General features: G+C 52.7%; 2 protein-coding genes across 8 annotated transcripts in view; both read right to left on the reverse strand.

Annotated features, from left to right (window-relative positions):
* The window catches only part of LOC133344716 (tensin-3-like), a 110,266-nt gene extending 66,280 nt beyond the window's left edge, over positions 1-43,986 (reverse strand). For 3 of the 7 annotated variants that reach the window (XM_061554805.1, XM_061554806.1, XM_061554803.1), the window contains exon 1: positions 34,551-35,011. In XM_061554805.1, the coding sequence (XP_061410789.1) occupies positions 34,551-34,697 (147 nt within the window). In that variant the 5' untranslated portion in view covers positions 34,698-35,011. Of the gene's footprint in view, positions 1-21,171; positions 21,452-34,550; positions 35,014-43,447; positions 43,551-43,943 lie in introns of those variants that run through there. The other 4 variants (XM_061554809.1, XM_061554808.1, XM_061554804.1 and 1 more) reach the window with 4 other exon arrangements.
* Positions 43,987-46,418: 2,432 nt separating this feature from the next.
* Positions 46,419-111,868, reverse strand: PKD1L1 (polycystin 1 like 1, transient receptor potential channel interacting). Its single transcript, XM_061554801.1, is given in 70 exon segments — positions 46,419-48,774; positions 49,296-49,429; positions 52,695-52,862; positions 54,007-54,171; positions 54,664-54,888; positions 55,387-55,521; positions 56,144-56,284; positions 56,804-56,908; positions 57,114-57,351; positions 57,532-57,581; positions 57,779-57,859; positions 58,695-58,739; positions 58,741-58,834; positions 59,901-60,011; positions 60,954-61,072; positions 61,653-61,823; positions 61,936-62,020; positions 62,276-62,414; positions 62,552-62,813; positions 62,815-62,910; positions 63,092-63,198; positions 64,145-64,214; positions 66,129-66,248; positions 68,225-68,398; positions 69,141-69,357; positions 69,941-70,047; positions 70,527-70,734; positions 72,135-72,218; positions 72,716-72,911; positions 73,552-73,652; positions 74,553-74,701; positions 75,196-75,306; positions 76,611-76,853; positions 78,102-78,308; positions 78,490-78,546; positions 78,669-78,870; positions 79,279-79,393; positions 79,482-79,614; positions 79,762-79,907; positions 80,268-80,357; positions 80,524-80,649; positions 80,852-80,893; positions 81,018-81,197; positions 81,415-81,564; positions 81,947-82,450; positions 82,645-82,802; positions 83,957-84,187; positions 84,933-85,114; positions 85,643-85,852; positions 86,288-86,420; positions 86,975-87,229; positions 87,469-87,640; positions 88,360-88,479; positions 91,905-92,129; positions 92,256-92,452; positions 93,154-93,336; positions 94,539-95,131; positions 95,635-95,749; positions 96,633-96,782; positions 96,951-97,036; positions 97,309-97,649; positions 97,905-98,026; positions 98,199-99,385; positions 99,720-99,806; positions 100,487-100,839; positions 101,279-101,437; positions 101,973-102,157; positions 102,682-102,777; positions 108,255-108,402; positions 111,602-111,868. Coding segments are annotated over 70 exon segments (13,191 nt in total). The 5' UTR covers positions 111,729-111,868; the 3' UTR covers positions 46,419-47,801.
* Between the last annotated feature and the right edge of the window lie 1,974 nt (positions 111,869-113,842).

A 113,842-nucleotide genomic window follows, 5' to 3' on the forward strand; every position in this document is an offset into this window, starting at 1 on the left:
TCCTCTCCCACACCAGTGATCAGCCCCAGACACACCACCTCACTCTCCACACGTGATCAGCCCCAGACACACACCACCTCACTCTCCCACACAGTGATCAGCCCCAGACAACACCACCTCACTCTCCCACACAGTGATCACCCCAGACAACACCACCTCACTCTCCCACACAGTGATCTCCCCCAGACAACACCACCTCACTCTCCCACACAGTAATCAGCCCCAGACAAACACCACCTCACTCTCCCACACGTGATCCCCCAGACAACACACCTCACTCTCCCACACAGTGATCATCCCCCAGACAACACCACCTCACTCTCCACACAGTGATCACCCCAGACAACACACCTCACTCTCCCACACAGTGATCCCCCAGACAACACCACCTCACTCTCCCACACGTGATCCCCCAGACACACACCACCTCACTCTCCACACAGTGATCATCCCCCAGACAAACACCACCTCACTCTCCACACGTGATCACCCCCAGACCACACACCTCACTCTCCCACACGTATCATCCCCAGACACACACCACCTCACTCTCCCACACAGTGATCACCCCAGACACACCACCTCACTCTCCCACACAGTGATCATCCCCAGACACAACCACCTCACTCTCCCACACAGTGATCAGCCCCAGACACACCACCTCACTCTCCCACACAGTAATCAGCCCCAGACACACACCACCTCACTCTCCCCACACAGTGATCAGCCCCAGACACACACCACCTCACTCTCCCACACAGTAATCAGCCCCCAGACACACACCACCTCACTCTCCACACAGTGATCAGCCCCAGACACACACCACCTCACTCTCCCACACAGTGATCAGCCCCAGACACACACCACCTCACTCTCCCACACAGTAATCAGCCCCAGACACACCACCTCACTCTCCCACACAGTAATCAGCCCCAGACACACACCACCTCACTCTCCCACACAGTGATCAGCCCCAGACAACACCACCTCACTCTCCCACCAGTAATCAGCCCCAGACACACACCACCTCACTCTCCACACAGTGATCAGCCCCAGACACACACCACCTCACTCTCCCACACAGTGATCAGCCCCAGACACACCACTCCCTCTCCCACACAGATCAGCCCCAGACACACACCACTCACTCTCCCCACACAGTAATCAGCCCAGACACACACCACCTCACTCTCCCACCAGTAATCAGCCCCAGACACACACCACCTCACTTCCCACACAGTAATCAGCCCCAGACACACACCACTCACTCTCCCACACAGTAATCAGCCCCAGACACACACCACCTCACTCCCACACAGTAATCAGCCCCAGACACACACCACCTCACTCTCCCACACAGTAATCAGCCCCAGACACACCACCTCACTCTCCCACACAGTAATCAGCCCCAGACACACCACCTCACTCTCACACACAGTAATCAGCCCCAGACACACACCACCTCACTCTCCCACACAGTAATCAGCCCCAGACACACACCACCTCACTCTCCCACACAGTAATCAGCCCCAGACACACACCACCTCACTCTCCCCACACAGTAATCAGCCCCAGACACACACCACCTCACTCTCCCCACAGTGATCAGCCCCAGACACACACCACCTCACTCTCCCACACAGTAATCAGCCCCAGACACACACACCTCACTCTCCACACACAGTAATCAGCCCCAGACACACACCTCACTCCCCACACAGTGATCAGCCCCAGACACACACCACCTCACTCTCCACACACAGTAATCAGCCCCAGACACACCACCTCACTCTCCCCACACAGTAATCAGCCCCAGACACACACCACCTCACTCTCCCACACAGTAATCAGCCCCAGACACACACCACCTCACTCTCCCACACAGTGATCAGCCCCAGACACACCCACCTCACTCTCCCACACAGTAATCAGCCCCAGACACACACCACCTCACTCTCCCACACAGTGATCAGCCCCAGACACACACCACCTCACTCTCCCACACAGTAATCAGCCCCAGACACACACCACCTCACTCTCCCCACACAGTGATCAGACACACACCACCTCACTCTCCCACACAGTAATCAGCCCCAGACACACACCACCTCACTCTCCCCACACAGTAATCAGCCCCAGACACACACCACCTCACTCTCCCACAGCAGTATCAGCCCAAGAAAATTAATGACAGCCCAAGACCACACCACCTCACTCTCCCACACAGTAATCAGCCCAGACACACACCACCTCACTCTCCCACACAGTGATCAGCCCCCAGAGACACACACCACCTCACTATCCCACACAGTCATCAGCCCCAGACACACACCACCTCACTCTCCCACACAGTAATCAGCCCCAGACCACACACCACCTCACTCTCCCACACAGTAATCAGCCCCAGACACACACCACCTCACTCTCCCCACACAGTAAATCAGCCCCAGACACACACCACCTCACTCTCCCACACAGTAATCAGCCCCAGACACACACCACCTCACTCTCCACACACAGTGATCAGCCCCAGACAAACACCCCCTCACTCTCCCCACAGTGATCAGCCCCCAGACACACACCACCTCACTCTCCCACACAGTGATCAGCCCCAGACACACACCACCTCACTCTCCCACACAGTGATCAGCCCCAGACACACACCACCTCACTCTCCACACAGTAATCAGCCCCAGACACACACCACCTCACTCTCCCCACACAGTAATCAGCCCCAGACACACACCACCTCACTCTCCCACACAGTAATCAGCCCCAGACACACACCACCTCACTCTCCCACACAGTGATCAGCCCCAGACACACACCACCTCACTCTCCCACACAGTGATCAGCCCCAGACACACACCACCTCACTCTCCCCACACAATCAGCCCCAGACACACACCACCTCACTCTCCACACAGTGATCAGCCCCAGACACACACCACCTCACTCTCCCACACAGTAATCAGCCCCAGACACACACCACCTCACTCTCCCACACAGTGATCAGCCCCAGACACACACCACCTCACTCTCCCACACAGTAATCAGCCCCAGACACACACCACCTCACTCTCCCACACAGTAATCAGCCCCAGACACACACCACCTCACTCTCCCACACAGTAATCAGCCCCAGACACACACCACCTCACTCTCCCACACAGTGATCAGCCCCCACACACACCACCTCACTCTCCACACAGATCAGCCCCACACACACCACCTCACTCCCACACAGTGATCAGCCCCAGAACACACCACCTCACTCCCCACACAGTAATCAGCCCCAGACACACCCACCTCACTCTCCACACACAGTAATCAGCCCCAGACACACACACCTCACTCTCCCACACAGATCAGCCCCAGACACACACCACCTCACTCTCCCACACAGTGATCAGCCCCAGACACACACCACCTCACTCTCCCACACAGTAATCAGCCCCAGACACACACCACCTCACTCTCCCACACAGTGATCAGCCCCAGACACACACCACCTCACTCTCCACACACAGATCAGCCCCAGACACACACCACCTCACTCCCACACAGTAATCAGCCCCAGACACACACCACCTCACTCTCCCACACAGTAATCAGCCCCAGACACACCACCTCACTCTCCCACACAGTGATCAGCCCACAACACACCACCTCACTCTCCACACACAGATCAGCCCCAGACACACACCACCTCACTCTCCCACACAGTGATCAGCCCCAGACACACACCACCTCACTCCCCACACAGATCAGCCCCAGACACACACCACCTCACTCTCCACACACAGTAATCAGCCCCAACACACCACCTCACTCCCCACACAGTAATCAGCCCCAGACACACACCACCTCACTCTCCCACACAGATCAGCCCCACACACACCACCTCACTCTCCACACAGTAATCAGCCCCAGACACACACCACCTCACTCTCCCACACAGTGATCAGCCCCAGACACACACCACCTCACTCTCCCCACACAGTAATCAGCCCCAGACACACACCACCTCACTCTCCACCACAGTAATCAGCCCCACACACACACCACCTCACTCCCACACAGATCAGCCCCACACACACCACCTCACTCTCCACACAGTGATCAGCCCCAGACACACCACCTCACTCTCCCACCACCAGTATCAGCCACAGGACACACACCACCTCACTCTCCCCACACAGTAATCAGCCCCAGACACACACCACCTCACTCTCCCCACACAGTAATCAGCCCCAGACACACACCACCTCACTCTCCACACACAGTAATCAGCCCCAGACACACACCACCTCACTCTCCCACACAGTAATCAGCCCCAGACACACACCACCTCACTCTCCCCACACAGTAATCAGCCCCAGACACACACCACCTCACTCTCCCCACACAGTGATCAGCCCCAGACACACACCACCTCACTCTCCCCACCAGTAATCAGCCCCAGACACACACCACCTCACTCTCCCACACAGTGATCAGCCCCAGACACACACCACCTCACTCTCCACACACAGTTAATCAGCCCCAGACACACACCACCTCACTCTCCACACACAGTAATCAGCCCCAGACACACACCACCTCACTCTCCACACACAGTGAATCGCCCCAGACACACACCACCTCACTCTCCCCACACAGTGATCAGCCCCAGACACACACCACCTCACTCTCCACACACAGTAATCAGCCCCAGACACACACCACCTCACTCTCCCACACAGTGATCAGCCCCAGACACACACCACCTCACTCTCCACACAGTAATCAGCCCCAGACACACACCTCCTCTCCCACACAGTGATCAGCCCCAGACACACACCACTCACTCTCCACACAGTAATCAGCCCCAGACACACACCACCTCCCTCTCCCACACAGTGATCAGCCCCAGACACCACACCTCACTCTCCCACACAGTGATCAGCCCCAGACACACACCACCTCACTCTCCCACACAGTAATCAGCCCCAGACACACACCACCTCACTCTCCACACAGTAATCAGCCCCAGACACACACCACCTCACTCTCCCACACAGTGATCAGCCCCAGACACACCCACCTCACTCTCCCACACAGTGATCAGCCCCAGACACACACCACCTCACTCTCCACACAGTAATCAGCCCCAGACACACACCACCTCACTCTCCACACAGTGATCATCCCCCACACACACCACCTCACTCTCCCACACAGTGATCAGCCCCAGACACACACCACCTCACTCTCCACACACAGTGATCAGCCCCCAGACACACACCACCTCACTCTCCACACACAGTGATCAGCCCCCAGACACACACCACCTTACTCTCCACACAGTAATCAGCCCCAGACACACACCACCTCACTCTTCACACAGTGATCATCCCCCAGACACACACCACCTCACTCTCCCACACAGTGATCAGCCCCAGACACACACCACCTCACTCTCCACACAGTGATCATCCCCCAGACACACACCACCTCACTCTCCCACACAGTGATCAGCCCCAGACACACACCACCTCACTCTCCCACACAGTGATCATCCCCCAGACACACACCACCTCACTCTCCCACACAGTGATCAGCCCCAGACACACACCACCTCCACTCTCCCACACAGTAATCAGCCCCCGACACACTCCATCTCACTCTACACACACAGTGATCATCCCCCAGACACACACCCCCTCACTCTCCCCACACAGTGATCATCCCCCAGACACACACCACCTCACTCTACCCACACAGTGATCACCCCAGACACACACCACCTCACTCTCCCACACATAGTGATCAGCCCCAGACACACACCACCTCACTCCCCACACAGTGGTCATCCCCCAGACACACACCACCTCACTCTCCACACATAGTGATCAGCCCCCCAGACACACACCACCTCACTCTCCACACAGTGATCATCCCCCAGACACACACCACCTCACTCTCCCACACACAGTAATCAGCCCCATACACACACCACCTCACTCTCCACACAGTGATCAGCCCCAGACACACACCACCTCACTCTCCACACAGTGATCATCCCCAGACACACACCACCTCACTCTCCCACACACAGTAATCAGCCCCATACACACACCACCTCACTCTCCACACAGTGATCAGCCCCAGACACACACCACCTCACTCTCCACACAGTGATCATCCCCCAGACACACACCACCTCACTCTCCCACACAGTGATCAGCCCCAGACACACACCACCTCACTCTCCACAACAGTGATCATCCCCCAGACACACACCACCTCACTCTCCCACACAGTAATCAGCCCCAGACACACACCACCTCACTCCCACACAGTGATCAGCCCCAGACACACACCACCTCACTCTCCACACAGTGATCACCCAGACACACACCACCTCACTCTCCCACACAGTGATCAGCCCCAGACACACACCACCTCACTCTCCCACACAGTCATCAGCCCCAGACACACACCACCTCACTCTCCACCACAGTGATCAGCCCCAGACACACACCACCTCACTCTCCACACAGTGATCAGCCCCAGACACACACCACCTACTCTCCACACAGTAATCAGCCCCAGACACACCACCTCACTCTCCACACAGTGATCACCCCCCAGACACACACCACCTCACTCTCCCACACAGTGATCAGCCCCAGACACACACCACCTCACTCTCCCACACAGTAATCAGCCCCAGACACACCACCTCACTCTCCCACACAGTAATCAGCCCCAGACACACACCACCTCACTCTCCCACACAGTGATCAGCCCCAGACACACACCACCTCACTCTCCCACACAGTGATCAGCCCCCGACACACTCCATCTCACTCTACACACACAGTGATCATCCCCCAGACACACACCACCTCACTCTCCCCACACAGTGATCATCCCCCAGACACACACCACCTCACTCTACCCACACAGTGATCACCCCCAGACACACACCACCTCACTCTCCACACATAGTGATCAGCCCCAGACACACACCACCTCACTCACCACACAGTGGTCATCCCCCAGACACACACCACCTCACTCTCCACACATAGTGATCAGCCCCAGACACACACCACCTCACTCTCCACACAGTGATCATCCCCCAGACACACACCACCTCACTCTCCACACAGTGATCAGCCCCAGACACACGCCACCTCACTCTCCACATACAGTGATCAGCCCCAGACACACACCACCTCACTCTCCCACACAGTAATCAGCTCCAGACACACACCACCTCACTCTCCACACATAGTGATCAGCCCCAGACACACACCACCTCACTCTCCACACAGTGATCATCCCCCAGACACACACCACCTCACTCTCCCACACACAGTAATCAGCCCCATACACACACCACCTCACTCTCCACACAGTGATCAGCCCCAGACACACACCACCTCACTCTCCACACACAGTGATCAGCCCCAGACACACACCACCTCACTCTCCCACACAGTAATCAGCTCCAGACACACACCACCTCACTCTCCACACACAGTGATCTGCCCCAGACACACACCACCTCACTCTCCCACACAGTGATCAGCCCCCAGACACACACCACCTCACTCTCCACACACAGTGATCAGCCCCAGACACACACCACCTCACTCTCATCACACAGTAGTCAGCCCCAGACACACACCACCTCACTCTCCACACACAGTGATCAGCCCCAGACACACACCACCTCACTCTCCACACAGTGATCAGCCCCAGACACACACCACCTGACTCTCCACACACAGTGATCAGCCCCAGACACACACCTGTGATGCCGCCGCCACGAAGCCGTTCGGCAGGCGCCCAAATCCCCGACCTCGCCACCACCAAGCAACGGAACCAACCCCGCGTCCCCCTCACCTCACCTCACATGAACACACCCGCACGCATTTTCCCCCACCCATAGAGCTGGAAGGGGAGGTCACCTGGCCGACCGGTTTTTATCCGAGAAACCCTTATCGGGGTTAACTCTCACGGTTTCCGGCGATCAGGGAATTGGACGACCTCCCCCGTGCTACGTTGCGCCGCGTCGCTGCGCCAGCCTTAATATGGTGTGGTCGCGGCGTGGGGCATTCGGCCACCGCGGTTGAGGCGCATTTTCCCCCCACACACACCCCCACGGGTCGACGAGACAGGCGGAGGAGGGAGGGGACAGCATGAATAGCGGGACCGCAGGGACTCTTGTGCATAGTCATGGAGGGTTGGGATCATTACGCTTGAGCACGCAGGCTCCATTGTTAGGAAGGGTCAGGGATTAATTAAGATTTACGCCGCGCACGCCGCTCACTGATTAGCATATCAAAAGCGCCCGGAACCGCCGTGCGCGTGCTCGAGGTGCGCGAGCCCATTGTTCAGCGCAGCATCCTTTTGAGGTAGGGAGGATAAATAGGGGGGCGCAAAGGGGAAATCGCTCTCTTCTCTCCAGGCCAGCGGACCAGCCGCAGCTCCAGCCAGCGACCCGGACGTCCGTGCGACACATCGAGGTGCGCTGTTAGCACAGGGAGCAGCGAACCACCGCGGGCACCAAACAGTGAGTGGGGAGGTGAAGTAGGGTATCGTAAGCCGATAAATAGGGAATAGGTACAGGTTTAGTGGAATAGGCCAGCCTCGTCGACTCACTGATTCAACATCAATTCGCAGGTAGCATATAATACATCATTAATAGCGAAGCGTGGTCTCGCGTGATCTTGTCGTGCAGAGTGTCGCGTGGGGAGCTGCGTGTGTGTGCGTGCGTCCACCCCGGGTGCAATACAGGTGCACGATCATATAGTAGTCAGGGGTGAGTGTAGTGCTGCGGCTCGCCTCGGGGGAGCGCTACGCAGAGCGGCGCGAGAGTGGGTGTCGCGTGTGTTCACTCCGTGTGTGATACATGTGCGCGATCATAACGTGAGTTGAGTTGGAGTGCGCGGAGCGGCGTGTGTGTGGGAGTGCGCATACGTTCGTTACGTGTCGGATATGGATGCGCATTGGTAACGTGCCGCACAGGGCTATAGACGGGCACACGCTCGCAGTGTACGAGAGCTGTACGTAGCGGTGTAAAGAGGGGGAGTGTGGCGTTCGATTGATGATGCTGTGCGCACGTATGCTCGCAGCGTGGGAGCGCGGCGCGAGGCTGTAACAGTAGGGGCATCGCGTTCGAATGTCGGCGAAACCGTAGCGAGTAATAGGGAAGTGGGGTAACGTAAACGGAATAGGGGATGCAGGCGGGAGGGACCCCGGGGGCCAACGGCCCCCACACACACCACCTCCCTCTCCCACACAGTGATCAGCCCCCAGACACACACCACCTCACTCTCCACACACAGTGACCAGCCCCAGACACACACCACCTCACTCTCCCCACACAGTAATCAGCCCCAGACACACACCACCTCACTCTCCCCACACAGTGATCAGCCCCAGACACACACCACCTCACTCTCCACACACAGTAATCAGCCCCAGACACACACCACCTCACTCTCCCCACACAGTAATCAGCCCCAGACACACACCACCTCACTCTCCACACACAGTGACCAGCCCCAGACACACACCACCTCACTCTCCCCACACAGTAATCAGCCCCAGACACACACCACCTCACTCTCCCCACACAGTGATCAGCCCCAGACACACACCACCTCACTCTCCACACACAGTGACCAGCCCCAGACACACACCACCTCACTCTCCCCACACAGTAATCAGCCCCAGACACACACCACCTCACTCTCCCCACACAGTAATCAGCCCCCAGACACACACCACCTCACTCTCCCCACACAGTAATCAGCCCCAGACACACACCACCTCACTCTCCACACACAGTGATCAGCCCCAGACACACACCACCTCACTCTCCCACACAGTGATCAGCCCCAGACACACACCACCTCACTCTCCCACACACAGTAATCAGCCCCAGACACACACCACCTCACTCTCCCACACACAGTGATCAGCCCCCAGACACACACCACCTCACTCTCCACACACAGTAATCAGCCCCAGACACACACCACCTCACTCTCCACACACAGTGATCAGCCCCAGACACACACCACCTCACTCTCTACACACAGTGATCAGCCCCAGACACACACCACCTCACTCTCTACACACAGTGATCAGCCCCAGACACACACCACCTCACTCTCCACACAGTGATCAGCCCCAGACACACACCACCTCACTCTCTACACACAGTGATCAGCCCCAGACACACACCACCTCACTCTCTACACACAGTGATCAGCCCCAGACATACACCACCTCACTCTACACAGTATCGCCCCAGACACACACCACTCACTCTCTAGCCACAGATCAGCCCCAGACACACACCACCTCACTCTCCACACAGTGATCAGCCCCAGACACACACCACCTCACTCTCTACACACAGTGATCAGCCCCAGACACACACCACCTCACTCTCTACACACAGTAATCAGCCCCAGACACACACCACCTCACTCTCCACACAGTGATCAGCCCCAGACACACACCACCTCACTCTCTACACACAGTGATCAGCCCCAGACACACACCACCTCACTCTCCACACAGTGATCAGCCCCAGACACACACCACCTCACTCTCTACACACAGTAATCAGCCCCCAGCACAAACTGCCTGGCAAGCGCCACCATGCTTGTGCGTGAGAGGGCATGACATTGACAGGGGAAAAAAATTAAATCAATTATTTCTCAATGCGAACACATTCGAACAATACATGGCAAATAGGGCTGTAGATTGTTGGTGGAAGTGCTGTTTGTGAGCACCTATTAAGACTGACATTGCATGCAAGATGGCGGGGCAAGCAGCATCATTCTCAGCTTTCCGTCACCTCCCCAATAAAGTGTACTCATGTTGACCACCGCTGCACCAAAAACTCATGATGTCGCGCTGAGTTCACTCGCCACTGACATTGAGTGGTGGGTCTGTATCAAACTCGCATCGCAAAGTTGCGCACCGCAGTGCACTGGCCGCATTCATGAAGACATTACCCACACAAACAGGAGTATACGCACCTTACAAACAGAAAAAAAACATCAAACAACAAAACATTCTCAACCCCCCACCTGTGCACAGGTCAGCAGCTGGCATTTGCTGCCAATGATTGCGCAACAAAAACACATTTCACCGTTAGAGCTGCTTCAGTGCCAAGGAATGAAAACAGCACATCTCCAAAAACAAATTTCGAGCCCCGGGGCACAGTGCCGAGCATTTTTTTCGTGCTCAAAATGAACAAGTGTTGCTGCTCCATCTGCCGCAACGACCCTGACACAGGTGAGACTGAAAAATGTTTGTTTCATCGGTACACGTGTTTGTTTTCGCGGGCGAGATGTGTGTTTGTTTAGGTGCTCGCTTCTTTCTCTCTCTCTATCTCTTGATTTATTCTGCTCGCGGTCTGCGGAGACGCCCGGCCACAGGCGGGTAACCCTGAACCCCCTGCGAGCGCACCAACGCCACTTCCCGTGCGCCCGAGCGTTGCAACAGAAACCCACAGCCACATGACGGTGCTGTGCGCCCTCCAGATACGATGCGCGCATGACACAAGCGACAGATCCAGCGATTGTGGACAAGAGGCACCGACGGTGAGGCCGAGACGAAGCCCTTGGAGACCTTGGCTCCCACGCACTTGTGCCCCAAATGGCAACTGCGCGTCTGCGTCACAGGGGAAGGCCCACATTTAAAAAAAAAATTTGCAATTGAATTCTAAAAGCAATTGTAAGTAACTAAGGTGACCAAAGATATACCCTTCAGAGGATAAATATGAAAATATGATTTCCAGTACAGGTGAATTAATTATTAACTCACCATTCTTATTACATTACCTATCCAGCCTACACATATATACAGATATGCAAACGTTTCCAATATAGCCTTTGTGTTAATCATAACAAGCACCTATGAAGGCTGGCACGGCCAAGACCATGCCTGGCCATCTTTGTCTCCCCCAGTGCTGATGGTTACACACTGCACCAGGTACTCTTTAAAATCTGGGTTAACCTAAGGGTGGCCCAAAACCGGTTCATATATTCGCCACTGTTTTTGGCAGTGAGCGGGCATCGAACTCGGGTCGCCGGGTTTGTGCGCCAACAGCTACACACACATGCACATTCTTTTATATATACTTCTACAGACTAATTATAGGTCTCAGTGGGTTTGATAAAATGTCACAGCCTCTTAGTAGCTCTAGATATTGCTTGGAATTACAGAGTGAGTTTAATTAAAGATGCTGGGAGAAGCCTGGTTGCTGGGAGCTGTCTGCAAAGCCGCTGGGACACTGCACAGACACAGCACAGCAAGGCAGCCAGGCCCTCCACCTTAGCCCTCCAGCCAATCCATCAACTGAACCCTCCAGCCGAAACCTCCAGCAGATCCTCCAGCCAGGCCCTCCAGCTGAACCCTCTTGTAGGCAGGAGTCACAGCCAACATTGTCCAAGCAGTCAACCTTTGTAGGCTCTATGCACAGTCGTTCCAGGCCAATCGCTCTGCTAGCTCCCAATCCCACCCCAGATCAATTTTAAAATCACATGCAATTTTCTTCGAGATCTTGTGGACTTGTGCCTGCCTACCTCTTATCTCACGCTACTCCTTTCCACACACTCTCCTCTATATCATCTCATCTCACTCTACTCGCCTCCAAACATTCTCCTACCTCTCCCCTCTCATCTTAGCACGGTACTCATCTCTGTGCACTCTACTTATTCCAGCTTATCTCACTGTACTCCTCTCGACGCACTCTCAGCTCCAGCAAGCGAGGCTTTTAGTCGAAGCCCAGTCAACCTTCGCTCAGTGGGAGGTCGCTCATTTTCCTCTGCTGCCATCATTATCAGGAATTCCCTTCGGCCAGCCGTCCGTGCTGTCGACTCCCTGTCCCTCTTCAAGTCCAGGCTCAAGACCTTCCTTTTATTTTGTCGATGACTGACTGCCTCTCTCTGTAAAATAAATAAAGACACCCACTGTTTCTGTACACCACCTTGAGAAGCCATGTCCAGAACTTTTTTAATTCACAGCTGAACGAGGGCTTTCACACGCCTCATGTTTATTCTATCATCTACAACTGCAAAGAGCATTTTGAAGGAGACCCATGAAAAGTGGAAAACAAGCCAGATAAAAGATAAAATACACAGAGCTATGAAAAATCATTAGGAAAGAAATAAGACATTTAAAAACACAAACTTGAATGAATCTCACAACAAACAGTGGAAGCTTTAAAGCAGCACAAAGTAAGTTGATTCTAGATTTGAAGCTTTCGTGACTGCAGGGATTCATACTCTTAGGTTTTTTCGGTAAAGTCACGTAGGTAAAAAATAATAAAATAAAATTAAAATAAATCACGACGTTTCGGAGGCAACACACGTCTCCGTCTTCAGGTGGGACCGTCACAGCTAAATTTACTGTATCAAGATTATTATTTTTTACCTACGTGATTTTACCGAAAAAACCTAAGAGTAAGTAAGTTGTTGACTGGTAAATCACATACATTGATGCATAAAACATGATACCTGTTCTGGGCCTGGTTGGGATGGACCCCACTTCCTGAGGTTTGATTTGCCTCAGCTGGCACTGGTACAGAGGCGGTACAAGCATCGCTAGATCGCCTGGGGTTTGTTCTGACTCCGATTAGAAGAGTCTCCGCTACTCTCATCTTAGCAGCTGCTGCCGCTGCTCGCAATCATGCGAGAACACTCGAGGAAGTAGTGTGAGCAGACACTCACCCCGAGCCAGCGCCGCTTTACGAGTTCCCGGTGGCGTCAGCTGCCGACCTCTTTCTTTCCTCGTCTCTCCTGAACCCAGCAGCGGCCATGCGTGCTCGGCGTCGACTCGCGGCGTCAGAATCCACGGCGGAGAATCCAGCTGCCGAGCCTCGGCCCGACTGAGCACCTCGCCCAAAACTTCTCCTTTAATATCACCACGCGATTGTAAACAATGAGCCTATGATAATGGGGCCCCGCTGTTGACACATGGGGGAAGTTGGCCGGAGAGAATGTTTGTTTGGCTCGTCCCCGAGACCCAGGACCCATTCAGGCAGCTCCTCGCGCCACAGCCGGCACAGCACAGTCTGCGGCCTCCCATTCTCTCTCATTTCCCACAAATGTGCGTTTGTTTTTTGTTCATTCATTCGTGATGTAAATTGAATAGAATACACTTCCAACCACCGATATTCTATTTATATTTACCAGGATTAAGCATCCGATTACATTCTGTTCGCTCTACTATTCCATGAATCATTAACAAATCTCGGAATGGGTTGCATCAATGAACAATCGTTTTAAAAGGCTGTCCGAGTGGCAATATTAACTTTCGGCTCAGCGTGCTGCCGAGGATGGCATTTGTTAATAAAAGAAAGCAGCCCATCCATTTCACTGAGCATGAAACACAAACGCTTTCTTAATTGACGGGAAAGTTTCCTGCACGCAATGTCAACAGCGACTCTATTCATCACACGCCGCATGAGGAATTGTCGAATCGGCCCCGACAGCAGCAAGAGCAAACAGACGGGGCCATGTGGACACAGCGGTGAGCTCCTGCTCAGTGTCAGCTCTGGCTGAAGGAGGTCCTGGTCCGTGCCACCAGCGATGGTGCCAACTCCAATAGGAACAAACGCAAACTTGAGACATCGAAATGACAATAAAAAAAAAGTGGGCTTGGCCAGGACCCATCGCTAGATGGGATGATGGCCAATGGCTGAGACCGGTGATGGAATGGTAGCCAAAGGAGAAAACACGTCACAGAGGACGAGCACCGTGGAGATGGAGCGATGAGATCGGTTTATGTGCAGGAGCGAGATGGATAGTGGCACTGAACTGCCTTCCTCCAGCAGAGGGCAAACAGTGGTTGATGATGATTAATACTTTGATGGAGCCAGGCGACGTGCTGCTCCCCAATAATAGTGATTTTACTCCCAAAGCAGCTGAGTTGCAAGATGGCCAGGAAATGGCAGTAGAGCAAGTAGCTTAATGAAAGCATATGTCACAGAACGTTTAGAGCATGTTTGGGTGGAGTTTATCCGGCTATTCTGATTTCCTTGTAAAGGTAAAACACTCATTACAAATGGATTTAGTGAACAAATCCCAATCAATGCGGGTTCCCTTTTTGAAACAGTCTTGAGACTTGGTGGGGCTTGAGCACAGCCCCAAGGGCTCAAGAAGCATCACTGACCAAAGCAACACTTCTCTCGTTTTTGCAAGTAAGCACGTGACACGACATCTCACGCCAGGTCACACCGTGCGCCAGAGGCCTTCTAACGCCGTTGAAACACGACAGGGCAGGCGCACTCAATAACCGTGTTTTGCGTGATCCCCACACTGAAGCGGCGAGTGTCAATGCAAGGCAGCTGCTGCGGCAAAAGCCACCGCATCCCCCCCCGCCCCCCCGGTGTCAACCCAGGTCCCCCTTGGTCCAGCGAGAAGTGGAAATAAAACCACCGAGCCCATCCACTGTTAACTGGATAACGGCGCCCAACAGCAGCTCGGAGATGCAGCTGCCAATCCATTCAACCGCGCATGAAAACAAACGGGCAATAGATCACAGTCTGAAGTGGCGACCTCCCAACCCCGGCAGGATCTCACGCACGAGAACACTACTTCAAGGCCTCTCAAAACGCTGGCGAGCATAGCGGGGACAGGATGTCCTCGCAGGCGAGCTGACCCACTTACGGCTCAAATGTCACTTGTCTTTAATTTGGAATGCGCTGGCGGAGGTGTTTTATCGCAGACCTGGTCGTGCACCCCGTAAGATGAGTGGGGGTTTAGTAGCCACATTAACCGACCACTCAAACTTCAAGCTTCGCCACAGACACACTGAGAGCCGACCTTCAAACTGAACCAGACCTTTGGCTCTCATTTGCGGGCATCCACTGCGTTTATTGACTTGTCCCGATATAATTGTAATTGACTTGCATGAACGTAATTAACATTTTCACTTCAATCCACTACTCGGTATGACTTCAATTTAAATACAAAAAGGCAAAGGACCCCATATAGCCTTTAACCGACTGTTGGGACAAGTGTTGTTAGCGATCACCTATTTAAGTAGGCATGCATGGTGCATGAGTGAGTGCTGGGGCCAGCACAATGCCTGGACACTGTTGTCTTTTACACACTACGTCAGTTACCAAATTATGCCTGTATCCGCTGAGGGGAGGCCCAGAAACAATACAAATATCACTCACCACTATTAGCCATGGACTGGGATTCAAACTCGGATTTACAGGTTCATGTCGCAGTGTGCTAACCGCCGCACCCAACTAACAAATGCACACGCGAGCGGAAGCGAGGAATCGCTGGCGTGAGGCTCGAGCCCAGCCAGCGCAGAGCCTCTCCAGGCGGGAGCAGAGAGGCATGCACAGCTGGTGACCGCATGTCTGTCACGGCAGCCCTGGTGACGGATGTAAACACACCCCTAAGCCGTGCCCCGCGGGTCATCCCAGCGCCAAAGGATCCAAGAAGTGAAAATCATCGCTGCGATGTTTAACCACAGCAAGTTCTTCTCCTGCCAGTGCTCACCGGCCACGGTAGACGCCCCCGGAGATTTGTTTTCCTCTCCGCGCCGCTCATCGGGTAAATCTTTGGGCGTCGGGGCGATGCGGGCGCTCCCTCGGGACCACGCAACCGGCGCGGACGGCGCCGCCTCGCCCGCCACCGCGGAAACAGTAGCCACCGGCGAACGCACCACGGCCGGCGTGCCGTGCACACACGCTCGAGCCGCTCCACAATAGCCTAAACAAATAGTGATTGACCCACAGCCTGATCATTTAATCACCAAGCAGGAGAGAGGCTGCTGGGTTTCCACCGGCCTGAACAAAACAGGGGAGGGCGGGGTGCGGGGAGCGGTGGTGAGAGGGGGGCACTCGCAACACGGGCCAGGAATCGGCCGCCGACTCTTTAATGAAGTGGAGACTTTACAAGTGACCTTTGGCATGCCTTGTCAAGCGGGCACCTCCATGTGCTCCCCTCTTTCCCCCTTTTGCCGCCCACACCCCCAACCCGCACGTCTGGCTCTTCGCTAATGGGCTGGCACGCTGCCAACTTACGCCAGCATTACTTATATCTTCACCATTTGCGTGTTTGTTTAAATCATTTTGTCAGGACACATGGCTGAGCTGTCGCTTCGGCTTTTCCAATTCTGGTCATAGCAGCAGCTCAGGGTCCCTGGCCCTTTGCCAGAATGCAACAGGCCTTCGTAACTATACATTCCTCACAGTTTGTGCATTGCAAGTCACTGACAAAAATAGCCAAGAAAAATCCAGTGCACAGAGAGACAGGAATATAAGACGTGCATTGCGCCTCTGGACCTTTGTAAAGCTCTGACCATCGTTTGTTAATTTCTCTTCACTTTGCTGATGCAATCCATTGCCATTGTTGTTTGACAACTGCTTTCCCCGAGTGACCGACAGCTCCGAGGGGCTTGGCCTATACGTGTGCAGAAAGCACCTGCATAGATTTAACAATAAGAACAAAGGCGAATAATGATGATAATGGGATGGGTGATAATGGGAATGCACGATTGATGAAAACGACAATGTAATTAACGCCAGAGATAACAGACGACAGAGACGTACGGCGGCGGTGAACGTGGGAGGATGGGAGGCACGTCTCAAGGACTCGCGGATGTCAAAGAGTTCACAGGCTCTCCTTTTGATCAGCGTGAGCAAACCTAAGAGCGGTTCTCCCATCCGCGTCAACCCAGCTCACCCCTCCACCCTTCCACCTCGCCCCAGACCCCGTGCTCTGCCACGCTTTCCCTGAACAGGGCCGTCAGCGGGACGGTGTGGGAATCTCTCGCGGTCCTCAACGCCCCCCCCTTCCTCCGTGGCCCCAGAATCAGCCATCCGGTGCTGCTGGGTTAATCTGACGCCTTTTGTGCTCAACTTCCTTGGCAGAACTGCCGGAATTAAGCAGCTTCAGTTGAATGTTATGTAAATAACCCATCTGGAGGATTCCAGAGGAGTTAATCTTGCGAACCAGCCGTGCACACTGGGCGGCAGTTTAATTGGCTGCCTCGAACTAAGTCACCATGCAGTTAATAAAACATGTCCTCAACTTAAATACTACCCACTGCCATGTCAATAATAATGGCAGCTTCCCAAAATGTATTGCATTATTTATAGCTTATGCAACACAATTGATAAGCAGGGGGCTTGTCCAGAGGCCAACAAAAACCTCAGGCTCAATTAACCAGGAGCAAAGGTGCCCTAATTTAATACCGCTCTATGGTTGTGATGATTTTAGCTGCTCTGCACGCGCAGTTGAGGTGCAGACGTGAGCACCAGGCCAGGCCCCAGGGAGGTCCAAATGTTCACACTGCGGTGCAGACCCCTCTCCCTGCGAGGGCCCCGCATTCTCACGTCGACGGGGTCGCGTACAGCGTGAGATCGGAGGGCACGATATGTGAGCGAGCGCTCAGAATGCCAACTATTCGAGGCCCAGGTGGGACTCCCCGGGAGCCATGTGAAGGCAGCGGCGCACCCTGCTGTGCTTGCGCTCGGCAGAGGTAATGAATCACGGTGGGATTAGCACAGCGTGGGTGCTGCGTGGGAGCGCACGCGGCGAGAAACGGCGCCGCTCCTCACCCCGTGTCTGTGCATGCGGCAACTTTCACGTGTTGCTCCTCATCAGCAGCAGTCTCGGACACATTTCCAAAGCGCATATCTATCTGTATGTTGAACTTCTTTCACACCATACGTAGACAACCGTGCTGTCTATTTACGTGCTGCGAAGTGAATTCCGTCTAATAGGCCAGTGCACTTCCAACGGTGTTATAATACGATATGATGCACCACACGCAGCACATCGGCAGATGGCTATCATGTTCGTCCGTCAGTCCACGGCCGGGTCCAAATGCATTTGTGCACTCCCCACTGAGCAACGATGGCACCGGGGCAGCGGCGTTTGGCCTAGACTTGGGCCCTCGTCGCTCGAGTGACAACAGGATAAAAAAAAGTGCATACGGTTCGAGCAAATGTGCGGAGGCTGTGAGGTGCGGGGTGTGGGGCGAGAGAGTGGGCCAGGCAGCATTGTATTATCCGCCATACAATTCGGTTTCCATTCCCTCCGAATTTATGTTTTGAAGGAGGAGCGTGTATGTTTGCAAGGCGGGGGAGGGGAGCCGTGTACCGTGGAGGCAGGGTGTATTTATCAGCTCACAGTGATGAGAGTAAACACTAGTGTGAGCTCCTTCACATCCTCAAGTCACAGTCTCAAGTCACGCACTTTGCTGAGGTGAGTTACAGCGCGTCGTGACCCTGCCACGGTGCACAGTGAGCCAGAGCCCGAATATTAAGACTTCAGCCGGACGGCAGCAAGATATTTCTGCTTGCCGTCTGCCCAAAATAAATCTCTGCTCTCGCAGACCGATAACATTGGGCAAATGCAACGGTAGACTGCTCCCCACATGTTCACATCGCGTTCGCTACGCGTCAAATTTGAAATGCGGTTGAATGACATGGCCCAGAAAAGAAATCTGCGTGCGTGCGGGACGGTTGAACTCGCTGGGTGGGCTACATGGCTCCCTATCAGCTCACACATCGCTTCACCACAATCTGATTAGCGGCGAGCAGCACACTCGAATGGTTTTTCAGAGCACTTTTGCTTTTGTTTGACACGCCACACAATCGCCCTGCATACGTGTAAAGAGGACTGCGCACTACCTCAGCTGCAATGTGCTGCTGTTTTTGGTCCCAATGTCTCCCACTTCTTATTCGTAAATGAGAGTAATTCCTTTGTCTTTTCCCATCCTTGCAGTCCAGTGGGTATCGGGTGACATCATGTGGGACACCTGTGGGTGCTCGGGGGTCCTTTGTTAGCTCTGCACAATGACAGCAGCCCACCTAGGAGGGCACACCGATTGAGAGCCTCCCAATTGCCCGTCCGATGCGTAGCCACCCACACCGACCCACAAGCACACCAACCACATCACCCTCACCGACCACAACCAGACCAACATATACCAACCCAGTCCAACCCACAAGAGTACACACCGACTACACCAACTACATCAACCACATGATTATACCAATATATACCAACTCATGCCAGCCTACAAAAACACACTAAATACGGCAAACATGTAATCAATGTACATCAACCACACCAAGACACGCGAACGTATAGAAACCACACCAACCATGCCAATACATAGTGATACATGCACCTACACCAATCCACACAACACGCACCGTCCCACCCAACACATACCAAAAAATACCAACAAGTACCCATATAACCCAATATACTTCAACCGACAACCAAGTCACCAATGTACACCGACCATAGACTGACACCTGACCCAGACTAACGGGCAATGGACCAGAATACACCTCCGATTAGCACGTTTGGATACGTACGGTGCAAATACAATTTGAACATACATACAGTCAGCCACACCAACAAAAACACGTTTTGGTAGTGCTTGCTTCCAACTCTAAACGATTTAAGCACACATCACATTGCATCATATTATATCCCCATTAAAGGAACACAATCATTTCTGCTCATGCTCAATGCACTCACCAGCACAAACAATCGCAGTTTGCGTCTAATCAATGAAATAGCTTATAACATGTCAATACTTTTTTTGAGAATATAACAATTTCTATGAAAGAACTCGTCAGTCCACATATTTTGACATATATATAAACTTTCAAGGCAAACACTGAATGAAAGTACAGAACCATTTTATAATTCTCAATATAAATTGAAAAACACACAAGAGGACTTTGAGCATAACTACAAACAATCAATGAGAAATAAATGTTTATATAATTTCCCAAGCACAGGGATGAATCATGGAAAACACAGAAAATAAATTTTCTCATCCATTTGTTCATTGCATTTATAATATCTGCGATTCATATCTAGGTAATTGTTTTCTGCCTGGACACAATGTACACGTTTACAGGCTGAAACAATTCGACTTCTGTTCCCCAGAGAGGACATTGAGCGGCACAGACAAGAGAAATGTCCAGTGATAAAATTGCTTGGGTCGAAAGAACCTCACCTTCTTGGAGAGAGCTTTCCTTACCCAAGATTGTTTAGACATTCAACCGAAATCCCAACGGCCACGACGAGCGTTCGTAACGGACGACGGCGCAGAGCGCTGCGCACGTGAAGGATGACCAGGCACACCGCTACGTACCCAGAGTGCGCACGACCCACAGAAGAGGGACATTGGCGCGATGCCCGAGCCGTGGACAGCGCCGGGCGATGGTGGACCTCCTGAGCTCGACGGCACCCACCTGGTCCAGTCAGCCGTGCTACATGTGCACGCCACGCGTGTGCGCCGGGCACACGTGCACTCCGCGCAGGCAGCCGGCCAACTCCAGATCTCGCTACGCTCACAGGCAGGGCGCAGCACGCGCACGCAAACTCAACGCACGCACACCTTCCCGCCAAGGAGCATTAGGACCCCACCCAGACACCCGGCCCCGCACCGCTCACACCATTTACAAAACAAACGCTCGCCATCCCTACCCAACCGTTTGCCGGGGCTGCCGTCCCCCCCCCTCCCCACTTCAAATGTTGCTCTGCATCCCTAAGATCACCCCCCGACCCACCCCCAAACCTCAAGCCGCCCTTGCTGGCCCCTTCTCCTTATCCCCGACTCCGCCCCCTCTTCCCCTTCTCCCCGAGCTTCCCGCACCCCCGCTGGCCCTACCCCTTCTAAGTTTCACCTCCCACTCCTCTACCTCCCGTCTCTACCCCACCCGGTCCTAATGCCGCCTTCCTCCTTCCGTCCCCAAACCCGCTCTGCACCCAAAGTCGTCGTACCCCCCTCTCCTCCCTTTAAAAAGTTAGCTCAAAATGAAAGAGAGAGGGTGTGGTTGTTAATTCTCCATGCAAATCCTCAAACACGATCACCCCCGGCTTGAGTTCGTTTCCTGAATCCTGAGCTCTCTCATAATTTGATTGCCCCGTGCCCCCTCAAGCCACGGCTGGGTCTGCGCACGGACCGAGAGGCCCGCGAGTTGCCGTGCGGGCGCCGAGACGTTCGAGTGTTTCATGCCGGTACTCGCGCAGAGCTTTATCATTTGTCCGTCGCCGACCGGTACGCCCCCCCTCCCCCCCATAGAGGAGCAGTGAACCGCTTCATCTCAGAGTTCCATTGTTGTTGGGATATGAGGGCAGACCCACAACGCAGCACACGGGACTGGAGAGAGGACGCTGCAGATCCCACGCGAGTTCTCCAGCAGAGCCTCGGCGCTGCCGGGGAAGAGGCGGTGGCCCCTCTAACGAGCCGCCAGCAGCTGTCGTCTGCTGCACTCAGCTCCCACCCCCGCCCAGCCCTTTTACTCGCTGCCTTCTCCAATTCCCCACCCGCACCCACCCGCCCCACCCAGCAGAGACAGAGGGTACGCACATCACCTCAAGAGGGGGAAATGCACGGAAAAACCCGCCAGGGGTTAATGTTGTCTAAAAGTAAATGAAAGGCTGAGAACCCTTGGGCCACGAAACACTGCGTAAAAGCTATGCACATTTACAAAAAAAAGTTTCCTGCCACTAAGTGCAAGCTACATCAGCGTGATGGAGAGGGACAAAGTATGATGTGGTGCACGTAATTCACTCTATTTCTTTCTCCAAGCCTCACAATTTAATTGATATAAGCCCATTGCCAGACAGCATTACCCTCCATTAAATCCAGCGGAGAGAAATGGGGGTGGACAGGGATTCTTGGCTGCGCCACCCCCGAGGACACGCGGCACAGACAGTGACCCCTGGCTGCTTCGCTGTCACATCGCGCCGAGCACATCCGTCTCGCGCACGCGGCCAGCAACGTCGCAGAAAGCACCGGACGCCTTTTCCAATCGGGTTAATGCACCCAGAGATTTATTGGCGGGTGGAGCCCTTTGCCACGACCGCTCGTGCGACTGCAGTAATTTAATCATCTCAAGGTGAGTGCTGTGAATTTACGGCGATGGCGTGGCCGAGACGAACAATGCATTAATGCCACGGGCCTCGTGGACAAACAACACGCCCTACAGGTGAGATTCGCGTGGAATTTTTAAATCGTCTCCCGCTCATACAGTGTGTGACCAACAACGTCAGCCGTTTCTGCTGCCAGAAAAGATCAGAATAAAAGCATTCCAGCAAAATTGTCATAAGTTCCAAATGAACTAAGCCTCCTGTCAGAACGCCTTTGAATTTTTGTAGTGGAAGATCATGGGTTCACGGTCAATAATCCCTCCCGTGGCATTGGACTATTGCCCTGCTCATGTCTGCTTACTAGATTAAAAACATGTCTCCAAATAACATTTTTGCTTCACTACACAATTTAAAATAGCGTTTACCTGGGATAACCCACCAAGTCAAGTGAGGGCATACACACAGCTAGACGCACAGAGAGAGATGCAAAGAGTACCCCCATACAGCCATACAGTGAGGCAATAACTATGAATGGTCATTTTTAAAGGCCGACACGATATATCGTACTAGAGCGTGCAACATCACACAGGGCCACCTTGGTCTCCCCAGTTCTATATAAACAAATCACCACACCATGTACTAATTTAAGGCAGAGTCACCCAAAGATAGGTGCAGGACAGATTCAAATGCCACTTGTCCCTTATGTTAGCCATGGCTGGAAATCAAAGCCAGGTCACTGGGTTTGGTTTGAAGTGCTATGTGCTTACCACCATGCCACCCCTATTGACATTCAAATCCCTTCCACAAACAGATACACACAGATATATAATACACACACAGATATACAACACACACGTGCAAATATATAATACACAACACAGATATTCAACACACAGATATACAACACAAAAAAAATATAGATATCCCCTGTAGAGCCTTAACCAGTGCTGTTAGCGAACACCTGAAGGCCAGCACGGCACGAGGGGGTGGGTGGCCAGCACCTCAGTGGTAATGTTTATGTGCCACACCAGGTACTCAGTTAAGGCTAAGTCAACCTAGGGAAGACCCAGGACCGGTTCAGATGAGTATCACCGGTGTTGGCCGTGAGCGGGAATGGAACTTGGGTCACCGGTTTCCAAGTGCAGCGCACTAACCGCCATGCCACCGCTCCCCAATATACAAAACACACGTAGATATACACACACGATCAAAGAGTTTTGGAGCAGCAGTTACACAGCTGCTAGTTCAGTGCTTATCTGCATTACAAACGGAAACATTTACAATTCCGATAGTTCATCGAATATTATATCAGGTTAGCGGTTAGTGAACATGTTCCAGTACATGTTCACATACAGGCAGCATCTGGACACAAGCACATTGTAGCTCCAAAAATCTGTCCTGGTGCCATTACAGAAAGTACGACGCACGAGTCAGAGATCACGGAGCCTCGAGAACATTCCACTGATTAAACACCAGCACCACCGGACACGATCACTGACTGCTGTTACGCAATCGCGATGATCATCATAATACATTATTACCATTGGCTTCTTATGAAACCAGCCGGGCAGGAGGAAGGATAGTAGTGCCTTGAGAGACCGCAGGGCGAGGTTGCAGCACGGTTGGACGCCGGGCATGGTGCTGGCGGCAGTGGGCACGTCACGCGTCGGTGCGCGATGTTCCGTGACCGATGGACGCTCAGCCAGGGTCCAGGGGCACCACCGTTTTTTACCACACCCAGTTTTACCTTCCACAAAACGTCGATGTGAAGTTGGTCGCCACTTTCGCAAATGCAAAAGTGGCTCCTATGACAACTTCCTGAGCTTGGTCGTAGGACTCGTACGTCCAGGTGTTCTGAGCGAAAACAGTCCCAGCAATGCATTGGGGAGACGAAAGGACATTCTCTCGTGGTACCCAGCAGAAGCAAGGCATCTTCATTCCATTACTGCAGTGGGGAGCAGTGGGAGGTGGGAGGGAGAGGGTTGGCAGCCAGTCAACTGACACACGCGGCATAGGAAATGAGCACTAATCTTGGCGCACAGATTTTGCCTGGGCTGAAAATAGTTTATACGACACCCTCGTATTTGTATCATTTGCATGTGAGCACACCTATTATTTTTTTTTAGTGTACGCCTAAAATAGTATTAAATCACGGTGATAATTCGCAGCGCCGACAGCTTCTTAGGGTGCACAATGTATATTTTATGTAAAATGACATGCTGTCCCATACCCCCATCAAACAAGATCCCCGTACAGCCTTCAACAGACAATTGGGGCAAGTGCTGTGAGCGAGCACCTACGAAGGCCGGCACAGGACACTTGGGGGTGGATGGCCAGCACCACGCCAATCCCGCCTTTGTCTCCTCAGTGCTGATATTTACACACAGCACCAGGTACTGTACTGATTTAAGGCTGAGTCGATCTAGGGGAGGTCCAGGACTGGTTCAAATATTTGGTATTGTTATTGATCGTGAGCGGGAATCGAACTTGCGTCGCCAGGTTGATAGCTCAGTGTACTAACCAGTTGACTACTTCCCCCACACACCCTAAAAGAAGACAAAGATACCCCATGTAGCCTGAACAGACTGTTGGGGCCAGTGCTGTTAGCAAGCAGCTATGAAGACCTGCACGGCACACGAGAGGTGGCTAACACCACGCCTGGCTGTCTGTCTCCCAGTGGCGATGTTTACACTCCTCACCAGGTATTAATTTGGGGCTGAGTCGACCTTGGGGAGTCCCAGGACCGGTTCAGATAATCGTCACTGGTGTGGGCCATGAGCGGGAATCGAACTCGGGCTGCCATGTTCGTAACGCAGCATGTTAACCGCTACACTACCGTTCCCCATACACCTCTATAACACACAGCACAACCAACCAAAAATCAAATCACTAATCTACAGCCCTTTAGGATCCAACTCCTTGATGAAAGCCTTCCGATACTGTCAGTCACTGGTATTGTTTTATAAGGGGTCCCCGATATACGTCGCCACGATATACGTTGTTTCACACCGTCACGTCGCTGACTTTTTGAGGAACCCAATGTAAAATGTCCCCGCACATACGTCGTCACGTCGATTTCGACTCAGTTCTGCTTAACACTGTACAGAAAACGTGTAACTCCTGTCTGCTGCTTCTCAGCCCCATCATGTTCTCTCACATTGTGCGTAGCGAGTGCTCATTGTAATCGGCCTAATCCTCTCCCAACACCTCCAATCAAGCCAATCAAGCCAATCGAGCATAACTCATCCACGCCTCAAAGATCATACAAATTAAAGGTGAAGGTAAAATAAAAAAAATGCTGTTTAAGATTCTGTGCTCTTACACTAAAAATGTATTTCTCTTCAAGTCATTAGAAAAATAAAAACGTGTTAAAGTGTACAGGGCTGCTTTGAAATGCTCATAAAATAGTTTTCAATTCAGTGTTTGTTAAATTATAAATGCTGTTGAAAGGTCCTTGAACTCAGAATTGGTTGTGTATATTGTATTGTACAATATAGTACAGATACTGTACAAGTACAGTACGTATTTTGGTTGCTAAGTATGAAACACGTTTCCCTAAGTTACGCTCCCTATCCCTACCTTATTCCATTGCTTCTTATGGGAGAAATTTTACCGCTTTGAGTCGCATTCCCTTCTATAATCAACCAAGAAATGTCTGTCCGTCCCGCGCGTGACGTCACTCCACATGAGCCCCCCCCCGTGTGACGTCACTCCACATGAGGCCCACTCCTCGATTATTAATATTCATAAGTGGGTGGATTTTTACACCAACGCAGAGGAAGGTCGAGCTCAATTAAATAATGTATTATGCAGTCGCTTCAAATCTGACGTTTCTTTACAGAAAGTGACCGGTAAAAAATAAATATACGCAGCACAGTGCTACATCCGTGCGTGACGGCTCTGCAAAAGAGCCCCCCACCCCTTCATTAATATTCATGCCCGCGTGGAAATTTACACTAACGCACAAGGTCGCGCACCCCACATGCCGCACCCCTCCCCAATAACCATGAGCGGGTGACGTCACTCTCCATGGGGCAACCCCCCCGCATTAATAATCATGAGCTGAACAATTTTTTTCAATAAATATTTCAGATTTACTGCAATATACACCCGTCCTTGGATGGGCAAAAAAGTTAGTAGGCAATGTTTCAGATTCCAAAGAACACAGGATGAGATGTTACTATCCTTTGTGCAAGCACTTCCAAGAGTTCATGAACAGTGAGCCTGGTGAAATTTGGGGAGCGCATCGTCAGTAGTGAACCTTTAGTTCCTAGGGTGTTTCGGCCTTTCATACTATACACCCTCCCCAAAGGCGGCCAGCGACAGGGTGATCAATCCTACGCTTGCGTCCCATTCCCAATTAGTCATAGGAGTTGCCTTGTTGTTGATAGCCAACATCCCATGGGACTATGCATGGCAGGGGCGTCCTCCTCCCTGAGTCAAGCATTGTTGACTGCATTACGGTCCCAATCCACCACCCACAAATTTACCATTATTCTTATGGGGGGAAATTCCCCGTTATACATCGCTTTGTTATAAGTAGTAAACTTTCCAGTTCCTAACCCCGATTCCCCCCCCCATACCATATTTCACCAAGCTAGTCAGTACAACACCAATGCATAGTACATACGAATACATGCAAAGAAGATGAAACAGGTAAGACACAAGACAACACAGGAGAACACGTAACATTTAAGATGCAACACAAAACATGTGATGTAACATTGAGCACATAGGATATAACAAAACATAATTTACACATAGGACATAACATCAAAATAAAATGTAAAATACAAAATAGTACACAGGGCATACCTCTTCAGACATAACACAAACGTTATTAATTAATTCGTCATTCAAAATGAAACTGCTCATTGAATTGAGATTCTGACCGTATCTGTTTATTACTTTCATAAAAAATATACAAAACACAAATTATACTTGGTCAGGTTACTGGCTGCCAATTCTCTCCCTCCCAACCTCCCTCTGCATTAATGGAATTGTAAGACATAAAACGTGAGACAACCACAATATATATGACAACGCATGGGGCATTAACGCAAACGGTAGAGCGCATACAATTCCAGGAATGGGAGTGCGCTGAGAAGAGCAATCGATACACGCGCCAGCAGAATCTGTATTTACCCTGGAAATTCTGATGAACTATGAAGCTCGTTTTCACTGATGCTGAGTAGGGGCGGGTAAGATAAAAAAAAACACACATGATAGGACTGCTAAATATAGGAAAGGTAAGCAAATTACTAGAAATAAACACATTGAAGCTAAACTTTCATTTTACCTGGTAAAACCCACTGAGCTATGAGTTCTTTTTCAGAAGCGACCTGGCCACAAATTATAGCTCAACGAAGTGGCTTATCATGTGGAAATTTACAGCAGCCAAATAATCTAACGCATGTTTCTAAATGTGGAGGGAAAAATGGGAGGATCAGGAGAAGAAATCCACGCGACCACGCAGAGAACATGCAAAACTCGAAATATACAGCAGGCGTCAGGGTCGGGATCAAACCCACAGCCCCCTTAATACCAGGCGAGGTAGTTAACATCACATAAAAGTGAACCAAGACTCAAGTTCCCACCAAGAAGCCCGCTGCAAGACTCCATTTCAATGTGGATATGTCCCGTGCCCAGAGTGCACTGCAGCATGCGGATGAATGGAAATACGAATTTCTGTTTAACACGTCGCAAGCTTTCGCGACCAATATTATGCATTATGTTTTTTCTGGGTTAGATCGCGTAAATATAAATGCCTCGTCAGGCTACATAAAAAATTATGGCTATAGCCTGATGAAGCTGGTTGTAATTACTGGCAAAAGGTCGTACAGCACTCAAATTATAAATGGTGTGGGTTTACTCTCCAACACACGGGTGTGCTGAACTAGTAACCAATTGTCATGTTTTGTTTACGTGACAAACTGTACAAATTGGTGGTGGCGGGTTTAACAACACATTTATTTTTACGCGAACTAACCCCAAAAAAACCTACTACGGATACGAATTTCTGTTTCCCATGTCACAAGAACAGAGATCTGATGAAGGCTTTTCCACCACCAGTCACCCCATCTAACGCACCTTATGGGGGGGGGGGGGGGGGGGGGTTAAGAAGCAGAGAGCCAATTTAACAGAGAAGAGCAAAAAGGGGCAGTGAGTGAAAATCTAAAGGGAGACAATCTGAGACGGGGAGAGAGAGGGGGGGATGAGGAGAGACGAGAACTCTGGATGGAGGGCTGCCAAGCCGTGCATTAGCGTGGCACATACCAAACCCGCGGGACACACCACACACACCCACAACTCAACTGTTTACCATTGCCCGTCACGGGTTGTTAGACGCCTTTTTTAATATCTGAAATTCATTTATGACTGTTTACATAACGGCAGCTGGGGCTGTAATTATTCAACTTCGTGAAGAACTCATTTGCAGACGCGTCTTTACCCGCTCACTCCGAGGCGAATATCAGTACTGATGGACGACTTTCCTCGGAACGTGACGAGTTGGTGCAATTGTTGTGATATTGCCATGCGCCTTGCTCCCGAGTGTACAAATCGGCATGCTAGTTGAACGCGTTTTCCTCGGCGTTACTTTAGAAGTTAATATAAACAGACACGCCGCGGTCTCGATTTGAATTCGCGGGATGATTCAAAACGTGAGAGGCAGGCAACAGTCGCGTGTACCGACGTGCCCGCAGCGGGTTGACTGCGAGGTTCATTCTAATGGGAAATTACATTCTTCACGAGTCCGTCGCCACCCTGAATTGTAAATGAGGCCGTGACGGGGGCCTGGCTGGCTGCCCTTTGTCCCACGTCTCAGGGCAGTGGCCCCGCGTCCCATCACGAGGGGCCCCCAAACGTCCCCCACGCAGATGCGGCCCAACATCAAGAGAGAACCCACGACTCCATCCACCACGGGCAGAGCCGACAGCAACATGCCGCTTCATACGATTACGTTCATTATATTTCCATCGCGATGGAGATACTCGAGCAATAAGACACGTGTCAACCCCGACAAGAGCTTACATCTAATAAGTGCAGGTGCTCGGTGGCTCTGACACCATCTGTGAACCTGTTAAAGACTTGCGTTAATCCCACAGCCACGCTTGCGTGTGGGTCCCTGTGGAAATGCTGAAGGATTAAGAGTCTCTCACACACACACACCGTGACCCGACAAGGCAGGTTGGGTTAATTCACGACGGTCTAATGGCTTGACACGTGGAAGGGCTTTACCCACACAGCGGGGTCGACCATGGCCGGCTAATGACGACTACAGACGACACAAGAGGACAACTAATCGTACCGCAACAACGTGGGCGCTCTGCGGGGGGCAGTGATCAGACAAGAAGCAGAGGTTGACTTCGCATGGTTGGTCACCGTGTGGACCGACTTGCACGCATGCAGGGCCTCACTGCGAGATGGAGAGTGGAGGGAGAAGGCCTCGCGTTTCCTTGCTCTTACAGCAGCATGGCCACGTGTTTATTGTTGTTCTTCTTCTCACAAATGAACGCCAACACCTCCACGAATCATACCTACAAGGGTCCGTCACCGCGCCTGCTGTGTTGTACACGGAATCCGACGTGAGGCTTCGACCTGTGGCCGAGCGAGAACGAGTTGATGCGGTCTGTGTTGCCAGTCCTAAACTAGGCAGGGGGGGGGGGTGCTGCAAAAGTCGACGACTCCCCCCCCCGCGGGTTGCTGCTGCTGGTGTTCGACGCTTCACGAGAGCGCCACCGTCAGGAGGCCCGCGGTGAGGCCACCGCCACCACCACCGCGCCCGGCTGAGCCGCCACGGGAAAGTGGCCACGCTCCCAACACGTGGATCAAGCCGGCACGCGTGGCGCGCAGGGCTGGTGTGTGTGTGTGTGAAAGGAGGTTTGTTTTAGCTGTCAATGAAGTCGCTGTATAGCGAATCCGGGCAGATTAAGTGAGTGGCTTCCCTGAATGTCACGACCACCAAAACTATGGACGTAAAACCTCTGCTCTGCCCTCGACTGAACTCACACAATGAGATACACCGTCTCTCAGGGTCATTTCTGATTACATGCCCTCATATAATGGAAGGGTAAATGTCAAATAACATTATTACCGGAACATGCCGTTGTTAAAAGTGTGCTAACCTTTCAGAGTGAAAGTCAAAACCTCGGCCTGCTTCATTCTGCCTGCAAAAGCATCTGCATTATTCACATCCTCAATCATTGCCTCTCGGCCCGACCCCACGACAGTATTCACGGGGCGGAGAGCGGAACTGCGATACAGCAGGTGCGGGCCACATCACAACAACATCAGCGGCGGTGGTGGATGTGGCACAGCGGCCTGCTGTCGCAACGTCTCGTGTGGCACGAGCTCGCAGGGAAGTTTCAAAATCGACCTTCCGCTCACCACTCTAAGATCTCTTGAGCGTGGTGAGGCCGAACGGCGCCGCCGCGATTATTGCAAGCGGCAACACTATCGGCACTTGCGAATTTCGTTGTTTTTTTTGTCCCAGCGAGTGCAGCCCAAGCGCTTCTCACCACCACTGCTCTGGGACTGGGGTAATGAAACCCAACCTAGCAGACAGGTTCTCCTCCACACTCACTACACAAAGGGTAGTCGAGCGTGTCAAAGTATAAACAATAATGATAATGTACGGCCCTTTGACAGTCAACTGCTGCATGAGGGCCTCCCCATGCCCATATCAATTATGGGGGGTTGTTTGACCATACTTAATCACACTTGTAAATTCTGTTCAAATACCACTTGCCACTGATGTTAGCCGTGACCAGGAATCAATCTCAGTTAATCGGGTTTCGAATGTGGTGTACTGCTCCACCGCTCACATTTCAGTGTCTCAATTATCTGTGCCAGCCACTTTGACTGCCGCTGTTTGGAAAACGTTGGTGCTGACATGACCCATACCTCACCCACGTTACACCGAACACTGGCCACCACCTCAAGGTACAGGTCGCCTCTGGGTAGCCATGGAGCTCCCCAAACCTCTTCTCCAGTCAATGACAATACCTGACCACTGGTTAGTCCGTTGCGGTTTACTGTCATTAAACATTGATTTCGAGAAATAAAGCCAAATATTTCAACAGTGATGGTGTTCACCATCTCAGATTCGCTGACACAGTCATTCTCGCAACAATTGGATACGTGCCATCGCAAATGAGTGAAGGACCTAACATGTATGCTCTAATATGTTTGCTGAACTAAAGGAAATTACAACGGAAAGACACAACAATGTAAATGTAGGCATTTATTTAAGGCAGACCAGGATCAAAGGCGGAATATAAGCGAGAGTAAGTTGGGCTGCTTTTTGATAAATGCATTTTAAGTGCAAAGCAACACACACATGCAACGTGCCTTAAGATGTGTTTAAATCATTGCATGTTACCTCCCACAACATGGAATGGAAACATGGTTCTGGCAAACAGCGTTAAACAAAAACAGAAAAGCACGAAAAACTGATTTTTTGTTTAGTTTCCCTTCCCCCGCACCTCCGATTAGCACGGATGGCTACGGAAGGTGCGAAATAAATGCAACATACATAAATACCAGAGATCCACGCTAGGAATTATACTGCGATTCTAGATTTGAAGCTTTCGTGACTGCAAGAATTCATACTCTTAGGCTTTTTCGGTAAAGTCACGTAGGTAAAAAATAAAAATAATAGAAGTAATAATAGAAATAAAATAATAAATCACGACGTTTCGGGCGCAACACAAGCGTCCGTCATCAGGTGGGACAACCACAGCAAGAAACAAATGCTTCAGCATTTGTTTCTTGCTGTGGTTGTTCCACCTGATGATGCGCTCGAAACGTCGTGATTTATTATTTTATTTCTATTATTACTTCTATTAATTTTTTTTTTACCTACGTGACTTTACCGAAAACGCCTAAGAGTATTATACTGCGAGGCAAAAAAGAGGAGCACATGGATCTGAGAATGGTCTATTAACATGTCTCAAATTTCAAGTGGGATCGGGCAAACCGCTAGAAATGATGATAGCTGATAGACGAGACTGGAGATGGAATTACAGCCACAGAACGGAACACACCCAAGAGGATGACCAGCACAGAGCTGAACTCGTGCGTGGGCACAATAATTATTTTGGCATCATGGGATAGTGACGGATGACTACAATTTGGGGAGGCCTGCATCCAGCAGTGGATACATAACGGTCTGATGTTGATAGATTTAAGTTATAAATACTTTGGGGACACCACGTTGGCGGTGCTTGGTGAATCAACTTCAGTGCAGCAGCTTGAAGCCAACGATCGTGTTATTGAGAGCAGCATCATTACCAGTGCTACACCACAGGATTATCTGGGAGGACACCTACTGTTCAAGTCCATGAATAAGTCAGAGTGGCTCGAGGTCATGTTACGACAAGCGCTTGATTTACCAATGTTAGTGTAAAACCATATATCATCCTCTGTTCTAACTTTTTGACACTTTTTACAAGAAACGTTGCAATGTTCGTGCCCCCAAGTGCTGGAGAGACCCACGTGGGAGGTGGCGCAGATAAGAAATGAGCTACGTGGTCATTTGCATAAACTGCTTTGAAAGAAGGCTATCGGTTCACATAGCGGCAATTGCCGTTGAGTGATTATCCTACTAGTCGCATGTATAGTGAACGCGTTTATGAGAGGAATTGCTCCCTGGGGCCGCAAAGAGGCCCAGGAATTCAAGGTTGCAGTCGCCGGAGCCGAACCGTCCGTAAGGCAAGGGTAACTGGGGGAGCGGCATCTCTCTAGTTCCGTGCCACGGGATCAGCGCGCTGACAGGCTGGCGCACGGCGATACCGCTGGGAAGTGCTGGCGTCGCGTTCGCTTACATGATGTCACGTCTGCTGTGCTCGTACAACAGCCTTCTGTCTGAGCAAGAATTTTCCAAGTTTCTGCAGCAGAAATATTAAATTTCCATACCGTGTTGAAAGTAGATGCTAAACCCTTTTGAGAGCCCACCACCTACATGTCTGCCTCCCCCCTCTCATTCTCTCCGTGCTTCTGCGTCTCTCCCGTAATTTTCTTTGCAGCTGTCATAATGTCATCCACACAGTAAGACTGTCAAGAAGGCTACGAGCCCTCCCACGTGACTCTCCGAGGGCTGTTGTCTCCACATTTCTCTATATTCAGGTGGAGGGCGACTCTCTGCCCCACCCCCACGTACCCCTTTAGCGAGCCTCTTCTCGTCAGTGTCATAACGCCAGGATTTAAAAGAGAAACGGCCCTACATAGCTCCTTGTAATTCAGAAGAATTTGAGTGAAAAGCGATCTAAAGAAAACGCTTGCACAGACATAATATGGCAACAAACAGCACAAGAAAGAAGCTGTCAAAATATCCATGGGTCGTACGACATTGACCTTTGCCCCCGAACCCCCAAACAGTGAGGGCTGTTGCACGTTTTGTGGAGCACACCCAGAAACGTGAGCCAAATAAGCTTTTATATTCACACGCTAACATATCTGGAGTAGACCGCAATCAACGTACAATAAAATGTTCATAAATCGAGTGCTGTATTCTCAACATGATTCGTACATTATATTGCTTCCCAGCTTTAGAGCGGCACGTAAAACAGGAAATAATTTAGACATTTCAGCAAGAAGCTTGGGAGTAGTGGAAAGTTGCTTAGCATAAAAGTATCGTCTGAAATTCCCTCTTACCTTCCTCATCTCCTTAACGTCATCGTCACATTTCTTCGCCGCTTTTTTCCTTCCTCTCTCTTTCTCTGTCCTCATGGCCGACGGATGCCCCGGTGCTCCCTGTAGATTCTCCTCGGCGCAGCAGCCGAGGCTGGTGGTGCAGCCCATGTGCAGGTTTTGTGTGCGTGCGCGCCCGTCTGCATGCAGCTATCACTGCACGCCAGCCCAGCCCAGCTCTGTTCCCTCCCCTCTGTGGCCCCCTGCTAGCTTATTACACCATCACGGCGCTAACGATCTCTCCCTCTCGCTCAACTGCGGAGTCGCTGCTGATCGATTCACACTCCCGGCCGTCACAAGCACGGCTAGCATCTTCAGCGTCGGAGCGAAGGATTCTGCCGAAAGTGTGCCCCTGCAGGGACTCCACGCGGTATTATACGCTCCGGGATGAAACTTTTTTTTTCTTCAGTGTCCCACCCATGTGCTCTGGCATGAGCCATGCACGCAGCGGCATGCCGGCCGCAACCACTCACAGGTTCTTTTCCCCAGAGGTGCACCCCGGCTCCGCAGGCGAGCCGTGGCGCAAGAGCCACGCACGCGCTGCCTGGCGAGACGTCGCTGCGCGTGATTGTCCGCGAGCCCCCCGCCGGTGCCTCCCGAGTGGAGTCGTTCGGAGCAGGCTCTATTTGTACAGATGCAATCTGTGCATCCCTTGCCAAACATTCCCCGTTTGATGCAGAGCAGTCGGTGTTAAAGTGGCTTTGAGGTGAACTTTTCTCAACGTTTCACAAAATTCGCATTGGTTCATGGTTACTGAAAGAACGCTGGAGGGATCATTCTTTAATTCATTTTTGAAGTTTAAGGTTGTTTTTTGCATTAAACTGCTTTAACAATCCAAGTCTAACCAGTGGCACTGCGAACACATTATTTGGCGGCACTGCGTCGGCAATGGAGCGTAAAGACGAATAAACAAAAACACATTCGTCAATAGCGCTACCTTAAAGGGGGGGGGGGGGATATTACACGTAACATTTGACATTTTTGGGCAATTGTATTTCAAAGTAGATTACTGGGTTGTCCACTCCACACCAACCACAAATGAGCCCTTAATTCAGGTGAAATGGGCTGCACTGGGTTAGAAGAGTAACACAGTTCCCAATTGAGAGCGAACAAAACTTGACAATGGCGGGGTGTTCACGCACAGCTTCGCTCTGCTGCCCACCCGCACCCCTTTAATTTACCCGCACTTGGACTCCTGCCTCAGAGTAACAGCGGCGCATGTGAGACACGCGTATGAGACGCCTCGTGATGGACACGCCGTGTGAGACGCGCCGTGTGAGACGCGCCGTGATGGACGCGCTTTATCAGACGACACGCTGTGAGAGACGCGCTGTGTGAGACACACTGTGTGAGAGAGACACGCTATGCGAGGCACGCTATTGCGCGATATCGCCTTACGGAGTGGGAAGGCTGCGTGCAAGCGGGCGCCTCGTGGGCGCCTCGTTACCGGAAAGAGGGAGAGTTCAATACCCCCCCCCCCTCCTCGTGCATCTCGCACCGGCAGCGAGAGAACAAGGAATGCGTCCCGCGCGCCAGAGTCAACACACCTCCCTCTAACGCACCCCAACGTCTTCGCGACACCCACAATGGAAGCGGTGGCGGCAGGACTTATGATGTCAAATTGAGGCGATAATGGACTTCCTTTAAACGCTTTGAGAGGCGCTGAAAAAGGGCTTCGCAGGTATAACATCAACAGCGATGAAATGCCAGCGTTCAGAGGGATAAAAGGTAGCTTGGGGGAAAAACAACGTCTGAAAGAATGACTGCCCCCCATTTCTAATTAATCTTAACACAGCATGGCATTTCCCATTACCTGCTGGTTGTAATTTCCCAAACGCTATGCCTTCAGCAGTGGGGAGTGCAAGCCGGTCGTTGGAACTGTGTGCTTCTACGCACGTGCATACTTGGATATCGCCATTTCAATACTTTTTACGTGCCCCCTCCATTCACGTGTATGCCTGTAAATGAGCTGCTATACTGACCTCACAATCCCGCACCTCCCATTACCACGATTGGCTACATACGGTGCGAAAGAAGTTCAACATACATACATCCAGGGTGGGGGAGGGCGAGTTAAATTCCTGACCAGGGACTGGATTTGACATCTTAAGACATTAATTCCCGCTTCCACCACAGTATCACTCCACAGTGTATTTGTCACTTGATGCTGTTGCGGGTGAGGTAAAGATACGTTCAGCTCCCACTATCCTTGCGGCCCTGTGGCTCAGGCACGTGCAGAGGAGAAGTCGGTGGAAGTGTGATTTTACAGTTAACATGAAGCTGAAGCACCCAATCATGTGGGAAACGTCCGCACACAAGGGAAATAATGTCGCATTAAATACGTTATAAATGTGCCCTTTTCTGTATTATCTATCTAGAAACATTAATCAAATATACTTAGCGCACACACCGGCATCACACAATACATGCCTTTAGACTTGTCAACATTCCATCATGTAATGCACTTAACACCCCTGGCCTAAGAGATGTTGCCCTATTTAGCACATTTCACGCACGGCAAACGCTGCCCGAGTGACGGCTAAGTGCTGCCCCCCGAGGCAAGCGGCGTTGGGAGCAGCTAAGACGCCACAACATTAATCCCCACCAAATGAAAACTGGTAATGCCCTAATGAATGCTCCCAAACTCGTACCGTTGATGAAGCAGGAAAATGCATTGCGAAGACAAGCGGGGAGATTAAGGAGAAACAGCAAGAGGCTGCTGTTTCCACAGAAATGTAGGCAGCTTTATACTGTGGCCTGAACAAAAAAAAGGTCAGGTTTCAACACTGCACGTCACCCCAATGAATCTGACAAATTGTTCCTTTCAAAGCGGGCCCAAGGCTGCGGGCTCCCAGCAAGGCGGGAGCACGGCGCAGCGAGCACGGCTGAACCGAGGTGCACTCACGCCCACGACACGACAGGATGATGCGGCGCCTATGATCGAGCAGGCGCGGCACACGGGCCAGACGGCACGAGCGCGGAGCTCATGCAGTAGCAGCAGCGGCAGCGGCGGCGGCGGAGGCGGAGGCGAGCAGCAAAACGTGAAATGCTCTCAAGATGAGACCGTCTGGTTTTCAAGTCTAATTTTCTACAAAATAACAACCCCACCCCACGTGTAATTCTTTAAACACCCTAAAAGGATTTCGGTACACAAAGCAGACACTCGCTTCCTGTAATTCGGTGCCAATTTTCGACACTCTGCTCGAGCAGAGAGCGGCTTCTCCCCGTCCTTCCAGATTTACAATCACAGACTCACACGTGTGCACAAAGACCAGGATCCCCCATATAGCCTCAATAGACTCTTGGGGCAAGTGCTGTTACCAAGCACCTATGAAGGTCGGCACGGCACACGAGGGGATGGGTGGCCAGCACCACGCCCGAGCCTCGCCTTTGTCTCCATAGTGGCGATGTTTACACATCGCATCAAGTAATGTACTCATTTGATGCTGAGTCGGCCTAGGGGAGGGACCAGGACCGGTTCAGATAATCGTCACTGGTTTTGGCCGTGAGCGGGAATCGAACTTGGGTCGCAGCGCACACACACACACGTGCGTGCGTGCATGCACGCGCCCGCACTAAACCACTGCAGGGTCCGCCCGCTTCCATGAAGCCTTCCGTCGCCGCGCATTCACCCAATGTGGCTTCACTTATGCACTGTAGCTGCTGCGCGCGCGTTGCAGGAGAGCAACAGGTCCAGGTGCGCGGGTCCCCGACGCGTGGACGCTGTCAGAATTCACGGGAGCCCGATCAAGTGGCCAGGTTTCGTTTTTTTCACTTCATCACGGTGACGCAAACGAATGTCGCGCGTGACGCTTCGCGCTCGGCCTTGTCACTCGCGCGCTTGGCTCTTGCAGAGCTTTGGGAAGAGGGAAAAAAACCGAACGAGAGGCGCGGGAAGGCAACTCAACGATCTGCACACTTACGAATTAACCTCTTAAAAACCTGGCTCAAACAACGGTCTCCCCCGCACCCGCACGCAGTCATCTCCACCGCTGCTGAAGTTGATTTCCCATGCCGATTTTTGCTCAGACACAGCACCGCAAAACACGTGTGCAATCCGGCAAACCCCTCCACCGCCCACACTGAACTGAATTTCCATAACTTTAAAGAATAGATTCTGAAAAAATAATTATGGAGAGTAGGGCCATGTTGCAATTTCCTTGGTAAAGAACTGTGTGTAACATTCTTTTTCGAGGCCTGGTCACGTCGCACCAAGCGGACAGGTGTCCATGAGAGTCTCAACAACACTTCTGCAATCTGAATGCTGTATTTACGAACGCGAGAATGGCGTGTACCGTGCACCGAATCACATCCGAAGACCGCATTTCGTCAAGGTGTGACAGCGTAACAAAGCGTCCACATATAAACATGTGAAATTGACCAGGTACCAGGTTCGCGAGTGCTCAATGGGAATCTCAGAATGGATTACACCTATAGATCATGCACTGCCACTTTGCCTCTCAAAACAATCTCAATAGTGATGATCATGTCGGCGAGCTGTGAATGCGATCGCAATGCAGGTGAGATTCCGTGTGCAAGGCAGACTGCTTGAGCATCGAGACTGGGCCCTGACACATGCTGCTCTTGATGTGCCAGTGACACAGACCAGGCCAGCTTGGTACTCGGCTATAATGACTTCTGCCTGCAGATTAGCCGCATTGTTTTTTTTATGTTCATCCAGACGCTGGCCATTATCAGATTATGGCAGCTGCACATCAAACATTATTACTGATAAAGCAAATCAAGCAAAAACCTACCGTTACACAATCAGTGCCAGACTGGCTCCATTAGCTTTGCCAATCATAGAGTTACATGCTTCACAGCCTTGGAGACTGCCTGCCATGCACACAAAATGTGACTGATAAAACTACGTATAAAATAATTTGAATAATTTACAGCATTGTAAATCCACTGCTGCATTAGACCTTCCCATGCTGTTCCAGTCATTGGGATGTTTGACCATACTTTACCACGCCAGTCAGCGTGGATTAAAACTAAACTTTATATTTTTAATTTACCAGGAGCGTGGATTAAAACTAATTTTTTTATTTTTTATTTACCAGGTAATGCCCATTGAGCTATATTGTTCTTTTTCATAAGCGACATGGCCACAAATGAACGAAGTGACTCATCCTGTGAAAATGTACAGCAGTCAAATCCTCTTAACGCACGTTTCTAAATGTGGAGGCAAAAACCAGAGGACCCAGAGAAAAATTAACGCGATCACGGGGAGAACATGCAAACTCCAAATATACAGGCATCGAACCCACGACCTCCTGCATACCAGGCGAGGGAGTAAATATCTTGTCAACGTGGGTTAGTGATAGAGGAATCGAACTCAGGTATTCAGGTTCGGGGAGCAGAGGTGCTAACCAACGCATCACTGCTTCATTATATTTGCAGTGCATAAGGAGCAGCATATCAAAATAACCTGTGTGAAATACCATCGTGGGGTTTTACTGTCGCATTTCACGAGATGTAAGCATCTACGCGAGTCCTGCGCGGGCGGCAGTGTGGCCTACAGCGGGGTGAGGGACAGCGGCGGACAGGGCCAGGAGAGAGGGGCCCAGATACACGGGGCTCTTGCGGCACAAGCGAGAGTTGCCTGGGGGCGGCCGGGTCCTCTGCTCCGTGTGCCCGCGCGCCGTTCCACACATTCCCGATCCATTGTTGACGTGCCGTGCTAAGGATATCGGGAAAGTTGGCCCAAAGCAGTTGTATGTTTTTAGTTTGGAGCCAGAAAGGGAAATAAATGGGCGTGCAGGAGCCGCGAGCGCAACACAAAGCCTCCCGACGTGCCCAACCCGATTTTACTCAAAATATCATCGATGACATCGCAAGCGCACATCCAAGAGCAGTAATTTAAACAAACATCCCACCAGATGGAAATGTACAAACCTCCCTTTCACATTGCAAAATACCCTTCTTAGAACCGTGCACACGGCAGATAGAGCACAGCAAATACAGAGAAGCTGAGAAAATACACATTGAAGTTCGGCATGCACACTCCACTCTATATTCAGAGAGTTTAACCATATGTGCCATGGGCTTGGACAATTGTATAAATACACATTCAGGCTGCGGACATTCATCAGCGCCCACTCTCCACGCCGCTGCTGGAATACAGAAACTGGCACAGACTGATCTGCAGGTTTTAAACAATCTATGTTTGCATAAAATCGGCTTCCTGTTATGAAAATAATAATAAACTGTGTACATAGAGATTATACCCGTGTGCGCCTGACAAAGATGAATGTTTTTATAAAGGCATTTTAAGTGTAGGTACAATCTCAGACTCATCAGTTCAATTTCCAACACCCGTATAAATGAATCATCCTGTCCGATGCTAAAGCGTGTTGCGAAACCCCTGCATTAATGTGGGATTGCAAAACAATCCCATTATGAGGTTTAGGAATAGCCGTGTTCGTCCTGTTCTACATGTACACAGCTTTTTGACCAGCACTAATATCTCTTTGTGATGGAGAGTGGTGGAACAGTGATTAGTGCACCACACTATGAACCCATCAATCTGAGTTCGATTCCCAGCCACAGCTTATATCAGTAGCGAGTCATACCTGACCTGGTTCTGGGCCATACCTAACCACTGTGGTGAAGTATGGTCAGAACCCCCCCCCCCCCCCTTATAACCCACAAGGCATCGGGAGTCCTATATCCAGCTGTGGATTGACAAATACCTGTAAATATGTTTTTAATTACACTGCTTATGTATGGCACAGTGGATTCATACAGAGAGTCGTTATAGCATGGGAGATAGCTGGAGAGTTGAGGCCAGGTCTGTGTATGGGAATGCTCCATACGCCTGCCTTGCTGGTCGTGACACCCACAGGGGAATCGCCAGGCCTGTCGTACATTGTAACTGACTCGCCCCCAAGTCACTGTGCTCCTTATCTCAGTGGCTTCCACCGGCTGATAACGCCACAGCCTAAACATGCTTGATGATGATTGGGGATTGGTTGGACATACTTCACTACATTGGTCAGTGTGGATTGGTGAAGTCGGGACGGGGGAGGGGGTAGGTTAGGACCGCTTGAGATGTTGCTCTGCCTTTGGCCGGAAATCAATTGCAGGTCGTCCCAGTTCACGGCACGGCTAAATGCTGCGCTGCTGCTCCGCCTCAACAGGGTCACAAAATAAACAATGATAGAGCTGTAATTGTTCCAATTTCGTATTTCTAATGTAATTTATCTGTGTGTGGATTAAACTGCAGTTTATGACTGGTGAAGCAAATCTGAAAGTGTTATGATGAAGATAGTTTCAATGCCCAATCAGCAACTGGTGACACAATGAAAGCGGCACTTTGAGACCCCATGAGGGATGCCTAAATAAATAATTAATCACAGTGTTATTATCAATTCATTATTATTATATGGGCACACTGCTGTGATAGCTACTGGGGGGCACTGATGCGGTTTTTATTTGGACTCATGTTCAAGCACGCAAGGCTCCTTCATTCGGCATCAACACGAACTGTTTGGAGCATTTACAAGGACTCATTTCGAATATGTACCCACGTGGGTTCCAATAATGTTTCATAATAACACATGGTATCGTTCCAAGTTCCACCTTGAAAGTTACAGAGATCTGATATTTTTGTTTTAATTAAACGATTCCACCAGCCGTGTAATTCCTGGCAAACAAGACCAGCGCTCTACAGTTTTTAAAACACGTGGCAGACCAAAAGGACCCATCTGTAGCCCTCCAAGCTGTTACTCAAATCCGCTGCACGCGAGAGAGAAGTTCTAACCTTTGTAAGTGTGGAGCAGCGTGGGCAACACCGTGCCTCGTCGCACACGCTCTCCCAGAGCTAGAGACGATGGCCTTTGGTGACCTTTAGTGAATATACATCACTCAATGTAATTGAGCCTCACACGAGATCACTGTCAACTTGTGGTTTTGGAGTCGCACGGTGATTGAGCTGTGGCTTTGTTTTCATTAATCCACGAACTGCCATATGATCACTCATGGCTAAGACAGAGACCACAGCAATGCAGGGAATCACTCGGCAAGCGAATATGTTGATTCATACAGAGCGAGCCAGATTTTTTTTTGGTACAGCAGCAGCAGCAATACCCCAACTTGTATGAAAACAATCTGCTAATAATCTTCATGTAACACTCACGCGAAGTGAGTTATATGCAGTTCTTGTGCTTGCGGAGGAGAGCGAGCTATGGTGCGCCGATCGCATTCTTTACTGGCAGCGGTGAGCTTGCGGTGAGAAAGACGAGCAGGGAAACGTGGCCGCAAATGCAAGTCCGTGCTTGCTCCTGCGAGCACCGTGGGCTCTTAGGGTTCTTCATTGTACCCCCCCCCCCCCACATCGCGAACGCTTCTCTCGCTCACTGAATCCACCGGCTCTCATCGTCGACAGAATCCCATCCCATTCGCCAAACGTTCCGCCGGGATCAATAGGTGGAAATAAAAAATTCAATCTCGTTAGTCCGAGGCCCGAACAGGTACTTTGCCCGGCATTGGCATGACCTTGGTACGGGGTCATAGGGGGCCCCTGGTGACTGGACGGGGGCCAACGAGGACATGCATTGACACTCCACTGTGCTAATGCTGTGCATGTGAAAGCCCACGAGTATGCGAATTGCGACGGATTGTCGCGTGTGTCCACAGCCAAGGATTACGTACAAGTACGTTTATTCAGCGTGTGATCTCAATCCACATTGTAAAAGTCACTAGCTACGCAATCGGTTCCAGAGTTACCAAACACACTTCCCTCCCCATTCGTCCTCCCCATCCCATCAAGCCATCCGTCCGCGTATTTATTTTCCACGAGCAGCGGCCAAGGGGTTGCGTTGTTACGCGCGCACCGAGAGATGGGAAATGTGACCCACCTTGGCGCACTTCTCCCGCTGAAGGGACCTCCCTGCACAGCAGCACGCGCTCATCATGACCGCGGCGGAGCCCACACCCCCCCGACCCCCTCGGAGGAACGTCCTGCGGGGACACACGGGCGGTCGCAGCCTCACTCAGAACTTGCTTCCAGAGGTTACTCATTACACATTGCAATGCAATGCGCGAACACACACGCGCGCATATATGTGATGTGCACAGTGAAGACGGTCAGCACACACGTAACCCAGGTCATCCCGTCGAGTCTCAATGGGTTCGTTTAATCTGCTGGTTAATGAAGGTGACTGACTTCAATCTACGGAGACGTTGCCTTTTCATAGGATCGGTTGTGAACTATAGTACCTGGAGATGAAAAAAGTATCCCTGAAGACAACATTGAAACAAAGTCTTGACTTCAAACTCATACAGCAAAAACAAATCACGAATAACCACACACACGCGTACGGTTGTACTCTGCTTACAGCCCTGGCTACTCACGGTGCTTAGAGCATCTCCCTTTCACTCTTGCAGCAGCTCCTCGGCTCGCACGCGAGTCTCAGCAGGCGTGCCGCCCGCGTGATGTTTCCCTTCGGTGGTCACTCGGCCACCACCCACCTCCTCCTCCAACCCCCCCACCCCCCATATGCCGCATGAGCCTCCTGAGTGGAGACCTGAAGTTATTGGACGGCTGCTGCTGCCCTCCCCTCTACCTCCACTCGGAAGCATCCCACTGAGATTGGACGCTTGTGGAAATCTGGAATCCTCCCCAGCATGCCTCATTGCTCCCACGCTGTTGGCTAAGTGAAGGCATTGAATTGCTTGTCAAACGCGTGCAGCTTCCTCCCCGCTGAATACATCACGTGTACAAAATATATATGTATTTTACTTAAGAAACACGGTTACAATTTTTAACAAACTGCATTCAATGTTTAGGAATTCTGTAAAGACAGTGCGGTGTAATGGGTAAACTGCAGAACCAACTTGCACACATTCTGCGGAGACTTTGCGAAGCGTGGGTGGCATCCCTGCAACAATATTTTGGATAGGCGACGACACACTTGCACAAACACGGGCACAAGACCATCGACAGGTGGTCCCTTCCACGCGACTTCCTGCGGCGACAAAGCCAAGACACGTGTCACTCTCGTCAAACGCATGAAGAATGCTCGCTTATAAACGCCCATCGTTAATGCCGCAATGCTTATTCACAATGGTCGGCCGTCTTCCTTTTTTACAATTTATAAAGGCCCTCGGGTGAGCGTGACTTCGCATTTCGCATTTGCCATTCGGCAGCGCTATACGGACGGCGCAGTCTCGTATCTCAGAGGCCAAGGCGTCTGCAAAGCGCACACCCTTAACTCTTAAAAAGAGAACGTTTAATGTAAAAGCAAAACATGAAAAAAATGAATTGCTCGTTTGAAGTGTTATCTTGACTGGGCCCCACAGGTGTGAAGCCTGGCATTAATGAGGTTGAAAGGCATTGCTGCGATGTAATTTGATACCAGGGTGCACATCGGGTTTCAAAAACACCTCCACAAATGAATTTCTGGCACCAAATAAAAGAGGCAAATGACTGTATGAATCTCACACATTAAAAAGCGATCCTCGGAGTTTTGCACCGCATTCAAAATATAATGGGCACGGAGCTGTGAAGTGGATGGCATGGGGGCTTAGTCGCTTTACCATTATGTGAGGCTCAATTAAAGAAAGCCTCAAATATGGGCGTGCTTGACTGGGTTTTCCCACAGCGTGAAGTTACAGCACCACACGCGACTCACGGCCACACCGTCCTCACAGGCCCGGCCGAGGACTCAAAACAAACAGCGCCGCTCGTCAGAGCCGCCAAGCGCTGCCGCAACGCTTGCGAGCTCGCATGCTGCGAGCCTATTCCCCCTGGGTTATTCATTTCTCTTTCACTCATTACGAGGTTTTTAAATAACTTCTTGAGTGTCTGAGGGTGGTGTTGATGAGGCGGGGCTGTGCCAGGAGCTGTGCAGACTTATGTGGGTGGGGGTGTGCAGGCCTGGCAGATGTTTGTCAGACCCAAATCTTTGACTCAAAGTCTTTATCAGAAGTACCACCCAGGCCGCGCTTTAGCCGAACCCATAGCTGGCTTCATTATTCATGAGGTTGCAACGGGGACACCAAGAATGTGAAGAAAGTAACAAGCCAGTAAACATGCAACGTTGAGCCAACATTGATTGGTGTGTGGTTTTGACCGTTGACGCAACGCTCCACATTTAGTGGGAAGAAACCCGTCATGAGGGGAAGTCAGGTAAGGAGATGCCCACCTGCCAAAGTTATTTACACTGACAATGGAAGATTGTTTCTGAAAAATTAGATTGCAGAAAATGTACAATCTCGATATTTTTCAGATGGAATTGTTTATATAATAACCAGTGGAACATAATTACAGGAAATCATTCAATAACTTCATCGAAAAAGGGCTGCATTTTGTTTGATGTGAACTTGTGACAAGTAAGTGCGCTTGGGCAGGACACGTTGCTAGTAGGGGACGACAGCCGACGGGTCGAGATCGATGATGGAGTGGCGGCCAAAGGAGGACAAACATGGCCGAGGTGCCCGCGGTCGAGAAGAAGCGACGACGAGGACAGCTCACGCGCAGGAGCCACGCGAATTGCTGCGTCGCAAGACCGGTGGCGGGGTGGTGACAACTTGGGGTCTTCAATCGGCAGTGGATGAATCATGACGATCAATGATGATGATCGCTTCATTGCGTACACCTATTTTAAATGAACCTCAAATGGTTGCATCAAGCCCCCGTTTACTTTTTGACAAAGGCTTAGCTGCAAATGTGCACTTTGCCAAGTGGCTAAACAAGTCATGTCATCGGAACAATAATGGACGTTTCTGAAATATTTGCTGAATAAATGTATTCGTGAACAAGACAGCACAGTGCAAACAGGGAAGGGAATTCGGCATGCACAAAGTAAGAATAGATCACAGAGTGAGAATGGTAAAGAAAATCTTTATTTTTACTGCGAAAACATTTTAGCCAAAACCAACTACCGTGTCTGAAAATCACGCTCACAGGGTCAACGAACGCTTGCGGTCGGTAATTGTGAACAATTACAGCTACTGCCAGTCACTGCTCACGCTGGAGTTTCTCACTGGGGCCGAGCGATTTTAAGTCGCTGGAGATATTCCCACCTTTGCTACTCGCATCCGCAAGACGACACAGTTGTCTGCGCGATCATGACACAACTTGCCGAAGCGACGCGCGCTGCACGCTGCGACGTTCGTCTTACCGCGCGTGGAATGCATTGTCCATGAAACATTAAGTGTGCATCTTACTGAGTGCGTAACTGCTAAAGCCAAGGAGGCATCATACTCATCTGCAGTCACGAAAGCTTCAATCCTAGATTACCAAGAAGGCACCGTCGGTGAGTTTGTGTGTTCAACTCCACCGCACTCCAGCCTGGTGCAACACGACACGCAGCAGCAATTGTCATTTTGTCCGTGGTCATTCGAACTAACTAAATATACTAACTATACTCCTTGATTCTTTCGGTAAAGTCACGTAGGTATAAAATTAAAAGATTTTTTATACCTATGTGACTTTACCGAAAAAACCAAAGAGTATGGATTCCTACAGTCACGAAATAGTTATTTTTTAGAAGCGACCTGGCCACAATTGGAAGCTCAACAGAGAGGCTTATTACATGGAAATTTACAGCAGCCAAATACTCTAAACGCATGTTTCTAATAGTGGAGGGAAAAAAGCAGTGGACCACGCGACCACGGGGAGAACATGCAAACTTCAAATATACAGGCGTCAGGGTCGGGATCGGGATCGAATCCATGACCTTCTGTATACCAGGCGCGGGAGTTAACATCTCACCACCGTGGTGCCCAAACAACACACATTCAAACCACACACATATGCGCGAGAAATGTAAATAAAAAAAAATCTTGACAAGAATATTCAAATCATGGTAATTTTCAAATGTATTTGTTAAGCTTTTCAAATAAGCCTCGCTCATTAACATATTCGTTGGCAATGGGATATAAGATACAGACACTGGGCAGGCGGAGTACGGGAGGGGTCCACCCACTTTGCTAAAGCCCTGCGGTGGATCTGGTGTCCTCGGAGTGGCTCGCTGTGCTACGGCACGACGCGAATCGTCGTTTTGCCACCATCTCACTCTCACAATGTTTTGATCGCCCCCTTTGCTTGCCGCGTAAAAAGCACAGGTTTAAACGATCCTATTTACTTCAAACATAACCATCGGTGAAAATGCAGATGTAGCCTTATTTAAGAGAATGAGTCTGAAATAAATATAAATAAATATGGAACCCAGAAGGCGCAGCTCTTTGTCCAGCTGTGGCCGCAAGTCACCAGCACCGCTTGAGCACGCCGGGTGCCTCGCTCTCAGCGGGGGTCACGTCGCTCTCTCCGACGGTCGCCGGCGGCTCGCACGCCAAGTCCCTGATCATCGCTTCCAGTTCCTTTTTCGCTTTCTTCTTTTTCTTCTTCACTTTGCTCAGTTTCTGGGCTGGAGAGCTCGCTGCAGGGTGGTCGCCACCGGGTTGATGAGGAGCTTTGCCAACATACGCCGCCGGCGGGGGAGGCTGGTGCTCCTGGTCGCGCGCCAAGTTTCTGGGGTCTTCCCCGGAGAAACAGTCGCTGACGGACTCCGCTTGGGACGCGTGCGAGTGAACCATCACGTCCACGGAGCTGACGTTTTGTGGGGCGACCAACAGCAACCCACCGCCGGGAGCCTGCTCCTCTGCGGGATCGCTAAGGAAGTCCACACAATCCTCCAGGAACGAGGGATCGTCGAAGGTAGGAATGAGTGTGGCGTGAGACCTCTTCAACCTGCGCGGCTTGTTCTGGTGAGCCGCGACGGGCCTCCGCTGACGCTCCTTTGCCGGGGCTTCTGGAGATCTTGACGATGCGGTCTTCTCACCAAGTCTCCCACCAGGGAGCAGAGGCGAAGCAGCCACTTTAGCACCCGTCGTTGCAACGGCACCATTTTGGGCAGAGATCCCGTGTTTTTGTTTTGAGCCTGCCGCTGCCGGCTCTGCATGACTTTGTCCTTCGAGTCGACTCCACTGTGAGTCCTCCGCAGAGAGATTTGACACAGCCGGGCTGACCTCCGGAGAATGGAGAGGGTGCCGCGCCTGACTGGTGTCAGAGTGTGCGACACTGGAGGTGCTGCCACCGTGAAGGTCTCGGGAAATGCTCTGCGTGAGCTCGAGGTGATCGCTGGAGCAGGGGCTGTCCGCGTGGCCCATAGGCTCCTCGCCTAGCGCGCTCTCCTCACACAGCTGCAGCCTCTCGATGATCTCCAGCTCGAGCTGAGCCCTGGGTGGAAACAGAAACCACAGCCACGTTACCCCGCAGCTCGCCGACCTTGAGACACTAACACCATCGTGGGTCAGATTAGAGGTGACGTCATTTTGTTCAAACACACCGAGAGAGGGAAAGAGGAACACAATTGTCATATAGCAAACACAAATTAGACACCATATTTACAATTACGATAGGCCAAAGGGCTTGGGCAGGACACAGCGTCAGATGAAATTATGGCCGATGGACAAGACTGGTGACGAAATGCTGCAGACATGGAGCAATGAGATCAGTTGACGTGCAGGAGAGCGACGTGGATGGGAGCAGCAATGGACCGTGATGGACGGTGGCGGTGTGGAGTGGCTTTCAACCAGCAATAGATTGACAATAACCGATGGCGATACTTAACAAAGACCACGGACGAGCAGCCAGCTCCTCGTCATTACCCGGGGATCAGCGTGGTGAAGTATGAAGGGTAAGTTTCAGCATCGCGATGAAGGACGACATTTCCGTGGGGCTGTGGCCGGCGGCCGTACCTGAGAACGTGCTCCTTGTGCAGGAAGTCGGCGTCCCTCTCGCCGTGACGCCACTGCTGCAGCAGATCCCCCAGCTGCGGACAGTCGCGCTCCAGGCCCTGCTCCAGCTCCCGCTCCAGATCCAGCGCCGCCAGCTGGTAAACACGAATGGCATGGAGCGTTCGTCGCTTGCCGAGTGAATGCGCCAAGCGGCCCCGGCAATGCACGGGGCAGCCCCGGTGTACGTGCACAGCACGAACTCTTTGGTTCTTTCGGTAAAGTCACGTAGTTAGAACGTTTGTCAATCCACGGCTGGATGAGGGCCACCCCATGCCTTGCAGGGCATGTGGTTTATTTGACCATATTTCACCACGTTCGTGCATGCAGATTGGTGAAGGCAGGACTTGTAGACGCGGGGACATAGAAGTACAGGTTAAATGTCTCTGGTTTTACATTAACAGGTTAAATGTCTTTACATTAACAGATTAAATGTCTCACTAACACAGCCACCGTTGCTCGTTTTCCTCGATGTAGCGGTGGCTCTGCGATCTTACATTGACATGCTAATCTCTCACAAGACAATGGCCACCTCCGCAGCTTCGTCGTCGTGGAGGTAGCTCTCCGATCTGACATTGACATGCAAATTTCTCACTTTAACATCACTAGCCCCGCCCACGTCGCTTATGACACTTGGGCTACACCCATTTCAAACCTTTAAAACATCCTGCCTCAGCAGCTTTTCCACTATTTTTTCCCCTGATAATGATTGCTTGTGTTGCGATCGAAACGTCGTAGTTTTTAGTGTTTTTTTTTATTTGAACCTATCTACGTGACTTTACCGAAAGACCCAAGAATATAAGTACAGTACACTACAACAATGGATTATGCTGCCCTGACTTCTACTGCACCTCCAAATAACTCGGCAGTCTAGAACAATTTGACGTGCATAGTGGCCGCCTGTTAAAGGCTCTTGCCTGCTGAGCTTAGCTTTTGACATCAGATGGAGATCAGCACATAGGAGCACATAGGAGCACATAGGAGCACATAGGAGCACATAGGAGCACATAGGAGCACATAGGAGAAAAATGACTTCTTTAGATGCCTCTCAGTTCTTTCAATTGCACGATGCCTTGAGACTTTTTTTGTGAAAGGCGCCTTACAAGTACAGATAACTATTATTCCAAGTAATTATATGGGGCCCACTTGTTGTGTACGTTTTAAAATGTACCACAATTATTCGGGGGTGTAACGATCCTTGCCGCTTGGTGTGCGTAATAATGAATAACTTTACTTTCGTACATGTTATATGTATTGGTGCTCGCGCGACGCCTGCAGCCACTGGAGGCTGCTACACTCACAATATACATTTTTAAAAACATTGATTTGACTCACGACCCTGCATTATGACAAATCATCAAAGTTGAGGGGGGTAGAACTGCTCTAGCCGTGCCTTCCGATTTTAACCGGCCCTGGTAGATGTTCACGGCTCTCTAACCGAAGCACGACTCATGAAAACTGATATTTTCAGCGAGCGACACTCCACTTCGGCTTCAAAGAGCACAACCGCGAGCTTTGGCGCTGCAACAATGGCGTGAATATGATGGATGGCTCTCAAGGGAAACTCATACCATGAGACATCACACAGCCCCGCAGAGTGTTTTCATTTTTCACGAAGCCAGAAAGGGAAGGGAAGCAGCCGTATCACGTGTACATTAGTATCGGTACGCCTTCTCCATTGACCACCACTCGCCTGTTGAGACCAGAGGCTTCCCAACTTTGTTACCGCCCAACGCCTCGATATCCGAACACGAGATACGACTCGTAACGCCCCCGCCAAACCCCTCGCGACGCTTCCCAATTCCGGTGGTTTACGCGAAGGGCGCGTGTGCGGTCAAGTGGCTGAGCGCAGCACCTGTGCGCATTTGTTGAACTGCCAACGCAGTGGCGTGTGGAACGTTTGTGATCCAAGCTGCCCCGGAGTGGATTTGATTTATTGGGCTTGTGATTATTTCTGACAGCCATGTAACTCTGTTGAATTCGATACGTGTTGGTTGCATCGCCCCGCTCTCCACTCACTTGCTTACACATGCATACGCTTGTTGGCAACGTACAACAAACATTGCTTGACAGTAATTTTATAATTATAAACAGCACTTTGGCAATCCACTGCTGGATGAAGGTTTCCCCACACAATGTCAGTCAGCGCAATTTGTTTTGACCATACCACAGCCCGGCGACTTGAGTTAAATTCTCCAACGGCTAAGATCCGTGGCGGTGATATCTAAACCGGTCCTGGGTGGCCCCCCCTTCACAAACTCGCACTGACCAGCCTGGTGAAGTATGGTCAAACGTTACGTCAGTGTATGTATATTGGGTTTATAGGTTTCTACATTCATAAACTTACCAAAGACAGCTACACCTCATGTGTAAAATACAAAGCTGGAACTCGCTCTAAAGGAAATGGTAGGGGCACTTCATAGTTAATTCATCTGCGTCAGTTAACTTTGTTTTCCCAGGTGAGTACTCGAGGGACAAGGATGAAATCCCGTTTGAATCTGAATCCGATCCTGATAAAGATTCTGATTCACCGAGACGACTAAAATCGCTCACGTAAACACAAGAACAACGACGAAGCACAGAGCAATGAGAGCGGAGGCAACCAACGAGAAAGCGGTGCACAAACAACAGCTGTGCAGACGAAATGGAAACGGTGTAGGACGTGGCCAAGCACAGGCACCTCTCGATTTACGAAAGGGATGCGTTCTTCAAAAAACACACGTGTAAAGCGAAATTTCTTAAATTGGAATGGCTTTGCCCGTTCATTTCATACAAAAAATTAGGGATGTGTTTTGGACATTCCAACTTTACTCCAAACCTAAAAATATAATACACCGATATCATTTTTCACGATACAAAACATAATAATAAAGAATATAGATATCAAAACGATTTAATCATAAGTAGACAAAAATTATTAAGCTTTTCAGGAAAAGTCACCAAAACATCTACATGTTGGAATAGCTCGGAAAGGCGATGTGGAAGCATTACTTTTGCACTGTAGGGATACCGTGACGTTGGAGCGGATGGATGATGCAGCCTCCCAGGTGCTTCTCGTTTGATGATCTTATGGTGTGTGCCATGTTACATTTCGTTCACATGAAAATTCGATTTTGATAATGGAAAAATGGCCATAATTTGTCAATTGCGTGAATGTGAAATTTCGTAAACCTGTATCAAATTTCCTGGAATGAAAGTTGAATCGGACAAAGTATGTTGACGAACCATTCAGAGTCAAATTAACTAAAAGAAATATCAACACAGATTCAGGGTGAATATTGCACGAGTGTGTAAGCAGACAGGGGACGTGTGCGTGAGCTGCCCCCCATGCCGGCGCAGGGACGGGGTGCACCCTGGGTAAACCTGAGAGCCGTGAGCGCAGGAGCCCTCGGAGGCCGAGTTGTAGGCGTTGTCCTCGTCCAGGTAGTTGGGAGGCTTCGGCTGCAGCGAGTGGTGGAGGCTGTTTGTGAGCGCGTTCATGCGGAACAGCAGCTCGTCCACCTGGCCCTCAAACTCCTCCAGCATGAGACCCTACACGGGCGCACATGCACACATGCACGCACACAAAAAAACAAAGACAAATATCCCACATATAGCCTTCACAGACTGTTGGGGCAAGTGCTGTTAGCGAGCACCTTTGAAGGCTGGCACGGCATATGAGGGGTTGGTGGCCAACACCACGCCCAGCCGCCTTTGTCTCCCCAGTGGCGATGTTTACACACCGCACCAGGTACTAATTTGAGGCTGAGTCGACCTAGGGATGCCCAGGACCGGTTAAGATAATCGTCACTGGTGTTGGCTGTGAGCGGGAATCGAACCCGGATCGCTGGGTTCATAGCGCAGCGCGCTAGCCGCTACACCACCGCTCCCCACAACACACGCATACACCCGCACACACGCACTCGCACACACACGCACAAACGCACACATGCAAGCACACGCGTGCACACACACATGCAAGCACACACGCGAGCACGCGCACAGGATGAGACCACACGGTTACTCCACTTACGTACGGGGTTGAATATAACGTCAAAAACAACGAAGAACAACAATGGCTACCATTTGTCACCAGGTGGTGGTGATGCCATCATGGCGCTTGTGCCAGGGTAGGTGCACTGTGAGGCAATGTGAAGTGAAAGGCTCATTAGCAGAAGGGTCATGGGACAAGCCCAGGTGTCATGGTGTAATGGACCAAGATGACGAGCACGTGCACCACCTGTGCTGCCCGCTGTGCCAACTTGCTGCGTTTAAGCCACCTGGCGCTCTGCCCATGTACCAAGTGAGCATTGCTGCTTCAACCACATCAAAGATTTCCCGCATAGCCTATGTCGAGAGTTGTATCCTGCAACTACTTTTTGTGAGCACCTATTGAGGCCGGTACAGCACACGACGGGGTGGTGTGGCTAAAATCACACCTGGCCACCTTTGTCTTCCCAGAGCTCATGCTTACACACTTGCACCAGATGCTTATTTATGGCTGTGGACCAATTCAGATTATGCCACTGATGATGGCCATGGCCGGGAATCGAACTCAGGCCACCGCAATTCATAGCGGAGCATGCGCCACCTCTCCAACCATTTATAAAAAACACACACATGCAAGAACGCGACACTGGCACGCACACTGGGGTGACAGGGGCATCAGAGACACTCAGCAGGATGCGAGGCCCACCGGCGGAACGGGCGGCTCGAGATCCTGCGATGGAACCCTTCGGCCCAGCAGCACGGCGAGCTCGCGCAGCAAGAACCCGGCCACGTCGCGTGGCCACACCACGTGCCTCCTCCGCAGGGCTGCGCGGCGAGCCCGCCGCATGACGCCTCGCAGGACGCTGTAGAGCTGCACGCGACGCAGCCACGGGGAGAGTCACAGGGTGAGATACAGCTTCCAGCTCTGGAAGTTTAACTACCCATCATCAATGGCCATGGTCAATCCACTGCCGGGTGAAGGCCTCCCAAAGCCGTCGCTATCTCTCGCGGTCCTGCGATGTAGCAATCTACCCAGCACCTGCACATGAACTTATTTCATCTCTGTATTTCTGAGTTCTCCATGTCAGTGTCTTAACCAACCTATACTTTATGATGTGATGCGAGTGATGCATTGAACTTAACTGCAATCGCTATTAGGTGCACATGGACTCCCGTGGAGACCCGCAGTCTCACGTAGAGACCCATACCATGCAATGTAACGGGATGTGGGTAATGGCTTTCATTTCACCGCAGTCACAATAAGACGACTTCTTAATTCCCCACTCACGCGGTGGTTAAACGCCTGAGTAAATCAGCCGAGCGGATGACAGCAGCAGCGCGGTGAGTGTGGGGCGTCTCTCACAACGGCGATCCAGAGGAGACCTCCGGCGAGGAGGAAGGTGACGTAGAACGCAGCGGCTCCCTCGGAGCGGGAGAGGGCCGAGACGTGGCGCGTGCCGCTGGCGCCCAGCGGGGTCAGCAGAAGTGTTTCCCAGGCCGACAGCAGATCCACGTAGGCGCGTGTCAACCTCCCGAAGCACACGTAGCCCAGGCTGGAGAAGGCCAGTAGCAGCAGTGCCAGGCACAGCTGGAACGAGCACAGCAACGTGGTCTCTGTGATGCGCGCTAAGCCAGACATCTTGAAGGCTCGTGTTTGATAGAGCCGCCCTCCTTCATATCAGGTCGTCTCAGAGCGCTTTGCGCTCGATATGCAACTTGCATTGCATGTCATCCCGACACATTTCAAAGCGCAAACCCGTTGGCAGCCGTCCCTATGTGGCGCATGGTGCCTCGGCACTTGGCCTGCAAGCAGGGGGCGATGAATTGCCCACGCGTGATCCCAATGAACTTCTGTACATCATGGGACCTCTCTTGCCAATAAAAAATATAAGAATAGGTTTTACCCTTTCTGGCAATAAAACAGTTGTTAAGATGTTAAAACACCAAACTGAAACCTTGTGCAAAGAATCATGTCCGCATTAACCACATATACTTGTGGTGAACATGCACGTCTGCACATTGGTTCAGCCTAAATGTCGCGAGCGCAGTCTTGCAGCGCGGTGCTCGTGTGAGAAGAGGCGCTCACCACGAGCGGGGGGAGGTGTGTGCGCCCGAAGTTCAGGGGTGACAGACACACGGCCATGGGGCCCAAGCAGCGCAGCGCGTGCAGCGTCCGCACCAGCAGCAGAAAGAGCACCACCGCCGAGAGCCAGCGAGACGTCTGCGGGAGCACGGGGAGACCCCACGATGAGTTACGGTCACGATGGACTCCACTGATAATGCGTTCACCGTGCGAGCACATATGGCGACTTGCACGCAATTAACATCAACCTCTGACAAGGGAACAAAAGCAAATGGTGTGGCAACGACCGCCGTTGAAGGCTGCCCTGGTGCATTATGGTCTAAAGTAGAGCGCCCAGGTAAGGCAGGGTGATAAATACCACAGGAGGTGTGCTCCGCTAGTAATGGCGCAGGTCACGCTTCTCACGTCGCCTGCTGGTCCACTCATTATGTGCAGAAGGTTTTGCCCATTAACATTGTTCTAAACTCTACAATTTGGATTTTAATAGCATCTCAATGCAACTGCATTTCAAGACACTAGCAATAACATCGTGCGACAACAGTCATACTGATACAAAGACAATAGCGTTGCAGATATTACTAACTTATGCCATTCCTGTTAGCATAAATCTACCCAAACCCCGTTTGTAATATGACTCCACTGACAACACACGCTTGGCTTGCCACGGTTGCATATACACAGGAGACATTCGCGGCTGTCAAATTAATCCCCGATGATGATGCGCTGGAAAAATGAGCGCCCGATGAATAAAACACAGAACCTGATCCCACGCGGCCAGAGGGCCCACGTCCAGCGTTGCCTCCAGGAAGGTCACCTCCAGGTACTCGATCAGCGTCATTGCCACCACGAAGCGGTTCACATAAACCGCAAAGTGGGCGAGCGCCACCACCACCATGCCGGCCTGTGACCCACAGCAGAGCGTGGCGCGCGCGGTTAGGCGCCGCTCCAGGCATGAGACGGCCCACAGCTCACAGGAGGGAAGGCTAGGGGATGAGCTGCAGCAACAATGACACGCGCAGCATTCACATCATCCGCAACGAGCGGGCGATGCGAAGCTAAGAAGTTAAGGAGGGCTTGAGTCTGGATAGTGCTTTGATGGGTCGTCACCATTCACGCCACGTTGTTGTAGGCTGCTGTGGGTATACTCTGTCGGCAGCAGAGAGCGGTGCAGCAACATCCATTATTGTACTGTAATTATATGCTCCAGTATCTCTGCACTCCACCTTCAACAACCCGCACTTACCAGCCCGGTAATTTACGGTCGAATAACCCCCACAACCCACGTGGTGTGTAAACGCCCCCCACCCTATCCAGCAGTGGATTAACAAGGGATACATTTAGGTTAATTGGAGGGCAAAACATTTCGCTGTAAAGATTCAAACAAATCTACTGAGGGTCGAAATCACGTAGCTTCACTGACCTCCAGCCAGTTCCATGGCTCGGAGCAGTGAGCCACGAGCCCACGGTCACTCAGGCGGCACAGCTGCAGGTACAGCTGGAACAGGATGAGTACCAGGAACAGCAACTGCAAAGCGGGAGGCACAGGCGTCATCGCGCGCACACACCTGGCCCATCTCGCAGCGTTGTTGCACAGGGGCACTCTCTGCCGCACGAGCCATCGCGTTCTTTAAAACATAACAATTATTGGGCAAGAGTATTGTAGTGGTTCGCAGCCTGTTTGCGCGCGAACTTCACGAGGACAAATGTGCAATTGTCCGGGTGAGGAGTACCTCGCAGATCATGGTGGCATAGTTGAGCGGTGTGCCGAGCTTGTAGAGGCGAGCAGACTGTACGCCGATGCTAGGCCGTTCCCCCGGCAAAGAGGGCACGCGCGCTAGCAGCGCCACGCTGACGAACAGCTGGGATGGCGGGCTGTAGAGTGCCAACTCCACCAGGACAGAGGCCCGAGAGGCCTGGTCCAGCCAGCCGGCCGCCCGCAGCCCGCTCAGCACCCCCAACGCCTCAGCCCTGCGAGCAAAAAACAAACCGCGGGATATGACTGCGGGTGTCGTGACGGTTGAGCGGATCTCAACTCAAGGAAGGCAAAAACATAATGTGACATTTGAAATTGGGACACGTGAGTGATCGTTGCTGCAGCTCATGTTTGTACAGTACAAGTACAGTATGGTGGCATCCCGTCAGACTTACTGAGTGCTGCCGAGGCTGATGGCTGCGGTTGGCGACAGCTCCGCACAGCCCTGGACAAAAAAACAAATGGAACAAGACGTTCACTGGACCCGTCGAAAATAAACCCGACGCTGTCGTCTATCAGCCTCAGCAAAGCTCGCACGGCCTGCACAGCCCGGTTCTGCTGTGTCACAGATGCTGCAAAATGTTTTTCAATTTGTTCTCAATAAGTTTCCAAAAATGCCGACGCAAGGTTCGCGAGTCTCACCGTGCAGCTCGGGCCGTCGATGTCCCGGCGCCTCACCGAGGGCTGGCCTACGAGGTGATAGTTCCCCTGCAGCGGCCCCACCTGCACAGGGGACACGCAGACTAGAGAGCCGCACGACGAGCTGGAGAAAGTGCCGGCCACCGCCCTCCTGCGCTCTTGACACCATGCAGCTCAGCCTCTGTTATCCGTGCGCGGATTTTCGAGGTCGCTGAAAATCCGCGCTAGTTTGCAAAATTTGACTCGCACGCTGGTTTAATCATCATCTGCTCCTCACTTATCACAGCGCATGCGCTTCAGAAAGTAAACTGCTTGCTTAACAATAAAGCTCATGTATTATATGTTTTCACAACAAATCTACGCATGATAACAATAAAAAGCTTCCTAGCCTAATCAATATATATTTTTTACATTATCTTTGTAGCACGATAGAAATGCATATTAGGTTTGTTTATATAAGGTCACCAGTTGCTGTGGGGTTTGGGGCAGTAGGTGGCTAAATGGAGGCCTGGTGCAGACCTGCTCGGTGAGATTTTCACGTCGTTGCGTTTTACAGATATTAAAAATAAATGTGCTGGCGTCGAACTGGGGCCCCTCAACTCCTCGTTTATAAAGGGCAACAGACGCATTTTTGTTCTATCTGGGTCATCCCTCACGCCCTCCTGTTACCCCTAGATGATCAGGAGTTGACTGTCACCGGTTAGTATGGCACCGACCAACAACCACGTTAAACCGCAGCTGCGGCTAGATTTGGAATCCGTCACATCGCTCTGCGCTGCCTGCCACCGCGTGCGGCGTTGCGTGCCTGCGGAGCGTGCCTGCGGAGCGTTAATGGCGGAGCACGACGGCACGTGGGGGAGACGTTGCCGTGGCCGGGATGTGTTCGAGTGCGGGGGGGGGGCCTTGCGCCCGGGCACACCTCCCGGCTCCCCGTGGGCGGTGGCGCCTCGCCGCCGTTTGTGCTCTCCCGCCGCATACAGCGAGTCCACCATGGCCGCCTCGCTCCAGTGCCACCACTCGTCAGCCGTGCGCACGCCCAGGAACGAGGTCTCCGCACTCCTGAAGGGAAAGGCCGTGGAGAAGGCCGGCTCAGAGAAAGCACCTCCTCCACCCCGGACGCAAAGGCGTCCGGGGTACACTTAATCCCCGCGGGGTTTATAAGAGGCTACCGATAAACACCAACTTGGCAGCGCATACTGCCGATATACATACCAAATACATACCCAGTCTATTTCATAACCATACACATTCATGCTGCTGCATCTACGAGTAACTTACGGTCTTCTATAAATACTTTGGGGGTAGTGGTGGCGCAGTGATTTGACCGCCGCACTATGAACACGGTCACCTGAATTCAATTTCCAGGCCAGGGCGAACGTCAGTGGCGAGTGATATCAGAACAAGTCCTGAGTCTCGTTTTCCTTAACCCACAATACCCAGCATGGAAAAGTATGGTCAAAAATCCCTCATCGTGTGTGGAGGCCTTCATCCAGCAGTGGAATACATTAAGTATAATCTAGGCACAAGTGTGCATATGACACACAGGCTTGTTCTAAGGGTAATTAATTATACCATTGGAGTGCATTTTGCATCCCAAGGTTACATTTTATATCAACAACTATTTTATCCTAACCGACGCATCATGATGCATTCTGTAATTTACATTGAAAGTTTTCAGGGGTAAAAAAATACACGGAGAAATAACCCCATGTTGGACAATGGTGAGTTCCCCAACATAATGCAGAATTTTTAATTCATACCTGGTCTCGTCATAAACAACATCAGATTCCAGGCCCTAATGCAGCCACACACATTAACGTTGCTCGAATACAAATAAATTGTTCTTTGAATTTATGCGGAGCTCCTTCTCGTACTTTAAAGTTAGAACCCCGGAGACTGCCTTTGGGTTACATCAGAGCGAAGGTAGCCGAATCTCCGACATAATCAATGGAGTAACATTTCACAACCAAACTTGCAAAAGCGATTGAGCCCCCATGGGCTTTATTTCCAGCCGTCACATCTCTGCAATCACAATTCCTTCATGGCTCTAGCGGTTCCCAAGAAGCGCTTGGAATCAATGTGAATGGGAAGAAAGTGGCGGGCACGGGCGGGGGGGGGGGGGCACCTGTTGAAGTGACCGCGGATGGCTCGCTGCAGGTAGAACTCGTCGGTGGAGAACTCGGCAAACGTCGCGAAGGCCAGGAGCGAGAGCATGAGGACATAGAGGCAGCAGCTCCTGGGAACGAGCACGAACACGGCCACATTGAGGAGGCTTGCTCCGTCACAATGGTGTCCGTTCGCCCTCCCCACGCCGACGGCAGCGGATACGGTCACTGCTGGCATTGCCGCAGCTGCACGCCGGTGAAGCAGGAAAACACTCCCGGGCCGGTTGCAGAGTATGTTACTAAGCGGGAACACACCCGTTATCTCAGATGATAGGTAGGTTGGGAGCCTGGTTGGTATTTGGATGACCAGGAGAAGGCAGTGCAGTATTTTATCATTGAATCTGTCTTATGCAGACCTTTCAGTCTTATTCCTTTACACGCGTGAGTTCACTCCAAGTACTCCAGTTTCCTCACACGTGAAACCCCTTTGGTTCATGCAATTAGGCATAGATCCCAATAATGGAGATTTGTAAAAAAAAAAAAGAGGCTTAGGCCTCGTTTGTTTTTCTTTCTTGTAAATGCACTTGTGGAATTGTAAAGTTGCCAGCAACAAAGAGCACTATCAAAGTTGTAATAGGAAGGAAGTGACACGTTCGTTCAATGGAGCAATATTATAAGAGCTAGAGTGAGGATTTCCTGGGCAAATGAAGGGCATGAGGAGTTCCTTCCCTCGGTGTCGTGGTGCCCAGCTAGCCAAGAGGTGATGGAGCGTGCCTGAGAGGACGCCCACTGCAGAGATGGGAGCAATCCAATCAGCTGGTGCGTGCGCGCGTGCCAGGTGGATTATTACTACATTGCGGGACCGTGGGTAGCGACGGCAGCTTGGGGGTGGGGGGGAGGGGGGGGGCTTCATTCAGCTGTGGATTGATAATGCCTGCTACTGCTGCTGACGATGACGATGCTGACGATGATGATGCTGACGACGATGATGATGTTGATGATGATGATGCTGATCGGGGATGCCGATTGTCGTGCACATCCCCGGGGTGGGTGTGGAGGAGGCCGGCGCTCACCGGAGCGAGCGCACCACGAGGCGGCGCAGGCGCAGGCGCTCGCGGCACCGCTTGAGCTGCTCGCGGCTCGGGGGCCGCGCCAGGCGGAGGTGGCGTGCGCGCCGTCGGGCCGCCAGGCTCTAGCGTGCCCACCGCGGGCCGCGGGGGGAGAGGGGGCAAGGGTGGGAACAGGGAGGTAGTGGAGCCCAGGGTGACGCACACAAAGATAAGGACGTGGATCCCCCAGTATAGCCTTAACAGACTGTTGGGGCAAGTGCCGTTAGCGATTAGCAGCTATGAAGGCTGGAACGGCAAACAAGGGGGTGGGTTGCCAGCACCACGCCCGGCCACCTTTGTCTCCCTCGTGGCAACGTCTTTACACACACAAGCGTGAGTTTATCTGGCTACCCAGAGTCATCCTCATAACCGAGGATTGATGGCTCTGACAGATGATTTCCATATTTCGTCATCTTCAGCGTCTGTTCTCGTGCTCACATTATCCCACAAATTGCTCCGTTTCCTTCCTCTTCTCCTCCCCCCCCCCAATTTTCCCTTGAGGAATCATCTTCGTCACTTCGCCAGCTGTGGAGATGATCTGCATAAGCCACCTTCCTTCTCACGAGATTTCCCGGTAAATCAAGAACGATTTCTCTGAAATTTTAGGAGAAACCGTGGTGCCTCAACTTTGCAACAGCTACCCGCCTTGGGTTGGTTGCTTACCTTGGAGATGTCCGTGAAGTCCTGCGGGTTGCCGTGTGAGTGAGAAGCAGCACGGCCCATGAGCTTGGTCCTCCAGGTGTCGACGGGACAGGTGGCGTCCAGGCACTGAGCCTGCAGGCACTGGGCGTCTCTCCGCCACCATACCGTCACGGCAAGCGCCGCCAACACCAACTACAGAACCCGCGAGAATAGTGGTTTGCTAGAAAGCCGCTGCATGCCGCGCTAGAGACGTAGACGCTCGCGAACACCGAGGCCCGCGTGATGGGGTGCAGTGGTCACTTACTACCGCCGGCTGAATGATGAAGAAGCAGACGACGAGGGAAAAGAAGAACGAGTGCGTCCATGCCATGCACTTGGAGCGGCTGAACCTGCAGGGGACATCACGCACGCTGTCAGAGCTCTCCGTTCGCGATGCTTGGCAAGCGCGCGGGGACTTCTCAACAACCACAAATTCAATCAATAGAGAGAGAGAGACTAACACTGAAACATCATCAGCAGATACTAACAAATATGAACAGACAGGCACCAAAATAAAATAACGTGACCCACGCACAATCCAGCAAGAGATCTGTGGGAATAGGATTTGGGGGGGTGGGGGGCGGAGACGTCTGACCGAGCTTCACCTGAACCCCAGGACGGCGGTGGCAGCGGCCGAGGCCAGGCCGAGCAGGATGCAGAGCATCCAGGCGAGGTAACAGCAGCGCGACGGCAGCCGCACCCGGGCCCCGACGCCGCGACCTCGCCCGTACAGGCTGCTGCCATCTGGGGGTGGCGAGAGGCACGGGGGTCCGGTGAATCATCGTCATTTACGCAGCCCGCTCCTTCGGCGGTGGACCAAATGGAGGCCGCACGCGGCGAATGGCGATCGCACACCAGGGGACAGAGAAAGGCAACCGCACCGGAGAAGTCAGAGTGCAAGTCCGAGGAGCTCTCCCCGGGGCACGTCCGCCTCCCCCCCGAGGGCTTCCCCTGCTCCTGGGAGCTGCCGTCCTCAAAGCCGCTCGAGTCTCCCTCCGAGGGGCAGCGCGGGGCGGCGCTCCCTAGCACCGGCTCCGCGCCCTGCCCTTGGCTCCCATTGCCGGGAAGACCCCGGCTCTGCCGCACCCCGGCGGGCCTCTGCTCGGGAGCCCCGACCGTTTCTTGGAGGTGCCTGGCCGCCCGATTCCGTGGCGGCGGGCACGGGGCTCGGCCTCTTGGCGCCGGTCACGCTCGCGAGGTCCGAGTCCCCGAACTCGCTGAGCCCGTCCTCCACGGAAGACTGCAACCGCACACGGGCCCCCCAGTCACGCATCCGGAGATGGTAAAATGAGCAAGGATTTGGTCGAGCTAGGACTGGCACGAATAATAATTTATCGATGAGACGACGCGATTGTGGGTGAGGGAGAAGCGATGCGTGTTTTTCGGTGCTCGTGACAAGGGAGGTGTTTCACAAGGAGGACCTCGTGCTTCTTCCTCCACGCCTCCTGCGCCCACTGCTGCAGGCTCTGCCACGACAAGTAGGAATCGGCGCCGCTGTCTCCAGCCGTTAGGCTCGGACTGCCCCTGGCTGCATTACGCGCACACGCGAGGTCATCACACGCACGGTTATCACATGCACGGTCATCACACGCATGCACGCACGCGGTCATCACACGCACAAGCACAGTCAACACGCACACGTGCGGTCATTACGCACGGTCATCACACGCATGCACGAACGCAGTCATCACACGCACGCACGCACGCGTGCGAGGTCCTAACACGCACACGCGCCGTCATCACATTAACACACTGAGCATAAAATGTGTGACGATCGACCTCCCCCAGAGATCCCATGAATCGTCACAATCCGCAGTCAGAAGTAAATGTAAACGTAAACATCTGTATTACTTTGTTTCCTTTTCACCATGTCATTCGTATTCTCAGTTATTCGGCTTTTTACCAAGATTTTGTTTGCCCAATTATCCTATACGTTACATCAGTGTATCATTAGCAAAGCATTTGCATGCAGAGCCATTAAACCATCCTCCCCCACATAATTCAATGCATGCAGCGTGAGTGTAAGGATCAATGCAATGCTCGCTCACAATTGGAATATACACAGCGATCGTTTCACTCAAAGTAAATTATTTTTATTTTACCAGGTAAGGCCCACTGAGCTATGTAGTTCTTTTTCAGAAGCGACCTGGCCACAAATGATAGCTCAACCAAGTGGTTTGTCACGTGGAAATTTATAGCAGCCAAATACTCCAAACGCATGTTTTTTAAATGTGGAGGGAAAATGTGGACGAGAAAAATCCACGCCACCGTGGCACTGCGCGCCCTACTGCAAATATGTGGCAGGACCCTCCTGAAAAATAGTCGTGAGTCTCAGTGAGGCTTTTCCAGGTAGAAGAGCTTAGCAACAAACAAGGCGACTGAGCACTCGGCGAGGGGTGCACAGAGTGAGGCTGCCGCTGTTGTGGTGCGAGCCGCTGTTGTGGAGGGACTCCCCCCCCCTCCCCCCCAAGTACCGGCGTGCGTCTCCTGCAGCTGCTTGAGCTTGTACTGCTCCAGGATGGAGTGAGCGCAGCCCCTGTCAACCTACACAGCAACACACAACGCAACTCTACAGCAAGTCTACAGTAACGCAGCAAGGCAGCAACTCAGTCTACTGTAACTCAAATAAAAATTTATGATTTGGAAAATTACATTCATAGAGTCCCAGACAACATGTGATGAAGTTTAAACATGAATTGCTCATCTCGTATTTACCCTTCACTGTAAGGGTTTCACTATGAATGAAATTAATTACGCTCACATTGCCTCCATCAAATAATGAGTGTGAAAATATACGGTATTTATTATTTATGCAAGTTATATAAAAATGAAATGCTAATGCGACATCCGGGCTAACTTAGAAAACAAAACTGTACGAAAGAAACCACAATGAAATGGATACAAAAAATAGGATTTGGAAAATGAATAATGGGCCTGAATTGTGAGAATCCTCTCAATGCCTTTGGAGGATTGAACTGTTCCATGGCGTTTTGACGGAGCCACACGACCTCGCTCCGACCCACCACGCTCCCCACCACCACGCTTCCCACCACCACGCTTCCCACCACGCTCTGCACCAGCACGCTCCGCACCGCCACGCTCTGCACCACCACGCTCCCCACCACCACGCTCCCCACCACCACGCTCTGCACCACCACGCTCTGCACCACCACGCTCCGCACCACCACGCTCTGCACCACCACGCTCTGCACCACCACGCTCTGCACCACCACGCTCCGCACCACCACGCTCCGCACCGCCACGCTCCGCACCGCCACGCTCCGCACCGCCACGCTCTGCACCACCACGCTTCCCACCACGCTCCGCACCGCCACGCTCTGCACCACCACGCTTCCCACCACGCTCCGCACCGCCACGCTCCCCACCACCACGCTTCCCACCACGCTCCGCACCGCCACGCTCTGCACCACCACGCTTCCCACCACGCTCCGCACCGCCACGCTCCCCACCACCACGCTTCCCACCACGCTCCGCACCACCACGCTCCGCACCACCACGCTCCGCATCGCCACGCTCTGCACCGCCACGCTCCGCATCGCCACGCTCCGCACCACCACGCTTCCCACCACGCTCCGCACCGCCACGCTCCGCACCGCCACGCTCCACACCACCACGCTCCACACCGCCACGCTCTGCACCGCCACGCTCCACACCGCCACGCTCCGCATCGCCACGCTCCGCACCACCACGCTCCACACCGCCACGCTCCGCACCGCCACGCTCCGCACCGCCACGCTCCACACCACCACGCTCCGCACCGCCACGCTCCACACCACCACGCTCCACACCGCCACGCTCTGCACCGCCACGCTCCACACCGCCACGCTCCGCACCGCCACGCTCCACACCACCACGCTCCACACCGCCACGCTCCGCACCGCCACGCTCCACACCACCACGCTCCACACCGCCACGCTCTGCACCGCCACGCTCCACACCGCCACGCTCCGCACCGCCGCGCTCCGCACCGCCACACTCTGCACCGCCACGCTCCGCACCGCCACACTCTGCACCGCCACGCTCCGCACCGCCACACTCCGCACCGCCACGCTCCACACCACCACGCTCCACACCGCCACGCTCCACACCGCCACGCTCTGCACCGCCACGCTCCACACCACCACACTCCGCACCGCCACGCTCCACACCGCCACGCTCCACACCGCCACGCTCCACACCGCCACGCTCCACACCGCCACGCTCCGCACCGCCACGCTCCACACCACCACGCTCCACACCGCCACGCTCTGCACCGCCACGCTCCGCACCGCCGCGCTCCGCACCGCCACACTCTGCACCGCCACGCTCCGCACCGCCACACTCTGCACCGCCACGCTCCGCACCGCCACGCTCCACACCACCACGCTCCGCACCGCCACACTCTGCACCGCCACGCTCCGCACCGCCACACTCCGCACCGCCACGCTCCACACGAACCTGGCTCCAGCGGAAGAGAAGGGAAACGAGCCCAGCGAGCGGGAGCACCACGGCGGAGCAGAGCAGGCCGACCACGAGCGACTCGAGCGACACCTCCACGCGACCCAGCTCCACCGCGTGCTGCTCAAACAGCACACACAGTAGTAACACAGCAGTACACACACAGCACACACAGCACATACAGTAGTAACACAGCAGTACACACACAGCACACACAGCACATACAGTAGTAACACAGCAGTACACACACAGCACACACAGCACATACAGTAGTAACACAGCAGTACACACACAGCACACACAGCACATACAGTAGTAACACAGCAGTACACACACAGCACACACAGCACATACAGTAGTAACACAGCAGTACACACACAGCACACACAGCACATACAGTAGTAACACAGCAGTACACACACAGCACACACAGCACATACAGTAGTAACACAGCAGTACACACACAGCACACACAGTAGTAACACAGCAGTACACAGTAGTGACACAGCAGTACACACACAGCAGTAGCACGCACAGCACACACAGTCGTAACACAGCAGTACACACACAGCACACACAGTAGTAACACAGCAGTACACACACAGCAGTACACAGTAGTAACACAGCAGTACACACACAGCAGACACAGTAGTAACACAGCAGTACACACACAGCAGTACACACACAGCGGTAGAGACACAGCAGCAAAGCAGAAAACAACAGCAATTAGAATAGCACAAATGCATAGCAACACCAGCAGCACATCTACAGAAACACACACAGTAGCAGGCTAGCAGCACACAACAGTAGCAAAGACAAAGATCTCCAAAATAGCTTGGCAAGACTGTTGGGACAAGTGCTATTAGCGAGCACCTATGAAGGCCGGAATGGCACACGAGGGGGTGGGTGGCCAGCACCACGCCGCCTTTGTCTCACCAGTGGTAATGTTTTACACACCACATCAGGTGCTCATTTGAGGCCGAGTTGACCTAGGGTAGGCCCAGCACTGATTCAGATAACCGTCACTGATGGTGTTGGTGGCCTTGAGTGGGAATTGAACTCGGGTCGCCGAGTTCGTAGCACAGAGGGCTAACCGTTACACTACCACATCCCCAGACAACAGTAACATACACAGTGAGACACACACCAGGGCACACACAGCAACACGTGAGCAAAACACAAATAGCAGCAGACAGAGCAGACACTGCACAACACACAGACTGTTAGAGAAAATTCTCTAAGCGAACACCTATGAAGGCCGGCACAGTACACGAGGGGTTCGGTGGCCAGCACTACGCCCGGCCGCCTTTGTCTCCCTTGTGGCAACATTTGCACACCGCATAAGGTACTCATTTAAGTCGACCTAGGGGTGGCCCAGGACCGGTTCAGATAATCATCACTGGTATTGGCCGGTCACCAGGTTCGTAGTGAAGTGCGCTAACCACTGCACTACCGCTCCCGTCAAGAGCAAACATACACAAGCAATACGCACAGCAGCACACACAAGCAGCAGTGCACGAACACACAACACAACAACGGTTGCTTCAAAGCGCACCTAGCCTGGCACAAGGACTGTGGTGGCATCAATGCCACTTAGTGATGGATAGTGATTTTGTGCTGATTATGCATGCACGCACGTGAGTGCACCTGTGTGCGAGTGCGTTGTGCGCATGTGAATGCGAAGGTATGTGTTCGAGTGTGCGTCTGTGTGTGCGTGTACGTGCCTGTTTGTGTGTGTACGCTCGCGTGTGAGTGTACACACGCTTGTGTGTGTACGGGCATGTGTGTGTGAGTGTACATTCGTGTGTGTGTGTGCATGCGCGTGTGTGTGTACGCGCATGTGTGAGTTTACGCACGCGTGTGTGTGTATACGTGCATGTGTGTGTGAGTGTACGCACGTGTATGAGCGTACGCGCGTGTGTGCATGTACGCGTGCACAATGAACGTGTGTGTGCGTGCACTGCGCGTGTGTCTGTGCGTGCACGCGTGTGTGTGTATACGTGCATGTGTGTGTGCGTGCATGCGCGTGTGTGTGCGTGCACGCGCGTGTGTCTGTGCGTGCACGCGTGTGCGTTTGCACGTTGGCAGCGCCGCACTTTGTCCTCCCTGAGGGCGACCACCAGCGCGTTGGCCCCGGCGTACGCGAGCAGCAGGCAGAGGCACACGGAGAGGCGCTGCGTGTGCGTGAAGCGGCTGCAGGAGGGGCGGCTGTACACTGACGCCCACAAGTGGAAGTCCTCGAGGTAGGCGGTGACCTTGCTGTACAGCAGCTGAGGGAGGGACGGCCCGGCACAAGAGAACGGACGAGGGCACGACATAAACGAGTTAAACGTGAGCTGCGTCAAATGGCCTCCGTCTTGCTGACGAGCGCATTTCGCCGTCGTGCTGAGTGGACGCGAGGGCGGCCGTCTCAAGAGCGGCCAGCAAAGCGACAACGGCGAGAGGACGGCGCACGCTCTCAAGGCGACGGGCGACAGCCGTGCGAACATTGGTTAAGTCCACACCCAGCACGGTCAATATTCACAACCAGTGTTGCAGCAATTTCAGGAGCCGAGGTGGATACACACGGACAATCCATCTGCACGATGAGAAACTCTTTGTTGTGGCTTCAACAACTTGTTTTGTCCGAGTTCGTTCGACGCGGCTCGCTAAACTAATGGGGACGTTTGACCCTTTTAAACGTCAAGTGAAATACCAGCAGCCGGTGACCCGGGTCCGTGTACCTCGACAGAGCGTTCATAGCAGAGATCGCGCACCTCGTGAAACGGGAGTCACCCCCGAGCCAGACGTTAACATTGGGACGACCGTGAGACGTAGCGGGTAATGGAAAGTGGTGGTGGCATCGGCATCAGTAGTCACGCCGACATGTTGACCATAACCTTGCTCAGTCATCTTGATGATCATCAGCCATTGTCTATGGACCGCTGCACGAGGGCCTCTCCACACCATTGCCATAGAGCCCTTTGCGAGCCGCTGTACTTGCGGCGCCTCGGCCGCGGCATCCCAGCTCACCGCGGTGAAGCGCAGAGCGCCACTGAGCGCCAGCAGCTCCCGCTCGACCCTGCCGTCGCCGCGCTCCGCCGCCAGCCAGCACTCAGCCGGGAAGAGCCAGGCCGAGCCGCTCCACAGGTCGCGCACCGTCACGCGGCTCACGAACCAGCTGGGGGACGCGCCGCGGTTGTTGTGCCACAGGTGCAGCTTCCAGATGGGGCCCAGACTGTCGGGGACACTGAGGGGGGTAGGCGGAGACATCGACGGGGGGGGGGGGGGCGTGTCAACGGGAAGCCAACACGTTTTACCTGGCGGTCGTTGCTACTTTGGACACGACCGCTCACACAGCTGAAAACAGTTATTCCAGTCAATGAAATGAGTCGAAGTGATTTTTTTATTGCTTAACTGAGCACCGAGACGGCGCTCATATCCCCGTTTACAGCCCGAAGTCAGTGGTGGAAATTCCTCATTACTATGGTGGGGGCGAGTCTATCCATTGCACTGTTGACTTCCCGACAAAGTGGTGCTCGTTTTTACCCACCGTGGAGGGATGGCGGGCCGAGTCAACCCCCAATCAGTGTTGGAACTCGCAACCTGCCGATTGCGAGTCGCCTGGCCACCCGCCAATGCATATTTCACATTCATGAATTTCATTAACGTAAATGTTCATCTGCAAATAGCATTGTACGTTGTACGTGAACATAACAGGGACGGCCTCGAGCTGCTTGTGTGCATGGGAGCGTGCGCGGGAGAGGGCGATGGGAGAGCTTCGTGTGTCAAGTGCTCAACATCCAGCAGCGGCGACGTCCGTTCATCGTCACCTCATGATGAAGGTGTGAGTGGAGTTCCTCTCGAAGAGCGGCTTGTCTTCACAGTGGAGCTCGCGAGTCTCCGACGTCCCGTGCTCTCCGTGAAGGATCACGTTCGCCTGATGTGGACGGAGAGGCAGCAGTGGCTATGAGATGCTTTCGAGCGTTGTTGCAAGATAATCCAGGGTGAAGCTAAAATCTGCTGCTTGCGAATGATCGTGCAGTGCCTTTGTGAACGAGTGGCAACCAATGAGCAACCATTCAGATTTGTCCACATATTTCCCACGAGCATAGTGCCCCGAACTATAAACAACACCTGTGTATTTATGTGTGCGTGCGATGAAGGAGAGATGTGATTTTTATGCTGAATAATGGATGTCATCGGCAGTGGTCCCTCGGGTACGAGGATGACAGCCTTCCGCACCCGGCAGTGGCTGAAGCAGGCCAATCCAAGATCCGCACGCTCGACCGCTAGGCGCGGCAGGTGGTGCCAGGGGGGGTTGATGGAGGCAGGAGTGTGCCCCGGACTACCGACCAACGAGGGACGGCGGCTCATGGTGATTTTCTACCGACGAGGGCAGGGGGTGGGTGGCAGCACCTTGGCGGTGGTGCCGGCCCCGGCACGGAACCCGGTCTCCAGCGTGACCTCGTAGAGCTGCTGGTCGCTCGGGAGGTTGTCCTGCAGCGGGATGGCCCCGGCCTTGCGCTCGTCGTGCCGGTCCCAGCGGCGGCACAGCACGAACCCCGGAACCGCCAGGGCGAGCACCAGCAGCACCACGGCGCACGGGAACAAGTTCTCCAGGGGCCTGGCAGGGCGGCCACGGCCGAGGTCGCGTTCAGGTAAAATCAAATCGCCCACCCCAAGGTGGACTTGTCACCGAGTCGCTGGGAGACTGAAGTAGGTTGCCCGCGATGAATGACGACTCGGAGACGCGAGGAGGAACCGCAGACCAGAGCGACAGGCAGAAGCAGCCCCCCGATTCCCCAAGCTCTGCAGTCCTCTATTTACTGAGACGTTATCGGACAAAATGAGTGCATTCGATATTTAAACGCTTCCACATTTTTTACATCAGAAAAACTGTAGCTGCATTCACATGCTCTTAAATCCAAGCTGTGTTGTTTGGAAGGCAGCTATGCTCATCGCTGCATGATCGTCACTCCAGGCGCAAGTAAGGTGTGCATGTGAGGGCAGTAAAGCAACATCAGTTATTGTACTGTACTTCTTTACTCTCACGTCTACGCTCCCCACCTTCACTCGCTCACACTGATCAGCGTGCTGAAACGCAATCGAACAACCTCCAGCAGAGGCCCTCATCCAGCAGTGGATTAACACAGGTGCAGTTCATGTTATGTTTACTGGTAACCTTTTGAAATGCAGGTATCCCTCGATTTACGAACATTCGGTTTAGGAATTTCCGCGCGTACGCAATTGACAAATTGTGGACACTTTCGATTAACGAAATCTAATTTCCACGTTAACAAAATCTCACACGGCAAGCGCCATGAGACCATCAAATGAGAAGCAATCGGGAGGCTGCATCATCCATCCGCGACAGCGTCACCGTGTCCCTGCAGTGCAACGGTAACGCCTCCACATTACCTTTCCAGGCATTCCAACATGTAGATCTGTTGGTGAGTTCCCTGAAAAGGTTCATCATTTTTTTATGAAATCGTGTTAAAAATTATTTTTTATTATTATTATTTTTGTATCGTGAAAAGTGATGTAGATGGGTTTTTTTAAGGTTAGAAATACAGCTGTCCAAAACACATCCAGAATTTTAAAATTAAATTCATGGGAAAAGCTGTTCCCATTTACAAAATTACGTTTTACTTCGGTTTTTTTGAAGAACGCATCCCTTTCGTAAATCAAGGGCTATCCGTTTTAACCCTTTCTCAGCTGGTCCCATCTCCTCCCGAGACTCGGCAATGCCTCCTGTGGGCAGCCCCGATATTTCACGTGAGCGAATGAACGTTTAATTTGTGGGCCCACGCATGTGATACATCTGCTGCCATCTAGTGGCAACATCTTGAAAATTAAACAAATCATGACACGGACCACACCAAGAGGCCTTGCCCCATTCACGAATGGTGAAAACTTCTACAACAATCAAACTAATCAAGTTTCTATAATTAATAATACACGTACAGGTGGGAAGTGCGCGGCTGCTGTGGACGGGGACGGGTGTGCATCGGTCATTGTGTTTACCTGATGAAGCTAAGTACTGGCGTTTGTGACGGGGAGCTGGCGACCCGGGACGCGACGGCGGTGAACGTGGTCAGGTGATCGCAGCTGCAACGACACGGGGACGGCGCAGAACCCTCACGGAGGAGTCCCGTGGCACGCACGCCGCCTCGTAGACCCCAAGAAAAAACTTGCGCGGTCGGTCTCACCGAGCACGGCGTCCGGAGAGAGTCGGCGCAAACTGAGCCACGGCACCCGAAGAATGCGAGGCCAACCGTAAAACTTGCATTTAATTTTAATACTTGTATTTAAAATTCCCCCCTAGGGTCACAAAGTAAGGGGCGATGATTACTCTGTGATAATCCCAAATGAGTGATTTGCGGTGTAATCTGACAAATTTTTAGTAATTTGGACTATCACGCCAGTCCACACTGGCCTACTTCCTTTGGCAAGGTTGGCTACGTACAGTGGGAAAAAAGTTCAACACGCACGCAAAATTCTCTTGACCAACTACGGCACGAGACCTTTTTCATTTTGCGCACGTACCGCGAGATGCTTTCGCTCACGTGCCCGTGTCACACGATGCCGCGTCACATGACTGGTACCTGCAGTTGATCCTGTTGGACTGCAAGGCGGTAACAGTCTCACATCCATCGGGCCTCCAGCTTCCTTCTCCATCCCAGTAGAGACACTCGAGCCAATCCACGCTCAGCGAGTAGTTGACAGACGGTGCGAGGTGGCGGCGTGGTGGCACGCGGTCGAACGTGGAGTCGAGCAGAGCGAGGTAGTAGACGCCTTTGTCTGCGAGAGCCAAGCAGACAGAAAAGGATCCTAACTCCGACGCACACACTGGATGCATCCTGCGTCACAGATAACTCTTCAGTCGAGCGGGTATTCGTGTCATTCTTATAGAGCAAGGCTATCACGAAGGCGATATTTTTAATCGATGGATGTAGTCTGCCAGGAAAGCGTGATGATTCCATGTGGCCTTACCCGATTAAGTAACTTTGGGATTTTGTTTTTAATTGGGCAAAGTTGGACCGTGATACTGGCAGACATAGCCTACTCTTTTTTTGCATAACATTACAGGATCTTTAACACCCACTGTGAAACAGACAGGGCATAATCAAGTGGTTATTACCCCCACTATTAACCACGGCAGCCACTGAGATTGAATCGTGATGTCCTGCAGCAAGCGGCAAACACGCTTCCACGTCACAGCGTCCAGGAGGATGTGGCATTGTTGACTATTTTGTAAATGAAAATAATTAAGGAACTGCATCGGCAGTGATGCATGTGCATTAGATACACCTCACCAAGTCCATTGTTATAACATAGAAGCAAATAACTGCGAGTGCTCGTTGCCTGACATGTGAGCCTAGTGTCACGTACGGTCTCGCGTTCTATTGTCACGCAGTTATGCGGTAGGCAAGGAACCCACAGCTGAGTTTGGCGGGAGACAGGAGGAGGCGCACGCTGTCGCTCTGCCACTCGTAGCTCTGTCTGTACGTGAAGTTGTCCGGCGCCGGTTCGGCCCGGGGCCTGGCAGTCATGGGAGGAGCATGGAAGGAGAACGTCAATGGAGGGAGGACGTCAATTCGCACAGAAGTTGCCAGATGCTGCCCACCGCCATTCCACACACTTTCACTAGCGATCTGGCATTTGTTTACGGTTATCGCGAACAGAAGTGCAGGTTCGCCTTGAAGCACCTCTAGCGCTTCAGCGTTAATTTCATGTTGCGCCGCGTGCTGTCGTTTGGCACGATGCCCGACTGAGTTCCTGCAGAAGCTCCCAGCACGTGGAGCGGGACGTCAGGCACCTTGCCAAACGACAACATGCGGCACAACCCAAACAACACACTGGCGGAGAGCTGTACAGCACAAGGGTGAAAATCTAGACGGTCGTTTTAAGCAGCATTGAACGTCTTGTTGGGGCACGCGTAATTAGCGAGCACTTACGGAGGCCAGTACGGCACACGAGGAAGTGGACGGCCAACACCGCACTGGGCCACCTTCGTATTCTCAATGCTGATGTTTACGCTTCGCACCTGGTACTCATTTGAGTCTGAGTCGACCTAGAGGAGGCCCAGGATCGGTTCAGATATGCCACCAATGTTGGCCATGAGCGGGAATCGAACTCGGGACGCCGGGTTTGTAGCAAAGCGCGCTAACCACGATGTTACCACTCCGCCAAACCAAAGATCCCCCAATATAGCCTTAACAGACTGTTGGGGCAAGTGCTGTTAGCAATAACCTATAAAGGCCGGAACGGCACATGAGGGGGTGGTTGGCCAGCAGCACGCCCGGCCGTTTTTTATCTCCCATGTGGAAATGTTTTTACACATTACACCAGGTACTCAATTGAGGCTAAGTCGACCTAGGGGAGGCCTAGGACCGGTTCAGAGAACAAACCTTGAGGAGGGGGTGAGTGGAGGCAGCTCACCTCATGAGCACTGTGATGGGGAAGGGCCGCTGGCTCGGCCGCTGGAAGGTGCAGGTGATCTGCAGCGTTCCGCGCACCTCCCCGGCGCTCACGTTGAACGCGTGCACGTTCATCGTCGGGCGCGCCAGCGAGAACCAAGCCGCCTCGCTCTGCAGGCGACCCCGCACAGACGCTCTCAGCCCAGTGGCCGCACGCCCTCACAGGCCACAGGCACGCGGAGAGGGCCTTCATGTAAACGTCTCGGGATTACCCGACGACGCAAACTTCATTCGTCCGCGACACGGCGCCACGCACGGCTGTAGTTGAGCCACCATTGTGTGTATACGGCCCTTTGTCGATCCACTGCTGGACGAAGGCCTCCCCATGCAATATCAATCACGCGGGATGTTTAACCATACCTCGCCGTGCTGGTCAGTGTGGATTTGATGTAGCATTGGCAGTTATGTTTCAAATGAAACGTAAAACATCATTAAATTATGGAAATGAACTGGCAGCGATGCACATTCACGTGCATCACAACCGGTTCAGATAGCATTAGTCACTGATGTTAGCCGTGGCCAAGAACGGAACGGTAATCACTGTGACCACCGCTCCACCCCCGAGTGACCGTTCCAAGTGAATCGCTAAGGCGACGGAGACCGACCTGCAGGGACGGCAGGGGCAGCTCGATGGTGATGGGCGTGGAGAGTTTCGACACCTTGATGCTTAGTCCCTTGTGAGTGTACAGCGTCAGGTCGGCCACTGTCCCTAGGACCTGATTCACAAGAATCGCGCACACATGTGTAACATTTACGGTATATACGTTTAAAATGAAGCTCTTTCTAAACTTCGCTAGAACAGAGGTCAGCAACCTGCGGCTCCAGAGCTGCATGCGGCTCTTTAAGGACAACTTCATGAAGTTGTTTACTAAGCACCACCACCTCGTGTTGTTTACTAAGACCACTGCCTTGTGTTTGCGTGCTTTGCAGCTCTTGAATCGCTGAGTTTTTTACTGAATAAAAAAATGGTTCTTTTATTACTTTGGTTGCTGACCCCTTAACTAAAACAATATCTAGCCAACTAAACCTTTGAATGTACTTGCGCGGCAAACACACGTTTATTATGGCATTCAGTGGGATTTGCCTGGTGGCATGGGGATGGTTTAGTGTTTTATTTGTTTGTGTTTGGGTGATTTGTTTCCTTTCTTGTACTTCGCACCTCGAGCATGTTTGTGTTCAAGTTCAAGTTCATTTATTATGTATAGCCCTGTGAGCCATTCGGCTCTTGAATCGGGTGCAACCGCAACAAATAAAAAACAAAACATGAACAAAAAAACATCTTAAAGTGAATATGTGACTGAGTGCAAACAGAAAATCTAAGAAAAGACAGCAAAATATTGCAGAAAAAACACCGTACACCAACGCTGTGTGCAAAAATCCCAGTGGGATGCAAGTCAAACAACAACAAACAACAACCACAAGACAACTTAGATTAAGGCCATCAGTCTAACTCTGTACAACAACAAACAAACATGGCCAAACCAATACACTTTTCGAAATCACCAAAATAAAGCCATGAAAGCAATGAAACAGGGATCATAGGAACTGTGACGGAATTTTCACAATAAATGACATAAACACCATGTACTACCAAAACCCTGCAGCCATAGCTGGCTGCATGAGCCACTCCACAACAGCAGGAGCATCAATCGAAGTGTTATAATTTTTCAATGCACCTTTAAGATCAGCACACTAAATCAACTCTTTATTGTTGTAGCGTTCCGACCCACCTTGCTGGACCTCTGTGAAAAAAAGCTTTATAGCTCATTGGATTCCTCCTGCAGTATAAATAAATATCCATAATACAGTTTTTTTGGGGTTAGATTTCGTAAATATATAAATGTGTCGTTAAACCTGCCACCACCCGACACAGCCAATTGGTAAGGGTTGTCACATAAACGGAATGCGTCAATTCGTCACTAGTACAGCACTAACCGGTGTGTTGGAGAGCCAAGCCACAACATTTACAATCTGAGTACGACGTTTTGCCATAAATGCATATTGAGATTCTGAGAGTCACCTCGAGATAGCGGCTGCCCCAGAAGTACGGGTTTGCATTGAAGTGCACGGTGCGGGTGTAGATGCTGCCGTTGGGCTGGCGCGTGATCTGCCCGTCGAGATCCCGCGGAAGGTAAAAGACGGCTCCCCCGCTCACGGGGACCCGGGCAACCACTCCCCCCACGGAGTCGAGGCGCTCCACGCGCACGGCCAGACCCTCCAGCTCCACGCTCGCCTCCGCCTCGCTCGCGAGCGCCATGTACCTCTGCGGCACGGGCGACAAACAAACGGCGGGGGCAGTCGCACGCTCGGCAAGCGACAAAGCCTTGAAGGATTGTGACAGAGTAAAAAAACATGCTCGCGAGCGCGGAATTCGCGAATGAAAAAACCTTGTTCCGATGGGAAAAATTAGGTACGCGCCTAGTACGAGTGAACATAGGTGGGGAAATTGTAAATGTTTAAAACCATTGACGACAATAAATGAATACATTACGAAGAACAATGTTTTTTTTAAAATTACCTTTGATGAGGAGGATGATGATGATGATGAATTGCCGACGATGGAGGTGGTGGTGAGGAATTCAGGAGGATGACTCTTCGCGAGAGGCAGGTATTTGATAACAACGCCACCCAGCTGTTATCGTTTTAGCACTCTGGGGTAGTGCTCGCCGCAACAATTTCCCCGATTGCATTTGCCTTCCCTTTAATGGACCTCACAGTCGACTCGTTTATACCAAAATGTTAAACGAGTCAGCTGTAAGTACGTATAAAGTAAAACATGCACATCAGCGAATTCAGAGTGGGATTGCTGTGAGGCTGAGGACTAAGCGGGCAGCCGAGGTGGCACGACGTTCTGCGCACACCTCCCAGTGTCGGTGGTGCGGCACTACGCACACTCGCGAATACTCTGGGGTCTGGCGAGTCGTGGATAGGAAATGAGCATACATATAGTAACTCGCGAAAATGCGAAACTCACGAATACAGAACTCGCGCGTAGCGAGGGTTTGCTCTGCAATTTTAGAGCAATCGTCGCTCGCGTTGGCAGCGGCAGCTGCTACACGGTCTTCTCGTGTCTCCTAGACATACCTCCATTACTCTACGCGATCTCTGTACAAGTTACCACAGTTGTCCGTGGCCAATGGGTTGCCGGCGAAGACTGCTCTGAATATACGCTCTCGTGTACCATGGTCTTAATAAAGGAACCTTGCCGATCATGCTTGTACTTTGCAAATAAGTGATGGGCGCTGAGCATTCAGCACGTGGAGCAAAACGTCGGACACCGTGCCGTACAACACCCGGCACAACCCGAAACACGTCGGAGAGCTACGCAGCACGCCCGTGAAGACCGACGAATCAACTCGTTTTGCCTTTCTGATTTTTGTTGGTCGCCACTTAAAACCCGCTCGACAGTCACGTAACAAACGCTTCAACAGTGCACGTGTGCCGTCACCCCTAAACACGCGTGACCCAGGGATGGTCCCCGTCAGCGAGCATCCGGTCCCTGGCCGGGCACCTGCAGGAGGCGGGTGATGGAGGCGACGGCGCGCGGAAGCAGCCGCGGGGTGGAGGGATCCTCTCGCGCCGACACAACCCACAGGCTGCGGCCCACGGCGCTCAGCAGCTGCGTCACCGAGACCCAGTCGGGGGTCGGGGCGGCGTCGTCATCCGCGGCGACCAGCCACGCCAGCTCGCTCAGCATCCACAAGGTGTTGTTGCCCAGCTGCACGGGATGCAGCGGCGGGCGTATTACTCGCACACCGCCCCCAGGACGCGCAGGGCACGCGAGACTGCGATGGGGAGCTGGGTGCGCGCGTGGTGGAGACAGGGCGAGTGCGCGGCGGACAGTGCGTATGGCAAGAGTGGGTGGGTGCCAGGCCAAGTGTGCGCTGGAAAGTGGGTACCTGCGGGAGCGTGCTCGTGAGCTCCGCTAGCCTCGTTGCTGTGTCTCGCAACTCTTCCTGCAAACAGATATCGTGTATTTGGGGTCATTCGCTTTTGCACAGATAATTTTGCGATCATCATACGATTACTTGATGGTGCTGCTAGGTGTCCGTGCTTGTGCACAGAGGGGCACTGTTACCTGTGTGGCTATACGCAGGTTGCACAAGGTCTGGATGAGCCTCTCCCGAATTTCCATCTGCCGCGTCTTGCTGGCATTGTCGGTGCTGACGAGTCGGTTGAGGACGGAGGCCACGATGCCCAGGAAGATGCGGGTCAGGCGGGCATCTCCCAGCCCGAGCACCTCCGTCAGCTTCGCGCCGGGCGTCACCAGCGCCGTGTGGCTTGGGGAGTCAAGAGAGGCGCCGCCCGTTAACAAAACGTTCACGTGCTAAGGAGCCCGCGTAACACTCTCGCTCTTCTTCCCAAAGACACCGACGCGGGTTCCATCATGTGGATCACTCATTCATCGCGCGTACTTCCCTGGATACCCCCTTCCTTCCCCTTTCCTCTCTATTCCTTTCCTCTCCTAGCCACCAAACACCTGCTTAACTTTCCCCTTTATGTTCGCATGATGGCCGAGGAATACAGCACAATTTTTCGTATGCAATTGTAAATACTCAACTTTCTGTTTTTGTACAGTTCTGCATCGTTACTCAAAATAAAATATATTTTAAAGACACTTGGGTTCCAATGGGCTCTCGCTGGTCTCTAACTGTGCCAACACTGCCCCTCCTGCATCACGAACTCACATGTACTGGTCAAGGGTCGTGCCGTTGGGTGCCGACAGGTTATCGACTTTGACGCGTTGCGAGCAGAGCTCCGTCGGGACGCCCAGGCTGTTCCTCGCCAAGATGGAGACGTTCACTGCGGAAAACAGCGCGCGTCGTTAGTGTCGCCACGACAGGTCCGGCGCAAGCACGGTAAGCGTCGTGGCCAAGGTCAGGCGTCTTACCCATGTTGGCATCTTGCACGCGGCCCGCTGGGAGGATGAAGATGCGCTCGTTGTCGAGCCCCTGGTAGAGCAGGGTGGGCTGCACAGAGCTTCCGCTGGTGCTGTAGCTGTACTCGTACTCCAGGGGCTGGTGCTGCTCAAGGAGGAGACATGGTCGGGAGCGTCACGCAATAAGTGGATGCGCACTTCCCGTGGCGATCGAAGAAAGCTGGGAAGCACCAAACGAGAACGTGGGCCATCGCGCTCCTCTCCGCACTCCGTCCCTCCTGTGGCCACTCACCTTGGCGTTGGAGCTGCTGCAGAAGATGCTGAATACGGTGAGCAATTCCACACCATCGTTGGGGCTGATGGTACAGTAGACCTCCGGGTTCGGAGAGAGGGCAGCCGTGAACAGAAGATGTACGTACCCTTTCTCTACCGCCGTGCCTGCGGACCAGTGTTGTGCAGACGAGCGTATACACGCACACACACACGCACCCACATGCACGCAGGCGTAAGTGCATGGACACAAATATATGTGCACACAAACACACACGCACACGTGCACAATATACACATGCACACGAAGATTTAAAACACGCAAAGATGTGCCGACAAACAGCAGCAAGGCAAGACTCCCATTGTGCCTTGCACGCATGTCGTGTGACTACCACAGTGCATGCACACACGAACGCACCCACGCAGCATTAAATAGGGGGCAACGTGGTGTGATGTAGACATGAGCCGGCGAAGCAGCATCAGTGGCAACGAGGATGCAGTTGTAGTGAGGCATGGGGGCCTCATTACCCAACGTGCTGGTGACGGTCAGCACGACGGCGTAGGTCTGGTTGTCCGTCAGCATGTTGGGCCGCAGGGTCAGGGTGTCCCCACTCAAGCCTTTGTCGATGAGAGAGAGAGAGAGAGTAACGGAAACGCGTGTCACTGCCACGGTAGGACCCTGGTGGGATTTGGTGGAAAGATAAAACGTGCATGGGGCAGCCGGAGCTCGTGTGCACAACTATGGCGGTGGCTGGCCATGCACGGCAGCTCCCGCCAGTCTCACCGGTAGACGTCATGTCTTCTCTCAGAAGGTTGATCTCCAGAACGTAGTCTATCGACTCTTTGACAACTTCGACCTTTGGCTCTTCCTGGATCACTTCGTCTCCTGGTTTTGTGGTATTTGTGGCAACTGTGAGATTAAATGCCACCATAATTAAAAGGCACTCGCACACTTCACCGCAGTAAGTTTCCCACGGGTGCATTGTCAGCAGAGGACGCGTATTACCACGGGATAATAAACGACGCTCCGCGTTAATAATATAACCACGCCGTTGGAGCGAGAGTAAAGCAGTGCGGGGCAAATCAAAGGTAGATGAACTGGGAAGACTCACTGTTGGGCGGCACCGTCACGGAGCCAGAGCCGGAGCCTCTTCCTGAAATATTCAAAGAGCGCGCGTTCCGTTAACGTGGCCAGCATGCGATTGTGACGCAGCCGGGCGCAAAAAACGGAAGGCGTGGCGGCGTGCAACGACGCGGTGCGTCACTCGGGGCTCCTACCGGAGTTCACGGTGCCCTCGGAGATGTTACTGGAGATCCCGCCCGAATCGACAATGCTACCCGACGAGCCGGCCTGGGGAGTGGATTTGCTCGCCGTGGACGGCGCGCTCCGGGTGGTGGATGGGCCCGGATCCTCGCTGCTCACGTTGCTCGGAGCCTCGCTGCTCACGTTGCTCGTCACTGGGCACACGACGACAGCGGCGTTCGCTTGAAGCCGGAAGCCCGCGCCGATAGGGAAGCGGTATTTGCCTGTGACATCCCGTTTTTCCGCGATAATCCGAACCCGACCCTTGTGTCAACAGTGACATCCGTGGGCACGTTAGGCAACGCTTAGCAGCCTCTGCGTCTACTTGCGGAGCCAAGCAAGCTGAGCGCGCAGAGACGGCCGTGCACTCACCCATACGCTGAGGTCTTTGGAAAACGTTAGCCCCCTCTTCGAGACCTGGAGGCAACATTGGGAGCCACTCGCTGGTCACAGGAGGAGTCATCGTGGGAGGTGCGGCCGTCGCGTTTGTCGCCGTCGAGTTTGAGCAGTTGGCAGGGCGACCTGCGAGCATAGCAGTCGGAGGAATCGCACAACTCTCACGGATGGCTGTGTGGAGCTATCATGTATGGCCATTGTATACAAACTCATTGTGTGTTGTTGCAGAGCATTATGTGCATTAGCAAATATAAGCAGAACTCTGTTCTGTGTCTCCGCATAGATATAAACATGTGTTATAGTGCACTATTCTCTTTCCAGACCAACATTATCCAGAAAGCAAACTCTGGGACAGTTTTGACCCTCTGGGTCTCGTTGGGCTTGCTTAGACATAATTCGCTGGATAACGTCGGTCTCTATGGCCATAGCTCCAGCAAAGAGTGAAAACACCAAAGTTTTTTTGGTTCAGCATTTGACATTCACTGGGAAAAACAGCAGAGCCACTCGCCTGCGGAATCCCCGGAGGTGGCAGCTCTCCTCTTGCGATTCAAGGACGGCCTGCCCTCTGGCGCCTCGCCCTCCTCCACGTTCCCCGGATCTAGTGGGGGAAACGTATCCTGCGACGACGTCTCAGTGGGCGTGGCCGTGCTGGAGACAGAGGCTTCACATGCCGGCGGGTTGGCGGCCTGCGTGGAGGCACGAGAGCTCGTGGGAATGGCCACGGCGGGTGCCGTCTTGTTTGCTTGTGTCGCGCCGGGAGCTGTGGCCTGTGAGGAGGTGGAGGAAGTGGTGGACGTTGAACGAATGGAGGAGGCTGTGGAGGAGGCGGTGGAGGATGAGGTGGAGGAGGTTGTGGCTCTGGAGGAGAGCACGGTGATGGAGGATGCAGCGTAGGTGTCATTGGCCACAGATGAGGATGTGGGAATTGGTGACATGGTGTCTGTGGGAGGTGCCGATGTGGTAGGCCCAAATAGGCTGCTGGATTGCCCGTCCCTCAGGATGCAGAAATTTTCTGAAATGAGAAAACCAGACATAAACCTCATTTTCTTAGGCTGCATCAACTCCCCTATCAGGTACACAGTAGCAGCACTCTATGTATGGCAGCACGTACGGAAATAATCGAGCAGAGAGTCTGTGCCTTGTCGCGGTCTGTCAGGCAAAGGGTAAGGAGACATTGTGGCCACAGCGCAGAAGTGGGCTCAGTACTGTGATTGATTGTCGGCAGTTGTGAGAGGACGGGCTTGAGGGCCCACGCGTAGGAGATGTTGGCCGAGAGGCTGCAACCAGGGCAAGAGGCGTGCACGGTGAGCTCCTGGTCCCACCGAACCACGCCGCTCTCACACACCGGGCACCACAACGCCACCCTGCAAGAAGAAAGTTGGTTTTCGAGTTACAAGTTGATTTCGTTGAACCAGGTGAATGCGCAAGAGACCAGGATGATGCCCATTTGCAAGAGTGATCTGGGTCCCCAAAATGCCAACAGCAAATACATGAAACCTAAGCATAACAAAGACACAAATCTAAATCAGAGAGAAAAAAACAACCATGTTATGTGAGAGATAGAGAACAGTGCACAAACTCAATCAACAACAAATAAAATACAAAAAAATTGTAGGTAGTGAAATATAATTACGGAAACATCAACATAGACTTACGGTGATTGTTGCACAGATGTTTCAAGGAAACTGACAGCGTGTGCGCCGCATGGCAACTACCTACTCGTGTGCGAAGCCTTCCGATCAAAGCAACGGTTCTGCTTGAGTCCCAGGAAAGAACGCTCGTTATTGAAATACCCAAACATCGCAATGCGGGGCACTCCTTATAATACGTCTGAAGATTCATTGAACCTTTCTCTCATAAATGGAGGGCATTATTACAAATATTGACGGTATTGTTAAGACTAACTTTTATGTTCAGAAACTGAACACATTGATCAAAAACACTGCCCTAGAAAAATATCTAATCGATGACGTTTTGAGCAGTGGCCCATCATCATAGCACAAGGATAGAGAGGCCAGTGCCAGAGAGATGGAGGGAGTCATAGTTGGAGACTACTCTATACACCTGTACACAATATGGCCCTGATGGAAATTTTACTTAAGAATGTTTCCGAATTAAGTTTTTAATCGGTGCATGACTAGTTACTCATGAGTAGATATGGAGGAAGGGACAAACCGTTTTAAAATCTAACATATTAATACATACACTCATTTGCATTAAAGGCATCATTTTCAAAGTTGCTGACAAATTTTATCCTGGGTAACCATGTTGCAGTTGGCTTCTTATTGGAGAGAGAGAGACGCATAAACTCGTTTTGTATCAGAGCAAATGCGATTCTCTGCCAGCGCTTGACGTAACCTAGGATTGCACTTGCAAAAGAGGCCACGTTGTTTCATGCCCTCAACGGGTTTATTTTATCTCTTCATTAAACAAAGGATACGACCAGCAGCAACAACACAACAGCAACATAACAACACAACAACAACACCACGACAAACAACAACAACACGACACGCACCGGAGGGGGGCTTCTTGGTAGATGGTGACGAACTGCTTGGTGGTAACGGCGTCCCGTCCGGGCTTGCCGACGGTGAGCGAGATGACGAAGGCGTCCGTCTGCACCAGCAGCGCGGCGGGGAACTCGAGGCGCACGGCGCTCGACTCGAGGGGGCTGAGGCCGCCGCCCAGGGAGGTCACGTCCCAGCACGAGGTGCGCGGCTTCCCCTTCAGGTAGCAGCCCCAGCTGAACCTGCGGCAGCCGGACGCGATCGTTTACTCCCCGGGGTCCCCTGACGCCAACAAGAGAGTCAAAAGCGCCCCGGCGGTCGGGCAACGGACACGCGAGAGAGTTGCCGCTGCGAAAGCCCGCAGGCCCACGCTCGCTGCCCTTTCCCCTCTGCGGAAACGTCGGCAATGGAGGAGGAATGGGTGATGGTTGATGATAAGAAAGGAGGCCCATAGCTCAGCTCTAAATTATACTTTTTGTTAGCACTACTCCTCGTCATAACCCATCATCCGTCATCGCAGCACAAGGCGAGTGTCTTACATTGCTGAAACCATTAAGCAAACGAGGTTTTTTATCAAACCTATAGTGCGCCCTCAAACTACGATGGGCACATATAACTGTGCCCTGCATTTACCGGGATTTTTTTTTGCCACACCCATAACATTGGAACTAAGAACAGTCAACTGCACTCTGCAAGAGATCAACCACTGAACGCAGAGTGCAAGGCACGCCGACTCTCGTTGTGAGCCGCGTCTCTATGCTGCACAGAAACGTCACACATCAGCCAGCTCTCGATCCAGTTAGCAGAGGATTGTGAGTTCCAGAATTTTGTAAAAAAAAAAATTCAACTGCAATAACATTAAAACTTGTAAATGTGTAAAAAGTCTTCATAAATGAAACAATCCTTTGTTCACAAAATTATTTTACCGGGCCATCCTGAATGAACCCGAAATGTGGAGGACACGGTGGAGGCGATGACCCAACTTGCCTGAGGTCGGTCGAGGCTTCCGGGTCGTCGGGGTCGAGGGAGCGCGACCCGTCCAGCAGCACGTGTTGCTGCCGAGTGAGGAACACCCTCGTGCCGCCGGAGATGATGCTCACGAGCGGCGAGGGCTCCACCACGACGCTCACCGCGTACACCGCGTACACAATCGTGCCCGCGATCCGCACCTGGGCGCGGTTCGCCACGCCACAAAAGATGCCGCTCGGTGCCAAGTTTCTCACTCTCTCGTTGACAAAGGCTTGAGTGGGGACACCCTGACCCTGCGGCCCAACATGCTGACGGACAACCAGACCTACGCCGTCGTGCTGACCGTCACCAGCACGTTGGGTATTGAGGCCCCCATGCCTCACTACAACTGCATCCTCGTTGCCACTGATACGGCTTCACCGGCTCATATCTACATCACACCAAGACAGATCCCGGGACATGCTCTACACTGCTGAGGAGCTGAAACCAGGCCACGGTCAGCGTACTTCTGAATTCACCGTCATGAAAACAAAACAGGAACATCAGGAAGAACCGGAGTCAAATTTTATGCTGAAGAGCCATTGTTGTCTGAAATATTAGCTGACTGGAGGTGTTGCCGTTGTACGGCGGCGACAGAGACAGTTTTGACGCGGCACTCGTATGAATGTACACGGCGTGCCGTGGTGCGGAGGACGATGCCGTCGCTAACAGTGCAGCCACACGCTCACCTTGGTGGCTACGGTATAGTTCCCGTAGCTCAGGGTGTTCGCCGGAATGACAAGCCCCCGGTTGTTGGTGGCCACAGATGGCGGCAGCGCCAGCACAGAGCCGTCCTTGTCAACGACGGTCCAGTTGAAAAGCAGCACCCGGGAGGTGACGCAGTCGACTTTCTCGTCCTCCAGACTCACAGCCAGCGCCAGTGGTCGCCGGCGGACTATCTGCTAGGGGCAGAGGCAGCATGAGGGCAAAGCCCTTGATACATGGCACCGCGCGTATTTTCACGAAGAAAAATACATTTTCAGTATCTAATAAAAAATTACAGCCAATCCTATCTCTTCTCAGGACCCCGCAATACCCTCCTGTGCATGGATATTTCACGTAAGCCCAAATTAAGTTATTTTTTCGCAGGCCACTTACATGACGTGTCTGTTTCCATCTAGTGACAACATCTGGGGAAATAACAATATTGCACTTCAGGACTTGGGCCCCCATGTCTCACTCATTTAGCTTTTTATTTACCAAAAATGTAACTGACCATGTTAACAGAATACATTTTCTGGCTGCAGGGTGCTGTGTGGTTGGAAAGCGCTTTGCGTGTGAAAAGGTTCAAGCGTTCGTGCGTTTCAATCCGCGGTGCTTTTGGGAGCACGGGCCTTGATGGGCAGCGAGACGTGCAGCTTGACGAGCGGCGGGGAGCACGGCTCCAGCACCACAAACACCGTCTTCTGCAGCTGACCCGACGAGACGTCGTTCCACACCGTCACCTCCACCTCAAACTCCCCCTGCCTGCACGACAGCACCACCAAACCAGAGACGCCATTATTAGACAGACTGCACAACAAGTAGGGCTGCCACCTTTCAGGTACCAAAAATAAACCACGATTCACCATGGGAAGAAGAGGAATCGTTCACAAGACCAGTAGAGGCAGAGAAGTGGATGTAAATGTGTCATTGTCGTAGGTGGTACTTGATTAGTACATAACTGACAAAAACAGGTAGGACGAACCTGGGAAGTCTAGGACAGGTGGCAATGCTGTGCACAAGTAGTTTGGCAATTCAATTACATTAAAACAGATTCGTCCCAATCCCAATCCCAATCCCAATCAACACACAAGCCTGGCTAACACTCAACATCGAAAAGTGTTCTGCTGCTGAAGTGACACATATCTATGGGACCTTTTTGCCGGTATCCAAAATGATGAAAAATAGGAATAGGTTTTACCCTTTCTGATTAATTCCCAGAAAGGGTAAAACCTATTCTTATTTTTCATTCTCAAAGAGACACCGTGCTCTGTGGGATAGAACCAAAATGTGCAGGATGGGCTACCTCCCCGGCCCACCTCTGGTAGGTGTGCACTTCCGAGCCGTTTCCTGTCCGCACGTCGCCATCCCCGAAGCTCCAGTTGTAGCGCAGCGCAGAGTTGGAGTTCATGAAGATCTGGAACGTCACGGGCCTACCCAGCAGCAGCCCCGGCACCCTCTTGGTCCCGTTCACCATGAGGCTGTTGATCGCCACGGGCTGCTGCACCTCCAGCGACAGCACGTTGGACACCGTGCAGCTGATGCCGTTGCAGGCGCGCACCGACACGTTGTACCTGCCGCGAGCGGTGCGCCCTCGTGAGCGGAACCAGACGCGTGGCGCGGAACGGAGCACGACGGTGGCGCGGTGACAGACACTCCACAGAGGCAGGCGCCGGGCCAGCGGACGGGGCCAAGCCAGCAGTGGCGTAGACAAGCGTGCCACTTAAATTCAATATTAAAAAAACGTAGAAACAACAATAATAATTAGCCACGTCGGCAGAGGCCAGGATGGTGGCAGAACTTCGGTACTCACGTGCGGGCGTACTCGTAGCTGTAAGTAGCGTAAGGGAGCCGTACGGTGACAGGGTCCGTGCCGTCCCCAAAGTGCCACTCGAACGTGACGGACACGGTGTCGGCCGGAATGACGGAGAAGCCCACGGTGCTTTTCACGGCAAAATACTTGGAGGTCGTCTCGATCATAACAGCTGTGCGAGCCAGAAGGCATGAGCCGGGTTAATGGCACACACGAGACTTTCTACACCGCGACTGTTTTACGCTCACCTCTCATTGTCGTTTAGAGACAGAAACGGAATCCTAAAGTCTTACTTAGTTGCAACTAAGTAGAAGCGTTCAATGAAAATGCAGGCAACAGTCTCAAGTCCAGTAAACTCACTGATAACCCAATAAGTACAATGAAATACAATTAGAATGTTTTAAGAGTCTAAAAGCAACCATATATATGAAAAAAACGTTATCTCCTATTATCTATAACAATAACAATCGAAGTGATTTCCTGCTCACGTGAGCATCAAGGCAGTGCTCATTTCCCGTTTACAGCCCTGAACCAGTGACTGAAATTGCAAAATCCTATGGCAGGGTCGACTTCTCCATAGGACAATCGCTGCTGACTTCTGCACAAAGTGCTACCTATTTTATTCACCTGGGAGGAATGAGGGGCCCCGATTGCACCTCCAACCTTGATTCGAACTCGTAACCTTCCAATTGCTAGCCACCTGGCAGGTGTTTGTTTTGTATTCATTTATAATCTATCACAGCAAACCATATTGGCTCACACCAGAACGATATTTGCTTTTCTCATTTTTACATCACTGCGAATGTTTGGCGGTGCAATGAGGTTGCAGGTCGGCGTATTGCGGTGCGGTGGACTGGCAGGGCCGCGGGGGTGTGGGTCAGCGGGGCGCACCGTGCATGACGTTCTGCACGGAGAGTTGCGCCGTGGCGTTGAGTGAGCCCACGAGGTTATAGGCCACCACGGTCACGTTGTAGAGGCCGGTGGACGCGTACGTGTGCTGCACCTGTGGACCTGCAACACAGCCGCAGCACAAGCGACAATTAGCAACCTCTCTCCACACTAATAAAAATGCGTGGATACCCCGTTTAGCCATAAGAGACAGTCGGGGCAAGCGTTACTCTCGCCAGCAACTACAAATGTAGGGGGCAGCACTCCAGGGGGTTGTGCAGTAAGTACCAAGCCCAACCACGTGGTCTGGATCAGATAATCGCCACGGACTTGCTCTTGATTTGTGGGGTTTGTAGCATGGCGCCAACTACTCCGCTGCCACTTCACTCTCCAAACACACGCACAGGCAGCTACAGACACACGCACAGGCAGCTACAGACACACGCACAGGCAGCTACAGACACACGCACAGGCAGCTACAGACACACGCACAGGCAGCTACAGACACGCACAGGCAGCTACAGACACACGCACAGGCAGCTACACACACGCACAGGCAGCTACAGACACACACAGGCAGCTACAGACACACGCACAGGCAGCTACAGACACACGCACAGGCAGCTACAGACACACGCACAGGCAGCTACAGACACACGCACAGGCAGCTACAGACACACGCACAGGCAGCTACAGACACACGCACAGGCAGCTACAGACACACGCACAAGCAGCTACAGACACACGCACAGGCAGCTACAGACACACGCACAGGCAGCTACAGACACACGCACAGGCAGCTACAGACACACGCACAAGCAGCTACAGACACACGCACAGGCAGCTACAGACACACGCACAGGCAGCTACAGACACACGCAGAGGCAGCTGCAGACACACACACAGGCAGCTACAGACACACACACAGGCAGCTACAGACACACACACAGGCAGCTACAGACACACACACAGGCAGTTACAGACACACGCACAGGCAGCTACAGACACACGCACAGGCAGCTACAGACACACGCACAGGCAGCTACAGACACACGCACAGGCAGCTACAGACACACGCACAGGCAGTTACAGACACACGCACAGGCAGCTACAGACACACGCAGAGGCAGCTACAGACACACACACAGGCAGCTACAGACACACGCACAGGCAGCTACAGACACACGCAGAGGCAGCTACAGACACACACAGGCAGTTACAGACACACGCACAGGCAGCTACAGACACACGCAGAGGCAGCTACAGACACACACACAAGCAGTTACAGACACACACACAGGCAGCTACAGACACACGCACAGGCAGCTACAGACACACACACAGGCAGCTACAGACACCACGCACAGGCAGCTACACACACACACAGGCAGTTACAGACACACACACAGGCAGCTACAGACACACACAGGCAGTTACAGACACACACACAGGCAGCTACAGACACACACACAGGCAGCTACAGACACACGCACAAGCAGCTACAGACACACGCACAGGCAGCTACAGACACACGCACAGGCAGTTACAGACACACGCACAGGCAGCTACAGACACACACAGGCAGCTACAGACACACACAGACAGCTACAGACACACGCACAGGCAGCTACAGACACACGCACAGGCAGTTACAGACACACGCACAGGCAGCTACAAACACCACTCACAGGGGGTAACTTCTTCCTCCAAAATTCGAGGCACCGCAGCCTCAGCAGGGTCATCCCCACTTTGTCCCACGATGTTTTCCATGTCGAGGAATTTCCCCTCCCAGGACTTCACAGAAATTCTCAGCAAATCTGCAAACATGTTCCTGGGGGTCGGAGATTGGAACACTGTTTTTCCCCCTAATGATGGTAATAGGTGTGGCGCTGCAGGTAACTTTTTTGATGGAGTTAAATAAGAATTTGTGATCACGAGCCATTGAGGCAGACTCCATCTCCTCAGCAACCTGCGACCACCACCCATCCTTGCAGCGCCTCACGGCCCTCTGAACCTCCGAGCGAAGGCTGCGGTAAGCCTCCTCATTCTCTGATGTGGGATGCTTAGATGATTAGCGATGATGAAATTCCTGCTTGCAACTTTCATCAACTAGCTGAGACCAGGCCACCTTATGTTTGAATGGGGTCCAGGGTGTACACCCATCACTGGAGTGGAAGAATGACAGGTGAATCTTACAGATGACAAGTCGATGGTCAGAGGGCAGATCAGCTCCACGGTAGGTTCTGGTGTCAAGGACATGGGCCCGCATCTGCTGTTCTGTCACTATGTAGTCCAGCAGATGTTCTTCCTTGAACCCGGCATGCATCCATGATGTTGTGTGGATGCGCCGATGCCGTAACAGCGTCTTGGTAATTACAAGCCCATGGGCTGCACAAACATCTAGCAGCCTCCTACCGTTGTTATTGAGCTGATCTGGCCCATGCCTTCCAATCACTCCATACCAGGTGCCAGCATCATCAGGCATTGAACTCACCCAACAAGATGACTATCGCAAGGGGCCACTTTAGCCAGCACCTGTGACAGGAGGTCATAGAAGGCATCTGTCTTATCGGCCTTGCCTGCATCCCTCCACGGATGTTTGTCTTCGGTGGGAGCATAAGTAACCATGACCACCACTCCTCACCTCCGGTTGATGGGAAGGCGAGCCCAAAGTAGCCTGGGGCTTACAGCTTCCCACACCTCACCGCCACGCTCCCACGCCCCCTTCATTCTTATGTTCAGAAGAAGAGCCACTCCCTGTTGTTTGGTAGTCTCCTGCCCCGAGTAGATAACTGTCCACCCCTCATGATGGCAGGAGCCATCAGAGCCGGTCCACCAGACGTCCTGAATACCAGAGATCCAGGTGGTACCATTCCAGCTCCTGACAGAGGAGTGGCAGCCTCTCCTCCGCAGTGAGCATTCGAACATTCCACGTGGCCATCCGTAGTGACTTTTTGTTGTTTTTGGAGGAGTCCCGAGGGTAAAAATTCAATGTCCTGGCTCCGCCAAATGGGGTTTGGCCAGGGGTCGTCATAGACGCCTGTCCCCCTGGGGCCTCCGGCACAAGCTTATTAATGAGATATTTTTTACTTGGTCTTGTGGTAATTTATTGAAGGTGGAGGGGTTACCAGCCCCTCGCACCCATCCAGAGTCCCCATTTAGCTGCTGTGGTGGTTACAAATGCCCTGAGGGGAAAGGTCAATCGGAATTGGCCCTCCCTCCCACAGCACTGTCCACGACAACGTTGCCCGTCCGGCACCACGAGGAGGTAGGGGGTTGTTTTTGCCGCACACAAACACAGGCAGCTACAAACACACACAGGCAGCTACAAACACACAAAGAGACAGCTACAAACACGCACAGGCAGCTACCAACACGCACAGGCAGTTACGGGCACACGCACAGGCAGTATACCAAAGCGTAGAGGACGCATCAGCATCCTGTGCCTGTCCATTAGGAATGCAGACTCCCAGACTCCACCACGTGTCAGACCACATGGTGGGGCACGGGGCGGGGAGGGGTGCGATGCAGAGTGATCCCGTGTGTACCGGCGGCCAGGTAGTTGGTCTCGTCTCCCATGGACCAGTTGTAGAGTGGCTCTGAACCGAAGCGCAGCCGCGCCGAGCAGCTGACGGGCTCTCCGTGCGGCACCGCACTGGGCGGCGTGTCGATGCTGAGCCCCACTGGCGCCCGCTGCACGTAGAAGGGACCCGCCATGCTGGTGACGCTCTCCAGCTCGCTCAACGCCGTCACCGTCACGTTGTACGCTCCCTCTAAAACACGGGTGCACGTTCGTCCGATTACACGCGTCACGGCCACGGCGATGGCCGGAACGCTCCGCGCAATGAGGAGTGCAGGCGTGAATGCGACGCAGCCGTGACTGCAATTCTAGCGATTACCTTCGGTGAATGTGTGCTGCCACGTGGCAGAATAATAAGGCTCGAAGCCCATCAAGGCCTCCACGAGCTGGGAGGTGTTTCCAAGGGTGAAGAGAAAGCTCAGCAGGGAGACGGGGTTTGCCCGCGCCTCAAACACCTGCAACTCCGTTTGCCACGAACCATTCAGGTGTTCATTCAGCGTCGCAAAATTCACATATCTGCCACACAAAGAAAGGTATCCCCCGTATAGCCCTTAACAGAATGTTGGGGCACATACAAACACAAACGATAAAGAAGCTTGGCACGATAACCTAAATAATTAAGGCAGGGAGGGACATTGGATGGCTGATTAATAAGGTCGTGGATACGGCTGGCTCCTTGTGGGATGATAATAATAACTTACACTTTTATTCAAACTATAATATAACGAAACATCCCAGAGTGCATTTATGATTGTGGCTCGGGGACTCCCTGATGGCAGCTGTCACTGTGGGGAACAAGGTGCAAGTTGGCATTTAGTCTGCCAGTACGGTGCGATGATGCCATGCATAATCACTCATTTGCAGAGAAATTTATACCATGATGGCAATGGCAGACTCTTTCAGAATGACATCTCAGGATCTTTAATGTCCACTGAGAAGCAGAGGGGCACGTATTTATGATATTTATAATATTTCACCCAGGGTAGTCATCAGGATGGCCTCGCTGATTCGTACCACAACTGGTTAACGTGATAGCACTGGGGGGCACCGGCCAACACCCAGCATGACTTATCTTGTTCAGTAAAACAATTACCAGGTCCTCTATTGTATCATCTTACATTGGCAATATTCATGATGTTTCACCCTAAACATTTTCCAATTTGGAAAAGCACACCATGTCACCTAGTGCCCTGCGGCAGTTGCGGGGGCAGGTTTACCGATTCAGGGACTTGTTGAACGGATATAACAGCTCCACATTCGTGATTGGTGACAGCACGCGCACGGGACGATCCAGGCTGGCGCTCGCCGACTTGTCGAGCAGGGTGCTCTCAGCCGTCACACTCACGGCGTAGTCGTTGATCTCAACCGCTGGGCAGACCACGGTGCTATGAAAGCCATCGCTGCATTCACACATACATACAAAGACCCCCCCCCCCCCCCGTATAGCCTGAATAGACTGTTGGGGCAACTGCTGTTAGCGAGCACCTATGAAGGCTGGCATGGCACACGAGGAGGTGGATGGGCCGCACCAAGCCCGACGGCCTATGTCTCCCTAGTGGGAGACATAGGCCGTCTGTATGTTTACATACTGCACCTGGCACTCATTTGAGACCGAAGAGAGATAATCGTCACTGGTGGTGGCCGTGGGAATCAAAGTCGGGTCGCCGGGTTCGTAGCAACAGTGCCGGTCGGTAACGCTGTGGTGGCAGTGAGCAATGCCATTGGGTAAAGGCCTATTTCAATTGGTACGAGCACACGCACAATCACGCAGCTTTGTGTGTCGTGAAAGTAGCACAGATTGCAAACGAATCAAGCCACCTCGAAAATAAACCTCTTTGACATTGAGAATTCAACCTGTCATGCCAAAATTAAATGCCACATACTTTCAAAGTATTGCTGCAAAACAACACCAATAATAACAATCATTGACAGCCCTTCAGAAATCCACTGCTGGATGCAGAACTCCTCCATGCAGTGTCATGGTCATGGGAGTTGTTAGTCCATAGTTTTCTATTCAAATATTTCTCCTGGAAAATCTTGAGAATGGTGTCCTCCACAGGGTGTCGATTGACACATACACAGCAAACACAAACGCCCATCAGGCCATCCCCTGGCTACCACATTCAGACAAGCCCCCCCCCCCTCCCCCCTTAACTTGTATTTAAGGGCTTGTCTCTTGGATTTTTCCTCACTTGATACAGTAAATTCAGCTGTGACGGTCCCACCTGATGACGGAGACTTGTGTTGCCTCCGAAACGTCGTGATTTATTATTTTATTAATATTATTTTATTATTTATTAATTTTTTTCCCTACGTGACTTTACCGAAAAAAACCTAAGAGTAGCAAACACAAAGTGAGCACGTATACAAAGAAGTAAAATGTATTACTTACATGGCTTGCATTTACACAATGAATATCACATATGCATGCAAAAATACAAATAAAATGGTGCACACCGTTGATTCCTGTAGAATGTGCTCCAAGCTGTAACTATTTCATTGTGCTGATGAGCGTAGGCTCAAGGAGGGCCAAGGGAGGGGGGGGGGGGTAGTGCGGCATGACGTTCAGATATCGGGAAAACGACAACGAACCAATCCCAACCTGGCTTCGATGGAGCAGTCGAGGGGCACGTGCCACAGCGTCTCGACACGCCACGTGAAGTCCACTCCGCCGGCGGCGGATTCCACCGAGGCGGTGGCGTTAATCACGCCCCACAGCGGCACCGAGTAAGCCGAGTTGAGCACCAGGCGCAGGTGCCAGGCGCTGCCGGGCAGTGACGCGAGCAGGCTCGCGCTCCGCGAGCTCACGTCGTTCCTCAACGTCGCGTTCACTTCGAAGCGCCCGGCCGCGTCGTACCGGTGGGCGACGGTGAAATTGTAGCAGCCCCACCGCTCGGCGAACAGGTCGTCGCCGGGACACTCGGCCACCCACGCCAACGCGGACCCCAGCTGGCCGGACGACAGCTCCTCCCGGACGCCGTCGCCAAAATCGAGCAGCAGGGTGAACTCCTGCGCGGGCGCCACGGCGAGGGAGAAGCGGGCGGACGCGGAGTCGTCGAGGTGCAGGAGCGACAGCGCCAGGGCAGTGAAGGGGCGTTCTGCCCTGAGCCAGGCGCCGGCGCCCGCGGAGCCGAGTTCGTTCGTGGCCGTGAGCCGCACCTCGTACGTCCCCGTGGCGTTCACTTCGAGCTGGAACTGACCCAGCGGAGCTCGTGTCAGCCGGCGACACGAGCTCACACGCCACCTCCACAAGCCTACCAAGGTTCACTGCGTGATTTATTTACGCGTTCTATTGGCAATTGCCGACAACCAAATAGATAAATTCTGGAAAGCGTCCGATCCTGTCAGATACCATAAGCTAAGCAGGTTTGAGCCTGTATAGTGCTAGGAAGGTGACCACCCTGTTAAACAAGTGCTATGGGCTGCTCCTGCGCAGCTATGTTGTGAGCAAGCAGAGGGCAGTGCAACACATTTCATTGTTGCACTCCCCCAACCCTCCTTCCTTCTCGTCCAATAGTGAATTGGCCGATGGGCAACACACGTACTGGTACACTTGGAGGTTACATTTGTATTTGAAGTAATGGAATTTATATTTAAAATGTAACGTTCACAATATATCGTCGGTTTTATTGCACGAAATGAGTGGCTACAGGCGGCGACGTTACCGCCACCACACGCGTCGCGGGAGGGGGCCTCACCTTGCTGCTGCCTGTCCTCGCCTCGCTGGCGTTGGGGCCATAGACCTCCCAGCGGTAGACGGCATTGGAGCCATTGGCCAGCTCGGCGCTGAGGCTCACCGGCACGGACAGACCGCTGCCCGGGAAAAAACAAACGCAAACGCATGCACGGCCGCGTTCAAAGGCGCACAACGGACCGGGGCCGCGCACGCAAGGGCCTGCTTGCACTTGTGCCGCCTGTCCCGTCGCATCCACTGCTGGATGAGTGCCTCCCCCCAAGCCTTAAGAGCCGTGCGGGAATATTTGACCGTACTTCAACCGCGCTGGTCAGTGCGGGTTGGTGAAGGTGGGGGGGGGAGTGGAGAACAACAGTGGACGTTGCCACACTGCCCACTGCTGCCCACAACGCCGACCACGGCGGTCTTTTGTGCACGGTGATCGCCCGTCCGAGCGTCATCCAGGTTCAAAACCTGCTTAGCTTTCGTGATCTGATGAGATCGGTGCTCGTTACGGACAATTTGGTCGTTGTCTGTGTGCCCACAGGTGAGTAAAGTCGAAGCCGCGAGTGAATGCGTCCGGCAGGAATCATCGCGATGGTGCGGTCAGCGTTGTCTTCTGCTGCTTCGCGCCTCAGAGGCTACCAAAAGAAGGGGTCATGCATCACAATGCAGGGCCCTCCTAAAACATCATATTGAGACTCAGCGAAGATTTTCTTAAAACATGATTACGTAATGAGGCATAACAGCCAAGGAATGGAATGTGTCCCAGTGTACGTCCAAAATGGAGATGAAGCGACGAAATCCGTTCATGTGCATGTTCCGGATAGATTGTTGCATAGTAAGATCGTGATAGGTGGAGGTGGCGGGTTGCGGAGGCCTTCATTCAGCAGTGGATTGACCGTGGCTGATGATGACGATGATGAGGCCCAACACATCGCGTCGCTTCATCGCCGGGCTGCGGGAGCGTGCGTATGCACTTTCGCGTAGCCTGGCGGTGCGAGGTGCGGTACGCGCGGGTACCTGGAGGGCAGTGCCACCACGCGATCGGCGCCGGAGACGCGCAGCCCCTGCAGGGGCAGCAGCAGCTGCACGAGCGAGCGCGCCCGCACGGCCCCCTGGGACCAGGCCTCCACGGCGCAGAGGCCGGGCCGGGCGTACTCATGCGCGAAGCTGCGGCCGTTCCAGCGGAGCACGAGAAACAAACGGAGCAGTCGGTGTAAAACACGAACGAGGCTCTTCGTATCAAATTTTCTTTAAAATGGCAAAAGAAATGCAATTCGTGCATTTTTCAACACTGTGATTGCTGCGCGTTTAAAATGAAGTGATCGTGTACCGCACCTGTGGTTGAGGAACGACGTGGTATTTATGAGTAGATATTGCTTGTCTCCAAAGCTTATGTTGTAAACTGCTGATGAAAGGATGTTCTGAAATAAAAAAACAAGACAAGTTTATCAGCCCAGATTGAGTTTTTTTTCCATTGCAGACTTTACACACAAGTCAACCAATATGCAAATGTCGATGCCTTTGTGCTAAGCGGGCGGTAAATAAAAGACGAAATCATTTCTACGCCTTCGTCAATCTCATCACTGGTCATGATTGGCGAACACTTCCACGTGTGGTGCAGTTTACAATCAGCGACGGTGGCTCGCACAGTGCACCCCCCCCCCCCCCCCGCCACAGCTTTCAGTGCGCTTACCACGAGCGTGAAATCGAGTTGCCGCCCGACCTCCCAGTACGTGGCGTGGAGCAGCCTGGGTCCCGGCATCGGCCCTCCTCCTCCTGCTCCTCCTTCGCTGACGTTCAGCAAGAGCTGCCCGGTGACGGCGGCCGCCCCATTGGACACGGAGACCGCGACCAGCGCGGGCCCCGCTCGCAGGCACATCACGCCCAAGAGGGGGCTGCCAGACACGAGCTCACGGCCGGGGGCCACCATGCCAGGGGGGCGGGATGGGGGGGCGGCCGTCTCGCCGAGCGGCGCCTCCAAGGAGGTGGGCAGAGTCCAGGAGTAAACGTACTCCCTGGCCCTCCACACCTGGCCTGTGTGCGCAATTGATTAAAATTGCATTAATCTACGATTACCGCAATACAACAATTAGATTCCCCATGACTTTATTTATATTATAATCGAGGGAAACAATTTTACATTGTGCGGTGCATGTTAAAATTGTGCATGATATTCTCACGATGGCAGCCTATGACAGCACTGGAGGTATGCTGTTTCTAGGAAGCGTGTTGTTACATAGCTGTACACTGTTACAGGGTGTTATGATGGTGGCTGTTTAAGTGTCTCACCATTAACAGTCGCCAAAAGCAGCAGCTGTTGCCCCACCACTGCTGGCTGAGAGGCATTAATCGCTGCCACGGTCAGCTCGGGCACCACCGTCACACTTGCCGATTGGCTCACGTGCGACACACTGTCAAACAGCAACAACATTCGAAGTGATGATTAGAATTACCTCGTACGAACAGCGCGTTCCATTAAGATAACGAACATCTAAATAAACCAGCCGTCGATCGGTAGGGATATCAAGTTTCCCAAGAGGAATGGGCGCAAGGTGCGGGCGCAGGTGGTGCCGGGCCACGTACTTGTTGCTGACGTCCGCACGCAGCTGGTGCTGCCCAGTGCCATTGAACACCCAGGAGAGGTCGAGGGTCACCAGGCCCGGAACGCCATCCTCCTCCTGCTGCTGCTGCTGCCACTGCTCGTCCACGACCACACTGAGAATCAGCTCGGAGTCCACCGACACGGTGAGCGTGAGGTCGGTGGCCTCGGTCAGAGTGACGGCGAAGTCCGTGGGGACGCCCGCAGTCACGGTGGAGGGGACGGACACCGCCACGCCCTCCACGGGCCGCTGCACGGTGAAGCGAGCCGGCAAGGTGGCAAGTTCGAAGCCGACGGCGTTGCGTGCGGCGACGCCCAGGCCGTACACCCCGCTCTGCGTGTACACGTGCTCGGCGAACGCGTTCCCTCCCGTGGACATGGGCGCCTCGCCGCTGTCGAACGTCCACAGGAAGTCGACGTTCGTGCCCGTGGCCAGCGTGGCGTTGGCCGTCACCGTGGTCCCCGTGGCTATAACGTGTGGGCTGGGCGAGTGAAGCGTAAGCTCGGACACCGGCTCCTGCACCGTGACTTCCAAAAAGTCGCTGGCTCTGCTCACGGCGTTTGTGAAACTCGCGTTGATCAAATACTTCCCAACCTCCTCAAAGTCGTACAGCAGCTGTGTCGTGTTTTCCAGCACCAGCTCGCCGTGAGGAGTGGTGACCTCCCAGAGATACTCGCATTCAGTGAAGTTCTCAGGGTGAGCCGTTGGCTCGATCCCGTCCGAGAAATTCCGCATGGCGTATATTTGAGCGCCTTCCGAGGTGGATAGGACGGCGGGGCCGTCGATGTCGAACTTATTCACGAGGTCATAAACCCTGACGGGCTCGGGCAGGGCGGCCTCCACCGACAGGTTCCCTGCGGCGAGCGTGATGAACACGTGGTAGGTGCCGGCGACGGCGTAGCGGTGCCGTAGCGTCAGCCGCAGCTCGCAGTCGTCCTCCCCGTAGCTCTGCGCCAAATTCACGTGGCCCAGGCCGCCGATGAAGGCGCTGTAGCTGTCACGCAGCGCGTGGCGGTGGACAATGCCGGGCTCCAGGAAGGCGAGCAGCTCCAGCTCGTGCCGACACGTGGTCACCACGGATGTGGAGAACTCCACCGGTGTGCGCGTGTCCCACGTGGGCCCGCCGGCCACCCGCAGCGTGAAATTAGCGAGGAGCTTCGGCACCACGACCTGTGTAACGGGGCGGGGGGCGATTATCTGACCGGTCCTAGGCCTTTCCTAAATCGACACGGCCACAAATGAGTACCTGGTGCCATGTGTAAACATCGCCATGGTGCTGACCACCCACCCCCTTGTCTGCCATGCCGGCCTTCATAGGGGAGGTTGACGCTGGGCAGCGGGGGGGGCGTGGGGTACGTGCAAGACGACACGAGTGGCGGGGGTGTTAATGCCGCAAGTGCAGACGTGTGGAGAGAAGTGGCAGCAGTGGAAGATCGGTGCGATCCCTCGTGTCTCTGAAATACGCTTGCGATCATGATTAGAAATAAAATAAAACTCTACTTACCACCTCAATGCTCTTTGAAACTGCGCCGTGAATGTTTGACGCGATAACTTCGACAGTGAAGGCACCTTCTTCTGCGAATGTGTGGATCTGTGTAGACCGCAGATACAAAGACAACAAAGCTAGACGTTGTGCAAGCCGACGTCAGCTGTGCTATATAAAGACAAAGATCCCCCGTATAGCATTAACAGACTGTTGGGGCAAGTGCTTTTAGCGATCACCCATGAAGACCGACATGGCACACAAGGGGGTGGGTGGTCAGCACCATGTCCGGCCGCCTTTGTCTCCCCAGTGGCGATGTTTTTACACACCGTACCAGGTACTCATTTGAGGCTGAGTCGACCTATGGGAGGCCCAGAACCAGATCAGATAATCGTCACTGATGTTGGCCGTGAGCGGGAATAGAGCTCAGGTCGCCAAGTTTGTAGCGCAGCATGCTAACCGCTATGCTACCGCTCCCCACTATACAAAAAGCACACACCCACATATACAAACCAGGGCTTATGCAACACACGCTCAAGCTAATTACGTTAAAGATGCATATCAAGGACTGCTGTCAGCTCTTTACATCCTCGCGGATCAGCCCAATCAGGGCATGAAAGAGAATAAAATGTGTTCAAATCACAAACAGAGACCTTCTGTTTCATTTTGGCGACTGCAAAGCGGGCACAAAGCAGCAGCTCATTTGAAAACGACCAACCAAGGCGATGTGGCGCACAGCCTCATCGTTAACCATCGACTAAACCGCAGCCGCGGTCAGAGCCACGCACCTGCGAGTCTCTGGAGCACAGCGTCCCGTTGTACTCGTCGCAGTCGTCCGGAGCTCGCGATACCGCGTCCGCGCCGCCCTCTCCCGCAAACCTCCACCGGAAGGTGATGTTGCGCCCGGTCACAACGAACGCTTCCAGGCGGTAGGGCTCCCCGAGGAAGACGGGCAACAGAGTTCCCGCCGGGGAGGAGGTGGGCACCGGATCGGCCGGGGTGGCGCGAGCGCGGGGCACGCAGGTGGGGCGCGACGAGGAGCCGTAGGCGACGTCCACGTTCAGGCCGGTGGGGGAGGGCAGCGCCACGACCAGCGAGACGCTCGCCGCCGCGCTGGAGATGGAATTGCGCGCCGAGACGACTGCACGCGGCCAACGGACGGGGGGAAAAGTCACCCCACCGCCACCGACGGGCAGGTGCAAAACAAGCACAAGACAGTTTGAATTTACGAAGCGCGTACACGTGACCAGATGCTGTACAAAAAACAAAAACACAAGACGTACAATCGATTAGACCACGAATAGGGGAAAGAGAGAGGGAGAGCAGGGGGCTGGAGAATAACATTTCCAGACACGGAGGGAGATGGGCACGGTGAATCGTAGGCAAGACTTGAAAAAATATTCAGCAGTAGGGACAGCCAGGGGGAGTTCCAGACAGCTAGGGCAGCAATAGAGAGGAGGCCTTGGTTACTTGGAGTGGAGAGCAACTGGCGGAGAGTGGCACAAGACGAGAGGGGGAAGAGCAAAGCACGTATTCAACATCTCATCCTGCCCCGCCTGCAACGAATGAGCAATGCCTACCAATGGTGTAATTTCCAGGCTGCTCGTAAACGTAGGCTGGGCCCCGGCTGAACTCGCCGGACTGGAGGCAGTGGAGTGTGGTGACCTCCACCTGACCGTTCCCCCACGCCACTTCCACCTCCACCAGCGTGAGGCTCAGCCATGGCAGCAGAGCCAGGCCTGCAGAGAACACGGTGAAGCGTTAAAGCAGGCACGACGGCGATAATGATTGCGATGATAAAGGGGGCGCTGATGCGGTGGTCATGGTTTAAGCACACAGATGTCACCATATTGGTGTCAACAAAACGACATTTGAAACAAAAAACGAGATTTTTAAATCGCCCTGCCTCCTTCTGCCCATCCAGCAGCTTTAATGGATACACCAGAGTTAGTTGTTAGGCAGGTCGTGTTTGGTGGTGTAATGTGTGGGTAGTCCTACCTCTTACAAGAAGTCCGGCAAGCATTCTATGCATATACCTTGACATTATTTTGCACCATACAAAGCCAACTGTGCTAATCGGAGGTGCTAACGCATTGAAGAGTAGGCCACTTATTTTCTAGGGGGGCTCTCTAGAGCTCCCTTCAGTGGCACGAGCAAGAGATTGGAGGCATGCGCTGCTACCTCCAAACGAGGCAAGGGTACAAAACTCGGCTCGTACATTGATTTGCCGCGTGTTCTAGGAGACTGACGGTGGGTTTGTGATGCGATGCCGACCCGTGCTGTGGTTGGTGCTGGGTGCCGCCAAGCTGCCCATTGCCTCCAGCAGGAAGTGGCGCCCTGCAGGGATGGAGCGGTAGAGCAGAGACACGCGCAGGCCCAGGATGTAGGGTCCGCTCGTCTCGTACACGGCCAGCGTGTCGTCCCCTCCTCCCACTGGGAGGCATGTGGCTCCATCGCAGCTGCACCACAGCGTGGGGTGTCACGGGGGGACAGGGATGCATTCACTTATGGCCTGTTCATTGCTGCACGTCGGTTTATTTTCTCAAGTGAGATCCTCCGGCAGTGGGGGTACGAGGAAGCCGAGTCGTGTTTTGCAAAACAACATCAAGCTACGGTCACTGTGACAAAAAGTAGCTTGAAGAGTTCTGTAAAAATGCAGGGTAGCCTTGTTGACACTGAACTATGATCCGTCACTAAGGCCCTCTAGACGGGGCATTGCTGACGCAATACACCGAGGTGCAAGCTCCAAAACATCTGTCACCACCCAATGTCTCTGTCACAGGGAGGAAACCATTATTCACTTTACCACGAAGAGAATTCCTCTGGCTCTGCTCTGTGTGCGAGCCTTCCTTTGGATAGAAAGTGAAGAAAAAATATACCACTAATGGCAAGAATAAATGGTATAATGCACCATAATTATGCAAGCAGGATATTCAAATAGGAAAATTGAGGGTCATTATCAAAAGTCTGCTCCAGCACTCGCCTTTGTGAGCAGGCGGTGTCATTGGCAGGAGGGAGCGACGTCGTCTCATTCAGGCACGCACACTCCGAGCCCGAGAAGATCCCAGCAAACCGGCACCTGCGTACACAAACCAACGGGAATGCAGTGCACACAAGAGAATGGCATTGCAACAATTAACTCATTCTTAGCAAAGCGACAAACAAGCAGCAACGAGTTAATCGTGGGCCCGGGCACGAGACGCAATGCAGCACAGCATTCTGGCTGGAATGAATATGTTGGTTCGCCGGCGAGCTTGGCCTCGAGTGTCGGTTACGAAGTCTCATTTCATCATCGCGAGCCCGCGACTCTCGAGCTGGCGTGGCTCCCTGCCCTGCCTTAAGGGTGTGCCACAGTGCGGGGTGCCACAGTGCGATGTGCCACAGTGCGGTGTGCATTGTCGCACCGGCCGATCCAACCACATGTTTATGCACATCCACGCACACCTATTCAATACGGTACACCACGTATCTTTACATAGCTGTGCGACACGCTTGGGATATAACACACGGATTAGCAAAAGCAGGCGGTGTTGAGTTGGGAAAGCCATGAAATACAAACGTTTGTTATGATATAAGGCAACTGGCCAGAGGTCGATGTAACCTAAAGCTAACTCAAATGTGTCAACGGTATTAAAATGGAATGACATGCAATGTGCATGATGATTAATCTGAGTGCTGACAGGAATCCCTCTTGTAAGTTTAATGTCTCTGGTGAGGAGCGGTAGTGTAGCGGTTAGCGCGCTGCGCTACGAACCCAGTGACCCGAGTTTAATTCCCGCTCACGGCCACCACCAGTGACGATTATCTGAACCGGTGCTGGGCCTCCCCTAGGGTGACTCAACCTCAAACGAGTACCTGGCGTGATGTGTAAACTTCGCCACTGGGGAGACAAAGGCGTTCGGGCGTGGTGCTGGCCAACCACCCCGTTCGTGTACCGTGCCGGCGTTCATAGGTGCTCGCTAACAGCACTTGCACCCAAAAGCATCCACAATGCAGGTTTTTGGTTTAGATCGTGTAAAGATATAAATGTGTCGTTAAAACCCGCCACCACCCGACACAGCCAACTAGTAAGATTTGTCACGTAAACAGAACGTGGCCAATTCGTTACTAGCACAGCACGCCGGTGTGTTGGAGAGCCAGGCCACAACATTTACAATCTGAGTACGACGTTTCTGTTCACGTGACAACCCATACTAATTGGCTGTGTCGGGTGGTGGTGGGTTTAACAACACATTTATATATTTACGCGACCTAACCCACAAAAAACCCTGTATTATGGATATTGGTCGCGAAAGCCCCTACGTGTGAAACCCAAAAGCATGTTGAGACTATAGGGGGGGGGGATGTCTTTGTCACATCTCTCAGACACAACGAACGTGTCTCCACGTCGTCGTCGCAAGCGCATCGCTCGCCGGGCTGGAGGCGCGGACCCTGGGGCTGGTGGGGTGCGGCGTGAGGCGGCGTCGGGCGCCGAACGTCACTGCCACGGCTAAGAGACCCCCCCCCCACCCCGAGCCCTCGCGTGACGCAGTCCCCAGAGCCTTTTCTTTGGCCCGGCGTCTGCTGCAGTCACGCGATCGGCGAGGATACAAGACGGACGGGTTCCGGCGAGAGGCTGACCCCTCGCCCAGCCAGAGCGGCGTCCGGGGCGCAGCAGTCATTCCTGTCTGGGCTGAAGGAAGTGGACTCTGCTGGCCAATACGTTCCCACGAAAATGGCCTCTTTTGAACAACAACAAATAAAAAACACACAGATTCAATGTGCTCACGGGGCAATTGTGAGGCCGTGTTAGCGCGCCCCGTTTGAACGCCGCCTTTGCTTTCAATACTCCAGGCGCGTCCTGCACCACAAAGCAATCGCGTAATCCATAAACCCTGCTACCAACTGCTTCACCCAAGTTAGATTCCTGCCCATGGCTAATGTCAGCGGCTGAGCGACATCTCTACCTCTTTCCCCAATCTGCACTGACCCGGAGTGTTAAAGCATGTTCCAACGACCCCAAGACCCGGGGGAGGTCTTCATCCAGCAGTGGATCGACAACGGGCTCCAATTGATTAACAACATTACGAGTATACAGATGATTGTTCATTCGAGAATGTTCATCACAACATGTTCCTGCATGCAGGCTTCGAACCTTCGCTGGCGAGGACTCCCTCCCCCAGCGCTGCCCCTCACTCCCCCGGCAGGCGCACGGAGGTCCGTGACTGTGTGGGAGAAGCGCACATATCGTCGCTGGCGGTGCCGGGCGTCTTAATTAAAAGGCAAATCGATCACGTCGCGAGACACAGGGGTACTTTATTAAGAGCTGGCAGGCAGCCAGTCACGGCCTGTGCCACAGCCTTCCGTGAACCCGGCGGGGGAAGGAGCGAGGAGGTTACCCCCCCCCCCCCCTCCAGGAGTATACAATCACCACAATTGGCGAGCGCGAGAGCCTCCCTGGGTCATCGTGACGATCCATTTGTCTCAATTCCTGGCAATTTGTTCACTGGCAGCGGCCACCACTCGAAGAAGGAGGACCCGGCCAAGGGAAACATTGCAGACGATGCCACAGCCCACATTGCGCGCACACACACAACAACAACAACAACCGCCATTCGCCACTAAGTGGCAGTGACGTCACCACAACGCTTGTGCCAGGCTATGTGCACCTTGAGGCCATGTGAAGTGTCGAACGCCCGCTGGCAGGAGGTCACGGGGCAGACCCAAGTGCCACGGGTCGACTGAAATGACTGGCTGATGTACCACTTGTGCCCCTTACTGTGCCAACTTGCTGTGCTTTAGCCACTCGGCGCTCCGCTCGTTGTTGTGAGCGTCGCTCCTCCACCCTCCGTTGTTGTTGGAGGGCGACTGCCTCCAACTGCCCAGTAGCGTCCTTCACGAGCCTGCTCCACAGAGGCCGATCTTGAGACCGCTGGTACCAGTCATCGGCAAGTTCACTCAGCTCCACATCCTCCTGTACCACATCACTCCATCTCTTCTCTAACCCGTGCCGCACCCGTTTAACCCCCTATATCCGGCCGAACAAAAGCTGTTAAAGCATGCGGTGACTGGGCATGCGGGCTACATGACCCAGCCAACGCAGCCTTGCCTGCCGGAGGAGCTCACCGATGGGATTTTTCCCAGATCTTTCAAGGATTTGTGAGCTCCTCACACAATCCAGCCTGGTTAAACCCAGGATGGATCGTAGGCAGGCCAGCCTAAATGTTTCCAACCGGCAAAGATGCTCCATTAGGGGGGTCCACGTTTCGCAAGCGTAGAGGGAATGTACATACACACACACCTGTACACACACCTACGAAAGCCCCCCCGGTGGAAGTGCAGGAGAGCAGTCTTGAGCTGCGTGACTGTCCGATTTAGTTTTTTTTTATTTAAATGTTGATCATTCCATTCAAAGCCCTTCGCCGATTGTTGCAGAAAAAAGCCAGCTCTGGCCGACAGGTATGAGGAAGAACAGGTTCACCACCCCCCCCCCCCCCGGGACTACGTCTGAATGCACGCACGGCAGACGACACCGAGGCAGAGCTGCAGGAAACGCTCCGACGCGCAAGAGACCGCGCACGACTAAAGAATCATCGAGTTCAATTCACGAGAGGGACTGCGAATCCGCGCGCACCGCAGCCACGCGCCGGGAATCACACGGTGCTCTCTGGAAATGTTTGGCGTCACGACGACACCGTTACGCGCGTTAATGATTTACGCCGCACTTAATGAACCCCACGTAATGTTTAACTCGCATCTGCGCTTCTTAAACACTCGAGGAAGATGTACTGTATGTTGGTAAAAAACATATTTTTTAATGAATTATACAAAAGCTGCTAACAATTAGCCCCACAGAGGCGCTGATGTGGGTGTGGCAATCTGACAGCCGCATCCACAAGCCAATCCCGAATGCCCATCGCCCAAACAGAAGCGCGCAGCAAGGAGCCCTTGTGCACAGCGGTCCGGCCGCTCAGCTCATTGAAGAGAACACATCTCGGGAGACGATGACAACACTGGCGGCAGCAGCAGAATCTCCAGCATCCAAAGTCGCGATTAATTGTTTTATGCCACACAAACCTCTGTGGATGGGGCAGATGAAAAGCTCCCGTGTCCTCCAGTGTGCTCCAGTGTGCGTACATGTGGGTACGTGTTCGTACGTGTACATACATGTGGGTACGTGTTCGTACGTGTGCGTACATTTGCTCCTATGCGCGTACGCATTCGTACGTGTTCGTCCCTGTGCCAGGACTACCCGGGCTGCTCCATAACCTGGGCAAGTGAGAGTTAATGACGACGATGGCTCGATGGGATTGTCATGGGGTCGTGACTCACAAAGCATATCAAGAGCAAGAGAGGACTTGCCCAACGTCATTCATCAAGATCGAATGCGGTCAAGGAGTTGCGGAGCTGAGATCAGCCTCCCGTGGTGGGGCGATGAGTCAAATGGCCGAGCTTTGTACGCAGCTCGCCAGACACAGGAACGGTGTGCATCCAATAAAGCTTTACGAACATAGAATCCAACACCAAGGCCAACGAAACGTGGGAATTCGGTCACTTAGATGTGCACTGGGTGAGAATGGCGCCACAGTGGCGAGATGTTAACTACCTCGCCTGCTATGCAGGAGGTCGTGGGTTTAATCCCGACCCTGATGCCTGGATGTGGTCGCGTGGATTTTTCTCCGGGTCCTCCACATTTAGAAACATGCATTTAAAGTTTATGGCTCCAATAGATTTCCACATGATACGCCACTAAGTTGTGGTCAGGTCGCTGCTGTAAAATAGCTATATAGCCCAGTGGCACACGTCTGGTTTCCGCCAGCGATTGTGCACAGGTTGCCTTGCACCGTGAATTAAAAACGCACGTCGCTCTTCCCTGCCGGATGGACAGGGGATCGAATTAGCCGCAGCTTTAAAAGGCATGACTGGCTCTTAATTAATCGGCTCCGCAAGGCACCCCGCGAAACTCACTTGAATGCAATTATCACCTCGCGAGTGTTAATTGGGAAACCTTGCTGTGTAATCTGTCGAGCACACGGTGCTGAGCCATATGCCTGTGGCATTGCGCACAGGCAGAGAGCAGCCTTCCTCCAGGAAATGTGGTCCCTTCTTTCCCACCACCGGCTGAAGCTCTAAGTGAAGGGCTTTGCAAGATTGCTTCGTGATGAAATCACACACTCATTGCTTCAGGGTGAAATCGCACAACTCACCCTCACCCGGTCACACGTGCCTCTTTAAAACGGCATAACTGAGCCAGACCGGAGCCGTACGGAGCCAAGCCAACACGGCTCAGGAGGTGTCAGGTTGTTTTTCCACTGCAAAAGCCAAGGCGTGCCACTGATGTAAAATGCAAGAAGTCGTTAGCCCCATCCCTGGCCCTGCTTGGCCTCAAGCCAGATTGATATGGCTTGTGAGGTCGGCAAATCACAGTTCAGTCCTATCTTGGCACAGCAAATAGCCAGTGGACCCCCCCCCCCCCGGCCCACGTACCGTGAGAACCCCGTGCTGGCTAGGTTCGGCTGTACCAGAGCCGAGGACTGACCAAGCGACTTGTCCCATAGCCCTGGGCCGTGAACTCACCTGAGCTGCAGGCAGAGCTGACAGCAACCTGACACCCCACCGACGCCTCCTCCTCCACCGAGGTCAACTGCCCCAAGCCACTGCAGGTCGCCAGTACCCGCCGACGACGAATTAGGGGCGAGCCGGCACCCCTGGAACCAAGACGAGCCTGCGGCATGCAGGAGACACGTGCACGCACACGGGAGTCATTGTAACTCGTTACATTACCACGGGTTGTCAATTTGTGCCATCGTTTGCATAAAAGAGTGCCCAACAACAAGACTTGTCACACACTAAAAAGTTTGCCTGTAATCATCTGGTCATGAGCAATTACGTGCTTCTGAACTAGAGGGCCGCTGTGTGTCCGTTCCTAAAAGATGTGGGCAGCTCTGTTGCCAGTGCACCTGGGTCGGGGGCCTCCAGCGCCCCTCCCCCACCCCTCCACCCCCCCCGTGTCCAACAGGCGCCCCATTGTGAGGGGGCGCCAGCTTGGCACGACGGGCAGAAAGCCGAGCGCGATAGGGGGCCAAAACGGAGGGGAACTCGAGCACGGAGGCCCGGGCGGAGAATGCCATCTCCCGTTGCAGGTCATCGCGACGCTGGCACGATGCATATCGGCGGAAAAATGAAGCCCAGGCCGAAATGAATGACTGCCGTGGGCACGGCGAACAGAGCGGTCCGTTCAGGAAGGACGCCATCGTCGCTGGCGTTGAGTGACACGAGCCCGTGCCACGCTCCGCTCGTCAGCCCCCAAGCCCAGAGATGTAGCTCTCACTTGAGTCTGCTGGAAAGACTCAAAACATTCGTCAACAAACGCTGTGGCCTTAAAAAAAATATATAACAGGTGATGTTTTGGGCGAAGGACCTTCTTCATGGCATATAAACAAGGGCCACTGCGCATAACGTGGCCTATCATATATGTTGAATTGTAAGGGTCGGTGTTATTGAAGAATGTTTTGAGGTCTTTATATTATTTTTTGTGCTTGTGCACTACTGCCAATGTAGCCGCGGCACCAAATAATTAATTTATGTCAAGATACAAACTCATGACATTCACGTCCAGTAAAACTCTCTCTTTCCACGCTCGCGAATGCAGAATTCGCGAATGCAAAAACTTTGTTCCAATGGGAAAAATGGGATTACGTTCCTGGTACGGGTGAAAATAGGTAGGGAAATGGTAAATGTTTAATAACAACGACGACAATAAATGAGTAATACATTATAAGGAACAAGGTGGGTTTTTGTTTTAATTACCTTTCATGATGATGATGAGTTACCGACGATGGAGGTGGTGATGGTGAGTAATTCAGGAGGATGACTCCTCGCGAGAGGCAGGTATTTGATAACAACGCCACACAGCTGTTATCGTTTAGCACTCTGGGGTAGCGCTCGCCGCAACAATTTCCCTGATTGCATTCGCGTTCTCTTTAATGGACCTCACAGTCGACTCGTTTATACCAAAATGTTTAAACGAGTCGGCTGTAAGTACGTATTGAGTAAACAATGCACATCAACGAATTCAGAGCGGGATTACTGTGAGGCTGAGGACTAAGCGGGCAACCGAGGTGGCGTGCCTAATCTTCGCCGTTTCAAACGTAACCACGTTCTGTGCACACTGCTCCAGTGTCGGTGGCCTGGCACTACGCACACTCGCGAATACTCTGGAGTCTGGTGGGTCACGATAGAGAATTAATATACATTCAGTAAGTAACTCGCCAATATGCGAAACTCGCAAATCCAAAAATCGCTAATCGCGAGGGTTTACTCTACTCAAGTATGGCATGAAAGTGTACTTTGAGCTATAATTAGAATCCTGAACTGCATCACTGTTGTGCATTGTCACATCTCTGGAGGAGAGCTAGGTTCAATTCCGAGTGAAGCAGGTTGGAAACGTGCGATTAAAGAAAAAAATCACCCCTTTATTCAGCAATTAAATAACTTTTAAACTAGAATTGTACATCACAAGTAGTGGGGTAAAGTGTGGGTACTTGCAAATCACCAACCTGCCACAATGCGTGCTCAACCTTCAACACTAACCACACTAAAATACACTTTTATTTTTATTTTACCAGGTAAGGACCACTAAGTTATGTAGCACTTTTTCAGACGTGACCTGGCCACAAATGATAGCTCAACAAAGTGGCTTGTCACGTGGAACTTTATAGCAGCCAATTACTCTAAACGCATGTTTCTAAATGTGGAGGGAAAAACCAGAGGACCGGGAGACAAATCCACGTGACCACGGAGAGAACATGCAAACTCCAAATATACAACAGGCGTTAGGGTCGGGATCGAACCCACGACCTCCTGTATGCCAAGCGAGGTAGCTAACATCTCCTAGTCACCGTGGCACCCACATTATTTATCATCAGCACACCAGCTGATTTCCTTGCTCCATCTCCGCAGTCGACGTCCTCTCGGACATGATCCCGGTTACGGTCGCCACTCTCTCGTCAGTCTCGGCCACCGCGAACAATCCCCTTGCACCACTCAAGACTCACGTCCCCGTTCGCGCGCAGTGTTTTCATGTTCGATTACATTTAAAGGCTATAAAAAATATATCTCACGGTCACTGAATCCGCTTGTTTACCCAGAAGAAAGCCAAAGTCGCCACAGTAGGGGGGCGATGTTTGCTATAAATATTCCATTTGAGTTATTTGCGGTGTCGTTTTTCAATTTTTGGAGCATGACACCGCCGCACACAATGGGACCACTCTTGCCAAAGACATCACGGGACCTTTAACGTCCGCTGTGAACGTTGTAAACAAAGACAATGCAAGTGTAATTGCTTGAATGTGAATCAGTCGAGGCGTTGAGTTGAAGACTGGAACATGAAGTGAATAAAGAGACGATGAAGGAGACTGACGAGATATATCGCGCGCACAGACTCTCGATTCGTGACCCAGTTTGTGGTCGCGCAAGAGTTGTCACGACACATGCCGTGACCTGGACACGCAGCGAAAATGGGTTAACTTTTTAGAGAGATTTTAGTTAATTATTTTCGATTGGAGTTTATGGGTTAATCAGGGGGGGGGGGGTTCACGAACCCAATGCTGCACAGATTCAGAATCAGAATATTTATTGACACTGGAGGATTCAGTCGACAGCCGAGCAAGCGAAAAGTACGTGTTCACAATACGATGACTACACGAGCATATCATCACCACCACCATCATTATCGTCTCGTCTTCCCATCCTCCTATAGCAATGTCACAAGGACATTCGCTGAACTTCTTTAAAAGCAATCGCAGCCGTCGTCACCACCGCACACTCCGTGCACAAGGCGCTCTTCCCGGTGCGCATCCCCGAGCGAGTAGGAGCAGGGTTTGGCGGCGGACGGAGATGAGCCGTGTGCTATGACATCTCACCGTTTATGCTCGCCTCAGTGTCAGCAGCGGTGGCAGGAGTCGCAGGGGTGACCACGGCGAGCAGGGAAGAGGCCAGAATGAGCCGGAGACCCACGGGGAGCAGAACCTGCCGGGGCTGTCTCCCCATGCTCGAGCCGAGGCGCCTCCGACGAAAGGGTCTGGCTCACCTGGTACCGGGGCTTTACCTGGCGGGCGGGCTCACGTGGAGGTCTGCCTCACCTGGCGGGCCGGCACACCTGGGGCCGTGCCTCCTCCGTGTGCGCCGCGCCTCTCCCTCCATGCCAGCACCGGGGCAGAGCGCGCGGGCCGGGGAGGGGCCACGAGGGGAGTTCCCTCACCGGGGCTGACGTCAGGGGAAGGCTGTCGGACGCCAGTGGCCAGTTGCGTCAATGCCTCGCCCAAGTGGCTTTAACTGGGGACTTTCGTTGCTGTGATTTCGGGGTCGTACCCGGGGAGCGAAACGCCAGACATCGTACTAAACAAAACGCGGCACAGCCCGAGAATATATCGGGGAGCTACCCAGGGCAATCGCGAAAACCTACGCAGTTGTACATGAATAGAGAAATAATGTACAACCGTTTGTCAAGTCACTGCTGCATTACGGCTGGCTACCTTCAAACCTTGTAGGTCACGGGGGTTATTTCACCATATTTCTCCATGCGCAAAGCAATAACGGTCTCAAAGCCATCGACGGAGAAACGTCGCCTCATTAAATATCTCCTCGCGTTCCCTGCCAGATACGCAAAACCACATCACACGGCGCAGACTACAATATACAAGGTGTTCGTGAAGGTGAAATGTTCGTAACGCGAATTGGATAGAACCAGATGGATGTATAGTGTGGACACTTTTTATATAACGCGGAAGCGAATTTGATATAACGCGATTGAGTGAACAGATCTACGTCGCGTGAGTAGGGGGCCGTCCATAAATGACGTCACGCACCTGGGGGGGGGGGGGTTCAGACATTTGTAACGATGTGTGACGAGGGGGGAGGGTGAGAAATGTGACGTCACATCAACATGCGCAACTTTAAATAAATATTGACAACACGTTCTACTTAGTTAAATATACTTTTTGATAAATGTTTTCTCCTACAACATCAGAGTGCAGTGCCACATTAAATACGCACGACAATGACAATAGTTTAAAGCGATTTGAAGCATGTTTTATTTTTTTGTGGGGGGGGGGGGGGCAGAGCTTTGTAACGTCATATTTGAGGGGGGGTCTGACTTTTTGTGACACCGTGTGACGAGGGGGGGGGGGGGTCAAAAATCGTCCAAAGTCGCGTGACGTCATTTATGGACGGCCCCTAGGAATAAGCGGTTGTACGGATGCCTCTGCGTAACATCGCACAAGGCAGCGGGATGCTGCTGGATGCTTCGAGATGCTACCCACGCGCCTCAGTCTCTGTTCAGCCTGCGTACTTATATCTCGTTATCGCGGACTCTGCATGACCCCACATTAGATATTATTTATTATAACGCGACTTGGTTCTTTCAAAAAGCGGTGTCCTTCAGGAACTCAACCACCGCGTTAGAGGAGAACGCTCTGCGCGAGTTGCGTGGTTGATGTTGGGGTTGAGCGAGTTGCGTGGTTGATGTTGGGGTTGAGCGAGTTGCGTGGTTGATGTTGGGGTTGAGCGAGTTGCGTGGTTGATGTTGGGGTTGAGCGAGTTGCGTGGTTGATGTTGGGGTTGAGCGAGTTGCGTGGTTGATGTTGGGGTTGAGCGAGTTGCGTGGTTGATGTTGGGGTTGAGCGAGTTGCGTGGTTGAGTGTTGGGGTTGAGCGAGTTGCGTGGTTGATGTTGGGGTTGAGCGAGTTGCGTGGTTGATGTTGGGGTTGAGCGAGTTGCGTGGTTGATGTTGGGGTTGAGCGAGTTGCGTGGTTGATGTTGGGGTTGAGCGAGTTGCGTGGTTGAGTGTTGGGGTTGAGCGAGTTGCGTGGTTGATGTTGGGGTTGAGCGAGTTGCGTGGTTGATGTTGGGGTTGAGCGAGTTGCGTGGTTGATGTTGGGGTTGAGCGAGTTGCGTGGTTGATGTTGGGGTTGAGCGAGTTGCGTGGTTGATGTTGGGGTTGAGCGAGTTGCGTGGTTGAGTGTTGGGGTTGAGCGAGTTGCGTGGTTGAGTGTTGGGGTTGAGCGAGTTGCGTGGTTGATGTTGGGGTTGAGCGAGTTGCGTGGTTGAGTGTTGGGGTTGAGCGAGTTGCGTGGTTGAGTTTTGGGGTTGAGCGAGTTGCGTGG

The sequence above is a fragment of the Lethenteron reissneri genome, chromosome 20 (genome assembly GCF_015708825.2).
Source record: "Lethenteron reissneri isolate LAM-NWPU_2019-01 chromosome 20, ASM1570882v1, whole genome shotgun sequence".
NCBI lineage: Eukaryota > Metazoa > Chordata > Hyperoartia > Petromyzontiformes > Petromyzontidae > Lethenteron > Lethenteron reissneri.